Source organism: Rhinoraja longicauda, unplaced genomic scaffold, assembly GCF_053455715.1.
Source record: "Rhinoraja longicauda isolate Sanriku21f unplaced genomic scaffold, sRhiLon1.1 Scf000120, whole genome shotgun sequence".
Lineage (NCBI taxonomy): Eukaryota > Metazoa > Chordata > Chondrichthyes > Rajiformes > Arhynchobatidae > Rhinoraja > Rhinoraja longicauda.
In genome coordinates, this window is record NW_027601338.1 from 173045 (window position 1) to 317223 (window position 144179).

Consider the following 144179-nt stretch of genomic DNA (forward strand, 5'->3'; position numbering starts at 1 on the left):
CAGACTCCAGTGTGCCTCTCCCCAGGGTGACAGTTGCAGAGGTTAGAGCGGCCTTGCTGTGGGTAAATCCACGAAAAGCAACAGGCCTAGACGGAGTTCCTGGCCGTGTCCTTAGTAGCTGAGCGGAAACGCTGGCAGCTGTATTCGTGGACATCTTTGTTCTTTCCCTACTCCGTTCTCAGGTACCCAACTGCCTCTTGAAGACCACCATCATTCCAGTGTCGAGGAAAGGCAAAACCTCAAGTTTAAACGACCACCGAACAGTGGCCTTGACATCCACCATCATGAAATGTTTTGGGAGGCTTGCAATGGAACGCATTATATCCAGTCTAGCCAGCGTCCTTGACCCACTGCAGTTCGCCTACCTCCACAACAGGTCCACGGACGATGCCATCGCCCTAGCCCTACACTTATTCCCAGATCACCTGGAGCGTAGTAATTGCGGGGATTCTGAAATACAAGTGTGAAGCAAGATTAACGTAGAAGACTCAGATGACACCCGTGGAGTGAGGAAAACGTATCGAATGTCCGAAATGAGTGACCCAATAAAATAACTGATAGTCCGAAACAAATGCATACTTCGCCCAACTCAAGCGCACCTGAGTTAGAGTGAAAATTACATCGCCATCGCACCTGAACATTGCTACAAAATCAGTTCAAGCCGAACAATAGAAATAGAAATAGCCGATCATGCTTACTTATTGCTAAAGTCGATTTGGTAGCTATATTCCAAATGTTGTGGATGTATAAATGCACTATCTTCAACATGTCTCAACTACCGTTACTGTTAGCTCGTTCTTTATACCCATCACCATCTGAGTGTTAAGGTCTTTCCTTCCAGTTCCTTGTAAATCTAGCCTCTCTTAACCCTCTGATCTCTGTTATTTGCTTCTCCATTCTGGGTAAATGACAGTGCATCCATTCTATTTATTCCCCTCACGATTTATACACCTTCGTAACATTACCACCCCCCCCCCTCTCCCAGCCTCCTGCCATCCAAGGACTATAGAACTTAACTCCACCTAGAGCTCAGGCCATAAAGATAATTATGAGCGAAGCCCTGCTTTAACTAACAACGGTGATACCACAAATGGGAAAAAGGTACATAGACTGGACCGAGAGCCACGAGTCACACGGCAGAGAAACAGCCCAGCAACTATCCTTGTCTACGATTTCCAATTAATAAGTCCCAGCACATGCTCCGTAGATTATTATGCTTCGACGTTATCTCATTTAAAGAGCGCGATACGGATCTTCAACTCGGTGCAGAGATTGAAGTCATGATTTGTCCGTCGAAAAAAAAGTGCCCTTCAAAGGACCAACAGTTAATCAGATGGTCTACCCTGTCACCTTCACGATAGTTCATACGGTCTGCCATCCCTACTCCATGGCGGATATTTGTCTATGGAACAGATGCGCTACACCACTGCGAACTATGTTCTGCATTCTGTATCTTCCTTTTGCTTCATTTATTGTTCTTGATTTTGAACTGATAATATTGGTATATCGTATTTAATCTGTTTGGATCGCATATAGCACAACGTTATTCGTGCGGCTCGATAAACGTGGCAATAATGAACCTGAACCTGAAGCCTAAATCTCAATCCACCTTTCAACTTATTTGGTTACACCTTTACAAACCAATGAGCCTCATAGTTAATAGAAGCATTGTATCATTAATACTTTTACCTATGCACATCGGCACAAATCGGGTTCTACATCGGGTCCAATGAAGGATTTATGTTTCTATAGAACTCTAATGCTCCAAATGCAAAGATGCGGCTCCCAGAGGAACGGTGGACCGGAATTATGCAAGGTGGCTTGAGAACAGATTGTTAATTATTACAAATACGCGGACAAATCGGGGTTTGGTGGAAATATGAAAACTACATTCATAAAGATATTCTGTATCAAGAACTATTTTCTTCATTCTGTAGCTTCCCCTTAACCCGATCTATTGCACTTTTCGTTACACTGATTGTTTTTGTGTTTGGAATATTTGAACTGAGTGAATAGCATGCAAAAACAAGGCTTTCCACTGCACATCGGTACGTGTGATAATAATAGACCTAACCTGACCAAATGACCTGAGATAAATAACGACTCTGATCAGCGCGGGAATGTTCGTACTGCGATGCTGACTAAGGTTGTACACGAGACACAGGCGGTGTTGATATAAAAGAGAAGGTGATGAATGGCCGTTAACCAGAAATGGATTGTTGGGCAGTGGCGAAGAGAAGGTGAAGTGTGGGGATGGGAGTAAGAAAACAAAATACACGCTGATATTGGGTTGCGGGCCGTAGTAATTCTCCGGCATCTGAAATACAAGAGGAGGTCGGGATATACTCAGATGACAGAACACATCCGCGGAGAGAAGGAATATATGTTATGTCAGAAGTTAATGATTTCATCAAAACGATATTGACGAGCAACATGCAGTGTGGTATCAATTTTCAAACCAAAAGCAACATCGGTGCTGCTCGTCGGCCCACCTGGACATTGTTGCAGAATCAGTTCCTGCTCAACATTTATTGCACAACAGCTACCTAATTATTTCTTGCTACTGTCTCATTGGCATCTGTATTTCCAAATGCTCTGGCTGTAGAACACTTCACCACTAACTCCTTCGACTGCTTGTCCCATGTACCCACCACCGTTGGAGTGTAAATTCCTTCCTTCAGTTTCTTTTAAATCTTGCCACTCTGACGTGGAGCAATCACATTGAAGCGACACCCTAGAAGGCACACAAACGAAAACAAAAAGACAATTGTTATGTCCCCTGTTACCCTTGTCAAATACGGCAACAGAATAAAGGGGAGGCCATTTAAAACTGAGGTTATTCACCCAGATAGTTGTGAATTTGTGGATTTCTCTGCCACAGAAGGCAGTGGCGGTCAATTCACTTTGTTGAATTTGAAAGAGAGTTAGATAGAGCTCTAGGGGCTAGTGGTATCAAGGGATATGGGGAGAAGGCAGGCATAGGTTACTGCTTGTGGATGATGAGCCATGATCGCAATGAACGGCGGTGCTGGATCGAAGATCCAAATGTCCGCCTCCTGCACCTATTTTCAATATTTCGACAAGCATATTGTCACATTTCATAGCAGATTGGTTTGGGAATAACTCTGCAAGGACCGCGAGAAACTGCAGAGGGTTGTAAATATAGCCCAGTCTATTAGAGACCCCAGACCAATCATATTATCTATCTACATTCCACGCTGCATAACATTACCCAAACACGCAACATAATTAAAGACTTGGCCAACCCCGCTCAGTTCTTCTTTCCCCAAATCCAATCCGGCAAATGGGAGAGATGCTTGAAAGCGCGCATCACCAGACTTAGGAATAGGTTAATTTCCTCCGTTATTGGGCTTATGAACGGTCCCTCCATAGGGTAGGATACTATTCAATTCCCTCTACCCCATCATCGACATTGAACTTCGTCTGGGGTACAGATGTACAACCATGCGCTGCAGTGCTGATACATGGGTTCTGCACGCTGTAACTTCCACTTTGCTTTATCTATTGTCATGTGTCATACACCGCAGGGACAGGTCCTTCGGCCCAGCCTACCAACGCCGATCAATGTACCCCATCTACAACGTCCCAACTGCCGCCGTTGCCGTGAATCACTCTCAACGCTTCCTAGATGTGCTTGTCCAAATGTATTTCAAATGATGTTATAGTTTCTATTTAAAATACCTCCTTTTGCACCTCATTCTATATGTCAGCTACCCGCTGTGTGAATCCATACACTTACCACGCTCTGAGTGGATCCACATACACAAGTGCCCTTTGTCCACGAGCTTGAACCAATAGTGTCGTTTCATAAGAAATGTAATCTATTTGGATAGCATGCAGAACAAAGTTGTTTGCTGTACCTCGGTACATGCAACAATATCTATCTATCTATCTATCTATCTATCTATCTATCTATCTATCTATCTATCTATCTATCTATCTATCTATCTATCTATCTATCTATCTATCTATCTATCTATCTATCTATCTATCTATCTATCTATCTATCTATCTATCTATCTATCTATCTATCTATCTATCTATCTATCTATCTATCTATCTATCTATCTATCTATCTATCTATCTATCTATCTATCTATCTATCTATCTATCTATCTATCTATCTATCTATCTATCTATCTATCTATCTATCTATCTATCTATCTATCTATCTATCTATCTATCTATCTATCTATCTATCTATCTATCTATCTATCTATCTATCTATCTATCTATCTATCTATCTATCTATCTATCTATCTATCTATCTATCTATCTATCTATCTATCTATCTATCTATCTATCTATCTATCTATCTATCTATCTATCTATCTATCTATCTATCTATCTATCTATCTATCTATCTATCTATCTATCTATCTATCTATCTATCTATCTATCTATCTATCTATCTATCTATCTATCTATCTATCTATCTATCTATCTATCTATCTATCTATCTATCTATCTATCTATCTATCTATCTATCTATCTATCTATCTATCTATCTATCTATCTATCTATCTATCTATCTATCTATCTATCTATCTATCTATCTATCTATCTATCTATCTATCTATCTATCTATCTATCTATCTATCTATCTATCTATCTATCTATCTATCTATCTATCTATCTATCTATCTATCTATCTATCTATCTATCTATCTATCTATCTATCTATCTATCTATCTATCTATCTATCTATCTATCTATCTATCTATCTATCTATCTATCTATCTATCTATCTATCTATCTATCTATCTATCTATCTATCTATCTATCTATCTATCTATCTATCTATCTATCTATCTATCTATCTATCTATCTATCTATCTATCTATCTATCTATCTATCTATCTATCTATCTATCTATCTATCTATCTATCTATCTATCTATCTATCTATCTATCTATCTATCTATCTATCTATCTATCTATCTATCTATCTATCTATCTATCTATCTATCTATCTATCTATCTATCTATCTATCTATCTATCTATCTATCTATCTATCTATCTATCTATCTATCTATCTATCTATCTATCTATCTATCTATCTATCTATCTATCTATCTATCTATCTATCTATCTATCTATCTATCTATCTATCTATCTATCTATCTATCTATCTATCTATCTATCTATCTATCTATCTATCTATCTATCTATCTATCTATCTATCTATCTATCTATCTATCTATCTATCTATCTATCTATCTATCTATCTATCTATCTATCTATCTATCTATCTATCTATCTATCTATCTATCTATCTGTCTGTCTATCTATCTATCTATCTATCTATCTACTATCTATCTTCTATCTATCTATATAATACTAAAACTCAGATCTTGTGAATATATATATATATATTTTTTGGGTTTGACCTGAATATATCGTATATTTATACGTAACAGCGATTGCAGCAAAACGGCGGACCGTAGCACGACGGTTTTCGCACCGCCTCAATCGCCAATCTCGCGCTCGCTCGGCCGTGATATCTTCATTTAATTTGGTCGCGTGTTTTTTAAGTTACAGAGGTTTTAAAGCGCTGCCCCCCCCCCCCCCCTTTTTCAGGGGGGCGCTGCGGTGCAGATTTAGTTTTCAGCTTGTGGCTTGTGACGGCTACATTTGTTTCGAAAAGTTTCCAGAAAAGGATTTAGTTTTCAGCTTGTGACGGCTACATTGTTTCGAAAAGCTTCCAGAAAAGCACTGATTGTTTTGTTATTGCAAGTCAAGTCAAGTCAAGTCAAGTCAAGTCAATTATATTTGTATAGCACATTTAAAAACAACCCATGTTGACCAAAGTGCTGCACATCTGATTAGGAAAAGAAAAAAAAAAAGAAGGTTATAGTGGTCACTTGACATACACAGATCAGGAGGACGGGCCCAACGGGCACACTTGGAGAGTAAGAGTGGGGCTGGGGGAGGAGAGAATGGGGGGTGTGGGGACGGGCCCAACGGGCCCGCTTTGAACGGGCACACTTGTTCTAGTCTATCTATCTATATACTACTAAAACTCAGATCTTGAAACATTTTTTGTATATATATTCCACTGATGTCGGCTGAAGCAATTCCGGCAAAACGGTGAACCGTAGCGCCACGATTTTTGTACCGCCTTAATCAGCATGCGGTTCGCTGCTGGAAAATGATATTTTTATTTAATTCGGACGCATATTTTTTAAGTTACAGAGGCCTAAAGGTGCTGCCCCCCCTCATTTATCGAAGTTTTGACAGAAGGGGGGCGCTGCGGTCCGGCAGTGCTCAGTACGCATGCGCGGAATCTCCTCACTCAGTACTCAACACGCATGCGCGGCATCTCCTCACTCGCACCAAAACAATGGACGCCGTTAGCGGCGCCAGCCCGCGATCACCGGCTCACCTCTCCTCTCTCCCATTGCTTCTCTCCTCTCTCCCACACCCGGGAGAACATCTCCCCGCTATCCCCCCCCCCCCGGGCCCCCTCCCCCCTCACTCTCTCCCCCCTCCACAAATACCGCCCCATCTCTCATCACCCTCCCCCCCCTCCATCCTCAACACCTCCCTCCCTCCACCACTCCCTGGGTGTGGGCACGGGCCCAACGGGCCCGCTTTGAACGGGCACACTTGTTCTAGTATACTATTAAAACTCAGATCTTGTGAATATGTACATGTTTATATATATATTTCACTGATTTCGGCTGATTTCGAAAAACGGTAAACCGTAGCGTCGCAATCACAACGTTTTCACCACCTTAATCACAACGCTGATCGCTACTAGAAAATGATATTTTTATTTAATTCGGACGTGTATTTTTTAAGTTACAGAGGTTTTAAAGATATAACGGTTTTTTTCTAAGCCTTTTATTGAAGGCCTTCAGTGTGTGACGTAACAATGCCCCTGTGAGATGAGCTAGAGCTGACTGGGAAAGGGGGAGGTCCCCCTCCCTCCCCTCTCCCCCCTCCCTCCCACCTCCCCTCACCCACCCACTCTCTCAACCCGCTCCCTCCCCCCTCCACACCTCCCCCCATCTCTCCTCACCCTCCCCCCCTCCCTCCCCACCTCCATCCTCCACACCTCCATCCCTGGTGTGTGGAGAGTAAGAGTGGGGCTGGGGGAGGAGAAAATGGGGGGTGTGGGGACGGGCCCAACGGGCCCTCTTTGCTAGTATACTATTAAAACTCAGATCTTGTGTGGTTTTATATATATGTATATATATTTGATTTCGCTGATTTCTCTAAAACGGTAAACCGTAGCGCCAAGATTTTTACATAGCAATAATCAGCACGCGGAAAGCGGATGGAAAATGATGTTTTTATTTAATGCGGTCGCATATTTTTTAAGTTACAGAGGTTTTAAAGCGCTGCCCTCCCCCCCCCCTTATTGAAGTTTCTATAGGGGGCGCTGCGGTGCGGCTGTGCTCAGTACGCATGCGCGGAATCTCCTCACTCTGTGCTCAGCACGCATGCGCGGCATCTCCTCACTCGCACAAAAAAAATGGACGCCGTTAGCGGAGCAAGCCCGAGATCACAGGCTCACCTCTCCTCTCTCCCCTTGCTTCTCTCCTCTCTCCCACACCAGGGAGAAAATCTCCCCGCTATCCCCCCCCCCCGCCCCACACACAGGAGAACATCTCCCCGCTATCCCCCCCCCCCGGGCATTTAAATGATGCGATCCCCCGCACCTCCCCCCCCCGGGCCTTTCACTGCTCCGATCATCCCCCCCGGGCCTTTAACTGATGCTAAGATTGTGTCTGGGGGAGTGAAAATGTGGGGGGGTTCTGAGAATGGGGACTGGGAAGTGGGACAACATGGGTCGTGCGGAAGGGACTTGGTGGTTGGGGAAAGAGGGGTACTGGGAAAAGGGGAGGTCCATATCCCTCCCCTCTCCCCCATCCCTCCCTCCTCCCCTCCCCCCCTCCCCCGTCCACACCTACCCCCCATCTCTCATCACGCCCCCCCCTCCCTCACCCCCTCAATCCTCCAAACATCCCTCCATCCACCACTCCCTCCCATTCGATCCCTCCCCCCTCCACACCTAACTCCCCCAAAACCTCCCTTTCCCTCCCTCCACCCTTCACTCCCTCCCCCTCCCGGTTACAATGGTAAACCTAAGAGGACGGGCCAAAGGGGAGAGTGTGGGGAGAGTAAGAGTGGGGATGGGGAGGAGAGAATGGAGGGTGTGGGGGCGGGCCCAACGGGCCCTGTTTGCTAGTCTATCTATCTATCTATCTATCTATATACTATTAAAACTCAGATCTTGTGTAAATTTTTGAGAATGACCTGAACCGTACGTAACATCGATTGCGGAAAAAAGGCGGACCGTAGCGCGACGGTTTTCGCACCGCCTCAATCGCCAATCTCGCGCTCGCTCGGCCGTGATGTTTTCATTTACTTTGGTCGCGTGATTTTTAAGTTACAGAGGTTTTAAAGCGCTGCCCCCCCCCCCTTTTCAGGGGGGCGCTGCAGTGCAGATTTGGTCTTCAGCTTGTGACGGCTACATTGTTTCCAACATTGTTTCGAAACGTTTCCAGGATTGTTTTAAAGTGCTGTTTTTTGTTATTGCAAGTCAAGTCAAGTCAAGTCAAGTCAATTATATTTGTATAGCACATTTAAAAACAACCCACGTTGACCAAAGTGCTGCACATCTGATTAGGAAATATAGTGGTCACTTGACATACACAGATCAGGAGGACGGCCACAACGGGTAAGAGTGGGGCTGGTGGAGGAGAGAATGGGGGGTGTGGGGACGGGCCCAACGGGCCCGCTTTGAACGGGCACACTTGTTCTAGTATACTATTAAAACTCAGATCTTGTGTATATTTTTGAGAATGACCTGAACCGTACGTAACATCGATTGCGGAAAAAAGGCGGACCGTAGCGCCACGGTTTTCGCACCGTCTCAATCGCCAATCTCCCGCTCGCTCGGCCGTGATATTTTCAGTTACTTTGGTCGCGTGATTTTTAAGTTACAGAGGTTTTAAAGCGCTGCCCCCCCCCCCTTTTCAGGGGGGCGCTGCAGTGCAGATTTGGTCTTCAGCTTGTGACGGCTACATTGTTTCCAACATTGTTTCGAAAAGTTTCCAGGATTGTTTTAAAGTGCTGTTTTTTGTTATTGCAAGTCAAGTCAAGTCAAGTCAAGTCAAGTCAATTATATTTGTATAGCACATTTAAAAACAACTCACGTTGACCAAAGTGCTACACATCTGATTAGGAAATATAGTGGTCACTTGACATACACAGATCAGGAGGACGGGCCCAACGGGTAAGAGTGGGGCTGGTGGAGGAGAGAATGGGGGGTGTGGGGACGGGCCCAACGGGCCCGCTTTGAACGGGCACACTTGTTCTAGTATACTATTAAAACTCAGATCTTGTGAGTATATATTTTTGAGAATGACCTGAACCGTACGTAACATCGATTGCGGAAAAAAGGGAAACCGTAGCGCGACGGCTTTTGCACCGCCTTGATCACCAACCTCCCGGCTGACCGGCCGCGATATTTTCACTTAATTTGGTCGCATGTTTTTTAAGTTACAGAGGTTTTAAAGCGCTGCCCCCCCCTGATTTATCGAAGCTTTTACAGAAGGGGGGCGCTGCGGTGCGGATTAATCTTCATTGTGATGTCACAATGCCCCTGTGAGATGAATTCGAGCTGACCCCCTTCCCCCACCCCGCGGTATTCAGCGTGTGACGTCACAATGGACAAGCAGCTGCTATTGGGTGTCTACTCTTTACAAATTTACATTTTTTTATTTTTAACCTTTTTTTTCAAGGTCTTCAGCTTGTGACGTCACAATGCTTGTGTAAGCAACTGATTGTTTTTTTAAAGTTGTGTTTTTTATTGCAAGTCACTTAACATAGATCAGCATGGGGCCCCTATGCTCGTGGGCCACCGGGGCAAGTGTTTCGAAAAAAGAAAGGGGAGGTCCCCCTTCCCCCCTCAAACCCTTCCGCCCCACTCCTTCCCACCTCCATCCCCACTCCCTCCTCCCCTCCTCCCCAACGCCCTCCCCATCCCTCCCCACCTCCCTCACCCCTCGGGGACGGGCCCAACGGGGAAAGAGGGGTACTGGGAAAAGTGGAGGACCCCCTCCCTCCCCCCTTCCCCCATCCCTCCCCCTCCCTCCACATCCCCCCCTTCCCACCCTCCCCCATCCCCTCCCACCCCTTCCCCCTCCATCCCCCTCCCCTCCTCCCTCCCTCCCCCCTCCCTCCCCGCCTCCCGGTTACAATGGAAACCCTACGAGGAAGGGCCCAACGGGGAAAGAGGGGTACTGGGAAAAGGGGAGGTACGCCTCCCTCCCCCCTCCCCCCTCCCTCCCTCCACCTCCCCCCTTCCCCCCTCCCCCCTTCCCCCCTCCCCTCCTTCCCCCCTCCCCTCCCCCCTTCCATCCCCTCCTCCCTCCACACCTCCCTCCCTCCCCCTCCCTCCCCGCCTCCCGGTTACAATGGAAACCCTACGAGGACGGGCCCAACGGGAAAGAGGGGTACTGGGAAAAGGGGAGGTCGCCCTCCCTCCCTCCTCCTCCCCTCCCTCCCTCCACCTCCCCCCTTCCCCCTCCCCCTTCCCCCCTCCCATCCCCCCCTTCCATTCCCTCCTCCCTCCACATCTCCCTCCCTCCCCCTCCCTCCCCGCCTCCCGGTTACAATGGAAACGCTACGAGGTCGGGCCCAACGGGGAAAGAGGGGTACTGGGAAAACGGGTGGTCCCCCTCCCTCCCCACTTCCCCCCTCCCTCCCCCTCCCCCCTACCACCTCCCTCCCCTCTCCCTCCTCCCTCCCCCCTTCCCCCCTCCCCCTCCCCTCCACCTCCCTCCCCCTCCCCTCCCCCCTCCACACCTCCCTCCTCCCTTCCCTCCCCTCCACTCCCCTCCCGGTTACAATGGAAACACTACGAGGACGGGCCCAACGAGGAAAGAGGGGTACTGGGAAAAGGGGAGATCCCCCTCCCTCCCCCATTCCCCCTCCCCTCCCCCCTGCCTCCCCTCTGCCTCCCCCCTCCCTCCCCCCTACCCCCCTCCTTCCCCTCTCCCTCCCCACCTTCCCCCCTCCCCCCTCCCCTCCCCCTCCCCACCTCCCTCCACTCCTCCCTCCCTCCCCCTTCCCTCCCTCCCCTCCTCCCGGTTACAATGCAAACCCTACGAGGACGGGTCCAACGGGGAAAGAGGGGTACTGGGAAAATGGGAGGTCCCCCTCCCTCCCCCCTTCCCCCACCCCTCCCCCTCCCTCCCCCCTCCCCCCTCCCCCCTCCCTCCCCCCTCGCCCCTCCCTCCCCTTCCCCCTCTCCTCCCCTCTCCCTCCCCCCTCCCACTTCCCCCTCCCCTCCCCCTCCCCTCCCCCACTCCCTCACCCTCCCCTCCCCCTCCACACCTCCCTCCTCCCTCCCTCCCCCTTCCCTCCCCCCCACTCCCCTCCCAGCTTGTGTGAGATGGGTGCAACATTGTTGCGAAGAGCAATTATATATCGCAGTGAGAAGCACTTAGTAACCGCCCAACGGGGAACGACGGGTACTGGGAAAAGGGGAGGTCCCCCTCCCTCCCCCCTTCCCCCTCCCGTTCTCCCCTCCCCTTCCCCCCTCCCTCCCCCTCCCCCCATACCCCCCTCCCTCCCCTCTCCCTCCCCCTTCCCCTCCCCCTCCCCTCCCCCCCCCTTACTCCCCCTCCCCTCCTCCCTCCACACCTCCCTCCTCCCTCCCTCCCCACCTCCCGGTTACAATGGAAACCCTACGAGGACGGGCCCAACGGGGAAAGAGGGGTACTGGGAAAAGGGGAGGTCCCCCTCCCTCCCCCCTCCCCCCTCCCTCCCCTCCCCCCTCCTTCCCCCCCTCCCCCCCTCACACCCCCCTCCATCCCCCCCTCCTCCCCCTCCTCCCCCTTCCCTCCCCCTCCCTCCCCCCTCCCTCCCCCCTCCCTCCCCCTCCCTCCCCCTCCCTCCCTCCCCCCCCACTACGCCCCTCCTCACCTCCCCTCCTCTCCCCCTCTCATCTCCCCCCTCTCATCTCCCCCCCTCTCCTCTCCCCCTCTCCTCTCCCCCCCTCTCCTCTCCCCCCTCTCCTCTCTCCCCCTCTCCTCTCCCCCCCTCTCCTCTCCCCCTCTCCTCTCCCGCCTCCCTCCCCCTCCCTTCCCCCTCCCTTCCCCCCTCCCTTACACCCTCCCTCCCCCCTCCTCCCCTCTCCCCCCTCCCTCCCTCCCCACTCTCCTCTCCTCCCTCCCTCCCTCCCCACTCTCCTCTCCTCCCTCCCTCATCCCTCCCTCCCTCCCGTCCCCGCAGCGCTGACCGCCGGGAGGTGTAGTCGCCGTCGCCTCTCCCGCTGTTATGATTTCATTTATAACAAAGACATTTATTTAAAATGAGTAATGTGATTTTCATTAAGTTTGATTTTATTTATTTAAAAAAAGCTGCTGCTCTATAGATAAGTTTATTTCCTTTTCAACAAAGAACGCTGTTTATTTTAAAGTAAAAAAGCGGTTTTTTTCATTGGGTTTCACCCTCCCTGTTAGCGCCCGATTGGTTGGGTCTTTACGTGGGGTACAGTGATTGGCTCCACCATCCCTGTTAGCGCCCGATTGGCTGGGTCTCTACGTGGGGTGCAGTGATTGGCTCCAACCTCACACTCGATGTGGGTGGAGCAGTTGATTTGAACTGACACCAACTGCCGTAACCGACAGTCCACCGTGCTGCTGCTGCTTGAGGACAGGCTACAGCATCGCTCAGGATGGCAGTTTAATCGAAATACAGAAAGAATCTTTATAGATAAGTTTCTTATCATTTCCAACAGAAAAATTACATTTATTTTAAACGGTACGAGATTTCCGTTGCATTTAATTTTATTTTTAAAAAAAGATAAAAGACAGAGATTTCATAGATAAGTTTACTTTCTTTTTTAACAAAAGAACATTTATTTCACATAAGTTTAATTTAATTTATAACAAAGACATAAGCTGCCAGTCTATAGATAAGTTTAATTTCCTTTTCAACAAAGAACGCTGTTTATTTTAAAGTAAAATAGACCCTCCCCCACCCCCCCCTCCCCTCTCCCTCCCCTTCCCCCTCCCTCCCCTTCCCCCTCCCCCCCTTTCCCCCTCCCCTCCCCCCTCATCCCTCCCTCCCCCTCCCCTCCTCCCTCCCTCCCCCTTCCCTCCCCCCCACTCCCCTCCCGGTTACAATGGAAACCCTACGAGGACGGGCCCAACGGGCACACTTGTGCTAGTATACTATTAAAACTCAGATCTCGTGAATATGTGTTATGTATGTATCTGCGATTTCGCTGATTTCGGGAAAACGGTGAAACGGAGCGCTTTAATCTCCACGCTGACAGCTACTGGAAAATGATATTTTCATTTAATTCGGTCGCATATTTTTTAAGTTACAGATGTTTTAAAGCACTGCCCCCCCCTCATGAATTATTGATGGTCCTACAGGGGGCGCTGCGGTGCGGATTTAGTCTTCAGCGTGTGACGTCACAATGGACAAGCAGCTGCCATTGGGTGTCTACTCTTTTCAAATTTACATTTTTTTATTTTTAACCTTTTTTTTCAAGGTCTTCAGCTTGTGACGTCACAATGCTTGTGTGAGATGGGTGCTACATTGTTTCGAAAAGCTGCCCGCGAATGTTTCAAAACAAGCACTTAAAAAGCACTTATCTTTTTTTTAAGTATTTTTTTTATTGCAAATCACTTAACATACACAGATCAGCATTGGGCCCCTATGCTCGTGGGCCACCGGGGCAAGTGTTGTGAAAAAAAGCACTGAGAGTGTGTCTGGGGGAGAGAGAGAATGGTGGGGGTCTGAGAATGGGGACTGGGGAGGGGGACAACAGGGGTCGTTGCGGAGGGGGCTTGGTGGTGGGGGAAAGAGGGGTACTGGGAAAAGAGGAGGTCCCCCTTCCCCCGTCAACCCCTTCATCCCCTCTCCTTCCCACCTCCATCCCCACTCCCTCCCCTCCTCCTCCCCCTCCCTCCCCAACTCCCTCCCCCTCCCTCCCCACCTCCCTCACCCCTCCCCCCTAACTCCCCCTCCCTCATTCCCTCCATCCCTCCCTCCCCCAATCCCTCCCTCCCTCCACCCTTCCATCCCTCTCCCCCTCCCCTCTCCTTCCACCCTCCCTCCCCCCTCCCGGTTACAATGGAAATCCTACGGGGACGGGCGCAATGGCGAAAGAGGGGTACTGGGAAAAGGAGAGGTCCCCCTCCCTCCCCCTTCCACCCTCCCTCCCCCTCCCCCTCCCCCTACCCCCTCCCTCCCCTCTCCCTCCCCCCTCCCCCCCTTCCCCCTCCACTCCACTCCCCCCTCCCCTCCCCCTCCCTCCCCCTCCCCTCCTCCCTCCACACCTCCCTCCTCCCTCCCTCCCCCTTCCCTCCCTCCCCTCCTCCCGGTTACAATGGAAATCCTACGAGGACGGGCCCAACGGGGAAAGAGGGGTACTGGGAAAAGGGGAGGTCCTCCTCCCACCCCCCTTCCCCCCTCCCCTCCCCCCTCCCTCCCCCTCCCCCCCTACCCCCCTCTCTCCCCTCTCCGTCCCCCCTTCCACCCCTTCCCCCCTCCCCTCACCCTCTCCCTCCCCCTCCCCTCCTCCCTCCACACCTCCCTCCTCCCTCCCTCCCCCTTCCCTCCCTCCCCTCCTCCCGGTTACAATGGAAACCCTACGAGGACGGGCCCAACGGGGAAAGAGGGGTACTGGGAAAAGGGGAGGTCCCCCTCCCTCCCCCCTTCCCCCTCGCCTCCCCCCTCCCTCCCCCTCCCCCCTACCCCCCTCCCTCCCCTCTCCCCCCTACCCCCCTCCCTCCCCTCTCCCTCCCCCCTCCCCTCCCCTCCCCTCCCCCCTCCCCTCCCCCCTCCCTCCCCTACCCCCCTCCCCTCTCCCTCCCCCTCCCCCCTTCCCCCTCCCCTCCCACCCTCCCTCCCCTCCCCTCCTCCCTCCCTCCCCTTCCCTCCCCCCACTCCCCTCCCGGTTACAATGGAAACCTTACGAGGACGGGCCCAACGGGCACACTTGTGCTAGTCTATCTATATACTACTAAAACTCAGATCTTGTAGCGTTGTATATATATTCCACTGATGTCGGCTGAATACGGCAAAACGGTGAACCGTAGCGCCACGATTTTTGTACCGCCTTAATCACCACGCGGGCAAATGCTGGAAAATGATTTTTGTATTTAATTCTGTCGCATATTTTTTAAGTTACACAGGTTTTAAAGCAATGCCCCCCCCCTTATTGAGGTTTCGATAGAGGGCGCTGCGGTGAGGCAGTGCTCAATACGCATGCGCGGAATCTCCTCACTCTGTGCTCAGCACGCATGCGCGGCATCTCCTCACTCGCAACAAAAAAATGGACGCCGTTAGCGGAGCCAGCCCGCGATCACCGGCTCAAATCTCCTCTCACCCACAGGTTCTCTCCTCTCTCCAAAAACCGGGAGAACATCTCCCCGCTATCCCCCCCCCCGGGCCTTTCCTCACCAGCACCCCCACCTCCCCCGGACTTTTCAATGATCCGATCCCCCGCACCCCCCCCCCAGGGACTTTAACTGATGCTAAGAGTGTGTCTGGGGGAGAAAAAACTCTCCCCCCTCCACAAATACCACCGCATCTCTCATCACCCTCCCCCCCCTCCATCCTCAACACCTCCCTCCCTCCACCACTACCTCACCGCCCAAGGGAGGGTGTGGGGAGAGTAAGAGTGGGGCTGGGGGAGGAGAAAATGGGAGGTGTGGGGACGGGCCCAAAGGGCCCGCTTTGAACGGGCACACTTGTTCTAGTATACTATTAAAACTCAGATCTTGTATGTATATATATATATTCCACTGATGTCGGCTGAATACGGCAATTCCGGCAAAACGGTGAACCGCAGCGCCACGATTTTTATACCGCCTTAATCATCACGCGGTTCGCTGCTGGAAAATGATATTCGGACGCATAGTGTTTAAGTTACAGAGGTTTAAAAGTGCTGCCCCCCCTCATTTATCGAAGTTTTGACAGAAGTTTTGACAGAAGGGGGGCGCTGCGGTGCGGCAGTGCTCAGTACGCATGCGCGGAACCTCCTCACTCTGTACTCAGCACGCATGCGCGGCATCTCCTCACTCGCACCAAAACAATGGACGCCGTTAGCGGCGCCAGCCCGCGATCACCGGCTCACCTCTCCTCTCTCCCCTTGCTTCTCTCCTCTCTCCCACACCCGGGAGAACATCTCCCGCTATCCCCCCCCCCCGGGCCTTTGAATGATGCGATCTCCCGAAGCCCCCCCCCCACCGGACTTTTCACTGATCCGATCACCCGCACCCCCCCCCCCGGGCCTTTAACTGATGCTAAGAGTGTGTCTGGGGGAGAGAAAAATGGGGGGGGGCTGAGAATGGGGAATGGGACAACAGGGGTAGTGCGGAGGGGAATTGGTGGTGGGGGAAAGAGGGGTACTGGGAAAAGGGGAGGTCCATATCCCTCCTCTCTCCCCCATCCCTCCCTCCCCACTCTCTCCCCCCCCTCCCTCCCTCCACAAATACCACCCCATCTCTCATCACCCTCCCCCCCTCCCTCCACCCTCCATCCTCAACACATCCCTCCCTCCACCACTCCGTCCCCCTCGATCACTCCACACCTCCCTCCCCCAAACCTCCCTCTCCCTCCCTCCCCCCTTCACTCCCTCACCCCCTCCCGGATACAATGGACGGGCCAAAGGGGAGAGTGTGGGGAGAGTAAGAGTGGGGATGCGGGACGAGAGAATGGGGGAGTGGGAATGGGCCCAACGGCCCACTTTGTCTAGTATACAATTAAAACTCAGATCTTGTGAATATGTACATATGTTTATACATATATATTTCACTGATTACGGCTGATTTCGGAAACACGGTAAACGGTAGCGCCACAATGTTTGCACCGCCTTAATCGCCACGCTGATAGCTACTGGAAAATGATATCTTTATTTAATTCGGTCGTATATTTTTTAAGTTACAGAGGTTTTAAAGATAAAACGATTTTTTTCTAAGCCTTTTATTGAAGGCCTTCAGCGTGTGACGTCACAATGCACCTGTGAGATGAGCTAGAGCTGACTGGGAAAAGGGGAGGGAGGTTCACCTCGCTCAACTCTCAATCATCACTCCATCCTCACCTCCCCCCCTCCCCCTCTCTCTCCCCCACTCTCCCTCCACATTCCTAAACATCCCCCCCCCCAACTCATCTCACACTCCACCGAATTCATCCCCCCTTCCCTCCTCCCAAACCTCCCTCCCTGGTGTGGGGAGAGTAAGAGTGGGGAAGGGGGAGGAGAAAATGGGGGGTGTGGGGACGGGCCCAACGGGCTCATTGCTAGTCTATTATATACTATTAAAACTCAGATCTTGTGAATATGTATATATGTTTATATATATATTTCACTGATTACGGCTGATTTCGGAAAAACCGTAGCTCCCTCCATACTACCTACATACTCCCCTCGCCTCATCCAAAAACCACTATCTCCACCAACCCTCCCTCACCCATCCACACCCATCCACACCTCAACCTCCATCTCTCATCACCCTCCACCACATCCATCCCCCACTCACTCATCCGCAACTCACTCCCTGGTTTGGGGAGAGTAAGAGTGGGGCTGGGGAAGGAGAAAACGTGGGGTGTGGCGACGGGCCCAACGGGCCCTCTTTGCTGATATCGGAAAAACGGTAAACCGTAGCGCCAAAAATTTTGCACCGCCTTAATCTCAACGATGGTCGCTACTAGAAAATGATATTTTTATTTAATTCGGTCGTGTATTTTTTAAGTTAAAGAGGATTTAAAGATGAAACGTTTTTTTTCAAAGCCTTTTATTGAAGGCCTTCAGCGTGTGACGTCACAATGCCCCTGTGAGATGAGCTAGAGCTGACTGGGAAAAGGGGAGGTCACCCTCACTCCCCTCTCCCCCCCTCCCTCCCACCTCCACTCACCCCCTCACCCATCCACTCTCCCCCCCTCCCTCCCCCTCTACACTTCCCCCCCATCTCTCCTCACCCTTACCCCCCTCCCTCCCCACCTCCATCCTCCACACCTCCATCCCTGGTGTGGGGAGAGTAAGAGTGGGGCTGGGGGAGGAGAAAATGGGGGGTGTGGCGACGGGCCCAACGGGCCCTCTTTGCTAGTCTATATACTACTAAAACTCAGATCTTGAAGCGGTGTTTGTATATATATTCCACTGATGAGGCTGAAGGCAATTCCGGCAAAACGGTGAACCGTAGCGCCACGATTTTTGAACCGCCTTAATCAGCATGCGGTTCGCTATTTAATTCGGACGCATATTTTTTAAGTTACAGAGGTTTAAAAGTGCTGCCCCCCCTGATTTATCGAAGTTTTGACAGAAGGGGGGCGCTGCGGTGCGGATTTATTCTTCATTGTGATGTCACAATGCCCCTGTGAGATGAACTCGAGCAGACCCCCCTTCCCCCCCCCGTGGTATTCAGCGTGTGACGTCACAATGCCCCTGTGCCCCTCCCTCCCCCTACCCCCCTCCCCCTCCCCTACCTCCCCCCTCCCTCCCCCCTCCCTCCCCCTCCCCCCCTTCCCTCCCCTCTCCCCTCTCCCCCTCCCTCCCCCCTCCCTCCCCCCTCCCTCCCCCTCACCCCTACCCCCTCACTCCCCCCTCCCCCCCTTCCCCCTCCCCCCGTGGTATTCAGCGTGTGACGTCACAATGCCCCTGTGCCCCTCCCTCCCCTACCCCCCTCCCCCTCCCCTACCTCCCCCCTCCCTCCCCCTCCCCCCTTCCCCTCTCCCTCCCCCCTCCCCCCTTCCCCCCTCCTCCCCCTCCCTCCCCCTCCCCCCTACCCCCCCTCCCCTCTCCCCCTCCCTCCCCCCTCCCCTCCCCCCCTCCCTCCCCCTCCCCTCCTCCCTCCACACCTCCCTCCTCCCTCCCTCCCCCTTCCCTCCCTCCCCTCCTCCCGGTTACAATGGAAACCCTACGAGGACGGGCCCAACGGGGAAAGAGTGGTACTGTGAAAAGGGGAGAGCCCCCTCCCTCCCCCCTTCCCCCTCCCATCCCCCCTCCCTCCCCCTCCCTCCCCTCCCTCCCCCTCCCCCCCTACCCCCCCTCCCCTCTCCCCCTCCCTCCCCCTCCCTCCCCCTCCCTCCCCCTCCCCCCCTACCCCCCCTCCCCTCTCCCCCTCCCTCCCCCTACCCCCCTCACTCCCCCCTCCCCCCCTTCCCCCTCCCCTCCCCCCTCCCTCCCCCTCCCCTCCTCCCTCCACACCTCCCTCCTCCCTCCCTCCCCCTTCCCTCCCTCCCCTCCTCCCGGTTACAATGGAAACCCTACGAGGACGGGCCCAACGGGGAAAGAGGGGTACTGGGAAAAGGGGAGGTCCCCCTCCCCCTTCCCCCCTCCCTCCCACCCCCTCCCCCTCCCCTCCCCCCTCCCCTCCCCTCTCCCTCCCCTTCCCCCCACCTCTGCCCCCTTCCTCCCCCCCTCCTCTCCCCCCCTCCTCTCCCCCTCCTCTCCCCCCCTCTCCTCTCCCCCCTCTCCTCTCCCCCCTCTCCTCTCCCCCCTCTCCTCTCCCCCTCTCCTCTCCCCCCCTCTCCTCTCCCCCCCTCTCCTCTCCCCCTTCCCTCCCCCCTCCCCCTCCCTTCCCCCCTCCCTTTCCCCTCCCTTCCCCTCCCTTCCCCCCCTTCCCCCCTCCCTTACACCCTCCCTCCCCCTCTCCTCCCCTCTCCCCCCTCCCTCCCTCCCCACTCTCCTCTCCTCCCTACCTCATCCCTCCCTCCCTCCCTTCCCCACAGCGCTGACCGCCGGGAAGTGTAGTCGCCGTCGCCTCTCCCGCTTCTGCTCTATAGATAAGATTAATTTCTTTTTCAACAAAGAATGCTGTTTATTTTAAAGTAAAATAGACACCTCTCCTCTCTCCCCCCCTCTCCTCTCCTCTCTCCCCCCCTCTCCTCTCCTCTCCCCCCTCTCCTCTCCCCCCTCTCCTCTCTCCCCTCTCCTCTCCCCCCTCTCCTCTCCCCCTCCACTCTTTCCTCTCCCCTCTCCTCTCCCCTCCCCCCCTCTCCTCTCCCCCCTCTCCTCTCCCCCCTCCTCTCCCCCCTCCTCCTCTCCCCCCTCCTCCTCTCCCCTCCCTCCTCCCTCCTCCCTCCTCCCCCCTCCCTCCTCCCCCCTTCCCCCCTCCCCCCCTCCCACCCCTCCCCCCTCCTCTCCCGCCCCCTCCTCTCCCCCCCTCCTCTCCCCCTCCTCCTCTCCCCGAAGCGGAAGTGTAGTCGCCGTCGCCTCTCCCGCTTCTGCTCTATAGATAAGATTAATTTCTTTTTCAACAAAGAATGCTGTTTATTTTAAAGTAAAATAGACACCTCTCCTCTCTCCCCCCCCTCTCCTCTCCTCTCTCCCCCCTCTCCTCTCCTCTCCCCCCTCTCCTCTCCCCCCTCTCCTCTCCCCCCTCTCCCCTCTCCTCTCCCCCCTCTCCTCTCCCCCTCCACTCTTTCCTCTCCCCTCTCCTCTCCCCTCTCCTCTCCCCTCCCCCCTCTCCTCTCCCCCCTCTCCTCTCCCCCCTCCTCTCCTCCCTCCTCCCCCCTCCCTCCTCCCCCCCCTCCCTCCTCCCCCCTTCCCCCCTCCCCCCCTCCCCCACTCCCACCCCTCCCCCCTCCTCTCCCCCCCTCCTCTCCCCCCCCCCTCCTCTCCCCCCCCTCCTCTCTCCCCCCCTCCTCTCCCCCCCCCTCCTCTCCCCCTCCTCCTCTCCCCGAAGCGGAAGTGTAGTCGCCGTCGCCTCTCCCGCTGTTTGATTTCATTTATAACAAAGACATTTATTTAAAATGAGGAATGTGATTTTCATTAAGTTTGATTTTATTTATTTTAAAAAAGCTGCTGCTCTATAGATAAGTTTATTTCCTTTTCAACAAAGAACGCTGTTTATTTTAAAGTAAAAAAGCGGTTTTTTTCATTGGGTTTCACCCTCCCTGTTAGCGCCCGATTGGTTGGGTCTTTACGTGGGGTACAGTGATTGGCTCCACCATCCCTGTTAGCGCCCGATTGGCTGGGTCTCTACGTGGGGTGCAGTGATTGGCTCCAACCTCACACTTGATGTGGGTGGAGCAGTTGATTTGAACTGACACCAACTGCCGTAACCAACAGTCCACCGCGCTGCTGCTGGTTGAGGACAGGCTCCAGCATCGCTCAGGAGGGCAGTTTAATCCAAATACAGAAAGAATATTTATAGATAAGTTTCTTATCATTTCCAACAGAAAAATTACTTTTATTTTAAACGGTACGAGATTTCCATTGCATTTAATTTTATTTTAAAAAAAAGATAAAAGACAGAGATTTCATAGATAAGTTTACTTTCTTTTTTAACAAAAGAACATTTATTTCACATAAGTTTAATTTCATTTATAACAAAGACATAAGCTGCTGCTCTATAGATAAGTTTAATTTCTTTTTCAACAAAGGATGCTGTTTATTTTAAAGTAAAATAGGCCCCTCTCCTCTCTCCCCCCTCTCCTCTCCTCTCCCCCTCTCCTCTCCCCCCTCTCCTCTCCTCTCCCCCTCTCCTCTCCCCCCTCTCCCCTCTCCTCTCCCCTCTCCTCTACCCCCTCTCCTCTCCCCCTCTCCTCCTCCCCTCTCTCCTCTCCCCTCTCCTCTCCCCCCTCTCCCCTCTCCCCTCCCCCCTCTCCTCTCCCCCCACTCCTCTCCCCTCCCTCCCCCTCCCTCCCCCTCCCTCCCCCTCCCTCCCCCTCCCTCCCCCTCCCTCCCCCTCCCCCCTACCCCCCCCTCCCCTCTCCCCCCTCCCCTCCCCCCCTCCCTCCCCCTCCCCTCCTCCCTCCACACCTCCCTCCTCCCTCCCTCCCCCTTCCCTCCCTCCCCTCCTCCCGGTTACAATGGAAACCCTACGAGGACGGGCCCAACGGGGAAAGAGGGGTACTGGGAAAAGGGGAGGTCCCCCTCCCTCCCTCCCCCTACCCACCTCCCTCCCCTCTCCCTCCCCCCCTTCCCTCCTCCCTTCCCCCTCCCCTCCCCCCTCCCATCCCCCCCTCTCCCGCTCCCTCCCCCTACCCCCCCTCTCCCTCCCCCACTCCCCTCCCCCCTCCCTCCCCTCTTCCCTCCCCCAACCCTCCCCCTTTCCTCCCCTCCCTGTTACAATGGAAACCCCACGAGGACGGGCCCAACGGGCCCACTTGGTCTAGTATACTATTAAAACTCAGATCTTGTGAATATGTACATATGTTTATATATATATTTCACTGATTTCGGCTGATTTCGGCTGACCCCCCTTCCCCCCCCCCCCCCCCCGCGGTATTCAGCGTGTGACGTCATAATGGACAAGCAGCTGCTATTGGGTGTCCACTCTTTACAGAGGTTTTTATGTTAATTTCTTTTATTTCTAACCTTTTTTTCAAGGTCTTCAGCGTGTGACGTCACAATACTCGTGTGAGATGGGTGCTCCATTGTTGCGAAAAGCACTTACAGATCGCTGTGAGAAGCACTTGTTGCGAAAAAAGCACTTATTGTTTTAAAGTAGTGTTTTTTTATTGCAAGTCACTTAACATACACAGATCAGCATGGGGGCCCTATGCTCTTGGGCCACCGGGGCAAGTGTTGCGAAAAAAACACTTAGAGTGTGTCTGGGGAGAGAGAATGGGGGATCTGAGAATGGGGACTGGGGAGGGGGACAACAGGGGTCGTTGCGGAGGGGGCTTGGTGGAGGGGGAAGAGGGGTACTGGGAAAAGGGGAGGTCGCCCTTCCCCCCTCAACCCCTTCCTCCCCCCTCCTTCCCACCTCCATCCCCACTCCCTCCCCCCTCTTCCCCTCCCTCCCCAACTCCCTCCCCCCTCCCTCCCCACCTCCCTCACCCCTCCCCCCTAACTCCCCCCCCTCCCTCCTTCCCTCCATCCCTCCCTCCCCCACTCCCTCCCCCCTCCCTCCACCCTTCCATCCCTCTCCCCCCTCCCCCCTCCTTCCTCTCCCTCCCCCCTCCCGGTTACAATGGAAATCCTACGAGGACAGGCCCAACGGGGAAAGAGGGGTACTGGGAAAAGGGTAGGTCCCCCTCCCTCCCCCCTTCCCCCTCCCCTCCCCCCTCCCTCCCCCTCCCCTCCCCCCTTCCTCCCCCCTCCCTCCCCCTCCCCCTACCCCCTCCCTCCCCTCTCCCTCCCCCCTCACCCCCTTCCCCCCTCCCCTCCCCCCTCCCCTCCCCCTCCCTCCCCCTCCCCTCCTCCCTCCACACCTCCCTCCTCCCTCCCTCCCCCTTCCCTCCCTCCCCTCCTCCCGGTTACAATGGAAACCCCACGAGGACAGGCCCAACGGGGAAAGAGGGGTACTGGGAAAAGGGGAGGTCCCCCTCCCTCCCCTTCCCCCCTCCCCTCCCCCCTCCCCCCTACCCCCCTCCTTCCCCTCTCCCTCCCCCCTCCCCCCCTTCCCCCTCCCCTCCTCCCTCCCCTCCCCCTCCCTCCCCCTCCCCTCCACCTCCACACCTCCCTCCTCCCTCCCTCCCCCTTCCCTCCCCCCACTCCCCCTCCCGGTTACAATGGAAACCCTACGAGGACGGGCCCAACGGGCACACTTGTGCTAGTCTATCTATCTATCTTCTATCTATCTATTACTAAAAGTCAGATCTTGTGAATATATGTTATGTAGGTATCTGTGATTTCGCTGATTACGGCAAAACGGTAAACCGTAGCGCCACGGTTTTTGCACCGCCTTAATCACCACGCGGACAGCTGCTGGAAAATGGTTTTTTGATTTGGTTCGGTCCCATATTTTTATTAAGTTACAGAGGTTTTAAAGCGCTGCCCCCCCTGATTTATTGAAGGTATTTAGGGGGGCGCTGTGGTGCGGCTGTGCTCAGTACGCATGCGCGGCATCTCCTCACTTGTATATATTTTTCACTGATTCGGCTGATTACGGCAAACGGTAAACAGTAGCGCCACAATTTTTGCACCGCCTAATCACACCGCTGGACGCTTGCCGAAAATGATTTTTTATTTAATTCGGTCGTTTATGTTTTAAGTTACAGAAGTTTCTATGTCAAGACTTTTTTTCTCTCACATATTTCGGCTGATTTCGGCTGATTTCGGCATAAACGGTGAACCGTAGCGTCACGGTTTTGCACCGCCTTAATCGCCACGCTGAACGCTGCTGGAAAATGATTTTTTTATTTGATTCGGTCGTGTATGTTTTAAGTTACAGAGGCTTTAGTAAAAAAAAAATCCAGCCGCTTTTTCCATTGCCTTCAGCGTGTGACGTCAAAATGCCCATGTGACAAGTGCTCGTGCAACCCTCCTCCTACTGATTTATTGAAGGCTTTCAGCGTGGCGCTGCTGTGCGTATGGGCTCACCTCTCCTTGCTTCTCTCCTCTCTCCCACACCCGGGAGACCATCTCCCCGCTAACCCCCCCCCCCCCCGGACATTTCACTGATGCGCTCCCCGCCCCCCCCCCCCCGGGACATGTTGGTGGTGGGGGCAAGAGAGAGTAGGGGAAAGGGGTGTGCTGGGGAAAGGGGGGAGAGTAAGAGTGTGTCTGGGGGAGAGAGAATGGTGGCGGGATCTGAGAATGGGGACTGGGGAGGGGGACAACATGGGTCGTCCGGAGGGGGGTTGGTGGTGGGGGAAATAGGGGTGCTGGGAAAAGGGGAGGTCGTGGGGAAAGGGGGGTGTGGGGAGAGTCACATTGGGGTTGGAGAGGAGAGAATGGGGGGGGGTGGGAATGAGCCCAACAGGCCCTCTTCGCTAGTATACTATTAAAACTCAGATCTTGTGAATATATGTGATCTATATATGTTTCATGTTTCATATATATCAGTGATTTCGGCAAAACGGTAAACCATAGCGCCACGATATTTGCACCGCCTTGATCGACAATCTCCCGGACGACCGCCGTAATATTTTCATTTAATTCGGTCGTATATTTTTTAAGTTACAGAGGTTTTAAAGTGCTGCCCCCCCCCCCCTGATTTATTGAAGGTATTATAGGGGGCGCTGTGGTGCGGATTTATAGAAGGTCTTCAGCTTATGATGTCACAATGCCCTGTGAGATGCACTTACAGATCTTTGTGAGAAGCATTTGGTCAAGTCAAGTCAAGTCAAGTCAATTTTATTTGTATAGCACATTTAAAATAACCCACGTTGACCAAAGTGCTGTACATCTGATTAGGTTCCAATGGGGGGGGAAAATGAAACATACAGTAGCACGCAAACAGTTCACATCGCCTCCTCAATGAGCCTCAAACGCTAGGGAGTAGAAATAGGTTTTGAGCCTGGACTTAAAGGAGTCGATGGAGGGGGCAGTTCTGATGGGGAGAGGGATGCTGTTCCACAGTCTAGGAGCTGCAACCGCAAAAGCGCCGGTCACCCCTGAGCTTAAGACCGAAGCTTAGTGACCGGGAATTTTGTGAAAAGACACTGAGAGTGTGTCTGGGGGAGAGAGAATGGGGGGTCTGAGAATGGGGACAGGGGAGGGGGACAGGGGAGGGGGACAACAGGGGTCGTTGCGGAGGGGGCTTGGTGGTGGGGGGAAAGAGGGGTACTGGGAAAAGGGGAGGTCCCCCTTCCCCCTCAACCCCTTCCTCCCCCCTCCTTCCCACCTCCATCCCCACTCCCTCCTAAAACTCTTCCCCCTCCCTCACCAACTCCCTCCCCCTCCCACCCCACCTCCCTCCACCCTCCCTCACCCCTCCCCACTAACTCCCCCCCTCCCCTCCATCCCTCCCTCCCCCCTCCCCCCCCTCCCCCTCCCCTCCCTCCTCCCTCCCCCTCCCCCCTCCCTCCCCCCTCCCCCTCCCTCCCCCCTCCCCCCTCCTCCCCTCCCCCCTCCCCCTCCCTCCTCCCTCCCCCCTCCCCTCCCTCTCTCCCCCTCCCCCATCCCTCCCCCTTCGCTCCCTGCCCCCTCACGGTTACAATGGAAACCCTACGAGGACGGGCCCAAGAGAGAGTAGGGGAAAGGGGTGTGCTGTGGAAAGGGGGGGGGTGGGGGAGAGTAAGAGTGTATCTGGGGGAGAGAGAATGGGGGGTCTGAGAATGGGGACTGGGGAGGGGACAACAGGGGTCGTGCGGAGGGGGCTTGGTGGTGGGGGAAAGAGGAGTACTGGGAAAAGGGGAGGTCCCCCTCCCTCCCCTCCCCCCTCCCACCACCTCCCTCCCCCTCTACTCTGCCATGGGGCTGTGAGGCCGTGGGGAAAGGGGGGTTGTGGGGCTGGGGAGGAGAGAATGGGGGGTGTGGGAATGGGCCCAATCCCCCTCCCTCCCCCCTCCCCCCATCCCTCCCTCCCCCCTCCCTCCTTCCCCCATCCCCCCCTCCCTCCCCCCTCCCTCCCCCCTCCATCCCCCCTCCCTCACCCCTCCCTCCTCCCTCCCCCTCCCCCCTCCCTTTCTCCCCATTCCCTCCCTCCTCCCTCCTCCCTCCCTCCTCCCTCCCCCCTCTCTCCCCCTCTCCTCCCTCCCGGTTACAATGGAAACCCTACGAGGACGGGCCCAACGAGCACTTGGCCTAGTATACTACTAAAACTCAGATCTTGTGAATAAATTAATGTATATGTATATTTTTATCAGTGATTTCGGCAAAACGGTAAACCGTCGCGCCACGGTTTTAGCACCGCCTTATTCGCCAATCTCCCGGACGACCGGCCGTGATATTGTAGTGAGTCCAAAACGAGCGTTATTGTTCAAAGGTCTTTATTCGTAGGTAACCGTAACAAACTGCAACTGCTTACTTTGGACACACACTACTTAATAGCCAATACAATCTAATCTCATCTCTCCAGCCGGGCGCCAGTCACAACTATACCTCGCGCTCCCGCAACTCGTGACTCGTTAGCCCAACCGAGGGTTCGAGACCCCCCCCCGCTAATTCGTATGTCCCTACATGACCCCCCCCCCAGCACCCTCGAAACCGTACCTCACGGGTGCCCGGACCTCCCTCCCGGAACGCGTACGGAGGGGGGAAACCGATACCGCCAATGTGACGGGAGGCGGGGAGGTCGCCGCCGCCGGAGGCGATGGAGGGGCCCCGGAAGCGGATGGCGTAGGCGACGGAGACCGCTTGATCGGGAACGGGGGCCCGGGCCCAACCATAGGCGGCGGGGGGCTGAGGGGTGGCAAACAAGGATCCGCTGGCGGCACCAGGGGGGCCACCGACACAGGGAGGTCCTGGTACAAATGGGCCGGCTTGAGCCGGGATACGGAAACGAGTTCCTGGCGATTACCCACCTGTAAGGTAAAAGTGACAGCCCCTCTCATCAGTACCTGAAACGGGCCCTGATAAACCGGCTGAAGAGGGGGGCGTTGGGAATCTTTCCGCAGGAACACGAAATCACAGTCCCGCAAGTCCGACGGGACGTGGACCGCCGCGCTTCCGTGCCAGGAGGTCGGGACTGGAGCCAGAGAACCTACCCGTGCCTGGAGGGAACCCAACACCGACGTAACGGGTGGTGCCAAAGCGGGGCGGAAGGGAGGATGTCACCTGGTACCCGCAGGGGCGAACCGTAGACGTGCTCGGCCTAGGATGTGCCTAGCTCGGCCTTTGGGGCCGTACGAATGCCAAGGAGGACCCAAGGCAGCTGGTCAGCCCAATCGTGGCCGGTCAGTCGGGCACAGAGGGACGCCTTAAGCTGCCGATGGAAGCGCTCAACCATCCCGTTGGATTGTGGATGGTAGGCGATGGTCTGCTGTAAGCGAGATCCATACAACTCTGCCAGCGCGGCCCAGAGGGAGTAGGTAAACTGGGCTCCCCGAACTGTGGTGATGATAGCCGGTACGCCGAAACGGGCCACACAATGCCACGCCAGGGCCCGTGCACAGGAGGCCGCCGAGGTGTCCGATAACAGGAGCGCCTCCGGCCAACGTGTAAACCGATCCACCACCGTCAGGAGATGAGTATAACCCCTGGAATAAGGCAATGGACCCACCAAATCCACGTGGATGAGGAAAAAACGGACTGGCGGAACCTCGAAACTCTGGTATGGGTGCTGGACATGGCGATGAAGTTTGGAGGTTTGGCACGGAATACAGGCCCGTGCCCAGGCCGCCACCTGCTTCCGCAGGCCGTGCCAGACAAACCGGGCGGCCACCATGGCCGAAGTCGCCCTGATGGACGGATGTGCCAGGCCGTGAATGGCCTCAAAAACCTTACGCCGCAGGGCGGCAGGCACCACCGGGCGAGGGCGTGAAAGGGAAACGTCACACCACAACTTGGTACCTGTGGGGCCATACGCCACCTGCTCCAAACGCAATCCAGAGGCTGTGGAGGCTTACACCTCGGCCGTTTTTTCCAGGCGCTGAGCCTCCGCTAGCTCCTGGACATCCACCTGTCCGCCTACCACGGCAACGGAGGGAATGGCCGGACGGGACAGGGCATCAGCAACAGTATTAAGCCTACCCGCAATATGACGCACATCGGTGGTAAACTCCGAAATTAGGGTGAGGTGCCGCTGCTGGCGAGCTGACCACGGATCAGAAACCTTAGCAAAAAGCGAATGTCAGAGGTTTGTGATCCGTGTAGGCCACGAAAGAACGGCCTTCCAAAAAATAGCGGAAGTGGCGGACTGCTAAATAGAGGGCCAGGAGCTCCCTATCAAACGCACTATATTTGAGCTCGGCTCGCGAGAGCTGCCGGCTGAAAAACGCCAGGGGCTGCCATTGACCTTCGACCTGCTGCTCCAAAATCCCACCCACCGCCACGTCTGAGGTGTCCACCGTCAGCGCCGTGGGGGCGGAGGAGCGCGGGTGCACCTGCATGGTGGCGTTGGCGAGGGCCTGTTTGACCGCGACAAAAGCCGTCTCTGCAGATGCGGACCATACCAACTCTGCGGGGTTACCCGCGAGGCATAGAAAAAGGGGGCGCATGACCCGAGCTGCTGCAGGCACGAACCGGTGATAAAAGTTCACCATGCCTACGAATTCCTGCAATCCCTTGATGGTAGTAGGACGTGAAAAAGAGCCGACCGCCTCCACCTTAGCTGGCAAAGGGGTGGCTCCGGCCGATGTAACCCGGTGACCCAAAAAAATTACCACCGACAGGCCGAATTGGCATTTGTCCGGGTGCAGAATCAGGCCGTGGTCCTGCAGCCTCTGGAATATAGTGCGGAGGTGGACTAAGTGCTCCTGGACCTAATGGCTGGCAATCAAAATGTCATCGAGATAAATAAACACGAACGGCAAACCTCCACCCACACGGTCCATGAGACGCTGAAATGCCTGAGCTGCGTTTTTAAGGCCGAAAGGCATGCGCAACCACTCAAACAATCCGAACGGAGTAATGGTAGCCGTCTTTGGGATGTCCGGCGGATGGACCGGGATCTGATGATACCCCCGCAGCAGATCGATCTTCGAAAAAATTGTAGCCCCCTCCAGGCTAGCTGAGAAGTCCTGTATGTGCGGAATCGGGTAGCGGTCCGGCCGTGTTGCCGCGTTAAGTCGTCGGAAATCCCCACATGGTCTCCACCCCCCATATGCTTTGGAAACCATGTGCAAGGGTGAGGCCCACGGACTACTTGAAGGCCGCACAATTCCCAGCCTCTCCAAGTTCAAGAACTCCTCTCGAGCCATTGCCAGCTTTTCGGGTGGGAGGCGCCGTGCCAGGGCAAAAACCGGCGGGCCCTCGGTCGGAATGAAATGCACCACCCCATGCTTCTCGAAAGGTGCATCGAACCGCTGAACGAGGAGCTGCGGGAACTCCGCTAGGACCGCATCGAACTGACCGGGGGCCGTGATGGCCTGGATCGCTGAACTGGGTGTGGCGGCGCTTGGAGGGGCCGCAGGCCCCGTACTTCGGGTCCGTACGTCGGCCGAGGGCTGCAGGCCGCTACCGTGGACGTCTACGACCAACGAAAACGCCCATAGGAAGTCTGCACCCAAAATGGCCTGGCCCACATCCGCCACGATGAAATTCCAACGGTAGGTCCAAGACCCAAAGGACAGGGACGTAGTCCTCTTACCGTAAGTGCGGATGGCGCTACTGTTCACTGCAATAAGGGGCGGCCATCCCCCCCCCCCCTCCCGCTTGAACTTCACAGCAGTAGGGAGGCACAATACTCACAACCGCTCCCGTATCCACCAGAAACACGATCCCGGTCTCTTGGTCCGTCACGTAGAGGCGGCAATTACGGCCAATCGAAACTGCCTCTACGTTCGATCGGCCCAGGCTTTTCCCGGAAACGTACACGGGGCTCTGCAACTTCGGACGTCACTGCCCCACCGCCGATGGAAGAAACACCAGCCGCTTTTATTCTGCCGTGCTGGTTCTGCCCGCGACCATTAAACATGTTCTGCAGCCCCCCTCTTGCCTGGCAGACTGCGAAATAGCGGCCGAGCCGTCGCTCTCCCGGCCGCTCCCCCGACTGCCGCTGGGCCTCGCGACACGATTGACCGATTCGTCCCGGGTGTGCCGCTCCCTGACGAGCACGTCGGCTTTCTCGGCGAACGTTTCCGGGTCGTCAAACGAGACGTCGGCCAACACCAGCCTGACGTCCTGGGGTAGCTTCTCTCGAAATACCGCCTCGAACATCATGCAAGGCTGATGGTCGCCCACCAAGGTCAGCATTTCGGACGGCAGCCGCTGCCCCAGCGCTGGTAGATGGAGCAGCCTCACAGCCCGTTGGTTCTGGCTCCAGCCGTATTTCTTCAGTAGGAGCCTCTTGAGCCCTACGTACTGCTCCGTTTGGGGTGGCCTGGTCAGATATTGACTGACCCTCGACGCCACCTCCGCCTGCAGACAGCTCGCGAGGTGGTGGAACTTCTCCAGTTCGCTATCCACCTTTTTAAGATGGAACTTCGACTCCGTCTGTACAAACCACAGGTGCGGCTGATGGGCCCAGCTCGCTCCCACTTGCGACATTCTGCGTGTTCTTCGCGTTCGGGTCACCAATGTATTGAGTCCAAAACGAGCGTTATTGTTCAAAGGTCTTTATTCGTAGGTAACCGTAACAAACTGCAACTGCTTACTTTGGACACACACTACTTAACTAGCCAATACAATCTAATCTCATCTCTCCAGCTGGGCGCCAGACACAACTATACCTCGCGCTCCCGCATCTCGTGACTCGTTAGCCCAACCGAGGGTTCGAGACCCACCCGCTAATCCGTATGTCCCCACAATATTTTCATTTAATTTGGTCGTATATATTTTAAATTACAGAGGTTTTAAAGTTTAGACATTTCATTTTTAACTGATTTATTGGTCTTCAGCGTGTGTTGTCACAATGCCCCTGTGAGATGAGCTAGCGCTGCCCCCCCTCTCCCCCCCCCCCCCCCCCGGTATTCAGCTTGTGACGTCACAATGGACAAGCAGCTGCTATTGTGTGTCTACTCTGCCATGGGGCTGTGAGGTCGTGGGGAAAGGGGGGTTGTGGGGAGAGTAAGAGTGGGGCTGGGGGAGGAGAGAATGGGGGGTGTGGGAATGGGCCAAACCCCCCTCCCTCCCCCCCCGCCCCCCCCCCCTCCCCCCCTCCCTCCCCCCTCCTCCCTCCCCCCTCCATCCCCCCTCCCTCCCCCCTCCCCCCTCCCTCCCCCCTCCCGGTTACAATGGAAACCCTACGAGGACGGGCCCAACGGGTCCACTTGGCCTAGTATATACTACAAAAACTCAGATCTTGTGAATAAATGAATGTATGTATATGTATATTGGATCAGTGATTTCGGCAACACGGTGAACCGTAGCGCAACGGTTTTTGCAGCGCCTTAATCGCCAATCTCCCGGACGACCGGCCGTGATATTTTCATTTAATTTGGTCGCATATTTTTTAAGTTACAGAGGTTTTAAAGCGCTTCCCCCCCTGATTTATTGAAGCTTTTCAGGGTGGCGCTGCGGTGCGGATTTATTGAAGGTCTTCAGCGTGTGACGTCACAATGCCCCTGTGAGATGAGCTCGAGCTGACCCCCCTTCCCATCCCCCGCGGTATTCAGCGTGTGACGTCACAATGAGCAATGTTTCCACCTGTTCATCGCCTGTCCCTGAGAGAAAGAAAAGCGTTTGCCAGTTAAGCATCATCCAGCGCGGATGATGAGGCTGCCATGGACAAGCAGCTGCTATTGTGTGTCTACTCTTCCATGGGGCTGTGAGGCCGACAGCTGTACAATGTGTGCCATGCTGCGTTCAGGTTTGAGGCCGACAGCTGTACAATGTGTGCCAGGCTGCGTTCAGGTAGAGAAACATTAGATTCGAGTTCTGCTTGATGAAGATAGTTGGTCACAAATGCGCTCTCCCCCCGCCCGTAACTTTAACTGATGCGCTCTCCCCCCGCCCGGACCTTTCACTAATGCGCTTCCCCCCCCCCCCCCCCCCCCCCAACCCCCGCACTTTTAACGTCTGTGCGTATGACGTCAGCACGCACGCGCGGCCTCTCCTCACTCGCACCAAAACAATGGACGTATTTAGCGGAGCCGCACGCCCGCGATCACCGGCTCCCCTCTCCTTTCTCCCCTTGCTTCTCTCCTCTCTCCCACACCCGGCAGACCCACTGCCCGCGATCGCCAGGAATCAGCTCGCCGCCGCCCTATCCGTATCCAGTAGTCCGGGCTCGACCACGCCACAGTAACGGCCGCGCTCCGCAGCTCACTCCTCCTCCCTGCACGATCCGTGAGTGCTTTTTGCCGGGACCACAGAGGGGGTGGCTGGTAGGGAAAGGGGGTGGGGGAGAGTAACTGTGGGGGCGACGGTGAGGGTGGGAGGAGGAGAGAGTGGGGGTGGGAGGATGCAGATTGCGACTGGGGAGGGGGTACAGCGGTGGTGGGGGGTTGATGATGGGAGCAAGAGAGAGTAGGGGAAAGGGGTGTGCTGAGGAAAGGGGGGGTGGGGTAGAGTAAGTCCTCACCCACCCCTCCTCTCCCACCCCTCCCCTCTCTCCCCCTCCCCTCTCCTCCCCCCTCCCTCCATTCCCCCCCCCTTTCGCCCAATTGAGATTCTTTTTTTTTTTGAACAGACACTTTAATTTAAAGGGAAAAAGCAATTTCCCCAGGTTACAATGGAACGGTCCCAACGGGCCCACTTGGCCTAGTCTATATACTATTAAAACTCAGATCTTGTAAATGAATAAACATATCCGTATATATATATCTGTGATTTCGCTGATTTCGGCAAAACGGTGAACCGGAGCGCCGCCTTAATAAACACGCGGTTCGCTGCTGGAAAATGATATTTTTATTTAATTCGGTCGCATATTTTTTAAGTTACAGAGGTTTTAAAGCGCTGCCCCCCCCCCCCCCCCCCATGATTTATTGAAGGCTTTATAGGGGGCGCTGTGGTGCGGATTTAGTCTTCAGCGTGTGACGTCACAATGCCCCTCTGAGATGAGCTCGAGCTGACCCCCCTCCCTCCCCCCCCCCCCGCGGTATTCAGCGTGTGACGTCACAATGGACAAGCAGCTGCTATTGGGTGTCTACTCTTTACAGAGGTTTTAAATTTAAATATTTTTATTTCTAACTTTTTTTTCAAGGTCTTCAGCTTGTGACGTCACAATGCTTGTGTGAGATGGGTGCAGCACTTAAAAAGCACTTATTGTACCCTACGAGGAAGGGCCCAACGGGGAAAGAGGGGTACTGGGAAAAGGGGAGGTCCCCCTTCCTCCCCCCTTGCCCCCTCCCCTCCCCCTCCCTCCCCCTCCCTCCCCCTCCCCCCCACCCCTCTCCCTCCCCCCTCCCCCCTTCCCCTCTCCCCTCCCCCTCCCCTCCCTCCCCCTTCCCTCCCCCCTGCACACCTCCCTCCTCACTCCCTCCCCTTCCCTCCTCCCCACTCCCCTCCCGGTTACAATGGAAACCCTACGAGGAAGGGTCCAACGGGGAAAGAGGGGTACTGGGAAAAGGGGAGGTCCCCCTTCCTCCCCTTCCCCACTCCCCTCCCCTTCCCTCCCCCTCCCTCCCCCTCCCTCCCCCTCCCTCCCCCTCCCTCCCCCTCCCCCCTACCCCCCTCCGTCCCCTCTCCCTCCCCCACCCCCCTCTTCCACCTCCCTCCCCTCCCCCCTTCCCTTCCCCTCCCCTCTTCCCTCCACACCTCCCTCCTCCCTCCCTCCCCTTCCCTCCCTCCCCTCCTCCCGGTTACAATGGAAACCCTACGAGGACGGGCCCACCGGGGAAAGAGGGGTACTGGGAAAAGGGGAGGTCCCCTCCCTCCCCCCTTCCCCCTCCCCTCCCCCCTCCCTCCCCCTCCCTCCACTCCCTCCCCCTCCCCCTCCCTTCCCCTCCCCTCCCCCCTCCACACCTCCCTCAATGGAAACCCTACGAGGACGGGCCCAATGGGCACACTTGTGATAGTATACTATTAAAACTCAGATCTTGTGTATATGTTGTTTTTTTTTGGGGGGTATGACATGAATATATCGTGTGTATATAGGTAACAGCGATTGCGGTAAAACGGCGAACCGTAGCCCGACGGCTTTCGCACCGCCTTAATCGCCAATCTCGCGCTCGGTCGGCCGTGATATTTTCATTTAATTTGGTCGCGTATTTTTTAAGTTACAGAGGTTTTAAAGCGCTGCCCCCCCCCCCCTTTTCAGGGGGGCGCTGCGGTGCGGATTTAGTCTTCAGCGTGTGACGTCACAATGGACAAGCAGCTGCTATTGGGTGTCTACTCTACAGAGGTTTTAAATTTAACTATTTTTATTTCTAACATTTTTTTTCAAGGTCTTCAGCTTGTGACGTCACAATGCTTGTGTGAGATGGGTGCTACATTGTTGCGAGAAGCACTAAGTAACCGCAAATGTTACAAAAAAAGAACTTATTATTTGAAAAGCACTTACAGATCGCCGTGAGAAGCACTAAGTAACTGCGAATGTTACAAAAAAAGCACTTTTTATTTGAAAAGCACTGATAGATCGCCGTGAGAAGCACTAAGTAACCGCGAATGTTGCAAAAAAAAGCACTTAAAAAGCACTTATTGTTTTAAAGTAGTCTTTTTTATTGCAAGTCACTTAACATACACAGATCAGCATGGGGCCCCTATGCTCGTGGGCCACCGGGGCAAGTGTTGCGAAAACAGCACTTAGAGTGTGTCTGCGGAGAGAGAGAATGGGGGGGTCTGAGAATGGGGACTGGGGAGGGGGACAACAGGGTTCGTTGCGGAGGGGGATTGGTGGTGGGGGAAAGAGGGGTACTGGGAAAAGGGGAGGACCCCCTTCCCCCCTCAACCCCTTCCTCCCCCCTCCTTCCCACCTCCATCCCCACTCCCTCCCCCCTCCTTCCCCTCCCTCCCCAACTCCCTCCCCTCTCCCTCCCCACCTCCCTCACCACTCCCCCCCTAACTCCCCCCTCCCTCCTTCCCTCCATCCCTCCCTCCCCCACTCCCTCCCCCCTCCCTCCACCCTTCCATCCCTCTCCCCCTCCCCCCTCCTTCCACCCTCCCTCCCCTCCTCCCGGTTACAATGGAAACCCTACGAGGACGGGCCCACCGGGGAAAGAGGGGTACTGGGAAAAGGGGAGGTCCCCTCCCTCCCCCCTTCCCCCTCCCCTCCCCCCTCCCTCCCCCTCCCTCCACTCCCTCCCCCTCCCTCCCCCTCCCCTCCCCCCTCCACACCTCCCTCAATGGAAACCCTACGAGGACGGGCCCAATGGGCACACTTGTGATAGTATACTATTAAAACTCAGATCTTGTGTATATGTATTTTTTTTTGGGGGGGTATGACATGAATATATCGTGTGTATATAGGTAACAGCGATTGCGGTAAAACGGCGAACCGTAGCGCGACGGCTTTCGCACCGCCTTAATCGCCAATCTCGCGCTCGGTCGGCCGTGATATTTTCATTTAATTTGGTCGCGTATTTTTTAAGTTACAGAGGTTTTAAAGCGCTGCCCCCCCCCTTTTCAGGGGGGCGCTGCGGTGCGGATTTAGTCTTCAGCGTGTGACGTCACAATGGACAAGCAGCTGCTATTGGGTGTCTACTCTACAGAGGTTTTAAATTTAACTATTTTTATTTCTAACATTTTTTTTCAAGGTCTTCAGCTTGTGACGTCACAATGCTTGTGTGAGATGGGTGCTACATTGTTGCGAGAAGCACTAAGTAACCGCGAATGTTACAAAAAAAGAACTTATTATTTGAAAAGCACTTACAGATCGCCGTGAGAAGCACTAAGTAACTGCGAATGTTACAAAAAAAGCACTTTTTATTTGAAAAGCACTGATAGATCGCCGTGAGAAGCACTAAGTAACCGCGAATGTTGCAAAAAAAAGCACTTAAAAAGCACTTATTGTTTTAAAGTAGTCTTTTTTATTGCAAGTCACTTAACATACACAGATCAGCATGGGGCCCCTATGCTCGTGGGCCACCGGGGCAAGTGTTGCGAAAACAGCACTTAGAGTGTGTCTGGGGAGAGAGAGAATGGGGGGGACTGAGAATGGGGACTGGGGAGGGGGACAACAGGGTTCGTTGCGGAGGGGGATTGGTGGTGGGGGAAAGAGGGGTACTGGGAAAAGGGGAGGTCCCCCTTCCCCCCTCAACCCCTTCCTCCCCCCTCCTTCCCACCTCCATCCCCACTCCCTCCCCCCCTCCTTCCCCTCCCTCCCCAACTCCCTCCCCTCTCCCTCCCCACCTCCCTCACCACTCCCCCCCTAACTCCCCCCTCCCTCCTTCCCTCCATCCCTCCCTCCCCCACTCCCTCCCCCCTCCCTCCACCCTTCCATCCCTCTCCCCCTCCCCCCTCCTTCCACCCTCCCTCCCCTCCTCCTGGTTACAATGGAAACCCTACGAGGACGGGCCCAACGGGAAAGAGGGGTACTGGGAAAAGGGAAGGTCCCCTCCCTCCCCCCTTCCCACCTCCCCTCCCCCCCTCCCTCCCCACTCCATCCCCCTCCCCATCTCCCCTCCCTCCCCTCTCCCTCCCCCCTCCCCCCTTCCACCCTCCCCCCTTCCCCCCTCCCCCCCGCCCCTCCCCCCTCCCTCCCCCTCCACTCCTCCATCCACACCTCCCTCCTCCCTCCCTCCCCCTTCCCTCCCTCCCCTCCTCCCGTTTACAATGGAAAACCTACGAGGACGGGCCCAACGGGGAAAGAGGGGTACTTGAGAAAGGGGAGGTCCCCCTCCCTCCCCCATTCCCCCCTCCCCTCCCCCCTCCCTCCCCCTCCCCCTTACCCCCTCCCTCCCATATCCCTCCCCCTTCCCCCCTCCCCTCCCCTCCCCTCCCCCTCCCTCCCCCACCCCCTCCCCCCTACCCCCCTCCCTCCCCTCTCCCTCCCCCCTCCCCCCTTCCCCTCTCCCCTCCACCCTCCCCTCCCCCTCCCTCCCCCTCCCCTCCCCCCTCCACACCTCCCTCCTCCCTCTCTCCCCCTTCCCTCCCCCCCACTCCCCTCCCGGTTACAATGGAAACCCTACGAGGACAGGCCCAACGGTCACACTTGTGCTAGTATACTATTAAAACTCTGATCTTGCGAATGTATGTATGAATAAATGTATGAATATATATATGTATATTTATATATCTGTGATTTCGCTGATTTCGGCAAAAGGGTGAACCGTGGCGCCACGATTTTTGCACCGCCTTAATCACCATGCGGTTCGCTGCTGGAAAATTATATATTTTTTTAATTCGGTCGCATATTGTTTAAGTTACAGAGGTTTTAAAGCGCTGCCCCCCTCTGATTTGTTGAAGGTTTTCAGGGGGACGCTGTGGAGAGAATGGTGGCGGGGTCTGAGAATGGGGACTGGGGACGGGGACAACAGGGGTCGTCCGGAGGGGGCTTGGTGGTGGGGGAAATAGGGGTACTGGGAAAAGGGGAGGTCGTGGGGAAAGGGGGGGTGTGGGGAGAGTAAGATTGGGGTTGGGGAGGAGAGAATGGGGGGTGTGGGAATGGGCCCAACGGCGCTCCCGCCCCCCCCCCCCGAACCTGTTGGTGCTTGGGGCAAGAGAGAGTAGGGGAAAGGGGTGTGCTGGGGGAAAGGGGGTGGGGGATAGTTAGAGTGTGTCTGGGGGAGAGAGAATGTTGGCTGGGTCTGAGAATGGGGACTGGGGAGGGGGACAACAGGGGTCGTCCGGAGGGGGCTTGGTGGTGGGGGAAATAGGGGTACTGGGAAAAGGGGAGGTCGTGGGGAAAGGGGGAGGGTGTGGGGAGAGTAAGATTGGGGTTGGGGGAGGAGAGAATGGGGGGGTGGGAATGGGCCACAATCGCTAGTACACTACTAAAACTCAGATCTTGTGTATGAATTTATATATTTCTATGTTAGTTTGTTTATATATATATATCAGTGATTTCGGCTGATTTCGGCAAAACGGTGAACCGTAGCGTCACAATTTAATCACCATGCTGAACGCTGGTCGAAAATGATATTTTCATTTAATTCGGTCGTATATTTTTTAAGCTACAGAGGTTTTAAAGTTAAAACATTTTATTTCTAACCGGTTTTTTCAAGGTCTTCAGCGTGTGACGTCACAATGCCCCTGTGAGATGAGCTCGCGCTGCCCCCCCCCCCCCCTACTGATTTATTGAAGTTTGTCAGCGTTGCGCTGCTGTGCGTCTGTGCGTATGACGTCAACACGCACGCGCGGTCTCTCCTCACTCGCACCAACGATATGGACGCCTTTAGCGGAGCCGCCCGCCCGCGATCACCGGCTCCCCTCTCCTCTCTCCCCTTGCTTCTCTCTTCTCTCCAACACCCGGGAGACCCTCTCCCCGCTATCGCACGGACACAGCGCGCCGCCGCCCTATCCGTCTCCAGTAGTCCGGGCTCGGCCACGCCACAGTAACGGCCGCGCTCCGCAGCTCCCTCCTCCTCCCTGCACGATCCGTAAGTGCTTTTCGCCGGGACCACAGGGGGAGGGGGCTGGTAGGGAAAGGGGGGTGGGGGAGAGTAACGGTGGGGGCGACGGGGAGGGTGGGAGGAGGAGAGAATGGGGATGGGAGGAGGCAGAGTGGGTCTGGGGAGGGGGACAGCGGGGGTGGGGGGTTGGTGCTGGGGGCAAGAAAGAGATGGGGAAAGGGGTGTGCTGGGGAAAGGGGGGGGTGGGGGAGAGTAAGAGTGTGTCTGGGGGGAGAGAATGGGGGGTTCTGAGAATGGGGACTGGGGAGGGGGACAACAGGGGTCGTGCGGAGGCGGCTTGTTGGTGGGGGAAAGAGGAGTACTGGGAAAAGGGGAGGTCGTGGGGAAAGGGGGGTTGTGGGGAGAATAACAGTGGGGCTGGGGGAGGAGAGAATGGGGGGTTTGGAATGGGCCCAACGGGCCCGCTTTGCTAGTTATAAATAAAAGTAAAAGTAAAGACAAGGATAAATTGTCATCAGTTTACTCTATTCCTTAACTTTTACTGTTGACTCGTCTGCTGGGAGTAGTGCTGGTTGTGCAACCTCACAGCAGCGGGAAGGAAGGACCTCCTATATCTCTTCTTCACGCACTTGGGGTGAAGGAGTCTGTCACTGAAGGAGCTACTCGGTGCAGTAACAGTGTCCTGCATGGGGTGGGATTAAAATTACACAATCTCAAAAACACACAAAAAAAGAAACATCCATCAAAGAAACATCCATCACAGTGAGTCTCCTCACCGGGATTTTTCTCTGCTGGGCGGGGGCTTCAATGTCGGGAGCCACGACCGGCCCGTCGTGCAGGAACAGCAGCAGCGTGTTCGCCCGCCCGGATCGGACTTATCATCGGCGGAGCCGGCCGTCTTCGGTGGCTGCGGGAGCGGCTGGGACTCGCCTTCGGCTCGGGCCGCTGCGGACCGTCCGGCGCGGCCTGCAACCACAACAACCTGACTGCGGGAGAAGACGGCAGGAGAAGCGAAAGACATTGTGGCCTTCCATCACAGTGAGGAGAGGACTGGAGGAGACTCACTGTGATGGATGTTTCTTTGATGAATGTTTCTTTTTTTGTGTGTTTTTGGGGTTGTGTAATTTTAATGCCTATTTAATGCTTTTATTGTTGGACTGTGGGTGACTGAATTTCGTCCAATATTGGATGACAAATAAAGCTATCTTGAATCTTGAATCTTGAATCTTGCCCAGCAGCGATGTTAACTTTGCCATCATCCTCCTCTCTCCCGCCGCCTGTACTGAATCGAGGGGGCAACCCAGGACAAAGCTGGCCTTTCTGACCAGCTTGTCAAGTCTCTTCTCCTCCGCTGCTGAGATGCTGGGGAGTAAAGGTAACGGGGATAGCTTGCTACTCCCCTTGCCTAGCTAAGCTGGCTACCTCCAGTCCCTTACTCCCCTAAGCTGTCTCTCTCCCATCACTTACTCCCCCAAGCTTGCTACCTGCCATTACCATTACTCCCCCAATCTGGCTACCAAGCATCCTTTTCTCACTCTAGCTGACCTACTTCACATCCCAGATGGCTAATACATCCCAGCTGGGTAACTCCCATCCGCTACTCCCTAAATCTGGATACCTCCCATTCCCCTTACGGGAGCATTCCAAACTTTCTCTCCCAAGTTGGCTACCTCCCATCCCTTACTCCCCCAAGCTGGCTATCACCTGTTCACCTTACTCCCCCAATCTTTCTTCCTCATATTCCCCTTACTCTCCCAAGCTGGCTACCTTCCCAAGACCGCGCCATCCCACAAGCCGGCTACCTCCCATACCTTAATCCCCCAAGCTGGCTTCCTCCCATTCTCCATTACACATCCAATCTGGCAATCTCCCTTATTTACCCAAGCAGTCTTCCTCCCATTCCCTTACTCACCCAAGCTGGCTACTTCCCAGTCCCCTTACTCCACAAGCTGGGTACCTACCATCCTCAACTGCCGCAAGCTGGCTGGCTACCTACCTCCCATCCCTTTACTCTCCAAGCTGCCGCAAGCTGGCTTCCACACATACTCCTTTGTCCCCAAAGCTGGCTTCCTCACATTCGCCTTGCTCCCTCATTCTGGCTATCTCAATTCCCCTTACGCCCTAAGCCGTTTTCCTCCCATTGCCCTTACTCCCCCAAGCCTGCTTCATCCCAGCCCCTTAATATTTCAAGCTGGCTACCACCCATCTCTTACCCCATAAGCTAGCTACGTCCCATCTTTTACTCCCCCAAGCCGGCTTCCTCCAATTTCCCTTACGCCACCAAGCAGGCTCCCTCCCACTCACCTTATTCCCACAAGCTGGCTATCTCGCATCCCTTACTCCCCCAGCTGGCATCGCGCCATCAGTTACTCACCCAAGCTGCCTCCCTCCCATCCCTACAACCCCCTTACTCCTTACACCTTATCCATTACTCCTCCATGCTGGCTACCTCCAATCACCCTTAATCCCCGAAGCTGGCTTCCTCCTATCGCCATTACTCACCTAAGTTGTCTCCCATTCCTCTTACTCCCCCAAGCTGGCTCCCTTCCATTATCCTTACTCCCGCAAGCAGTCTGCCTCTCATTGCCCTTACTCGCCAAACGCTGGCTACTTCCCAGTCTCCATACTCATACAATCTGTGTGCCTCCCATCCCTTGCACCCCAAGCTGGCTACCTCTAGTCCTTTACTCCCCGAAGCTGGCTCGCTCCAATCCCTTACACCCTCCCCCACGCTAGTTAACCCCCATTCCCCTTACTCCCCCAAACTGGCTACCTAATATCCCTTGGTCCTTCTAGCTGGCTACTTCCCATCACTTACACCCCAGCTGTCTAGCTCCCAATCGTTTTAATCCCCAAAGCTGGCTACCTCCCATCCCTTACTCCCACAAGCTGGCTACATCTCATCCATTACTCCCGCAAGACGTCTACTTCCCTTCCCTTACTCCCCAAGCTGTCTTCCACCCATTCCCATTACTCCCACAAGCTGTCTAAAACCCATTCTCCTTTCTCACCAAAGCTGGCCACGGCCCATCCGTTACTCCCCCAAACTGCCTACCACCTACCCCTCAATCGCCCCGTCTGGCTACGTCCCATCCCTTACTACCGAAAGCTGGCTTTCTCCCATTCCTTAGTCCCCAGCTGGCTTATCCCATCCCTTACAGCCCCAAGCTGGCTATCTCCCATTCCACTTACTCCCCCAAACTGGCTATCCCCCACCCCTTACTCCCTCAAGTTAGCTACCTCCCATTCCTTACTCCCCAAGCTGGTTACCTCCCATTCCCCTTACTCCCCCAAGCTGGCTACCTCCCATCTCTTACTCCCCAAGCTGGCTACCTCCCATTCCCCTTACTCCCCCAAACTGGTTACCTCCCATTCCCCTTACTCCCCCAAACTAGCTACCTCCCATCCCTTACTCCCCAAGCTGGCTACCTCCCATTCCCCTTACTCCCCCAAGCTGGCTTGCACCCATTCCCATTACTCTCCCAAGCTGTCCAACTCCCATTATACTTTCTCCCCGAAGCCGGCCACGTCCCATCCGTTACTTCTCCCAAGCTGCCTACCACCCATCCCTTACTCGGCCAATCTGGCTACCTCCCATCTCTTACTTCCGCAAGCTGGCTACCTCCCATTCCCCTTACTCCCCCAAGCTGGCTTGCACCCATTCCCATTACTCTCCCAAGCTGTCCAACTCCCATTATACTTTCTCCCCGAAGCCGGCCACGTCCCATCCGTTACTTCCCCCAAGCTGCCTACCACCCATCCCTTACTCGGCCAATCTGGCTACCTCCCATCTCTTACTTCCGCAAGCTGGCTACCTCCCATTCCACTTAGTTCCTTCCCCAAGCTGGCTATCTATCATTCCCCTGACTCCCCCAATATATCGTCATTCCATCCCGCTTACTCTCCCAATCTTACAATCACCCAGTCCCCTTACTCCCCCAAGCTGGCTAACTGCCATCCCTTACTCCCCCAAGCTGCCTACCTTCCATCCCTTACCTCCTCATGTTAGCTCCCTCCCATCCCTTATTACCAGAAGCTGGCTTTCTCCCATCCCTTTCTCCCCAGCTGGCTTATCCCATCCCCGACACCCCCAAGCAGGCTAACCTGTACACTGTGCACTGCGGGCTTCATGCACAGCTCTGGAAACTGCTATCTACAGAAGTTCTCTGACGACTCTGCCATCTCGGCCTCATCGCAGGCGACGTTGACAGGGCGTACAGAGAACTGATCAAGGAGTTTGTGGACTGGTGACAGCGGAACCGCCTCCGGATCACGGGGAAAACCAGGGAGACGGTGGTGGATTTCGTCAGGTGCAGCCAAGTCCCCCCGACACCGGTGAACATCCAGGGAATGGAAATCGGGAGGGTGGACTCTCATAAGTACCTGCGTGTTTACCTCAACAATAAATTGGACTGGACAGAAAACAACAAAGCGCTATACAAAAAGGGCCATAGCAGACTTTATCTGCTGAGGAGACTCAGGTCCTTTAGAGTGCAGGGGGCACTCCCAAGGACCTTCTACAACACGGTGGTTACATCGGCCATTTTCTATGGAGTGGTCTGCTGGAGCAGCAGCATTTAAGCAGCGGAGGAGAAGAGACTTGACAAGCTGGTCAGGAAGGCCAGCTCCTCCTTCATGCCACTGTAGTCCCTTTTGCCCAGATGCGTTGCCGACATATCCGATTTCACCTTCTCCCTCTCAAATTGCAGATTAAATCTTATCATGTTGTGGTCGTCACCTCCCAATTGTCCGTTTACCTTGAGTTTCCTCATCAAATCCGAACAAATCAAATTTCCTCTCGCACTCGGCGGGGGTTCTTTCACAGAGACCAACAGGAGCACACATAGAGCTGGAAACACCTGCAGACATAGATAGGAAAACACAGACGTCGGAACATTCTCGAAAAGAGGCAGGACCGTCCTCTACGTAGTTTTGCCCTCTCCTGATTTCCCATTTGCAGCCGAACTCCCCAATTTCCACATTTATTGTTTCTCTCCGCTAATTCCATGTTTGTTGAAGATCCACCCGCTACACTTCTTTACAATGCTCCCGCAAATCCCGATTTGTTGGTTTCTGCCCCAATTGAACATTTACTGCTGCTCTCCCATAATTACCAGACATAAGAACCTTCCCCTAAAGGACTATTTAATGGAAGCCCCCAAATTGTCCAAGCCCTTAATTCTAGTACTTGAGTAGATAATCCCAGTGCCGTTGTTTAAACGCACAGAAAATTAAAAACAAAATAAGCGAGATGATATCGAAGGAAGACGTGTGTTCCACTCTGGAAGGAAGGTGCAATGAGGTGGAACTGCCGCCCAGGTTAAGAAAACAAGCAAACCAAACAGAGGGACAACTGAGTGAAACTTGCCTCATTGTCCGGAGCAGGTTCCAAATCAGTAGATACTGGGATCCGAAGGTAACGCCTTAGACCGCTTGCCGTTCTGACCACAACCTACAATGATTGGGTTAGTTTCGCTCCAGAAACGAAAGAGAACGTGTAAAGTGTGATCAAGTGTCCGTGGCTGAGGATGCAAGAAATTATATCGATCTCAAGTTCGTGTTACATGTTAAATCTTACAAATACACAGCAGTGAATGGATCTTTAAAGGTCATAAGGTCATAAGGTCATGAGGAATAGGAGTAGATTTAGGCCATTCGGCCCATCAGGTCTACTCCGCCATTCGATCATGGCTGATATATCTCTCCCTCCCAAACCAATTCGCCTGCCTTCTTCACGTAAACTCGGAAACCTGTACAAATCAATAATCTATCTGTCTGCCTTAAAAATATCCGCTGACGTGGCCTTTGCAGCCTTCTGTGACAATTAATTCCACAGATTCAACACCGTGTGACTACATAAATGTCTCCACAACTCGTTCCTAATAGAACGTCCTTTAATTCAGAGTCACGCACTAATGGAAACATCCTCTCCACATCCACTCAATCCAAGCCTTTCAAAAGTCTATATGTTTCAATGAGGTTTCCCCAGCTCATTCTTCTTAACTCCAGGCCCAGAGCCGCCCAACGCTCATCATATTTAACCTACTCATTCCTGGGATAATTCTTACAGAAACTCCTCTGGACCCTCTTCAGAGTTAGCACATCATTCCTCAGATATAATGCACACAATTCCTCACGATATTCCAAATGCGGCCTTATCAGTGCCTAATAGAACCTCAAAACTACATCCCTATTTTGGTATACAAGCCCTCTTGAAATGAATGCTAGAATTGAGTCTGCTTTCTTTACTACCGATACGCCTTGCAGTTTAACTTTTTGGGAATCCTGCACCAGCACATCCAAGTACCTTTGCACCACTGATGCCTGGATTCTCACCGCATTTACAAAAGAGTCTACGCTTTTATATCTACTACACAAAATGCATGGCTCCACACTTTGCAACACTATATTGGACCTATCTGCCACTTCTCTGCCCACTCTCCCAAACTTTCTAAGTCCTTCCGCAAAATCCATGCATTCCCTACACTACTTGCCTCTCCACCTATTTTCTTATCATCCGCAAACTTTGCCACGAAGCCTTCAATCCCCTCGTCCAAATCATACCTGGCCAACAGATCTGTGGATGACGCAGTCAACCTAGGCCTGCACTTCATCCTCCAGCACATAGACCACAAGGGAACCTATGCAAGGATTCTGTTTGTGTACTTTAGCTCTGCATTTAACTCCATTGTGCCAGAGCTACTACACTCCCAACTCTCCCATTTGACTGTGCTTGAACCCTTCTGTCGGTGGTTCATCAACTTCCTGACAGACAGGAAGTGAGGCTGGGAAAGCACATCTCGGATCCTCAGCTTAGGAGCCCCACATAGCTGCGTACTCCCCCTTCTCCTTTACTCTCTCTACACCAACAACTTCACCTCCACAGACTCCTCTGTCAGGCTTCTCAAGTTTGCGGACAACACAACCCTGATTGGACTGATCCAGTAGGAATCTGCCTACAGACAGGAAGCGACACAGCTGGCACCCTGGTGCCTTCGCAACAACCAGAATCTCAATGCTCTTAAGACAGTGTAACTGATTGTGGACTTTAGGAGATGTCCCCCCCCCCCCCCCCCTCCACACCCCCCCCCCCCCCCCCCCCCACTACTCAACAAAAAGAACACCACAGTTACGTCTGTGGAGTCATTTAAGTTCATTGGAACCATCATCTCCAAGTACCTTAAATGGGGGACCACCATCGACTCCACAGTCAAAAAGGCCTAACAGAGTATGTACCTCCTGCGGTAGCTGAGGAGACGCAATTTGCCACAGACAATGATGGTCCAATTCTATATTGCCATCGTAGAGTCTGTCCTCACTTTCTCCATCATGGTCTGGTTTGGCTCAGCCACGAAGCACGACATACGACGGCTGCAAGGAAATCATTCGATCCGATGAGAAGATTGATGGCTGCAACCTCCCCCCACCCCTGAAGTGACGAGCGATACACTACAAGAGCCAGGAAGCGAGCGGGCAAGATCATCTCTGACCCCTATCACCCTGGCCACAAACCCTTTGACGAAATTCCCTCTGGAAGGCGACTCCGGACTGTCAAAGCAGCCACAGCCAGACATAAAAACAGCTTTTTTTCCTCTACTCAATAACCAAAAGTCTGTGGTCTCTTTTTGCCTCTGGCTCATTTCACTCAGATGTTTAAACTGTTATGTTGTATTCTCGAGGTTTTAATGTTTTATGCTTTATTCTTAACTGTTTACTATATGTTCGTGTTGTCACTTGCGAGCGGAGCACCAAGGCACATTCCTTCTATGTGCACATACTTGACCAATACATTCATTCATTCATTCATTCATTCATTCATTCATTCATTCATTCATTCATTCATTCATTCATTCATTCATTCATTCATTCATTCATTCATTCATGCATTCATTCATTCATTCATTCATTCATTCATTCATTCATTATCGAAGTAAACAACAACAGGGAGAGAGGGATGGAGTGAGGGTAGAACGAGGTGGTGAGGGAAAGGATTGGGGAGAGGGCGTGCGGGCAACGGAGGGTGGGGCTAGGAGATAGGGGAGGGGAGTAAGGGGAGGGATTGATGGAGGGAAGTAGGGAGGGAGGTGGAAGGAAGAGCGGAGGGAGGGAAATATGGAGGGAGAGAGGCAGGGAGTGAGGAGGAAGGTAAAAGGTGAGGGAAGGGAGTGAGGGGAAGCAGTGTGCTTAGGAGAGTGTTGTGAGGGGGTGCGAGTGATGGGGAAGGAGTGAGGAAGAGGGAGTGAGGGGGAGGGAGGGAGTGAGGGGGAGGGAATGAGAGGGAGGACAGAGAGGAAATGAGGGGGAGTGAGGGAGGAGGGGAGTGAGGGAAGTGATGGGGAGGGGGATTGATGTTTGGAGGGAGTGAGCTGGAGGAGAGGTATTGATGGTGGAGGGCAGGGAGTGAGGGAAGGGGATGCAGTGCGGGTGTTGAGGGGCTCGAGGGGAGGGAGTAAACGGGAGGGGCGTGAGTGAGTGGGAATGAGGAGGAGGTATGGTAGTGAGGGTGGAGAGGTGGTATTAAGGGTGGAGGGGAGGGAGTGAGGGGTGGGGAGGGAATGACTGGAATGGGAGGGAGGGAGCGAGCGGGGAGTGAGTGAGTGGGATGACAGGGGAGAGGGAAGGGAGTGAGGGGGGAAGTGTGGGGATGGGAGGGAGTGGGCTGGTAGGGAGTGAGGGTGAGGGGAGGGGATGTGGACAGGGAGTGAGTGGGATGGGAGGGGAGAGGGGAGGGAGTGAGGATGGAATGAGGTGGAAGGAGGGGGTGTGACGGGGAGGGAGCGTGGGGGAGGGGAGAGAATGGTGGGACTGAGGGGTAGGGGAGGGAGAGTGGGGGAGGGAGTGACGGGGCAGTGAGATTGGGGAAAGGAAGTTAGTGAGGGGTAGGGGAGGTAGTGAGGGGGAAGGGGGTAGTGACGGAGAGAGAGTGAGAGTGGGGGAGGGGAGATCGTGAAGGGAAGGAAGTGAGGGGGAGAGAGTAAGGGGAGGGGAGGGAGTGAGGGGAGGGAGTAAGGGGAGGGAGTGTGGAGGTGTGGAGGGGGAAATAGGGGGGTAGTGTTATATGAGAATTTTACCTGAACAATCTGTGAACCATAGCGCTGTGTTTAAAGCCCATAGCGCTGTGTTTAAAGCCCATAGCGCTGTGTTTAAAGCCCAGAGCGCTGTGTTTAAAGCCCATAGCGCTGTGTTTAAAGCCCATAGCGCTGTGTTTAAAGCCCAGAGCGCTGTGTTTAAAGCCCATAGCGCTGTGTTTAATAATAATAATAATAATAATAATGCATTTTATTTATATAGCGCTTTTCATATACTCAAAGACGCTTTACAGAGATTTAGAGAACATAGGGAAAGCCCATAACGCTGTTGTAGTGGGTGCGGTCACCGCAGTAATCAGGCCAGACGCCAGGTGAGTAATTAATAACTTTATTACCTGTGGTATCAAACACCGCACTCAAGAAGAAAATGAGTCGACACACCCAAACCCTTTATAGTCCCAGACCACCTGACCCAAGGGGACTGACCCAGGAAGTGACCTAATCCCTCCCGTCCACTGAGTGCCGAGTGGAATGACCAAGGGAGTGGCCTAGCCCCCGGGTGCCGCCACAGGATCCCCCCCCCCCCAAGAGCCGAAGGCACGAAACGGACAGGGGGACGGACGAAACGGCCAGCCCGTGTGCGCGCCACGGCGGGCGCAGGAAGCAGAACCACCCCGCCAGGGGAAGGCACCCGCGGGAACTTCGGGGGTAAGGGCCGGGACGCGGGACGACCCCGAGGGCGAGGCTGCGCCAGTAGCACCGGCTGGCTAATGTCCACATGCGCCGGCTTCAGCCGTGAAAGAGAGACCGTCTCAGGACGACCCCCCATGTCCAACACGAAGGTGGCAGAGCCCCGCTCAAGCACTTTGAACGGTCCCTCATAAGGCCGCTGAAGGGTTGGCCGGTGGGCATCCCGACGCAGGAACACAAAAGGACAGTCCTGCAGGGCGGAAGGGACATGTGACCGCACCGAACCGTGGCGAGACGTCGGCACTGACGCCAGCGAGCCCACCGTCTCCCGAAGGCGTTGCAGGGCGGCTGAGGGCAGTTCTGCCTGACCCTGGGCGGAGGGAACGAACTCCCCGGGCACCGTCAATGGAGCCCCGTTATCCAATTCCGCCGAGGAGGTGGCCAAGTCCTCCTTGGGGGCGGTGCGGACACCCAGTAAAACCCACGGCAACGCGTCAACCCAGTCCGGGCCAACGAGCCGGGCCTTCAGAGCGGCCTTGAGCTGGCGGTGGAAACGCTCCACCAGGCCGTTCGCCTGCGGATGGTACGCTGTGGTGCGGTGCAGGTTAACCCCCAGCAGTTGGGCCATGGATGACCACAGCTCGGAGGTGAATTGTGGCCCCCTGTCGGACGTGATATCGAGCGGAACCCCAAATCTGGCAATCCAATTTGCCGCCAAGGCACGGGCACAAGTAGAGGCACACGTGTCCGGCAGTGGAACTGCCTCCGGCCACCGCGTGAAACGGTCCACCATTGTCAGGAGGTAGGTGAAACCCCGAGAAGGCGGCAGCGGCCCCACGATGTCCACATGGATGTGGTCAAAACGGTGGCGAGGGACGGGGAACTCCTGGAGCGGCGCACGCACATGCCGCTGTACCTTTGAGGTTTGGCACGGGATGCAGGTGCGCACCCAATGCCCAACCTGCTTGCGTAACCCGTGCCAAACGAAACGGGAAGCCACGAGGGTCGTCGTCGCCCGAATGGAAGGGTGGGACAGCCCGTGGAGCACCTCGAACACCCGGCGTCGCCAGGCAACAGGCACGATTGGGCGTGGCTGCCCGGTGGACACATCGCAAAGCAGCGTCGCGCCCCCAGTGCCACAGGGAACGTCCTCCAACCTGAGGCCCGAAACGGCGGTAGGGTAGGCGGACATCTCGTTATCGGACAGCTGGGCCGCCGCCAGGGCTGAGTAGTCGATTCCATCAGCCACTTGCAGGACGGCGTGGACCGCGGGTCGAGACAAGGCGTCGGCCACCCGGTTGTCTTTACCCCCGATGAAACGGATATGAGGTAGTAAATTCCGAGATGTAAGCCAGCTGCCGCTGCTGGCGAGCTGACCACGGGTCGGACACCTTGGCGAAAGCGAAAGTAAGGGGCTTGTGGTCCGTGTACGCGGTGAAAGTCCGCCCCTCGAGAAAATAGCGGAAGTGGCGGACCGCAAGGTAAAGGGCAAGGAGCTCGCGGTCAAAAGCACTGTAGTTCCGCTGTGCGCCGCTGAGGTGCCTACTGAAGGCCAGAGGCTTCCAACACCCATCCGTGTGCTGTTCGAGCACCGCCCCAACCGCTACTTCTGAAGCGTCGACCGTCAGGCTGGTTGGTGCATCAACCCGTGGATGCACGAGCATCGTGGCCGCAGCCAGGGCTTCCTTGGCGTGTTGGAACGCCGCCACCGCATCGTCGGTCCATTCGACCTCCCTGCGCTTGCCCGCCATGAGGTGGAACAGCGGGCGCATGATCCGGGCTGCAGATGGCACAAATCGGTGGTAAAAGGCCACCATTCCCACGAACTCCTGGAGGCCCTTCACGGTGGTCGGGCGTGGAAACTGGCGCACCGCGTCCACCTTGTTGGGGAGCGGCAGCGCACCGTGCGGGGTCACGTGGTGGCCCAGGAATTCGATGGATGCCACCCCGAAATGGCATTTGGTGATGTTGATGGCCAGCCCATGACCGCTAAGGCGTTGGCATAGCTGGCGGAGATGGGCAATATGCTCCTGTCTCGAGCGGCTCGCCACCAATATGTCGTCCAGGTATACGAATACGAATTCCAAGCCACGGCACACGCAGTCCATAAGTCGCTGAAAGGCTTGCGCAGCGTTCTTGAGTCCGAACGGCATGCGGAGGAATTCGAATAGGCCAAATGGCGTCACGATTGCCGTCTTGGGGACGTCGTCGGGGTGGACTGGAATTTGGTTATAGCCACGCACCAGTTCGACCTTGGAAAATACCGTGGCCCCAGCCAGGTGGGCATTAAAATCCTGGATGTGAGGGACCGGATACCTGTCGGTGATTGTGGCATCGTTAAGCCGGCGGTAATCTCCGCAAGGACGCCAACCACCATCTGCCTTGGGGACCATATGTAGCGGGGATGCCCACGGGCTGTCTGAATGGCGCACGATCCCCAGTGACTCCATAAGGCGGAACTCCTCCCGAGCGAAACGGAGCTTGTCCGGTGGAAGACGCCGTGCCCGGGCGTACAAGGGCGGGCCAGTAGTCGTTATATGGTGCACCACCCCATGCTTCGGGGCGGCGGAGTAGAACTGGGGGTCCAGAATATCGGGGAATTCGGCCAGAATTCGTGAGAACGCAGCGTCCACGGACGACAGGGGCCCATCAGGACGCACGACCGGGTCGCCCAAGCGGAGGAAAATGGGCTGCAGAGTGACAGAGTGCACTAAACGCTGCCGCTTAACGTCCACGAGCAGGGAATGTGCCCGTAGGAAATCCGCACCCAACAGTGGCTGGGACACATCCGCGATCACAAATGGCCACGAGAAGCTGCTCGCCCCGAAGTTGAGGGAGATCGTGCGCACACCATATGACCGGATTGTGGTCCCGTTGGCTGCGGCGAGGAGGGGACCGTGGTTACCACTACGGAGGTCAGCCTGCGAAGGGGGAACAACACTCACCTCCGTCCCGGTGTCTACGAGGAAACGGGCCCCGGAGCGGCGGTCCCACGCAAGCACACGATGAATCTGGCCGGCCGCCGAAGCAATCAGTGACGGCCGGCCTCTGCGTTTCCCGGGAACGAACAGGGCTGCCGGCATTGACGGGCCGAAGGGCCCCACCGCCGATGGAAGTAGCACCAGCCCCCTCTGCTGGGTTCCGTGAAAACGGGCGGCTGTGCGGGCCGATCTGACCACCAGCGACCTCCGGTGGCGTATGGAGGAACTGCCGGCAGGCTGCGCGCGACCCCTGGGTCCGACCACCAGCGACCTCCGGTGGCGGGTGGGGGAACTGCAGGCGGGCCGTGCGAAAAAGACGCGCCGCCGGCTGGGTGAGCTGCTGAAGCCGGATACCGTCGGGAAGGCTGTCGGGGAGCGGTAGTAATGCGGGCGATCGAGGCTCCTACCTGCGGGTAGTCGTCGGCCGTCGGATGGACTTCCAACGCGTCGAGGGCCAGGTGACGGGCCATCATGAGCTCATCGGCGCGCCTGCCCAACGCCTGCATGTTGGGGAACGGGGCGTCGAGGAGCTGCTGGCGGAGGTCGGACGGCAGCAGCATCAGGTAAACATGTTTAAAAAGGAACCCGGGCTCGTAGTCGCCTAGCAGTGCCTGCATGTCGGCCAGTAGTACCGACGGGCGGCGGTCACCCAGGGGCGGCATTCGGATGATCCGGGTTGCCCGCTCAGCCTCGCAGAGGCCGAACTGCTGACGGAGGAAGGCTTTAAGGGCCACGTATTTATCGGTTGCCGGGGGGTCGCGGAGGAAGGGTCGGACCAGGCGCGCGGTGGCCGTGTCGAGGGCGCTGACCACGTGAAAGTATTTAGTGGCGTCGGCAGTTATGCCCCGCAGGGCGAACTGTGCCTCGGCCTGGTCAAACCAGAAGTCGGGGTCCTCGGTCCACAATGGAGGCAGCCACACCGACACGGCGTGGATAGCGGCGCGGGCGGCAGGGTCCGCGGGAAGGTCCAAAAGCGGTTGTGGTTGTGGTTGACTGGAAGAGTCGGGTAGTAGCAGGTTCTGGTCCATCGCGACTTGCGAGGGAAAGTCGGGGTCACCAGTGTAGTGGGTGCGGTCACCGCAGTAATCAGGCCAGACGCCAGGTGAGTAATTAATAACTTTATTACCTGTGGTATCAAACACCGCACTCAAGAAGAAAATGAGTCGACACACCCAAACCCTTTATAGTCCCAGACCACCTGACCCAAGGGGACTGACCCAGGAAGTGACCTAATCCCTCCCGTCCACTGAGTGCCGAGTGGAATGACCAAGGGAGTGGCCTAGCCCCCGGGTGCCGCCACACTGTGTTTAAAGCCCATAGCGCTGTGCTTAAAGCCCATAGTGCTGTGTTTAAAGCACATAGTGCTGTGTTTAAAGCCTATAGCGCTGTGTTTAAAGCCCATAGTGCTGTTTAAAGCCCATAGCGCTGTGTTTAAAGCCCATAACACGGTTTAAAGCCCACAGTGCTGTGTGTAAAGCCTATAGCGCTGGGTTTAAAGCCCATAGCGCTGCGTTTAAAGCCCATAGCGCTGTGTTTAAAGCCCATAGCGCTGTGTGTAAAGCCCATAACGCTGTGTTTAAAGCCCATAGCGGTGTTTAAAGCCCATAGCGCTGTGTTTAAAGCCCATAGCGCTGTGTTTAAAGCCCATAGCGTTGTGTAAAGCCCATAGCGGTGTTTAAAGCTCACAGCGCTGTGTTTAAAGCCCATAGCGCTGTGTTTAAAGCCCATAGGGCTGTGTTTAAAGCCCATAGCGCTGTTTAAAGCCCGTAGTGCTGTGTTTAAAGTCCATAGCGCTGTGTTTAAAGCCCATAGCGGTGTGTAAAGCCCATAGCGCTGTGCTTAAAGCCCATAGCGCTGTGTTTAAAGCCCATAGCCCCGTATTTAAAGCCCATTGCGCTGTTTAAAACACACAGCGCTGTGATTGACCCCATAGTGCTGTGTTTAAAGCAAAGTTTTGTGTTTAAAGCGCATAATGCTGTGTTTAAAGACCATGGCGCTGTGTTTAACCCCATAGTGCTGTGTTTAAAGCTACTCGCGGCTGATGGCTCCTCTGTCACACACCCAGAGGGGGTGAGTGCGTTAGTTCGGTCCTTTTATGGAACTCTGTTCTCCGCGGATGGTTTCAGGAGAAGGCTTTTGACAGGGTGGACCATGATAACCTCTTCGGGACACTGCAAGCGTTCGGATTTAGACCGCATTTTGTGGCCCGGGTCCGGCTTTTGTACACCGCAGCAGAGTGTCTCGTGAAGATTAACGGTACATTGTTGGCTGCCATTCGCTTTGGGAGGGGGGTACGCCAGGGGTTCCCCATGTCTGGGAAGTTGTACTCGGTCTGTGTGGAGCCATTCCTGTGTCTTCTTCAGAGGCGGTTGGCAGGACTGGTTCTACCAGGACCGGGGGTGGAGGTGCTCCTCTCGGCCTATGCCGATGACGTTCTTCTTACGTTTACTGATCCTGTTGACCTGCGGAGGATGCACGAATGCCAGCAGGTGTTCTCAGCTGCTTCGGCCGCTTGGATCAACTGGAGTAAGTGCTCCGGACTTCTAGTGGGCCAGTGGCAGGTGGACTCCTTGCCGGAGGAGATGAAAGATTATGCGTGGAGCACCACGCACCTCCTCCATCTGGGGATCTACCTGAGTCCAACTGAAGATGATTGGCCGACGAACTGGCAGGAGCTAGAGACGAAAGTCGCTGCCCAGCTGGGACGCTGGTCAGGCTTGCTTAGGGTTATTTCTTTCCAGGGTAGGGTGCTGGTCATAAACCAGCTTGTGGCCTCAATGTTATGGTACCGGCTGGCCATTATTGTCCCACCCTCTACCTTTGTAACTGCTGTACAGAAGAGGTTAGTGGATTTCTTTTGGGGAGGGAGGAAACACTGGGTCTCAGCAGCAGTCCTGAGTCTCCCGTTAGAGGAAGTTGGCCAGACCTTGGTATGCGTGCGTACCCAGGTGGCGGCTCTCGGTCTCAGGACTCTGCGGAGGTACGTGTACGCAGAGTACCCTCCCAGGTGGCACGCTCTGGCCACGTATTTTTCCACCAGGGCCAGTGCCTAAGGGGGGTTTGGCGGCTCCCGGTGGCGGGCATCAGTCGACCCGCCACACGGGACATGCCAAGCTTTTACCGCGATGTGTTGAGAGTGAGGAATTTGGTCATCTTCAGTCAGCGCGTTGCTCCTCAGGGGGAGGGGGGTGTTGTGGCTGTGGTGGGGGCCGGTCCTCACGCTGTCGCGGTGGGTGTTGGGGAGCGGCGTGAGCTTGGAGTGATTCCAGCCGAGCTTACCCCCGCTCCGCCGGAACTGCTCATCGGGCCCAGGCTCCGGAATATTTCCCGGGAGCCGGCCCCACACAACTTGAGCCGCCTCTCCCAGATGCCCAGCGTGCCGTTCCGTGATGCAGGCAGACGTTTACTGTATAGGTTGTCCTGCACACTCTGCACCTCCTCGCCTTCGTCTTCCGTCCGGATACGCCTTGGCGATCCGTGTTGCCACCTGATGGCGGGTGTGGTCTCCAGTGGAGGTCTCTCTACAAGGGAGTTCTCCCCCTTTACATCGAGGACCTGGGGTGGAGAATGTTGCACAGAGCCGTTGTGTGTAACAAATTTTTGAGCCGGTTCACGGACTCGCCGGCAGCCTGTATTTTCTGCGGTGAGGAAGAGTCCGTGTTCCACATGTAAATGGAGTGTGTGAGGTTGCTGCCCCTGTATGAGTATCTGAAGGGGTTGCTCCTCAAGGTTTGGCTGCATTTCTGTCCTACGATCCTGGTGTTTGGGCTCGGGGCCGGGAGTGCCGGTCAGGAGGGTGGGATTTCCCTGTCGGTTTGCTCTTGGGCCTGGCCAAGATGGCCATTCGTGGGTCCAGGCAGCGGGCGGTCGATGGTCTTGCCAGAGTCGGCTGCCTCCCCCTCTTCCGGGCCTACATCCGTGCGCGCGTGTCCCTGGAGAGGGAACACGCGGTGTCCACGGGGACTCTGGAGGCCTTCCGTGAACGCTGGTCACCGCGGGGGGTTGAGAGCATTGTAAATAATGAAGGCAACGTTGTATTATAATGATTACTTGATGTTTTGTAACCTCTGATTGTGGTTTTGATGTGATGTATCATGTGTTGTGCTGAATAAAGTCATTACAAAAGGGGGAAAAAAAGAGAGCGGGAAAGAGGAGGGGGAGAGAGAGGGGGGAGAGAGAGGGGAGAGAGACATAGGGGGAGAGTGGGGGGAGGGAGAGACATAGGGGGAGAGTGGGGGGAGGGAGAGAGAGTGGGGAGAGAGAGAGAGAGAAAGGGGGAGAGAGTGTGGGAGAGAGAGAGAGGGGAAGAGAAAGAGAGAGAGAGAGAGGGAGGGAGAGAGAGAGGGGGAGGGAGAGAGAGAGAGAGGGGGAGAGAGAGAGGGGAGGTAGAGGGAGAGCGGGAGAGATAGAAGGGGAGAGAGAGGGGGGAGAGAGAGAGGGGGTAGGGAGAGAGGGGAGAGAGAGGTTTGGAGATCTGATGGGATCGAGAGATGCATTGAGGTTTGTGGTCTCGTAGATACAGGGGGATCAGTTGGAGATTCAGGGATCTGTTTGGAGATGCCGGGATCTGTTGGGGGTCCAGTCAGTGGAGGGAGGGAGGGGGGAGAGAGGGCGGGAGAGAGGGAAGGAGGGAGAGAGGGGAGGGGGGATAGAGGGGAGGGAGGAGGGAGGGGTGGGGGAGGGAGGGATGTGTTCGGAGAAGCCGGGACCGTTGGGGGTCCAGTCAGTGCGGGGCTCAGGGGTTGACGTTCGGCCCGTTACCTGTCCGTCTCGTCGTCCAACGAGAGCCGCTCGAAGTGGAGGTGGAGCCTGTGGAGGGGCGGGGCCTGGATCAGCCAATGGCAGGTGAGGTTGGGGGGGCGGAGCCGGGGGCGGGGGATAGGATCTGGCCGACAGTGGCGGCGAATGGTCGCCCTGCAGGAAGCTGTGGGAGGGAGGGGGAGGAGGTGGGAAGGGAGGGAGAGTAGAGGGACAGAGGGAGGAACGGGAGAGTGAGGGGGAGGAGGTGAAGAGATTCAATCAATTACTGTCCCCTCTTTCTCCCCTCCTTCTCTCTCCCCCCTCCCTGCCCCCTCCTGCCTATCACCCATTCGGCCCATCAAGTCCAATCTACCATTCAATCATGGTTGATCTATCTTTCCCTCCTAACCCCATTCCCCTCCCTCCCCTCCTACCCCCATTCGGCCCATCAAGTCCACTCTGCCATCCAATCATGGTTGATCTATCTCTCCCTCGTAACCCCATTCCTCTCCCTTCTTCCCCCCTCCTCCCCCATCTCCCCCCTACCCCCATTCGGCCCATCAAGTCCACTACACCATCCATTCATGGCTGGTCTATCTCTCCCTCCTAACCCCATTCCCCTCCCTTCTCCACCCTCCCCCCTCCGTCCCCATCTCCCCCTCCCCCATCTCCCCCTACCCCCCATTCGGCCCATCAAGTCCACTCCACCATCCAATCATGGTTGATCTATCTCTCCCTCCTAACCCCATTCCCCTCCCTTCTCCCCCAAACCCTTTCTTTCTTTTCAAATATTTTTATTACATTTCAAATAATGATAAACATAACAGTGATATTGACACATCGGGCTCAGGATTACATTCACAACAAATGTAGCATAGAAACATAGAAAGTAGGTGCAGGAGTAGGCCATTCGGCCCTTCGAGCCTGTACGCACCGCCATTCAATATGATCATGGCTGATCATCCAACTCAGTATCCCGTACCTGCCTTCTCTCCATACCCCCTGATCCCTTTAGCCACAAGGGCCACATCTAACTCCCTCTTAAATATAACCAATGAACTGGCCTCAAGCTACCTTCTGTGGCAGAGAATTCCACAGATTCACCACTCTCTGTGTGAAAATCTTTCTCATCTCGGTCCTAAAAGACTTCCCCCTTATCCTTAAACTGTGACCCCTTGTTCTGGACTTCCCCAACATCGGGAACTTCCTGCATCTAGCCTGTCCAGCCCCTTAAGAATTTTGTAAGTTTCTAATAAGATCCCCCTCAATCTTCTAAATCCCAGCGAGTACAAGCCGAGTCTATCCAGTCTTTCTTCATATGAAAGTCCTGCCATCCCAGGGATCAATCTGGTGAACCTTCTCTGTACTCCCTCTATGGCAAGAATGTCTTTCCTCAGATTAGGAGACCAAAACTGTACGCAATACTCCAGGTGCGGTCTCACCAGGGCCCTGTACAACTGCAGAAGGACCTCTTTGCTCCTAAACTCAAACTAGGAGACCAAAACTGTACGCAATACTCCAAGTGTGGTCTCACTAGGGCCCTGTACAACTGCAAAGGGTCTCTTTGCTCCTAAACTCAAACTAGGAGACCAAAACTGTATGCAATACTTCAGGTGCGGTCTCACTAGGGCCCTGTACAACTGCAGAAGGACCTCTTTGCTTCTAAACTCAAATTAGGAGACCAAAACTGTACGCAGTACTCCAGGTGTGGTTTCACTAGGGCCCTGTACAACTTCAGAAGGATCTCTTTGCTCCGATACTCAACTCCTCTTGTTGTGAAGGCCAACATGCCAAGACCAAGATCCACTCTCAATCTTCTAAATCCCAGCGAGTACAAGCCGAATCTATCCAGTCTTTCTTCATATGAAAGTCTTGCCATCCCAGGGATCAATCTGGTCAACCATCTCTGTACTCCCTCTATGGCAAGAATGTCTTAATATAGCCTTAATGTAGCCTTAATATAAATCTAGTTTCAAAATATTTAGAGGGTATAGACCTCCCAGTCTCTATTTAATTATAGATAAAAGGTTAAAAGAGAACATATATATATATTTAAATAAAGATAAAAAGAAAAATTTATCCCCTAAACTAAAATTAGCAAACAAAAAAAACCCCAAAACAAAACAGAATCTGGGCTCCAACAGTTTAGACCCCTGTTTGTTGTTAAATCTGTTCCACCAAATAAAGGTAAAAAGATTATTCTAACGGCTGGAGAGGGAACAACTTATATTGTGTGAGAATATTGAACAAAGTTTCCCCAAGTCCTATCACATTTAATCCAGGGTTCAACAATGTCAAATGTAAACATGATATCGTTTCAGATACCAATGGAGTGGATTAGTCTTTCCATTTAAATAAAATAGATCTTCTGGCAATTCTTCTCTCTCTCTATCTCTCCCCTCTCTCTCCCCCCCTCCCTCTCTCTCCCCATCCCCCTCTCTCCCCCTCCCTCTCTCTCCCTCTCTCTCCCTCTCTCAACCCCTTAATAATCTTATATGTTTCGATAATTTCCCCTCTCATACTTCTAAATTCCAGTGTATACAAGCCTAGACGCTCCAGTCTTTCAACATATAACAGTCCCGCCATTCCGGGAATTTACCTATTAAACCTACGCTGCACGCCCTCAATAGCAAGAAAATCCTTCCTCAAATTTGGAGACCAAAACTGCACAGTGCTCCAGGTGCGGTCTCACTAGGGCCCTGTACAACTGCAGAAGGACCTGCAGTGTATTTATAATATAGTTTATTGTGTATTATATGTCATAGCTGCTCCCTGGCATCTCTCTCTCTCTCTGTTTACATTACAAAATGTTCCATAATGGCATATAATCTCCATTTTTTTCTGTCACCTCCTCTTTCTATCTGCATGCCGTTTCTTCAGCACGCCTTCTGCCACTAAGAAGCCATGTCCTCACATATTCTTCGGGGTTGAATTTTGATAGAGGAGGTCCCACCAACTTAATAAATAGAAGAGTTGAGAGATGATCAGTTTGAAGTCTTGCACGTTGTGGTGACATGCAGAGATTCATGCCACTGAAACTCCTTTCACATTCTGCTGTCGGTACCGGAATTGTATTTACAGCCGTTACCAGCTGCTGAAAATCTGCAGAAACTATCTTCCCTATAGAGTCCTTGAATTCTCTCTCCCCCTCTCTCTGTGACCTCTCCCCCCTCTCTCTCCTCCTCTCTAACTCCCCTCTCTCCCCATCTATGTAACCCACTCTCTCTCTCCCCTCTTTCTCCCTCTCCCTCTCTCTCTCCATCTCTGTAACCTTCTCTGTAACCCCTCTTCCCGTCTATGTAACCTTCTCTCTCCCCCTCTCTCCATTCCCCTCTCTCTCCCCCCACTCTCTCTCTCACACACACACACACATATATATATGCTCTCTCTCTCCCCCTCTCCCCTTCTCTCTGCCCCCTCGCCCCATTTCTCTCTCTCCCTTCCTCACCCCTCCCTCTCTCCCTCTCTCTCCCTCTTCTCTCTCTCTCTCCCCCTCTGTCTGTAACCTCTCTCCCCCTTTCTCTCCCCCTCTCTCTCTCTCTCCACCCCCTCACCCCTATCTCTCCTCCTTCTCTCTAACTCCCCTCTCCCCCCGTCTCTGTAACCCACCCTCTCTCTCCCCCTCATCCTCTCTCTCTCTCTCTCTCTCTCTCTCTGAAGGGTCTGACACAAAACCGACTATTTAAGCCAAATTGTTCTGTCATTTCTTCTACATCATTATCCCCAAAGGTAAAAAGTGAATCTTCTGGAATATTGTTCATATCTAAATATTTCGACTTGTTAATTAACTTTTTATATTTATCATTGGAAGCTGTTGTAGATTCAAGCAGCCTGGATTTCATATTATTGACCAAACTCCTCAAAAACTGTTGTCTATGTATAGTAGGTACTTGACCAGCTCTCAAATTTATTCCATTAAATATCATCTGGCTTGTTGCTTTCTCCACTTGAGTATAACATTTTCCTGGCTTCTCTATTTGACATTCAACAACCTTGATAGTTCGTTTAATTTCCTCATGTGCTTTACTAAGTGTACAATTTCAGTTCTGCAGTTGAAGTGACAGTTCAGACAACTCTAGAAAACTGTCCATCAACAAGCCCAAATTATTTACGAAAGCTGATGACTAATACTTTTATCAGCCCCTCGTACTTTGTTCTCTCTGCACTAGATCTTGAAGCATCGCAGCGTGCTTTTCCAAAATGCTCCCAAATAGCTTTATAAGACTGCCACATTGCCTTTACAGTTCGGTAAGACGAAGCAACACATCTAACACTGAAAACACGACCAAATCTTCAACAGTTGACAGTGAAGAGCCTCAGCACATGCAGTTAACTCATCCTGATTCTTATGAGACGCATGATATGAGGAATACAATTTATCACAAAATATCTGAAAATGATTCAAACCTGCAACTTCATTTATAGCATCACCTACACCAAGTTCAAGCCTGTGACTGGCACAGTGTCAAACAGTTGCATTAGGGAAATCATCAAGAAATAGTTTTGCAACCCCTGCATTTCGTCCTAACATTACTGATGCACCATCAGTTACAAGTGATATCACATTTTCTTTTAGGTATTGTATTGAAAAACCACCTCTTTGTAAGCAACTTTAGAAGCCCATCATATATAGATTTTGCATTTACACCAAGTTTCATATGTTCCAAGTCAAAATAGAATGATATAGGTTGGGAAGATTCACCAACTGCTGCTCTCAAGCAGACTACTAGAACAGTTTTCCCATTAATGGTAGTAGATTCATCAATCATAATAGACATTTTACATTGTTTTTAAATTATATTTTCCTCCACTGTCTTTCGCATCTGCTCCCTATGTGGTGAGAAACATCTACACATGACTTACAAGAGTGTAGGACGTACCTTAAGTCGATGCCGTTTCTTTCTTGCAGTTCAATATCAGAAGACATATCTGTGTAGGGCCTACCATTGTGTACAATATTATATACAGTTCTAAAAACTCCACCTGTTTTTGCTTCGTCCTTTTTCAGTGACATATACACTACATTTTCAATTGCTTTTTTTCAGCTGTTTTTGGCCTCTGATATGAGCTTCACTATTTTTGTGCTTAAAAATCTTTTTTCTTAAACTCATGAACTGTTTTGCTTTGTCACCACTCACTCCTACTACATTAACCCCTCACCACTCACGAGACAAATTAATTCCTTGTTCGTTCAAGTCCAAGATGACACTTGCTGCATACACAACATCCCAATTAGTTAGGGATATTCTTTCTTTTTGTTTAAGTACATTTCTTGTGTCCGGAAGATCACATTTTTCAATATCTTTTGAAATGTCTTCACATGCAGCATCAGGTGAAACGGCTGCATCAGTTACATTGTCATTTTCAAGTAATTTTGTCTTCTTTTCAGGCTGAGTGTTTTCATTAGGAGATTAGTAGGCAAAATTAGAGCACATGGTATTGGAGGTAGGGTACTGACATGGATAGAACATTCGTTGACAGACAGAAAGCAAAGTGTGGGGATAAATGGGTCCCTTTCAGAATGGCAGGCAGTATCTAGTGGGGTACCGCAAGGCTCGGTGCTGGGACCGCAGCTATTTACAATATACATTAATGACTTGGATGAAGGGATTAAAAGTCCCATTAGCAAATTTTGCAGATGATACAAAGCTGGGTGGTAGTGTGAATTGTGAGGAAGATGCTATGAGGTTGCAGGGTGAATTGGACAGGTTGTGTGAGTGGGCGGATGCATGGCAGATGCAGTTTAATGTGGATAAGTGTGAGGTTATCCACTTTGGTGGTAAGAATAGGAAGGCAGATTATTATCTGAATGATGTCAATTTAGGAACAGGGGACGTACAACGAGATCTGGGTGTCCTAGTGCATTAGTCACTGAAAGGAAGCATGCAGGTACAGCAGGCAGTGAAGAAAGCCAATGGCATGTTGGCCTTCATAACAAGAGGAGTTGAGTATAGGAGCAAATAGGTCCTTCTGCAGTTGTACAGGGCCCTAGTGAGACCGCACCTGGAGTACTGTGTGCAATTTTGGTCTCCAAATTTGAGGAAGGATATTCTTGTTATTCTGGGCGTGCAGCGTAGGTTCACTAGGTTAATTCCCGGAATGGCGGGACTATCATATGTTGAAAGACTGGAGCGACTAGGCTTGTATACACTGGAATTTAGAAGGATGAGAGGAGATCTTATCGAAAGGTAAAAGATTATTAAAGGGTTGGACACTTTAGATGCAGGAAACATGTTCCCAATGTTGGGGGAGTCCAGAACAAGGGGCCACAGTTTAAGAATAAGGGGTCGGCCATTTAGAACTGAGATGAGGAAAAACTTTTTCACTCAGAGAGATGTGAATCTGTGCGATTAATTCTCTGCCTCAGAAGGCAGTGGGGGCCAATTCTCTGAATGCATTCAAGAGAGAGCTGGATAGAGCTCTTAAGGATAGCGGAGTCAGGGGGTATGGGGAGAAGGCAGGAACGGGGTACTGATTGAGAATGATCAGCCATGATCACATTGAATGGCGGTGCGTACAGGCTCGAAGGGCCGAATGGCCTCCTCCTGCACCTATTGTCTATTGTCTATGATAAAGAAAGACACATCCGAGACCCTGCAGGTCCAAATGCAATTCCCCGGTCCCCCACTGGGGGGAAGCACCGGATTTAAATGATGTTTAAAGGGAAGGGCGGCCTTTTAAAGGGGAGGGCGACAGTTTAAAGGGGAGGGCGACAGTTTAAAGGGGAGGGCGACAGTTTAAGGGGGAGGGCGGCCGTTTAAAGGGGAGGGCGGGGATTCGGCCAACAATATTCCCGTCCCCAGGGCGGTGACGTTTACACCCCGAGATGTTCACACGTCCACTTTCAGTCCGGATCTGATTCCCTGCAGACTCTTCAGCTGGTTCCGTCCATCTGCACTGAACGTATTCCCAAACAGCCTGAAACAAGCCCAGGAATAAAGACAAAATAAACAGATTAAACATCAGTGTCAGGAACAGGGACTGCGGTTGATATTTCAACAACACTCACAGAACTAAATCACAGGAGAAGCCGGCACATCCCCTGATATTTTATCACAATAAACATTAACACAAACACTCACCAGATAAGCTCCAGTCTCGGGCGGTTCAGTATGAAGCGGCGGAGACCGGGAACAGATCGGTCTGTGAGGGAGTTGTTTCCCAGCTCCAGCTCCGTCAGTGAGGGGTTTGTACTGAGAGCGGAGACGAGATCCTCGGCTCCAGAATCTGTGAGACCGACACTGCCCAGCCTGGAGATGAGAGAGAGTGAGGGTGAGGGACACAGAGACACGAGACGGTGAAAATCCCCAGTGACACAATAACTGATGATATTAATGTTCAGTGTCAGACACCCAGTGACTGTAAACACAATCTCTGACAGTCTGGGACTTACCACAGTCTCTGTATTTTACAGTCCGGGTTCCCCAGCGCCGCAGACACCAGTTTCATTCCGGAGTCGCCCAGTGTATTATCACTCAGGTTCAGCTCCGTCAGTGAGGGGTTTGTACTGAGAGCGGAGACGAGATCCTCGGCTCCAGAGTCTGTGAGACCGACATTGTTCAGCCTGGAGATGAGAGAGAGAGAGTGAGGGTGAGGGACACAGAGAGACACGAGACGGTGCAAATCCCCAGTGTCTATCAGTGACACATTTACTGATGATATTAATGATCAGTGTCAGACACCCAGTGACTGTAAACACAATCTCTGACAGTCTGGGACTTACCACAGTCTCTGTATTTTACAGTCCGGGTTCCTCAAAGCCGCAGACACCAGTTTCATTCCGGAATGTCCCAGATTATTCCCACTCAGGTGCAGCTCCGTCAGTGAGGTGTTTGTACTGAGAGCGGAGACGAGATCCTCGGCTCCAGAATGTGTGAGGCCGACACTGTCCAGCCTGGAGATGAGAGAGAGTGAGGGTGAGGGACACAGAGAGACAGGAGATGGTGCAAATCCCCAGTGTTTATCGGTGACACAATTACTGATGATATTAATGTTCAGTGTCAGACACCCAGTGACTGTAAACACAACCTCTGACAGTCTGGGACTTACCACAATCTCTGTATTTTACAGTCCGGGTTCCCCAGCACCGCAGACACCAGTTTCACTCCGAAATTGCCCAGTTTATTGAAACTCAGCTCCAGCTCCGTCAGTGAGGGGTTTGTACTGAGAGCGGAGACGAGATCCTCGGCTCCAGAATCTGTGAGACCGACATTGTTCAGCCTGGAGATGAGAGATAGTGAGGGTGAGGGATACAGAGAGACAGGAGATGGTGAAAATCCCCAGTGTTTATCAGTGACACAATTACTGATCATATTAATGTTCAGTGTCAGACACTCAGTGAGTGTACAAACACAATATCGGACAGTCTGGGACTTACCCCAGTGTCTGTATTTTACAGTCCGGGCTCCCCAGAGCCGCAGACACCAGTTTCACTCCGGAATCGCCCAGTTTATTCCCACTCAGGTGCAGCTCCGTCAGTGAGGGGTTTGTACTGAGAGCGGAGACGAGATCCTCGGCTCCAGAATCTGTGAGACCGACATTGTTCAGCCTGGAGATAAGAGAGAGTGAGGGTGAGGGATACAGAGAGACAGGAGATGGTGAAAATCCCCAGTGTTTATCAGCGAGACAATTACTGATGATATTAATGTTCAGTGTCAGACACCCAGTGACTGTAAACACAATCTCTCACAGTCTGGGACTTACCACATTCTCTGTATTTTACAGTCCGTGTTCCTCAGAGCCGCAGACACCAGTTTCACTCCTGAATCACCCAGGTCGTTGAACGCCATTCTAAACACAAACAGACAGAGTAAGGAACAAACTGATACAAACCCCGGGGCTGAGATAACTTCTCCGAAACTGATATTTCTGGAAGCGCCTCAGCAAATTGTTGAATAAATCTCTGTCGTTGTGGTGTTTGGTGACTTTTACCATTTATTTTCATTCCCCGACGACTGGGAAAAGTTCCCTGTGCAGAGAACGCCTGCAACACACGTGACGTGGGGGTGGGAGAACGGCAGCTACCATCGGTGACCCGGGGGAGGGGGGGGTGGAGTCGACCACCAGCAACCCGGGAGAGGGAGACGGAGCCGACTATCGGTGACCCGCGGGAGGGAGGAGGGGGTGACGGAGTCGACCACTAGCGACCCGTGGGAGGGAGGAGGGGGGAACGGAATCAACCACCAGCGACCCGGGGGAGGGAGGAGGGGGGAACGTAGTCGACCACTAACGACTCGGAGGAGGGAGGAGGGGGAACGGAATCGACCACCAGCGACCCGGGGGAGGGAGGAGGGTGGAGGGGGGAACGGAATCGACCACGGGTGACCCAGGGGAGGGGTTGGGCGGAGTGGACCACCGGTGACTCGGGGAAGGGAGGACGGAGTCGACCACCGGTAACTGGTGGAGGGGGGAACGGTGTCGACCACCGGTGACCCGGGTGAGAGGGGGACGGAGTAGAACACCGGCAACCCGATGGAGGGGGGGACGGAGTAGAACACCGGCGACCCGATGGAAGGGGGACGGACGGAGTAGACCACCGGCGATCCTGGTAGTGTAAAAGAGGAGGGGTGCCGTGCACAGTGACGGCCGGCCCCATAGAAAGGTTGCTGGACGGAAGAACAAAATAGTGAAACAATTTTACAGGTCAGTGTTAGCGTCAAACGGACAGTTACCCCAAGTGCTGACACTTGTGCAGAACCGGTCCCAGCCGCTGGAGACCTTCACACTGAATGCCGCAGTCCCACAGATTGAGGTGTTTGATTGTATCACAGTGCCTGATGACATGAGACAGGACCGCACAGTCAATCGGGGTCAGTCTCTGTCCACTGAATGAAAGTGTTTCCACAGATCCCAGTGTCTGCTGAGCAAGTGCAGGATTCTGAGACTCAAACAGGTAGTGCAGCGTGTTCAGGAGGCTCCGTTTACCAGCTACACTCCATGTGTTTCCAGCCTGGCGTTTAACCTCCTCCTTCACCCAGTCAATCACTCGGCAGGTTGTTTGATGAGGAAATGGACCCAGAAACTCCTCCAGGACCCGAGCTGACCGTGGGGAGGAGAGACCAGCGACAAAACGGAGAAATACCTCAAATCGCCCGTCTGTCGTGCTGTGGGCTTCAGACAGGAGTTTCAGGATATCCCCGCGATCCGGAGTCAGGAATTGTGCGAGTGCGGCTACAAACTCTTGGATGGTGAGGTGCGGGAAGGTGTACACCACGCTCCGGGCTGAATCCTCTCTCTCAAAAAGTTCCATCAGGAACCCGGACAGGAACTGGGAAGGCTGCAGATTGTACTTGATCAAATCTCCATCTGTGAACACAATATTCTTCTTGGACACTCCAGTGAAGGCCATCTGACCAACCCTCAGTAACACCTCACGGGGGCTCTCAATCTCACGGCCGTGGTTTTTCAGGATGTTGTAAATAAAGTAGCAATATAGTTGGGTGATGGTCTTGGGAACTCGCTGCGGGTCCCGGTGTGTTTGTGTGAAGAAGGGGCCCAGTGTCAGGGCCAGGATCCAGCAGTAGGAGGGGTTGTAGCTCATGGTGTACAGGATCTCGTTCCCCTCCACGTGTTTGAAAACAGCTGCTGCCACCGTCTGATCTTCAAAACACCTGGTGAAATATTCTTTCCGTTCCTCACCAACAAATCCCAGGATTTCAGCCCTGACACTGATCTCTGCCTTTTCCAGTAAATGTAACGCAGTGGGGCGGGTGGTCACTAACACTGAACACCCTGGCAGCAGCTTGTGCTGGATTAAACTGTACACAATGTCAGACACTTCACACCACCACTCGGGATCTGGACACATGTGCTGAGGTTCTGTGTCTCTCCGACTGTCAGCAAAATCGATCCTGCCCTTGAATTCATCCAGACCGTCGAATATAAACAGCAATCCCTCTGGGTTCTTCCAGACCTCTCCCAGGATATTCTTAAAGTAAGGATACTGATCCAGAATCAGTTCCTTCAGGGTCACTGTGCAGTTAATAGTGTTTAAATCTCGGAATTTAAAACTGAAAACAAACTGGAAGTCTTGATATATTTTCCCTGTGGCCCAGTCATTAACAATCTTCTGCACCATTGTTGTTTTTCCGATCCCCGGGACTCCGGCCACAGATGCTGAACTCCCAGAACGGGATTTACTTCTGGAAAAGCTGCTGTGGAATAATTCATCTGTCCTGATTTTTTCCAGTTCTATCCGGAGACATTTCTCTCTCCATTCTTCATGGTCCCGGCCTCTTGCCAGCAGCTCATGTTCTACCAGTGTCCGATCTCGAACAGTGGAGGTGATTGTGAGCTCAGCGTATCGATCAAGCAGCTGGAAAACCTTCACCTTCTCCTTCATCAGGATCGTGTTCACGCTCAGTGTTTCAGTCTGTGCTCGCAGAGTCTCCTTGTGTTTACGTTGAACATCTTGCACGGGAATAGGGAGATAATGGACACAATGTTAGATGACTCAACTCAAAACACAACATTTACCATTACAAGAATGAGTTCAACGCTCCTGAAGGATTTCAGTGGAGTGAGGTAAACCTGGTTACAGACACGGGAGATGACATTTCTTTTGGAGAGACAGAGAGAGAGACAGAGAGAGAGACAGAGAGAGAGACGGAGAGAGGGGGGGAGAGAGGAAGAGAGGGGGGGAGAGAGGAAGAGAGGGGGGAGAGAGAGGGGGGAGAGGGGGAGAAAGAGAGGGGGAGAGAGAGGGGGGAGAGGGGGAGAAAGAGAGTGGGGAGAGAGAGGGAGAAAGAGAGGGGGGAGAGAGGCAGAAAGAGAGAGAGGGGAGGGGGGAGAGAGAAGGGGGAGAGAGAGAGGGGGGGAGAGAGAGGGGGGGAGAGAGAGGGGGGGAGAGAGAGGGGGGGAGAGAGAGGGGGGGAGAGAGAGGGGGGGAGAGAGAGGGGGGGAGAGAGAGGGGGAGAGAGAGGGGGGGAGAGAGAGAGGGGGGGAGAGAGAGAGGGGGGGAGAGAGAGGGGGGGAGAGAGAGGGGGGGAGAGAGAGGGGGGGAGAGAGAGAGGGGGAGGGGGGAGGGAGAGAGAGAGAGAACAGAGTGGGACTGGGACGACCGAAATGACAGTCATTGGCGAGTCATCGTTGACAACTGCAAGTAGTGGAGCTTCATCTAGTAGTGGCCCCGTGCAAAGGAGAGGTGTCCATGGGGAAGTGACATTAGAAATGGAAGCTGGACATGGAAGAGCAAGCCAGAGAGTCATGAAGGAAGCAATTCATTCAACATACATGTGGAGGTAGGGGTGTTGTGTCTAGAGGTGAGAACTTATTGTGACTTGTCAACAATTGTGAAAAATCAATAACTGATTGAGAAGGATTGTCGGGTACACAGTGAAGACTATGAAACGGGGTACTTGGTCTGTCCAGGAGCAGGGGAGTGAGAGACAGATCCGATTCATTCAGGTTTCTATCCACTGTGGTGGAGGGAACCTCATCCTCGACATTGTAGACATTCGGGAATGTTCACAGAAATGTACATATTTTCAGTGTGTCAGGACGCTGTGAGGAGTGTGTGGGGTTACACAGTGTGTCAGGACCCATCTAGGAGTGTGTGGGGTTACACAGTGCGTCAGGACCCATCTAGGAGTGTGTGGGGTTACATAGTGTGTCAGGACCCATCTAGGAGTGTGTGGAGTTACACAGTGTGTCAGGACCCTGTGAGGAATGTGTGGAGTTACACAGTGTGTCAGGACCCTGTGAGGAATGTGTGGAGTTACACAGTGTGTCAGGACCCATCTAGGAGTGTGTGGAGTTACACAGTGTGTCAGGACCCATCTAGGAGTGTGTGGAGTTAGTGTGTCAGGACCCATCTAGGAGTGTGTGGGGTTAGTGTGTCAGGACCCATTTAGGAGTGTGTGGAGTTACACAGTGTGTCAGGACCCATTTAGGAGTGTGTGGAGTTAGTGTGTCAGGACCTATCTGGGAGTGTGTGGGGTTTTCCCGTGTGTGAAGAACCCTGCCAGCAGTGTGTGGGGCATCACAGCGCACAATTTCTCTCCCAGGTGTGCACTGGATATCACTGATTTCACACACAACCTGGTGCATTGCAAAGCCTTGTACAATTAACGCCTGGAGGAGTTGAAATAATGCAGTGTAATAGTTCCGGTGTATGTCAGAGATCGGGTGATCTGGAAACTACCATCTACCTCCTTGGTTACACGCGGGCAATCCTAGATCGGACTTTCCTCCTTTTACCCTGCACTAAACGTTATTTCCTCATAATTTATCTATACTGTATATGGCTCGATTATAATCACGTCTTGTCTTTCTGCTGACTGGGTAACACGCAACAAAAACGTTTCACTGTACCTCACCATATGACAGTACTGTCACTATGTGTCAGTACACTAAACTAAGCTGCACTTGAATCCACAGACAAAGAAGAAATCCATAGAGAATCCCCGTGTCAATAGAGAATAGACAATAGGCCATTCGGCCCTTCGAGCCAGCACCGCCATTCAATGTGATTATGGCTGATCATCCACAATTAGTACCAAGTTCCTGCCCTCTTCCCCTACCCCCTGACTCCGCTTTCATTAAGAGATCTATCTAAATCTCTTGAAAGCTTCCAGAGAATTGACCTCCACTGCCTTCTGAGGCAGAGAATTCCACAGATTTGCAACTGTCTGAGTGAAACAAAATGTCCGCATCTCCATTCTAAATGGCCTACACCTTATTTTTAAACAGTGGCCCCTGCTTCTTGACTACCCCAACATTGGGAACATGTTTCCTGCCTCTAACTTCTCCAATCCCATAATAATCTTATATGTTTCAATAAGATCTAATTTCATCCTTCCAAATTGCAGTGTTTCCAAGCCCAGTCGCTCCAGTCTTTCAAAATACGACAATCCCGCGATTTCTGGAATTAACCTAGTAAACCTACGCTGCACTTGCTGCAAGAATGTCCTTCCTCCAATTTGGAGACATAAATTTGGTGTGGTCTCACTAGTACAACAGCAGCAGGACCTGCCCTGTACAACTGCAGAAGGACCTCTTTGCTCCTATACTCAACTCCTCTTGTCATGAAGGCCAACATGCCATTAGCTTTCTTCACTGCCTGCTGTACCTGCATGCTTACTTTCAGTCGAACAATTGCTTAAGGTTTGATCTTCTGATTTCCGATTCTGCAAAGCTCTGAACAAACTGTTTCAGTATTACATCAATTTTAACAAGTCATTGGTGTGAACTGTACATTTCATCACTCACCTTCCATATGAGAGGATAATTCAGATAAACCACTGGTGATGTTCATGTATTCTTGTGGATCAGGACCTGTTCAAATCAAAGAGCATTCATTAAACCAGACTTGAATAACATTGTTAACACCAGTGTTCCAAAGTGATATTCAGTTCAGTGTGTTGATTTGCCGTACCGAGCTTCTGGATTTCTTTCAGTATTTTGTCCAGCTTTGGTAATTCATTCTGCATTTTCACAAAGGATTCCCACATCACCCGCCGGGCCCGGTTGCCTTTCTCCATCACCAGACTTAGGAAGAGGGTCGAACAGTCACTGCGGTTTCCCTTGGCCGCGAGCTCAGTGATATTCTGTGAGGAACAACAATGAATATATTGACAAGTGAATGAGACAGTGCTAATGGGGGGGGGGGGGATATTAGAGATTCAGCAATGGGATATTCTGGTATTATTGAGCATAGAGGCAGTCATTGGTTTGCCTGTTCATACACCCATGACACTGGGCTAACCAACTGTGCACTCCCAGAGTCCTGACAGTGTGAAACGCGCTTCACACCTGGCAGTGTCCGAGAACACAGCAGAGTACAGCACGGGAACAGGCCATTTAGGTCAACGATGGCTGTGTTGATATGGATGGGAAATTTATCCAATTCATTTTGGCCTCACATAGATAATATCCCACTAGAAATGGATGTGTCCAGTCCAGCCTGCATTGCTTCCTGCTCGGCATTTTGATGCTACTATGTTATTTCATCTACATTCTTACCCACTCTGAGCCCGCACCGAACTTCTTTCCACCTACCTCGACTCCATCCTATCCCCGCTGGTCAAATCCCTCCCCACCTACGTCCAAGACACCTCACATGCTCTCCATCTCCTCGATAACTTCCGGTTTGCTGGCCCCCACTCCCTCATCTTTACCATGGATGTCCAGTCACTCTACACTTCCATCCCCCACAATGATGGTCTTGAAGCCCTCCGTTTCTTCCTCGACCGTAGAACCAGCCAATCCCATCTAGTAACACTCCCCTCGGCCTGGCAGAGCTGATTCATACCCTTAACAACTTCTCCTTTGGCGCCTCCCACTTCCTCCAAACCAGAGGCGTAGCTATGGGCACTCGCATGGGCCCAGCTACGCCTGCCTCTTTGTCGGGTACGTCGAACAATCCCTGTTCCAGCCGTACACCGGACCCATCCCCGAACTCTACCTCCGCTACATCGACGACTGCATTGGTGCCACATCTTGTGCCCATGCAGAACTCACTAACTTCATACATTTCACCACCAATTTCCATCCTGCCCTTAACTATACTTGGACTATCTCCGACATCTCCCTCCCGTTTCTGGACCTCACCATCTCCATCACAGGAGACAGACTAGTCACTGACATCTACTACAAACCCACTAACTCCCACAGCTATCTGGACTACACCTCTTCCCACCCTGACTCCTGCAAAAAGTCTATCCCCTACTCCCAATTCCTCCGTCTACGCCGCATCTGCGCCCGGGATGAGGTGTTCCACACTAGGGCATCAGTGACGTCCTCATTCTTCAGGCAACGGGGCTTCCCCTCTACCATTATAGATGAGGCTCTCACTAGGATATCCTCTATATCCCACAGCTCCGCTCTTGCTCCCCCTCCCCCCATTCGTAACAAGGTCAGAATCCCACTCGTTCTCTCCTTCCACCTCATCAGCCAGCAAATCCAACAAATCATCCTGCAAAGTTTCCTTCCCCTACAACTGGACCCCACTACCGGCCACATCTTCCCAACTCCTCTCCTTTCTGAGTTCCGCAGAGACCATTCCCTCCGTAACTCCCTGGTCTGCTCGTCCCTTCGTACCCAAACCACCCCCTCCCCGGGCACTTTCCCCTGCAACCGCAGGAGATGCAACACCTGTCCATTTACCTCCCCCCTCAACTCCGTCCAAGGACCTAAACAGTCTTTCCAGGTAAGACAGAGGTTCACCTGCACCTCCACCAACTTCATTGATTGTATCCACTGCTCTAGATGTCAATTTCCCTCCATCGGCGAGACCAAACGCAGGTTCGGCGATCGTTTCGCTCAACACCTTCGCTCAGTCCGCCTTAACCAACCTGATCTCCCGGTGGCTGAGCACTTCAACTCCCTCTCCCACTCCCAGTCTGACCTTTCTGTCATGGGCCTCCTCCAGTGCCATAGTGAGGCCCAGCGGAAATTGGAGGAACAGCACCTCATATTTCGCTTGGGCAACTTGCAGCCCAATGGTATGAACATTGACTTCTCCAACTTTAGATAGTTTCTCTGTCTCTCTGTTTTCCCCCTCCCCCTCCCCCATCCCAGTTCTCCCACTGTCTTCCTGTCTCCACCTATATACTTTATTTGTCCCGCCCCCTGACATCCGTCTGAAAAAGGGTCTAGACCTGACGTCACCCATCCCCTCTCTCCTAGATGCTGCCTGACCTGCTGAGTTACTCCAGCATTTTGTGATACATTTGATTTGTGCAGCATCTGCAGTTATTTTGCTACACTCTAAGCCCGCATTCACTCATTGACCAGATAACTTTTTTATTTCTATACCTACCCCAGTTACACCCGAACAAAGACATCCCTCTCTTGCACATTTCCTGCAGCTCATTCCCTCCTTTTACTGCATATTAACTCGGCTCCTCTTCCCACAGATGCGCGCATAACTGACCTGCTGAATATTGTTTGTTCAGATTATAGATTTTAGCAAATGCACTTTTTTTTAATGTCTTAGAGTAATTCAGCAGGTCAGGCAGCAGGTCAGGCAGCATCTCCAAAAACAGAGTTATTTAGTGCAGCACAGTATGTCCTTTTTTTGTAAACCAGGATCTGCAGTTCTTGTGCTTTTGCCTAATGCCCTCTGTGGTTTAATGAACTGAACTAAATGTGACCAATCAAACTGATGCCACATAAAACGTGTTATCGTTTTTGATTCACGTTTACAAGTTTACTGCTCCCTGACCGTTGTGCTAAGATGCATGTGTGGGAAGAACAGCTGGATCAGAATGGACAAGTCTCAGAAGTTCCCATGTCACAGGTTTTATTCCTGATACCAGATCTACAGGACACAAACCGATCAGAGATTATTGCATTGTCCATTACATTGTTCAGCCCAGGGAGTGCGAGGTGAGTGAGACTGGCATTGGTCACTCTTCCCCAATGCCGTCAGTTCTGTGACGGGAAACAGAAGTCACCGTGATCCTTCCACTTACCACGTGTTCTTGTTCACTGAAATGTCCCTCCGGTCTCATCATGAGGCTGAGACTATCAACCCCTTCTTCAATCGCCTGTTTTAGTCTCTCCCGATAGAATTTTGTTAGTTGGAACAATTGGTACTCGTTCCACTGTGTCAGGAGCTCAGACAATGTAGGCGTCAGATCTGTGTATTCAAAGAGAGAAACAAAACATCATCTGAATCAGTACCCTTGGCTCCCGCTACAACAGCAACCCCCACCCTGAGTGTTCCAGGCTCCTAATGAGAATGATCCAAGAAGAATATCGGAATAAGACAATTTGCTGGAGGAACTCAGTGGGTCAACCATCATCTCTGGAGAATATTGTAGGTGACGTTTCAAGTCTGGATCTTTTTTCAGGCTGATTGTGGTGGCGGTGAGTGGGGAGAAATGTGGACAAGAGGAAGAACAGGTGAAAGACTGTAAGTAAGGTGGATACAGGTGAGGGGAGTTTTTGATAGGCTGATAATTGGGGAAAGGCCAGAGATGAAAAGACAGGTGTGAAACAAATGGAGTGAAGAGTTGCAAATTGTGCAGTGAGATGAATTCATGTAAGTGGAAAGGGAGGGGGTGGGAGAAAATTGCGCGAGGAGCAAAAACGGTTAGCAACCGGAAAATCCACTAGGTTTTGGCAAAACAGTCGCCGAGTCTATGCTTTGTCTCGCCAATTGCCAAACATTGAAACTCTCGTCCCATTGCCATACCAACCTCTCTGTCCTTGGACACATGCTCACTGAAGAAACAGCACTTCACATTCCGCTTGGGTCGCCTTAAATCCAATGGTATGAACACTGAATTCCCCAAGATTAAGTAACAATCCAAACCGCACACCGGCCTTATTTCCACCCACTCTCTCCACAGTCTCGCACCGATTTCTCCCCTCCCCATTTCCTTCCTCCGATATTCCTTTCTTTATTTTCACAATCTCCAACACTCAATCCTTCTGCCTAACATCTTGATGTTCCATCTCTAGCCTTTGTTCAACCAACTACCTATCAAAAAAAACCTCCTCAATAACATCCATCTCACTTGCCAGGCTTTGTGTTGCCGCACCTCTCTGCAAGATTACGGCTAACCCTGCCATCAGTCTGAAGAATCGGAGAGGCTGAAGCAACGTGTTATCAGGGGAGAGTTGGACAGCGTGTGACCCGGGGAGTATGTGACGGTGTGACCAGGGAACATGGGCCCCAGGGGGATGGGGCAGCGTTGGACACGGGAAGAGTGGGCACTGGGGGAGTGTGATCATCTCCATAGCCGGTGTTCAGACAGAGAACAGATCACAGCAAAAAAACGCACATTAAACGAATGCACTGATGAAGAGGTGCAGATGCACTTATCGCCTGAGGCAACCCTGTAGTTGATGCCAGCTAATCTTCCTAGGATTATCTTCCACATGCATGAACTACCCAGCTTCACTCCACTCTCTGTGGCCTCATGCTCCCTGGCTTCAATGGATACTTTGTCATGTGTACCGAAGTTCAGTGACCATCCTCCTGTACACGAGGATCAGGAGAAGAATCGATACACTATCTGTTATATAGAATAGGTAACTGCACACACTCTTTTACCCAGAGGAGGGAAATCAAGAAACAAATGACATGGGTTTCAGGTGGAGTAGGGGATTTTATGACAAAATCGGTACATGGATGGGATAGGTTTAGAGGGACATGGGTCTTACGCAGGCTGGTAGGACTATAGTAGATCGGCCATGTTGTTTGACATGTCCAAGGTGAGCCTTTTTCCATACCGTATGCCTCTATGACTCTGAGGTACAACTTGACCATAATAACTCTAACAGTGCAGACTGCACAGAGTCCAGATACAAAAGTTGCCATGTTTTATGCGTCATCTTATACTCTTCACTTTCTCAGAAAGCCTCTCCCCAGTCACTGCTTTAATGCACATCTGAATCTTCAATGAAGATGATTCATCGCCTCTACGATCACTCCCTCTGTCTTTTCAATTACCGCCAGCAGGGTAACATCCTCTCTTTCTCAATCCCTTCCTTAATCCCTTATCCTTCGGACCTGTCAACCATGCATTAGATGCAACCAGATATCAAGACAACATTTACATCTTGAAGAATTCTGCAACACACCTGTGTCCGTCCTTGTTGTTGGGGTCACTGGAGCCGCAGTCCTGTTTCCATCTTCTGCCATTGTGTGGATAGGTATTACCATATTCTGCTGCTCTGCAGTAAACCGAATAATAATAGTGGGATTAGACAATGATTAAGACAAGAAGGAAAAGATTGCCAAGTGAACTGTGAACCACAATCCACCACTACCAATCTTATGGTGTTGGGGATGGGAGCGGGTAGGTTTTGTGGGAGGGGGCGTGGAATGTCCACATTGATCCAGAAACTAAACTGAATCTGCCATTTCCATCCTGTGGCCTGGTGGTATAACAGTATTGAAATCTTGCACTGAGACTCGCTTCTTCACATTCAAACCTTCCCCCATGGACCACAAGGGACACGTCATATCATATCATATCATATCATATATATACAGCCGGAAACAGGCCTTTTCGGCCCTCCAAGTCCGTGCCGCCCAGCGATCCCCGTACATTAACACTATCCTACACCCACTAGGGACAATTTTTTTATTTTATTTTTACATTTACCCAGCCAATTAACCTACATACCTGTACGTCTTTGGAGTGTGGGAGGAAACCGAAGATCTCGGAGAAAACCCACGCAGGTCACGGGGAGAACGTACAAACTCCTTACAGTGCAGCACCCGTAGTCAGGATCGAACCTGAGTCTCCGGCGCTACATTCGCTGTAAAGCAGCAACTCTACCGCTGCGCTACCGTCAAGAGATGTTGTAGCTCCTACGCCATCCAGGATAACACTGACCACTTGCCTGACTTGACTTTGACTTCTCCAACTTCAGATAGTTCCTCTGTCCCTCTCTTTCCTTCCCCCTTCCCAGATCTCCCAGTCTTCCTGTCTCCACCTATATCCTTCCTTTGTCCCGCCCCCCTGACATCAGACTGAAGAAGGGTCTCGACCCGAAACGTCACCCATACCTTCTCTCTTGAGATGCTGCCTGACCTGCTGAGTTACTCCAGCATTTTGTGAATAAATACCTTCGATTTGTACCAGCATCTGCAGATATATTCTTACACTTGCCTGACTTGCGTGGCAGCCCATTCACTTGGATAAATGGGTCAATAACTAGACCGATGCTGCAAAGGCCAGTGCTGGGTCTCCCTATTTTACAACCTACATTAATGACGCGGATAAAAGGACTTCGAAGTTTCGCAGGGCACTTGAAAATATGGCGCGCGAATTGTTTGGAGCATCGAAATTGTCTGATTGAGCAACTAATAAGAAGGCAAGATCCAGCGAAGCAGCCCGTTGGGAGTGGCTGTGTTGGTAGAGAGGCTGTGTAGAGGTAAAGTGCTGTGCAGAGGGCAAGTGCGAGTCTTCGGCTCACGAGTCTACGGCAAGGAGACTGAGGAGAGGGGGCTGCAGATAAAGGTACAGTCTGTTGAACCTGCTGTTTAGCCAGTTGTGTGATATTGGTGAGCTTGTTAGTTCTTATTTCAGTAGCGTCAAGAGGCAGGTGGAATGATGCAACGTTCCTCCTGCAGCACGTGGGATGTCAGAGCAACTGCTGGTGTCCCTGGTTACCAAACCCATGGGAAATGTGTCCAGGTGCAGCTCCTTGCAGGCTGTATTTGGGAATAGGAGGTGCAGACGGAAGACCTCGGGATCATCCGAGAGACCTTTTGGACAAAACTAACAGCGAGGTGGGTCATGCCCAAAGACCAGGATAAATGGAGGTGGGTGACCCCCAGGACTTCTAGTTAGCAAAGGGTAAAGGTGGCCAATCCCTTTCAAAACACGTAAAACGTTTGGAGACGGTTAGGGGATGACCCGTCAGGGAGAGCAGCAGTATCAGCAGGATGAGACTCCGTGCCTGGCAAAGCCATAGTGGTAGGATATACATCTGTTGGGGAGAGAGGAGAGAGGTGGACAGGAGATTCCATGGAAGCAATCGAGACTCCTGTATTGTGTATTGCTTTCTGGTGCCAGGGTCCAGGATGATTCGGAGCGGCTACTTGATATTCTCAAGGGGGAGAGTGAGGAGCCAGAAGTCACTCTGCATGTTGATACAAATGACATTGGACGTTCAGAAAAATGTAAAAATACAGCGCAGTGATCTCCGTAGTACTCCTTGTGCTCCGTGCTGGGGCCGACGTGACCTGCACAAGAGGGATGAGTTGCAGCTGAACCTAAAGGGAACGCCAATATCCTGAGCGGCAGCTCCCAGTCTCCATCACAAGAAATAGACCACTGCCTGACGTCTATTACAAACCCACTGACCGCCACAACTATCTCGACTATACGTCTTCCCACCTTGCTTCCTGCTTTGACTCTATCCCCTCCTCCCAAATCCTCCATCTACGCCGCATCTGCGCCCAAGATGAGGTGTTCCATACTAGAACATCTGAGATGTCCTCATCTTTAGGGTACGGGGGTTCTCCTCTCCCATCATAGATGAGGCCCTGACTCGTATCTCCTCAGTACCCCGCAGCTCCGCCCTTGCCCCCCCCTTCCTATTCGCAACAGAGACAGAGTCTCCCTCGTCCTTACCTTCCAACCCATCAGCCGTCGCAGACAGCACATAATCCTCCAACATTTCCACCACTTCCAATGGGGTTCCAGTGGCCACATTTTCCCATCTCCACGCCTTGCTGCCTTCCGCAGAGGCTGTTCCCTCCACAACTCCCTGGTTAACTTATCCCTTCCCATCCAAACCACCCCCTCCCCAGGTACCTTCCGCTGCAACCGTACAAGATGCAACACCTGTCGCGATACCTCCTCCCTCGACTCTGTCCAGGGACTTCGACAGTCCTTTCAGGTTAGGCAAAAGCTAATTTGCACCTCATCCAAACTTATCTACTGTATCCGTTGTTTCGGGAAACAAAAACTGCAGATGCTGGTTTAAATCGAAGGTAAACACAAAATACTGGAGTAAGTCAGCTGGTCAGGCAGCAACTCAGGAGAGAAGGAATGGGTGACGTTTCGGGTCGAGACCCTCTTCAGATTGATGTCAGGGGAGGGAGTGGGACAAAGATAGGATGTAGTCGGAGACAGGAAGCCTAGTAGGTGAACTGAGAAGGGGAGGGGATAGAGAGGGGAAGCAGGGACTACCTGAAGTGGAAGAAGACAATGTTCATACCGCTGGGGTATAAACAGCCCAAGCAAAAGATGAGGTGCTGTTCCTCCAATTGCCCATATTTTTGTCTTTCTTCGGTTTAAACCAGCAGCTGCAGTTCCTTCTTACACATCCTGACCGGCAGTTTACTGAAGCTATGTGGGTGGATCGACGCTAGATTGGTTGAAGGATGAGATCCAATGCATGACTGAGGCAGATGGGAAACAGGAGGCTAACTTTCAGAGAAAGTCCAGTTGACAAAATAGGCATGACAGCGAGCCAGGATGGGCTACATGATTGTATTGCAATTATTAATGTCAGGCTGATGAGCTGAGGGTGTGAATAGGTGTGTGCGACTGGGATGCTATGTTGACTGTTAGGCGATGACCCGTCAGGGAAGAGCAGTAATATTAGGCAGGAGGAAGCATCGTGCCTGGAAGACCCATCGTGGTGGGATTCATATAAGTTTGGGGGGTGGGGTGGACAATATAGACGTGACAACAAGCGAGGTAGGGCTGTTTGATTGAATTGCAATTATTTTAATGTGAGAGGTCTGAGGGGTAAGGCGGATGAGCTGAGGGTGTGGATAGGTATGTGCCACTGGGATGTTGTACCCATTACAGAAATCTGGCTAAGTGGGACAGGACTGGCAGCTTAATGTTCCAGGATGTAGCGAGTGAGGCGATGGCGAAAGAGGACTTTATTGAGTAGGAAGAATGTTGCGGCAGTAGACCGAGATGATATGGCTCATGTCGGCGAAACCAAGCGCAGGTTCGGCGATCGCTTCGCTGAACTCCTGCGCTCGGTCCGCATTAACCAAACTGATCTCCCGGTGGCCGAGCACTTCAACTCCCCCTCCCATTCCCAGTCTGACCTTTCTGTCATGGGCCTCCTCCAGTGCCATAATGGGGCCCACCGGAAATTGGAGGAACAGCACCTCATATTTCGCCTGGGCAGTTTGCAGCCCAGTGGTATGAACATCGACTTCTCCAACTTTCCCTCCTCCTTCCCAGATCTCCTATATCCTTTGTTTGTCCCGTCACCCATTCCTTCTCTCCCGAGATGCTGCCTGACCTGCTGAGCTGCTCCAGCATTTTGTGAATAATTTGATATGGCTCATGGCTCGTTCAAGTAAGTCTGTATTGGTGGAGCAATTAACTAAAAAGGAGCTGATCACCTTGATGGGTATGTGAATTGCTGGGGGAGGGGGGTGGGCGGGGGGAAATAGTCAGCGGTAATTGGAGGAGCGCAAATGCCAAGAGATTACAGGTAGCTATACGGCTAATAAGGTAGTCATTTTGGGGGATTTTGACTTACTGTCAAAGGAATATCCGGAAATTGGGATGCTTTGAAAAATGTTGTGACAAGAGTTCAAGGCATGCATGCTCATATTAAAGAGAATGGCAAGGCAAGTGGGAGCATCGAAGCTTGCATGATGAGAGAATTTGAGGCTCTGGTCAGGGAAATGCAGGCAGCTTGGGATCGATCTAGGAACGTGGGATCAAGTCTATTCCCAGAAGAGTTTCAGGAATTGAGGAGCATACCAAAGGAGGATATCAGGCGGGTATACATGGATCAAGAGGTAGCTCTGGCAGATAATATTAAGGGAGATTCAAAGTTCTAATTGATATTAAGGGAAATAGGGCCCTTTAGAAACCAAAGTGGTCATCTCAGTGTGGAGCCACAGGAGATATACAACGTTCTTATTGAGTATTTTACCTCTGTGTTTAATCTGGAGGAAGATGGGTAATGCAGGGAACGTGGGACAATTAATGGAAATGTCGAGAACAGTCTATATTACTGTCGAGAAGGTGCTGAATACCTCAAGGTGTATGAAGGTGAATACATCTCCAGGGTCTGATCAGTTATGTCCGAGGTCAGTGTGGGAAGGTAGACTAGAAATTGTAGGTGCCTTGGCTCAGCTATACGAATGATTATTAGATACAGGTATGTGCCGGGGGGGGTAGCTATGCCATGTCTGTATTTAAGAGGGGCTGCAAGGTAAACCATGGGAAGTATAGACCAGTGAACCTAACGTCTGTGGTAGGCAAATTACTGGAGAATATTGAGGGGAACGATATATCCATATTGGGATTGATAAGGACTGATTGTGGAGAGTTAGCATAGCTTTGTACATTGGAGATCATGTCTCACAAATCTGATTGAATTTTCTGAAGTAACTTAAAAGATTGATAAGGGAAAAGCCGTAGACTTTACATATGGACTTCAGAGCATTTGGTAACGTTCTACGTGATAGACTGCTTTGGAAGGTTTCATCGCAAATGATCCAGGGAGAGCTAGGTGACTGGATAAAGAATTGACCGTAATAGGAAGCGGAGGGTGACGATGAAAGTTTGTTTTTCAGACTGCAGGCCTGTGACTGGTAGTGTTCCCCAGGGATCGTTGCTGGCCCCATTGCTGTTTGTGGATTATCTCAAAGATTTGGATGAGTACACAAGACATGATTAGTACGATAGTTATCAAGTGTTGCAATGGGGCCTTCATCCGTTGGGCTGAGGAATGTTGAATGGAGTTTAATACAGATAAGTACATGGTGTTGCATTTTGGGAAGTCAAAGCAGGACAGGACCTCGGTGAAGGACAGGGTTCATCAATCAGAATATTGAGTATAGAAGATGGGACGTTATGTAACAGGTTTACAAGACTTGGGCGAGGTCACATTTACAGTAACATAGGCAGTGCAGCGTAGGTTCACTAGATTGATCCCTGGGATGGCGGGACTGACATATGAGGAAAGATTGAAAAGACCAGGCTTGTATTCACTGGAGCTTAGAAGGATGAGAGGGGATCTTATAGAAACATAAAATTATAAAAGCACTGGACAAGCGAGATGCAGGAAAAATATTCCCAATGTTTGGCGAGTCCAGAACCAAGGGCCACATTCTTAGAATAAAGGGGATTCCATTTAAAACTGAGGTGAGAAGGAACTTTTTCACCCAGAGTGTTGTGAATTTGTAGAATTGTCTGCCACTGAAGGCAGTGGAAGTCAAATCACTGGATGGATTTAAGAGAGAGTTAGATAGAACTCTAGGGGCTAGTGAAATCGAGGGATATCGGGAGAAGGCAGGCACGGGTTATTGATTGGGGGCGATCAGCCATGATCATAGTGAATGGCAGTAATGTCTCGTAGGGCCGAATAGCCTCCTCCTGCACCGGTTTTCTATGTTTTATATGTTTTCTATGTTTATGCGTTCAGTTCTGGACACCCTGTTATAGGAAAGATGTTACCAAACCGGAAATGGTGCGAAGAAGATTTAAGAGCATGTTGCCAGTACTTGAGGGCCTGAATGACATGGAGAGGTTGAGCATGCGAGAACTTTATTTTTTGGAGGGCAGGGGGACGAGGGATGATCTTATTCAGGTGGATAAGTTCGTGAGGGGAGTGGATAGTGTCTTAGATGCAGAGCAGGGGAATGATGAACCAGAGAAAATAGATTTAAGGTTAGTGGATAAAGATTTCATAGGAATCTGGGGAAAATGTTTTCACAGATCATGGGGACATATGGGACAAGCTACCGGAGGGGGTAGTTGGGGCAGGTGCTACCACAACATTTAAAATATATTTGCACAGGTGCAAGGATCAGAAAGGTTTAGAAGGGTATGGACCAAATACAGGCAGGTGGGACCAGTACAGATGGGGCAACATGGGCCGAAGAACCTGTTTCGTTGCTGCACGAGTCCATGACTTTATGATTTGGATTAATGAAGCCAAACCTGGAGATGATACATAGAACATAGAATAGTGCAGCACGGGAACTGGCCCTTAGATCCCCCATATCTGCACTATCAATATCATGACAATTTGAACTAATCCCATCTACTTGCTCATGGACTGGATCCTTCTGTTCCCTGACTGTGTCAGTCATGCGTCAGTCTAAACAGCATTTCCACCACCTGCTCAGGAACGGACCAAAGTCTGCATAAAAAACTTGTCCAGCATGCCCCCTTTAAACATTCCACTCCCCAGTAAGTCATCCCCACCCTGGGAACAAGACTGACAATATCTATGCCCCTTTTATCCTATACTCCTATTAGGCCTCCACTCTGCCTTCATTACTCAGAGAAAACAATCCAATCTTTGTCTGCCTTCATTCAGATCATATTTGCAACCGATGTGTATTCTAGTGGAGCTTTTGACGGCTTTCCTCATGATCCACAATTCTGCAAATAGTTTGAATGTTTTTGAACATACTAACTCGACCACCTACATTTTTGTCCAAATCATAGACATGATCAGAAGTTGCAGAGGTTCCAGAACTGATCCTCGCAGAAAACGGTAGCGTCATTAACCAAGTCGGTATAACACTGCTCCACCACCATTCCTCTCTCCTATTTCCCCTCGCCCTAACTCCTTAGTTTTCTTTTTCTCTTTTCTCTCCCTGCAGTCTTCACCATTTTGCAGCATTCCCTCCCCACCCATGTCACTCACCTGCTCCTTGCATGAGACTCGATGATTCCTTGTTTAATAATTCTCGGTTATGATGGATTTCGCCACTTGGGTCAATTCCAGGGCTGTGAACCATGTCTCCTATTCCTCTCCCTCTGGGCTGACATTGCTCCCTTTCCTCTTCGGTGGGTTCACATTCCATTGAGGTTCTGCTCCCCATCTGACTTTGCTTTTCAGTCGTTGATCCTGTGTTCTGACCATCTATCTTTGAAGAGGTGCCTGGCCAAATACTTTTGAGCACCTTGCCAACTTGAGTTAATATCCCACCTGAAAAAAACCACATTAATTGCAGGTTGCACGACAATTTCAAAGTAAGAGACCCGCAGGTTCGGAATAACTGGTAGCGATATGAGCTGGCATTCTGGGGCAAGTGGAAGTGCATGATCGTCTTAGAAACAGAGCACGAAAACAGGCACTTTGGCCAAACCTAACCAAAATGCACCATCTATGTTAGTCCCATCAGTCCAAGGTTTGAGCATACTCTCTCTAAACCACTCTGTCCAAATCTATTTTGGGGAAAAGATTTAATAGGAATCTGAGGAGTAACTTTTTCACACAAAGTGTGATGGGTGTCTGGAACAAGCTTCCAGAGGAAGTAGTTGAAGAAGGGACTATCCCAACATTTAAGAAACACTTGGACAGGTACAGGTTTGGAGGGATATGGGCCAAACGCGGGCAGGTGGGGCTGGTGCAGCTGCGACATGTTGGCCGGTGTGGGCAAGTTGGGCAGAAGGGCCTGTTTCCACTCTGTATCACTCTATAACTCTCTGACATGTTATTATTATGCCCGCTTCAATTTACCACCTCGGATAATAGTCTATTGTCTATTGACAGCTTGTTCCATATGCCCACCAATCTGTGAGAAGATGTTAACCCTCATGTTCCTATTAAATGGTACCCCTCCCATCTGAAGCGCCCGCCCTTTGGATTATTTAGCTCTGAGGAAAAATGCCTGTGCGTACACCCTTTCTATTTCCCCCCATTATTTTATACGTCTCTATAAAATCAGCCTTCAATCTCAATATTTCATCATACTTAATTTCACATGTCCCTAGGTACAGTGAAATGCATTGTTTTGCACATAACCCGGTAATATCATACAGTAATAACTCGCCTCGGCAATACACAAGAGTCGCCGCGTTAATCAAACAGATCTACTTGCTGCTCGCAGCGGCGAACCAGGTCGGCCGCTGCACGTGGCCACAGACGCCACCCCACCCCCACCCCATCGCTCCCCTTTGTTCTCGCCGTCCCACGATGGTTCCCCTTTTGTTACCGGCGATCTCCCTTTTGTCCCTCTGTATCCGGTGGTCCTCTGCCTGGTCCCACATTTGTTCTGGGCTACCTCATCACCTTCCCCCCACCCCGCTGAGTCTCTCCTCTCCTGTCGTCCTGCAATCTGGAATGGGCCAACATTCCCTACTGAACATTTCAACTGAGCTGGGAGGACAACGTGTTTTGGACAGACCCGAGCACCACACTCGAGATGAACAAATAATGATGGCTCCTGCACACTAAAGAATAAAGTTCTAGCCTGCCCAACTTCTTTCTGTAGCTCATGTCCTCGGGTACTAGGTGAATCTGTGGAATTCTCTGCCTCAGAGGGCAGTGGAGGCCAATTCTCTGAATACATTCAAGAGAGAGCTAGATAGAGCTCTTAAGGATAGCGGAGTCAGGGGGTATGGAGAGAAAGCAGGAACGGGGTACTGATTGAGAATGATCAGCCATGATCACATTGAATGGCGGTGCTGGCTCGAAGGGCCGAATGGCCTCCTCCTGCACCTATTGTCTATAAACTGCTGAGTGTTTCCAGCATGTTGGCATTTTCTCTTTTTCCTTCAGATCTTCTGGAATAGCGATTTTTTTAGCTTCCATTCCCATAAAACTGGTTGCAAAAGTCACACGTTACCTTACAGTGGTCAACAGATTTGTGTCATTTTCATACTTCCACTCACAAACCCAATAGTCCCAACTCATTTGAATAATGAAATGAGAACTGACATGTACAAAATGCATTCCATGTTGCAAATCTGAAATCCTCACAGTATCCTTTGCTCTTACTCTCATTCTGCTGCACCTTGTCCTCGGATCACTCAGTCTCAGCTGATAACAATGTGCAACTCTCCTCACACAAAGGCTCAGAAAGGCCTTTACTCCGGCAACTGAGGAAGTGTTATCAGTAAAAATAACGGGACCCGGGAATAATAAGCTGATGGTTTCATTGTGAAACAGTGCCCTGAACATGCAGCCATTTTGTGAACCAAACTGGGCCATCTGCTTCCACAGCACCAGACCGCTCAGCGCCCTCAACACATCAACTGTTAGCTCCAACTTCACTCAACTCTGTGTGATTGTTGTGCAGCACCTGCACCAACACGTCCCATAACAACGTGCAGCTGGTGCTGGACATGACTTTCCTGCTTCAAACTCTCACCGGGACACATTTAGTCACAACAATCAATGCAAAGTCCTCACAACAACAAATCAAACTCAATGGGGAGATTTACCCGCAGTCTCTCCCCAAGATTAGACCCGTCCACTGGGGGCCGGCGGCAAATACTCACCGATGGGAAGCGGCTGTCCCCGCCCGCCCGGACAGCGGGGCCCCTCTCCCCGCCCGCCCTGGATCCACGGAGCCGCACTGCGCCTGCGCGTGGGACTCCGGGGGGCGGGGACACTCCCCCTCGGCCTCCACCATTGGCTAAGGCAGTTGGCGGACACCGCCGACAACCAATGGGAGCAGAGGGGCGGGCGCGGCCTGCGCTGACGGTTGGAGGGTCAGGTGACCGGTGGCGGCGCGCGGGCGAGCGGCCGTTAAACCGTCTCCGCGCGAGCCAGGCCGCGCATGCGTGACGCGCAACGGGCGGTGACGAAACTGCCCGGTGATTGACAGCGGCACCGCCCTGAAGTTCCAGCGCCCTGAAACCCGGCTCAGCTCAGCCGCGCCCCCGCGCCGCATTCCGGCCCCGCCCACTCGTCGCATCCCGCCCCGCGCCGCATCCCGGCCCCGCCCCCAAAACCATCTCACACCTCCCCCCCACCTCTCTCTCCCTCTCTGTCAGGTGTGTGGGGAGATCTGGGGATCAGGTGTGTCGGGGATCACGCATGTGGGGGCTGGGGGTCAGGTGTGTGGGGGTCAGGTGTGGGTGTCAGGGGCCCCTCGCACGTGACCCCCCACACACTTGACCCCCACCCCCCCACACACTTGACCCCCAGCCCCCCCACACACACATGACCCCCAGCCCCCCCACACACACACTTGACCCCCAGCCCACCCACACACACTTGACCCCCAGCCCCCCCCACACACACACACTTGACCCCCAGCCCCACCCACACACACTTGACCCCCAGCCCCCCCCACACACACACACAGTTGACCCCCAGCCCCCCCCCCACACACACCTGACCCCCAGGCCCCACACACACTTGACCCCCAGCCCCCCCACACACACTTGACCCCCAGCCCCCCCCACACACACACTTGACCCCCAGCCCCCCCCACACACACACAGTTGACCCCCACCCCCCCCCCCCACACACACACTTGACCCCCAGCCCCCCCCACACACACACAAGACCCCCTGACCCCCACACCTGTGACCCCCTATACACATGGCCCCGACTCCCAGCCCCCCACACCTGGCCCCCAGCCCCCCCAAACACATGACACCCAGCCTCACACATGACCCCGAGACCCCCACACACCTGACTCCCATCCTCCAGACACACGTGCCCCCTACATACATGACCTCCTGACTCCCCCACACCCCGTCACAAACCTGACCCCACCTCCCAGACACACATGACCCCCTACACACATGACCACTGACCCTCGACACATCGGACCACCATCTGCCCCCACACACGTGACCCCCCAGCCCCCACACACCTGACCCTCTGACCTCCACACTCCTGACCACTACCCCAGACACACGTGACCCCCTACACACATGACCCACTGTCATTCCACACACCTAACCCCCAGACCCCCCACACACGCCTGACCCCCAGACAGCCCACACACCTGACCCTCAGCCCCCACAAGCCTAACCCATGCCCCCACACACCTGACCCCAGCCCCCGCACACCTGACCCCTAGGCCCTACAAACCTGACCCCCAACCGCCCCCACACACGTGACCCCCTACACATGACCCCCCACACGCCTGACTCCATCTGCCCCCATACACGTGACCCCCTGCACACATGAACACTTGAGCCCTGACCCCCAGCCCCCAAACACCTGACCCCCCAGCCCCCCACACACATGACCCCCTGCACACATGATCCCCTGACCATTCACACACATGACCCCCACCCCCACCCCACAAACGTGACCCCGTAGACACCTGACCCCACCTTCCAGACACACGTGGCCCCCTACACACATGACCCACTGACACCCAGCCCCCCCCAAACACCTGACACCCAGCCCCCCACACACACCTGACCTCCAGCCCCCAAACACCTGACACCCTGACCCCCAGTCCCCCACACACGTCCAGATTAGTATCTAAAATGTGATTGAAATCACCCGCACCCAAACAATGGGAATCTTAAATTATGTTACCATCAATGTAAGGTCATTAATGAATTTGGGCTGATCATAATTAGGGCAATGACAATTTAATAAAATGATTTTGACTTGGTCAGGAAGGCCCCTGACAAAGATAAATCGACCATTTAAAAAAAAATCAGATTTGACTTCTTCTGATGAGAATTGCAACACCTCTCGAGTTGGAAGTGAAGGAGAAATTCAATACATTGCCGACCCATCCGGATTTCAGTTGTTCATGAGTTGAGAATAGAAGGTGTGTTTCTTGTCCAAAAGCTACATCTTGGGGGCGTGGCTACGTTCTGCAGCTGCGGCTCACCGGCAGTCTCTCTGTTTTTTATTGTTTTTGTCTATTGTTATCGTTTAAATGTACGTTTTGATCTATTTTTAACTCTGTTTATGTGGGGGGGGGGGGGGGGGGGGGGGTGGGGGAAACCTTTTTTTCCAATCTCCTCCTCAACGGAGATGCGACCTTTACCGTGTTGTATCTCCGTTCGCGCTACGGCCTAACACCGTGGAGTCGGCGGCCTCCAGCTGGGATCGACCTTGAAGACTCCGGTCGCAGGGCCTGGACTTACCATCTCGGAGGCTTCGGCCGTGGGCCCTGCAGACCGCAACATCGGGAGTTCGCAGGTCCCTGGGTGGCGACCGGCTTTCGGGAGCTCCAGCCGTAGCAGCTTCGACCGCCCCGAAGAACGAGGTTTGATCGACCCGCTCGCAGGCCCCTCATCGCCCTGCGTGGCCTGGCCGCGGCACTTTCCATCGCCCGGTGGGGGCTCAGGACCTTTATCGGCCTGCTCGGCTTGGCCTGGGACTTTCCATCGCCCGGTGGGGGCTTCAAATGTCGGGAGCCTCGATCGCCTCGTGAGAAGAATGAGGAGGAGATAAGACTTTTCTTTGCCTTCCATCACAGTGAGGGTGTGCCTGGAGCAATCACTGTGATGGCTGTTTGTGTTAAAAAATTGTAATTGTGTGTCTTGTGTTCTTTATTGTCTACTGCCGGACCCTGACGTGAGAGGACGCTGGCGCTATTTGTTCGCCGCTTCTCCGTCAGGACAGTTCGTCTGTTTGTTTTTACGTCTTGACTGTTTTGTAAAGCGTCTTTGAGCACTTGGAAAAGCGCTATATAAAATAAATGATAATAATAATAATAATAATTATTATTATTATTATTATTACTATTATTATTATTATTATTATTATTACTATTATTATTATTATTATTGTTATTATTATTATTATTATATTATTGTTATTGTTATTGTTATTATTATTATTATTATTATTACTATTATGATTATGATTATGATTATGATTATTATGATTATGATTATGATTATGATTATTATTATTATTACTATTATTATTATTATTACTATTATTATTATTATTACTATTATTATTATTATTATTATTATTATTATTACTATTATTACTATTATTATTATTATTATTATTATTATTATTATTATTATTATTATTACTATTACTATTATTACTATTACTATTATTATTATTATTATTATTATTATTACTAATATTATTATTATTAATATTATTAATATTATTATTATTATTATTATTATTATTATTATTATTATTATTATTATTATTATTATTATTCCTGATCCCCAGCCCCGCACACACCTGACCCACAACCATCCCAAACACCTGATCCCCAGCCCCGCAGAAAGCTGACACCCTGACTCCCCACACACCTTACCCTGAGCCCCCCCCCACACACCTGAAATGCAGCCCCCCACAAACCGCACCCTCAGCCTCCCACACACATGACACCCAGCTCGCAACACACACCTGACCCCCAGACACCTCCACACACCTGACCCGCAGCTTCACACAAAACTGACCTCCAACCTCCCACACACCTGACCCCCAGACACCTCCACACAACTGACCCGCAGCTTCTCACATAGAAACATAGAAAATAGGTGCAGGAGTAGGCCATTCGGCCCTTCGAGCCTGTACGCACCGCCATCCAGCTCAGTAGCCTGTACCTGCCTTCTCTCCATACCCCCTGATCCCTTTAGCAAAAAGGGCCACATCTAACTCCCTCTTAAATATAGCCAATGAACTGGCCACAACTACCTTCTGTAGCGGAGAATTCCACAGACTCACCACTCTCTGTGTGAAGAAATGTTTTCTCATCTCGGTCCTAAAAGACTTCCCCCTTATCCTTAAGCTGTGACCCCTGGTTCTGGACATCGGGAACAATCTTCCCGCATCTAGCCTTTCCAACCCCTTAAGAATTTTATATGTTTCTATAAGATCCCCCCTCAGTCTTCTAAATTCCAGCGAGTACAAGCCCAGTCTATCTAGTCTTTCCTCATGTGTAAGTCCCGCCATCCCAGGGATCAATCTGGTGAACCTTCTCTGTACTCCCTCTAAGGCAAGAACGTCTTTCCTCAGGTTAGGAGACCAAAACTGCACACAATACTCCAGGTGCGGTCTCACAAATCTGACCTCCAGGCTCCCACACACCTGACACATCACCTGTGATGGATGTTTCTTTGATGGATGTTTCTTTTTTTGTGTGTTTTTGGGGTTGGGTGGTTTGAGTGCCTGTTTGATGCTTTTATTGTTGGACTGTGTTTTTGGGGGTTTTTTGGGGTTGTGTAATTTGAATGCCTGTTTAGCGCTTTTATTGTTGGACTGTGTTTTTGGGGTTTTTTTGGGGTTGTGTAATTTGAATGCCTGTTTAGCGCTTTTATTGTTGGACTGTGTTTTTGGGGGTTTTTGGGGTTGTGTGATTTGAATGCCTATTTAATGCTTTTATTGTTGGACTGTGTTTTTGGGGTTGGGTAATTTGGGTGCCTGTTTAGTGCTTTTATTGTTGGACTGTGTTTTTGGGGGTTTTTTGGGGGTGTAATTTTGATGCTTATTTAATGCTTTTGTTGTTGGACTGTGGGTGATTGAATTAACATTTTGTTCAAGATGGCCGCGCCGTTGTGTTTGGCTGCCTGCCACTGTATGTTTCTTTTTTTTTCCTAGTCAGATGTGCAGCACTTTGGTCAACGTGGGTTGTTTTTAAATGTGCTATACAAATAAATTGACTTGACTTGACTTGACTGACCCCCAGACACCTCCACACATGACCCCCAACCCCACACAACTGACTCCCCCCCCCACGTACCCGAAAGCTAGCCCCCAAACACACACCTGACCCCAACCCCCACACACACCTCACATCCACTCCCCCACACACCTGAACCCCAGCCCCGCGCACAGCTGACGCCCAGCCCCCACACGTCTGACCCCCTGAATCCACACACACATGACCCCAGCCCCCACACACATGACCCCCAGTCCCCCCACACACCTGACCCCCTGATTCTCAGACACACACACACCTCACCTCCAGAGCCCCACATACCTGACCACCAGCCCCCCACACACAACTAAACACATCCCCGCACAATCCTGACCAGAGCCACACACAGCTGACCCCATCAGCCCCCACCCGCATTGCTGACCCCAGCCCCCCACACTTGAACCCCAGCCCCGCAAACAACTGATCTCCAGTCCGCACGCACCTGACACCTTCACCCACCCAACGCACCTGACTCCCAGCCCCCCCACAGACCTGTCCCCCTCAGCCACCCACACACCTGACCCGTACCCCCAACACACCTGACGTCAGCCCTCCACACACCTGAAACCCTCAGCCCCCCACACACCTGACCCCCACCCCTCCGACTCACCTGACCGACAGCCCCGCACACACCTGATACCTAGCCCCGCACACACCTGTCCCCCAGCCCTCCCACATACTTGAACTCCAGCCTTGCACATTCCTGAACCCCAGCCCCCCCCACACATCTGAACTCCAGCCCTCCATACCCGTGACCCCCTCAGCCCCCCACCCATATAGCGGACCCCCAGCCCCACACACACCCGATCCCCTGCCTCCCCACACATCTGACCACTTCAGCCACACACACACCTGAATCCCGGCCCCCCTATATACCTGACCCCCTCAGCCCCCACACCTGACCCATTGCCACCAACACACCTGACCTTAGCTCTCAACACACCTGACCCCAGCTCTCAACACACCTGACCCCCTCAGCTTTCCACACCACTGAGCCACAGCCCTCCCAAACACCTGAACCACAGGTCCGCTAAATGCCGACCCCCTGACTCCCCACACACCTGACCATGAGCTCCTCCCACACACCTGAACCCCAGCCCCCCACAAACCGGACCCCCAGCCTCCGACGCACATGACACACAGCTCCCAACACACATCTGACCCCCAGGCTTCCACACACCTGACTCCCAGACCCTCACAAAACTGACAGCCCCCCTCACACCTGACCCCTAGAACCCAACACATACACACCTGACCCCAAATCCCCACACACCTGACCCTTAGCCCCTCACATGCCTGACCCCCAGCCGCCCAAAATATCTGACCCACTGACCCCCCCAACATATGACCCAAAGCCCCATTACACACCTGCCCCCATCACTCCCCACACACCTGACCTACTGACCCACACCCCCCGCACATAACTGACGACCAACCCCCCCTCCGCCCGCACACCTGACTACTGCCCCCCCACGCACCTGATAGCCAGGCCAAGCAGACACACCTGACACCAACTCCCACACACACCTCACCCCCATTTCCCACACACACCTCACCCCCATTGCCCCCACACACTTGACCCCCAGACCCCACTCACCTGACCCACTGACCCCCACACACACCCTAACCCAAGCCCCGCACACACCAGAGCAATTGACGCCCAACCCACTCACACAGCTGACCTCCAGAGCCCCACACACCTGAGCCCCAGCCCCCCCACACACACCTGACCCACTCAGGCCCCCACACACCTGAACACCAGCCCTCCACACATGTGACCCCCTCAGCCCCCCCCACGCTCATAGCGGACCTCCAGCCACCCACACACACGATCCCCAGCCTCCCTACACACCTGACCACTTCAGCCCACACACACCTGAATCCCACCACCCCTAAACACCTGACCCCCTCAGCCTCCCACACACCTGACCTCAGCCCTTCACACACCTGACCCCCAGACGTCCACACTCCTGACCCCCAGACGTCCACACTCCTGACTCTCAGCCTCTCATAAAACTGACCCCCAGCCCCCCACATCTGACCTCAGCCCTTCACACACCTGACCCCCAGGCGTCCACACACCTGACTCTCAGCCTCTCACAAAACTGACCCCCAGCCCCCCACATATCAAACCACCAGACACCTACACACATGACTCCCAGCCCCTCACAAACCTGACCCCCAGCCCCACACACAACTGACCCCCAAACCCCCACACTTCTCACCCCCAGGTCCTCACATACCTGACCCACAGCCGCCCAAGACATCTGACCCACTGACCCCCCCCAAATTTGACCCAAATCCCCATTACACACCTGCCCCCCCACACTCACCACACACCTGGCACAGCCACCGCACATAACTGACCCCCATTCCCCCCACACAATTGAATGCCCAGCCCCCACCCACCTGACCCACTGACCCCCACACATCTGACCCCCTGACACCCACACCACAACAAACCTGCCCCCCTGCCCACCACACACACCAGATCACCAGCCCCGCACACACCAGAGCAACTGACGCCCAAAGCCCTCACTCAGCTGCCCCCCTCTGCCCCACACACCTGAAACCCAGCACCCCACCCAGCTGAAATCCAGCCCCGCACACACCTGAACACCAGTCCCCACACATCTGAACCCCAGCCATCCACACATGTGACCCCCCACCCACCCACGGTCAATTAATCCGCCATCATGGTCTCAACTTCCACTGCTTCGCCGATGATATCCAGCTCCTCATCTCCACCAAGTCAATCTCCCCCACCACACACTCTACACTGACAAACTGCATCACTGAAATAAAATCTTGGCTTCAATCAAACTTCCTCAAACTCAATTGCAACAAATCTGAAATCATCATCATTGGTCCAAAATCGCTCACCAAATCCACCCAAAACTTCATCCTCAACATTGATGGTCTCCCAGTATCCACCTCACCTCACATCCGGAATCTTGGAATCATCCTTGATCAAACCCTCTCCTTCGACAAACACATCAAACACATCACAAAGACAGCCTTCTTCCACCTCAAAAACATTGCCTGTCTCCGTCCATCCCCCTCCTCCACAGCTGCAGAAACCCTCATCCACGCCTTCATCACCTCCCGTCTGGACTACTGCAACAGCCTCCTCTATGGCTCACCCTCAAAAATCATCAATAAACTTCAATACATTCAAAACTCCGCTGCCCGTCTACTCACCCACTCCCCGATCCGTGACCATATCACCCCCGTCCTTTATAAACTCCACTGGCTCCCCATCCCCCAGAATCCAGTACAAAATCCTCCTCATAACCTACAAAGCCCTCCATAACCTGGCCCCATCCCACCTGACCGACCTCCTCCACAGGCACACTCCCACCTGCACCCTCCGCTCTGCTGCTGCCAATCTCCTATCCCCCCCACATCCGGACCAAACTCAGATCCTGGGGGGACAGGGCTTTCTCCATCGCTGCTCCCACCCTATGGAACTCACTACCCCAAACCGTTAGAGACTCCTCCTCACTCACCACATTCAAAACATCGCTGAAGTCTCACCTGTTCAGTACTGCCTTCAACCACTGAAGGTCACCTCACCTTCTGTCTCCTTTCTCTGTTCATTTATTTATTTACTTATTTATCTATTTATTCATTTCCCTATGTTCTCTAAATCTCTGTAAAGCGTCTTTGAGTGTATGAAAAGCGCTATATAAATAAAATACATTATTATTATTATTATAGTGTCAGGACCCATCTAGGAGTGTGTGGGGTTACACAGCATGTCAGGACCCATCTAGGAGTGTTTCTGGTTACACATGGTGTCAGGATGTTGCCAGGAGTGTGTGGGGTTACACATGGTGTCAGGATGTTGCCAGCAGTGTGTGGGATTACACATGGTGTCAGGATGTTGCCAGGAGTATGTGAGGCTTCACTATGCACACATTCTCACCTGGGTGTGCACAGGATTTCACAGATCTCTTCCACAACCTGATGCATTGCCAAAGCCTTGTACAATTAACACCTGGAGGAATTGAAATAATACAGTGTAAACAGTTCCAGTGCATGTCAGAGATCGCGTGATCTGGGAACTACTATCTTCCTCTTTGGTTACGCTCGGACTGTCCTAGATCGGACTTTGCTGGCTTTACCTTGCTCTAAACGTCACTAAACGTCACTAAACGTAAAAGGATGTCATTGCAATAGCCGGTCCCAGCATCCTCTCTATTATCAACAGTTCTCTGGCCACTGGCACTGTTCCAACCTGTTTCAAGCACGCGGTGGTCCAGCCCCTACTGATAAAACCTAACCTAGACCCCACCTTGCCTAGCAACTACAGACCCATTTCCAAACTGCCATTCCTGTCAAAAGTCCTTGAAAAGGCAATTCTAAACCAATTAGTGCCCTACCCACACCAAAACACCATCCTGGAAAGTTTCCAGTCAGGTTTCAGAGCCCACCACAGCACAGAGTCTGCCTTGTTGAAGGAACACAACGACCTGCTTCTCGCCATCGACACCGGCGACTGTGCAATCCTGCTCCTTCTCGACCTCAGCGCAGCGTTTGATACAGTGGACCACACCATCCTTATTGACCGTCTCCGGTACGCGGTTGGCATTGATGGCACTGCCCTGAGCTGGTTCGCTTCGTACCTCAAAGATAGGAGTTTCGCCATCAACATGGGCAGTTATTCCTCTGCTCCAGCTAGCCTCTCCTGCGGAGTTCCACAAGGCTCCATCCTAGGCCCCATTCTCTTCTCTCTATACATGCTCCCCCTTGGCCAAATCATTCAAAGGCACGGCATTTCTTTCCACTGCTATGCCGATGACACTCAGCTTTACCTCCCCCTGAAACCCAACAACCGGTCAAATTTAAACAGCCTCTCACACTGCCTTGAGGACATAAAATGTTGGATGGCACAGAACTTCCTTCAAGTAAACGAGAGCAAGTCTGAGGTCATCCTATTCGGCCCCCCTCGACTCCATCAAATTGATAACAGGCAGTCTTGGAAGCCTATCCTGCCTCGTCAAACCGCACGTCAAAAACCTCGGCGTGATATTTGACTCTGCATTAAAGTTTGACAAGCTGTGGTAAAAGCCAACTTCGTAGCAGAGCGAAAATCAAACCTTTCCTCCAATTCGACGACACTGAAAAAATCATTCACGCTTTCATTTCCTCCCGCCTAGACTACTGCAACTCCCTATACACTGGGATCAGCCAATCAATAGACAATAGACAATAGGTGCAGGAGTAGGCCATTCAGCCCTTCGAGCCTGTACGCATCGCCATTCAATGCGATCATGGCTGATCACTCTCAATCAGTACCCCGTTCCTGCCTTCTCCCCATACCCCCTCACTCCGCTATCCTTAAGAGCTCTATCCAGCTCTCTCTTGAAAGCATCCAACGAACTGGCCTCCACTGCCTTCTGAGGCGGAGAATTCCACACCTTCACCACTCTCTGACTGAAAAAGTTCTTCCTCATCTCCATTCTAAATGGCCTACCCCTTATTCTTAAACTGTGTGGGCCCCCTTGTTCTTAACTCCACCAACATTGGGAACATGTTTCCTGCCTCTAATGTGTCCAATCCCCTAATTATCTTATATATTTCAATAAGATCCCCCCTCATCCTTCTAAATTCCAGTGTATACAAGCCCAATCGCTCCAGCCTTTCAACATACGACAGTCCCGCCATTCCGGGAATTAACCTAGTGAACCAATGCTGCACGCCCTCCATAGCAAGAATATCCTTCCTCAAATTTGGAGACCAAAACTGCACACAGTACTCCAGGTGCGGTCTCACCAGGGCCCGGTACAACTGTAGAAGGACCTCTTTGCTCCTATACTCAACTCCTCTTGTTATGAAGGCCAACATGCCATTGGCTTTCTTCACTGCCTGCTGTACCTGCATGCTTCCTTTCAGTGACTGATGCACTAGGACACCCAGATCTCGTTGATCCCTGTCCCGCCTGCAACTGGTCCAAAACGCCGCAGCGAGACTCCTGACGGGTACCCGTAAAAGGGACCACATCACCCCGATTCTGGCCTCTCTCCACTGGCTCCCTGTACGGTACAGAATCAACTTCAAGCTCCTCCTATTCACGTATAAAGCCCTAAATGGACATCCCCCCCACATCAAAAATCTTCTAACCCACCTCTCTAACTCCAGGTCCCTCAGGTCGGCCGACTTGGGGCTACTCACTATCCCGAGGTCTAGGCTTAAGCTCAGGGGTGACCGCGCTTTTGCGGTTGCAGCTCCTAGACTGTGGAACAGCATCCCTCTCCCCATCAGAACTGCCCCCTCCATCGACTCCTTTAAGTCTAGGCTCAAAACCTATTTCTACTCCCTAGCGTTTGAGGCTCATTGAGGAGGCGCTGTGAACTGTTTGCGTGCTACTGTATGTTTCTTTTTTTTTTCCTTAGTACCTAATCAGATGTACAGCACTTTGGTCAACGTGGGTTGTTTTTAAATGTGCTATACAAATAAAATTGACTTGACTTGACTTGTTTTGGACAGACCCAAGAGCACCACACTCAAGATGAACAAATAATGATGGTTCTTGCACACTAAAGAATAAAGTTCTAGCCTGCCCAACTTCTTTCTGTAGCTCATATCCTCGGGTACTAGGTACATCCTCGTAAATCCCATTTCCACAACGTTCCATCTTAATGCTATCTTTTCTGAAATAGGGTGACAAAACTGAACAGAATACAAGTGCGGCCCATGTCTTGTACAACTGTAACATATGTTCCAGCTTCTATATTAAGGCCAGCGTGCTAAAGACCTCCTTCACCACTATCTACCCGTGATGCCATCTTTTGGGGAATTAAGTACTTGTACTCCTGGATTCTCTCCAGGGCGTTCCCTTTCAACATGAATGTCATATTCTGGATCGACTTCACAAACTTACATGTCCAAACTTGCTAATCATACCTTGACATCCCCATTGAATTAAATTCTTCAGATGAGACAGCACTGGGCCCAACAGGGACCCCAAGTAGCACACTATTCACAGACCTCCAGTCTGAAAAGCAATCTTCCACCCTCATTCTGTTTCCAGCCATCAAGCCAATTCTGTATCCAGTTAGGCATCTCCCCGAGGGCACCATACGATCTAACCTACCACAGGGAATCGTATATGCTGAAATCTGTATAGACTATGTCTCTGGCTCTGCCCTCATCAACCTTCTCAGGTACATCTTCAAAAGAGCCATTCAAATTCGTGAAACCTCCAAAGCCAAAACAATGGTGACTATCCCCAATATCTGTCTTTTCAAATGCACATACATCTTATATCCTCTCCCATAACTGTCTTACCACAAACATTCGGCTTATTCATCTATAGTTTATGTTTCAAGTGGTTCCCAGTCTTGAGCTATCAGGTTTTTCTTTGCGACACTTCTCAAACAGAAGCACAGCATTATCTACCCTCAAATGTTCCGCACTTCACCGACGGTTAACGATGATTCACATATCTCAGCCAGGGCTCCTGCAATTTATTCTCGAACTTACAATAACGGCCTTAGATACATCTAATCACAGATCCCAGAGATTTACTTATCTTCATACGGTTAAGGGCATCCAGCACCACCTCGACTGTAATGCAACTGCACTCAAGACTTCAAGTTTTTCTCTATGCCAAATACGGAGGAGAAATTATAATTGAAGACCTTGTCCATCTCCTGCAGCTCTACACATAGATGGCCACTGAGGGTATCCTTTCACTCTCCAGTTAACCCTTTACATTTAATATTCTTGGAAAATCTATTTGACTTATCCTTAATTATAAGTGCCATCATGTGCACCCTTTTTGCCCTCCTGATTTTATTCTTAAGTATGCTCCTCAACCTCTCCCAGGTCTCCTAGGAAAGCATTGACCTAGACCTAACCCATGTCCCCTTTTCCCTAAGAAGAGCCTCGAATTCTCACATCAAGCTGGGTTCCTCACTAAGAACATGCATATCTTTAAATCTCGCTATTACAATTTAAAAACTTCCCCTTTCACACGACCCTTTGCCTACAGACGACCTACTCCAATGACTGTTCCTATTTCCAACTGTCAAAGGTGGACTTCCTCCATCCAATTTAGAATTTTACATTTAAGGCCAGAACTGTTCTTTTACAGAGGTTTCAAAGCTAATTGCATTGTAGTCATTGGTCACAAAGTGGTCATCAACCGACATCTCAGTTCGAACTATCTGAATACTACTTTGGGTTATGTCCGCCAGTTTAAACCCTCCTTTGCAGCACTTTCAAAACTGCCCACACAATGTTAGTCTCCTTTCAGTTCAGGTCACCTCTATCCCTGAAAAATCCAAATTATGCAAATACCTGAATCTCCGATCTTTGCACCAACTCCTCAGTCGTGCATTCATTTTAACAGTACGTGCATGAACGTCACACGTACCGAAGTGCTGTGAAAGGCTTGGTTTTGCATTCAATCCAAACAGATCAGATAGACCACACATAGATACAATTAGTTAAAACTGAAGAGCAGATGAAGCAAAGGTGGAGATACAGAGTGCGGAATGTAGTTCGCAGCATTGTAGCGCATCAGTTCATTAGAGAAAGTGCAATGTCATTGATGGGGTAGACGTAAACAAGTAAAATGTAAATTGGGAGAACAGGAATACATCACTAGCTTATGAGAGGTTGGTTCTCGAATTCGATAAGATCATGGAAGAAGCTGGCCTTGAATCAGGTGCTATGTTATCTCCAGATATCCAATATAAAATATGGATGCTTGTTACTTTGAGATAATCTGATAATTTTGTTCCAAGTTTTACCAATTTTGGCCTTTCAGTTATCTACCAAAATTGTGATCACTTGACTCTACCGCCGGAACTGGATTTGAACCAGTATTTGTGGATGATTACTCAACATGTTTTGCGGAGAAATGAGATTTCAAATTTAATCCTGATAAGGGCAAATTTACGCATGTTGGAGGGACATATAAAACCAGGATATTTACCATGAATGAATGACAAGGGCCAAGAGACTACTGAGAAACACGCGTACAAATCCTTAGATCCCTAAAGTCAGCAGCACTTTGGTAATTTGTACTACATTCCTACTTTGGTAACCTTTGACATAGGTATTGCCTGTACACCATTATCTCTTTGCCTTGTCACATTTGGATGAAAGATAATGGTGGCAAGAGAAGAGATAAGGAAAGACATAGGCCTTGGGGTGATGGATGGATGTGAGGGATGGACTAGCAGGGAAATAAGGGAGGCGAAGTGTGAAGCGATAAGAGTATTAAGATAAGGGTAAGTCAGCAAATGGGATTTAATGGTGGCAGACCAGACAGGAGGACTGCAAAGAAATGAATTATTATAGAGCAGGAGTGTGGGTATGAGGTAATGTAAAGAAGATAAGGTTTCGAATAATCCTATAAACATAGACTGCCCGATGCACTAAGTGGACAGTCAGGGCAGTCAGGCGGTTGACTTCCTGATTGTTCCAGCCGTTGTTTGCAAATAAAGGATTTTAACTTCTCGAAGAATTCTCCGTGTCGCCTGCCTTAATTTCGAAGCTGAAGAAAACCACGACAATAACAGCAGAATAAGAATGCACATGATTCACAGCAATGTGGTCCTCTAAATTCAAAGCTCATTTACGGAGAAGACAGACATTTGTTATTCTGGCTAGGGGTCTGTGGGAACACTGGGGTGCACAGTTTTAAGCTGAAAGGGGTAGAATTGAAAGGTGATGTGCGGGTGAAGTTTTATTTTACACAGAGGATGGTGGGTGCCTGGAACGCGCTGCCAGGTGTGGTGGTTGGGACAAATACGATAGTGGTATTTAAGAAGCTCAAGGATATGCAGGTGGATATGCAGGGAATAGAGAAATATAGATTGTGTGAAGGCAGCGGAGATGAGTTTCACTTGGCATCGGTCCGCATGGACATTGTGGACCAAAAAGACCTTTTCTGTCCTGTGCGTTACTATGCTCTATCTACCTTTGTTGATCTATGTATAAAATCGCCACGTACTATTTTCCATTTGGCCTTGTTACTTCAAACACGTCCCTTGCATCCTGTAATCTTAATGATATAATGCAATTTTATTTAAATGGCTTGTTTTGATCTTTCTTTCTCATGTAGACCTTTTCAGATTATTTCTCTCTCGCTGCGTGGCATAAACACGGAAGTCACACAGCAGACAGAGGTGCTTCGGCCAAAAGTAGACGTGTCGACCAACCTGCCCTACCTGAGCCAGCCCTATTTGTCCAAGTTTGCCTTTATCACTCCAAACCTTCCTCATCCATGTACCTGCCCAAATGTCAGTAAAATTGTGTTATTGTACGTGCCTCAACTAGCAATTCATTCCACATATCCACCACCCTCTGTGCCCGAAGTCATTTTTAAAGGGGAATGGAAACACAGGAACCCATCCCCCATACCCGCTGGGCCCCCTTAGTTGCTGCCGTCCCCCACTGGGTCTCCATTTGTTATCAGCGACCTCCCCGAGATCCCCCTGTTCATGGTGGCCCTTTGACGGGTCCCATCGTTATTCGCGGCGACCTCCCTTGAGTCCCTCTTTGTTCTCGGTGGCCCTCTGCCCGGTCCCACCATTGTTCTCGGTGCCCCCCGCCGAGTCCCTCCTCTCATGTTGTCCTGCAGTATGGAATGGGCCAACATTCCCTCTTGAACATTTCAACTGAGCTGGGAGCCCAAGAGGTTTTGTACAGACCAAAGAGCACCACAATCCAGATGAACAAAGAATAATGTCTCCTGCACACCAGAGAATAAAGTTCTAGCCTGCCCAACTTATTTCTATAGCTCATGTCCATGGGTACTAGGAACATCCACGTAAATTTTCTCTGCACAAACTTCCATCTTAATGCTATCTTTTCTGAAATAGGATGACTAAACTGAACAGAATACATATGCGACCAATGTCATGTACAACTGTAACATATGTTACAACTTCTACATTGAATTATCTGAATGATTAAAGTCAACGTGCCAAAAGCCACCTTCACTAATCTATAGTTTATGCTTCTCGTGGGTCCTCGTCTCGAGTTATCAGAATTTTCTTTGCAACACTTCTAAAGCATAACTACCTGCACCAAAACACCATCCTGGAAAGTTTCCAGTCAGGTTTCAGAGCCCACCACAGCACAGAGTCTGCCTTGTTGAAGGTACACAACGACCTGCTTCTCGCCATCGACTCGAGCGACTGTGCAATCCTGCTCCTTCTCGACCTCAGCGCAGCGTTCGATACAGTGGACCACACCATCCTTATTGACTGTCTCCGGTACGCGGTTGGCATTGATGGCACTGCCCTGAGCTGGTTCGCTTCGTACCTCAAAGATAGGAGTTTCGCCATCAACATAGGCAGTTATTCCTCTGCTCCAGCTAGCCTCTCCTGCGGAGTTCCACAAGGCTCCATCCTAGGCCCCATTCTCTTCTCTCTATACATGTTCCCCCTTGGCCAAATCATTCAAAGGCACGGCATTTCTTTCCACTGCTATGCCGATGACACTCAGCTTTACCTCCCCCTGAAACCCAACAACCAGTCAAATTTAAACAGCCTCTTACACTGCCTTGAGGACATAAAATGTTGGATGGCACAGAACTTCCTCCAATTAAATGAGAGCAAGTCTGAGGTCATCCTATTCGGCCCCCCCGACTCCATCAAACCGATAACAGGCAGTCTTGGAAACCTATCCTGCCTAGTCAAACCGCATGTCAAAAACCTCGGCATGATATTTGACTCTGCATTAAAATTTGATAAGCAAGTCAACGCTGTGGTAAAAGCCAGCTCCTTCCAACTTCGTACCATAGCTAAAATCAAACCTTTCCTCCAATTCGGCGACACAGAAAAAATCATTCACGCTTTCATTTCCTCCCGCCTCCAGTCTACTACTGCAACTCCCTATACACTGGGATCAGCCAATCTTCCCTGTCCCGCCTGCAACTGGTCCAAAATGCCGCAGCGAGACTCCTGACGGGTACCCGTAAAAGGGACCACATCACCCCGATTCTGGCCTCTCTCCACTGGCTCCCTGTACGGTACAGAATCAACTTCAAGCTCCTCCTATTCACGTATAAAGCCCTAAATGGACATTCCCCCCCCCACATCAAAAATGTTCTAACCCACCTCTCTAACTCCAGGTCCCTCAGGTCAGCCGACTTGGGGCTACTCACTATCCCGCGGTCTAGGCTTAAGCTCAGGGGTGACCGCGCTTTTGCGGTTGCAGCTCCTAGACTGTGGAACAGCATCCCTCTCCCCATCAGAACTGCCCCCTCCATCGACTCCTTTAAGTCCAGGCTCAAAACCTATTTCTATTCCCTAGCGTTTGAGGCTCATTGAGGAGGCGCTATGAACTGTTTGCGTGCTACTGTATGTTTCTTTTTTTTTCCTTAGTACCTAATCAGATGTACAGCACTTTGGTCAACATGGGTTGTTTTTAAATGTGCGATACAAATAAAATTGACTTGACTTGACTTGACTAAAGCAGAAGCACAGCATTATCTACCCTCAAATAGTCAGCATTTTACCCATGGTTAACAATGATTCACATATCTCAGCCAAGGCTCTTGCAATGTATTCTCTAACTTTCAACAGCAGCCTTAGAGACATCTAATCACAGCCCCCAAAGATTTACGTATCTTCATACGGTTAACGACATCAAGCACCACCTCGACTGTAATACAACTGCACTCAAGACTTCAAGCCTTTCTCCTTGGTAAAGACAGAGGAGGAATTATAATTGAAGACCTTTCCCATCTCCTGCAGCTCTACACACAGGTGATCACTGAGGATATCCTTTCACTCTCCAGTTACTCCTTTTCCTTTAATATACTTGGAAAATATATTTGCCTTCTCCTTAATTATAAGAGCCACCTTGTGCACACATTTTTGCCCTACTGATTTCGTTCTTAAGTATGCTAAAGTATCCAAGTATTCCTGATTTTCGCCTTTCAGTTATCTCTCACACTTCTACCGGGAAAGCATTGATCCGAGCAGCCTATACCTAACCCATGTCTCCTTTTCCCTAACCAGAGCCTCAATTTCTCTCATCATCAAGGGTTCCTTACTTGTCCTTCACTGGCAACATGCATATCTAGAAATCTCACTATCACAATTTAAAGACTTCCCCTTTCAGATGCCCCTTTGCCCACATACAACTTACTCCAATCACTGTTCCTATCTCATACTGTCACCACCCAATGTAGAATTTTATATTGAAGGCCAGAACTGTTCTTTTACACAGGGTTTCAAAGCTAATTGAATTGTCGTGATTGGTCACAAAGTGCTCGTCCACTGACAGCTCAGTTTGAACTGTCTGAATACTACTTTGGATTTCGTCTCCCAGACAATCAGTTTAAACCCTCCTTTGCAGAACTTTCAAAACTGGCCACACGGATGGATGTTAGTCTCCTTCCAGTTCAGGTTCCTCGTCTACAGGTCACCTCTCTCCCCAAAAAGATCCAAATTGTTCAAATATCTGACTATCCGACCCTTGCACCAACACGTGCATTCATTTTAACTGGACGTGCATGAACGTCACGTACTGAAGTACTGTGAAAAGCTTGGTTTTGCATGTAATCCAAAAGGATCAGATATACCACACACAGATATAATAGGTTGAAACTCAAGAACAGACGGAGCAAAGGTTAAGATACAGAGTGCAGAATGTAGTTTGCAGCATTGTAGCACATCAGTCCCTTACACAAAGTCCAATGTCCTTGATGCGGTATGCGTAAATAGTTAAAAAAGTAAATTCGGAGAACAGGAATACATCCCTGGCATCTGAAGAAGGGTCTCGACCCGAAAGGTCACCCATTCCTTCTATCCAGAGATGCTGCCTGACCCGCTGCTTTACTCCAGCATTTTGTGTTTACCCTAGCTTCTGCGAGGTCCATTCACAAATTTGATAAGAGCGTAGAAGCCCTCGAATCAGGTGCTATGTTATGTCCAAACATTAAATATAAAATTTGGATGATTGTTACTTTCGAGATAATCTGATAATTTTGTTCCAAGTATTAGCGATTTTAGCCTTTCTGCCAAAATTTACATTTCTACCCCCGCAACTGGATTTGAACCAGTATTTGTGTAGGCGGAGACATTACATTTCATATTTAATCATGATATGGGCAAGTTGACGCACGTTGGAGCAATAAATAAAACCAGGATATTCATCATGAATGACAGGGCCTATAGACCGCTGAGAAACACCCGTACAAATCCATAGATCCCTAAAGTCAGCAGTGCACACGAAGACAACATTTAGCATTCTTGTCATCTGCTGCAGCATCGAATACAACTGCAGAGAGGCCTTGTTACAAATTTACATGGAGTTGATTAAGCCTTAATTTGGAGGAGTGTGTGCAATTCTGATCTCCATACTGTGGGAAGGATGCCTTTGCACTGGAGAAGCTACAGAGGAGATCCATCAGGATATTGCTTGGAAAAGAATATTTCAAATATCAACTGAGACTGGAGTGATTTAAGTGGTCTTCCTTAAGCTGGGGCAGACAAGCAGTGATCTGATAGATTTTCAGAATACTACGAGAAGCAACGTTGATGGAAAAATAGTTTTCTCCATAGTAGAGGTGGTTAACACTAGGGGGCATCGATTTAATGCGTGGACCATGAGGTTTACAGGATGATCTTTCAGGAAGAATCTTTCAGTAGTGATGACTGCAGCTAGGACACACAGCCTGAGGTGGCTGGTACTCTGTCACAACATTGTAGGAGCATCTGGGTGTCCATTCCAAATGCAAATGAATCGCAGGTGATAGACTACTAGTGCTCAGTAATGGGATTAATGCAGAGAAATTGTCAGGTGGCAGATGGGTCAAAGGCTCATTTCTGCTCAGAATCTGATTCTGGACTCTGATATTATAACGTTTGCGGCTAATCAAATAATTTGTTTCTAAAAAGAGTGCTGATATATCAGACAATTCCTGCATCCGCCCACCTGTAACAGTGATATCCCTGGAGATGTCAACTCTCTGTGTTCACCCCCATCCCTAGTCCCACTTCCATGTCTTACAACAGGTGTCCACGCACTGTCAGGGCAACATATACATTTCACAGAAGGCTCACAAACCTTTTTGTTTTGTTGATGTAGAGGTCACTGAATCACCTCCACAGTCACCACTTTCAGCCATGATGTCGTCAGGCGTTCGCAAACTCTGTAGCTCTGAAATAAACAATATTAACAGAACCATCAGGTGACAATTAAATGTGAAGACATTGCCTTGTGAACCAACAAACAGCATTATAGTGCAGCGGAGGTGTGGAAAACACCCCATCCAAACAAGTTATACCCCTGCAAATTAACAAAACATAAAAGTAGGATTAGTCCACCTAGCTATTCATGTCTGCCCTGACATCCAAAGATCCCTGATCTATCCAAGGCAGCAATTCATCATTTGTGCCAGATCCCTGAAGCTTTCAAACCCCTGATCACCGTATCACTATTCCAGACCAAACACGGTCAATCCCCAACATACACACCTCACCTGTTTGGAGGCTTCAACTCACAGAGAAAGAGGAAAAATACCCACTAATGGGGAATTACTGTCCACTCTGCTGGCCCTATTCTTACCACAAGGTGAGAAGGAACTTTTTCATCCAGAGATTTGTGAATTTGTGGAATTCTCTGCCAGAGGAGGCCAAATCACTGGATGAATTTAAGAGAGAGTAAGATAGAGCTGAATCAGGTTACTGATTGTGGATGATCAGCCATGATCACAATGAATGGCGGTGTTGGCTTGAAGGGGCAAATGGCCTCCTGCACCTATTTTCTATGTTTCTAACCTTGCCATCCAGGATAAAGGCTTCTACACCACCATGTTACCTATTGCCAAATCCCCACTGGCTGGAACGGGAAATAAAACATTTCATGGGCCAACTACAAACGTCCCAACTCTACTGGAAACTGTAGTCCCCACTGCTCCCATGGCACATTCCAGCGCCATCCCTGGAGTGTCCATTCCAGAATAGAAGGATTATATCACATGCCTAGACTCTGCTCTGTCTCCATGATGTCAGGTATCTGTCTGCAATAACCACCACCAGTCCCACTTCACAAGAGAATCATCCGTCTTATCTCTACAATAGACAATAGACAATAGGTGCAGGAGTAGGCCATTCAGCCCTTCGAGCCAGCACCGCCATTCAATGCGATCATGGCTGATCACTCTCAATCAGTACCCCGTTCCTGCCTTCTCCCCATACCCCCTCACTCCGCTATCCTTAAGAGCTCTATCCAGCTCTCTCTTGAAAGCATCCAACGAACTGGCCTCCACTGCCTACTGAGGCAGAGAATTCCACACCTTCACCACCCTCTGACTGAAAAGGTTCTTCCTCATACACGACGAAACCCGCCCAAAGGTTCACAGGACAGCGTTACTGGGAGGGAGCTGGAGACGTCAGGCACGATGAGGGTGAACTGGGTTCATGCCTACAGTGCCTTCAGGGTAGGTGGAGGCGCCCTGCGGAACACAAAGATGGTTAAGGACAGGGAGGTCTGTTCACAGGAACTGCACCAGCACATCAAGCTCGTGGGCAGACCGGATTTAGATTTTGAAAATGGCAATGCCTGCATGTGCTAAAACAATTTCACTCTGCAGTTGCACATTGAATTACCGAACTGTTGACCAAACATCTGTTCGTCTCAGCACTCAGCTCTCCAATTGATTCATCCTCAACAAACAGAGATTATCCTTTGCTATCTTGCAGACATTCTCTATTATCATAGCGGAAAGATACAACTCTGCATTAAATGGCACTGCGTCTGGTCCTGAACTATCCCAGCTGTGGACAGGTGATCTCTCCCTCCCTTTAAACAATCTCCAGCAATCTAAGTCAAACATATTTGGTAATCTTAACGTTGTGCATGATCTGGCCAAGTACAAATGACTGCCATTTTTCCTACAGTGTAATAAAGACAATGTGTATTTACATTATTGATTAAAATAGTGAATGCAGAAAACAGTGGAAGTGCAATGGTGGATGATCCATTATCAGAACTGGGACTGTAATCAAATGCTGCTCAAACTGCTGAGTGTTTCCAGCATGTTGGCATTTTCTCTTTTTCCTTCAGATCTTCTGGAATAGCGATTTTTTTAAACTTCCATGCCCAAAAAACTGGTTGCAAAAGTCACACTTTACCTTACAGTGGTCAACAGATTTGTGTAATTTTCATACTTCCACTCACAAACCCAATAGTCCCAACTCATTTGAATAATGAAATGAGAACTGACATGTACAAAATGCATTCCATGTTGCAAATCTGAAATCCTCACAGTATCCTTTGCTCTTACTCTCATTCTGCTGCACCTTGTCGAGGCAGTGAAGAAAGCCAATGGAATGTTGGCCTTCATAACAAGAGGAGTTGAGTATAGGAGCAAAGAGGTCCTTCTACAGTTGTACAGGGCCCTAGTGAGACCGCACCTGGAGTACTGTGTGCAGTTTTGGTCTCCAAATTTGAGGAAGGATATTCTTGCTATTGAGGGCGTGCAGCGTAGGTTCACTAGATTAATCCCCGGAATGGCGGGACTGTCGTATGTTGAAAGGCTGGAGCAATTAGGCTTGTATACACTGGAATTTAGAAGGATGAGGGGGGATCTTATTTTTTTATTTAAAAAAAAAAAATTATTTAAGTTTTAACAGAACTCATACATTTTACATTTCATAGTAAGCAATAATAACCACATTATAAATTCGATTATACACGTATTGTTCTGTATTATCTCCCCTCCCACACCCCCCTTCCCCCCACCCCCCAGTTAAAAAGAAGGAAAAAGAAAAAGAAAAAGAAAGAGAGAAAGAAAGAAACCTGGAGTCCAGAAGGAGACACTTCTGGGTAATTTCTTATTAAATTCTTATTAAAGGTATCAAAACAATCCTGAATCTAAATATTTCCAATTCTTAATCCTAGCTTTAAAATGAATGGGTTCCACACCTTCAAGAAGAAGTCATATCCATTTCTCAGATTATACGTAGCTTTTTCTAATGGGATACAACTACGCATTTCTGCATACCATCTTTCAAATCTTATTTCATTTTGATCTTTCCAAGTGACCGCTACACATTTTTTTGCTACTGCTATTGCTATTTTGAGAAATCTTTCCTGATGTTTATCTAAAATTAGCTTTGGTAATATTCCTTTAGTATCTCCCAATAAAAACAACCTTGAATCCATTGGTATGATCTTATCATCAATTGTTCCAAAATTCTTTTTAGGTCTTTCCAAAAAGGAGTTGCCTTCTGACATGCCCATGTAGAGTGTAAAAAAGTGGGGATCTTATTGAAACATATAAGATAATTAGGGGATTGGACACATTAGAGGCAGGAAACATGTTCCCAATGTTGGGGGTCCAGAACAAGGGGCCACACACAGTTTAAGAATAAGGATTAGGCCATTTAGAACGGAGATGAGGAAGAACTTTTTCAGTCAGAGAGTGGTGAAGGTGTGGAATTGTCTGCCTCAGAGGGCAGTGGAGGCCAGTTCGTTGGATGCTTTCAAGAGAGAGCTGGATAGAGCTCTTAAGGATAGCGGAGTGAGGGGGTATGGGGAGAAGGCAGGAACGGGGTACTGATTGAGAGTGATCAGCCATGATCACATTGAATGGCGGTGCGTATAGGCTCGAAGGGCCGAATGGCCTCCTCCTGCACCTATTGTCTATAAACTGCTGAGTGTTTCCAGCATGTTGGCATTTTCTCTTTTTCCTTCAGATCTTCTGGAATAGCGATTTTTTTAGCTTCCATTCCCATAAAACTGGTTGTAAAAGTCACACGTTACCTTACAGTGGTCAACAGATTTGTGTCATTTTCATACTTCCACTCACAAACCCAATAGTCCCAACTCACTTGAATAATGAAATGAGAACTGACATGTACAAAATGCATTCCATGTTGCAAATCTGAAATCCTCACAGTATCCTTTGCTCTTACTCTCATTCTGCTGCACCTTGTCCTCGGATCACTCAGTCTCAGCTGATAACAATGTGCAACTCTCCTCACACAAAGGCTCAGAAAGGCCTTTACTGCGGCAACTGAGGAAGTGTTATCAGTAAAAATAACGGAACCCGGAAATAACAAGCTGATGGTTTCATTGTGAAACAGTGCCCTGAACATGCAGCCATTTTGTAAACCAAACTGGGCCATCTGCTTCCACAGCACCAGACCGCTCAGCGCCCTCAACACATCAACTGTTAGCTCCAACTTCACTCAACTCTGTGTGATTGTTGTGCAGCACCTGCACCAACACGTCCCATAACAACGTGCAGCTGGTGCTGGACATGACTTTCCTGCTTCAAACTCTCACCGGGACACATTTAGTCACAACAATTCAATGCAAAGTCCTCACAACAACAAATCAAACTCAATGGGGAGATTTACCCGCAGTCTCTCCCCAAGATTAGACCCGTCCACTGGGGGCCGGCGGCAAATACTCACCGATGGGAAGCGGCTGTCCCCGCCCGCCCGGACAGCGGGGCCCCTCTCCCCGCCCGCCCTGGATCCAAGGAGCCGCACTGCGCCTGCGCGTGGTACTGTCCGGGGGCGGGGCCCACGGGGACACCCCCCTCGGCCTCCGCCATTGGCTGAGGCAGATGGTGGACATCGCCGGCAGCCAATGGGAAGAGGGGCAGGCGTGGCCTGCGCTGACGGTTGGAGGGTCAGGTGACCGGTTGCGGCGCGCGGGCGAGCGGCCGTTAAACCGTCTCCGCGCGAGCGAGCGAGCCGGGCCGCGCATGCGTGACGCGCACCGGGCGTTGACGAAACTGCCCGGTGATATACAGCGGCACCGCCCTGAAGCTCCAGCGCCCTGAAACCCGGCTCAGCTCAGCAGGGTCTGAAGAAGGGTCTCGACCCGAAACGTCACCCATTCCTTCTCTCCCGAGATGCTGCCTGACCTGCTGAGTTACTCCAGCATTTTGTGAATAAATCAACAGCATCGCGGCCCCGCCCACGCGCCGCATCCGGGCCCCGCGCCGCATCCCAGCCCCGCCCCCAAAACCATCTCTCTCTACTCCCCCCCACCTCTCTTTCTCTCTCTCTGTCAGGTGTGTGGGGAGATCAGGGGTTCATGTGTGTAGGGGTTCACGCATGTGGGGGCTGGAGATCAGGTGTGTAGGTGTTCACGCATGTGGGGGCTGGAGATCAGGTGTGTAGGTGGTCACGTGTGGGGGCGGATGGGGGTCAGGGGCCCCTCGCACGTGACCCCTACACACATGACCCCCCCACACACCTGACCCCCAGCCCCCCCCACACACGCACACACAAGACCCCCTGACCCCCACACCTGTGACCTCCTATACACATGGCCTCCTGACTCCCAGCCCCCCACACACCTGGCCCCCAGCCCCCCCCAAACACCTGACCCCCTGACACCCAGCCCCACACGTGACCCCGAGACCCCCACACACCTGACTCCTAACCCCCAGACACACGTGCCCCCTACATACATGACCCCCTGACTCCCCCACACCGTCACAAACCTGACCCCACCTCCCAGACACACATGACCCCCTACACACATGACCACTGACCCTCAACACATCTGACCACCATCTGCCCCCACATACGTGACCCCCAAGCCCTCACACACCTGACCCTCTGACCTCCACACTCCTGACCCCTACCCCCAGACACACGTGACCCCCTACACACATGACACACTGACACCCCACACACCTAACCCCCAGACCCCCCACACACACCTGACCCCCAGACAGCCCACACACCTGACCCTCAGCCCCCATACACCTAACCCCAGCCCCCACACACCTGCCACACACCTGACCCCAGCCCCCGCACACCTGACCCCTAGCCCCCACACACCTGACACCCATCCCCCACACACGTGACCCACTGACCCCCAGCCCCCCACACACGTGCCCCCACACACCTGACCCCCAGCCCCCCACGCACGTGACCACCTAGACACATGATCCTCTGACCCCCCACACACCTGACCCCCACCCCGCACCAACGTGACCCCCTACACACCTGACCCCCAACCGCCCCCACACACGTGACCCCCTACACACATGATCCCCCACACACATGACCCCCCACACACCTGACCCCATCCGCCCCCATACACGTGACCCCCTGCACACATGAACACCTGAGCCCTCACCCCCAGCCCCCAAACACCCGACCCCCCAGCCCCCCCCACACATGACCCCCTACACACATGATCCCCTGACCATTCACACACATGACCCCCACCCCCACCCCACAAACGTGACCTCGTAGACACCTGACCCCACCTTCCACACACGTGGCCCCCTACACACACGACCCCCTGACACCCAGCCCCCCACGCATACCTGACCTCCAGCCCCTCAGACACCTGACACCCAGCCCCCCACACACACCTGACCTCCAGCCCCCAAACACCTGACACCCTGACCCCCAGTCCCCCACACACGTCCACATTAGCATCCAAAATGCGATTGAAATCACCCGCACCCAAAAAATGGGAATCTTAAATTATGTCACCATCAATGTAAGATCATTAATGAATTTGGGCTGATAATAATTAGGGCAATGACAATTTAATTAAATGATTTTGACTTGGTCAGGAAGGCCCCTGACAAAGATAAATCGACCATTTAAAAAAAATCAGATTTGACTTCTTCTGATGAGAATTGCAACACCTCTCGAGTTGGAAGTGAAGGAGAAATTCAATACATTGCCGACCCATCCGGATTTCAGTTGTTCATGAGTTGAGAATAGAAGGTGAGTTTCTTGTCCAAAAGCTACATCTTGGGGGCGTGGCTACGTTCTGCAGCTGCGGCTCACCGGGAGTCTCTGTTTTTTATTGTTTTTGTCTATTGTTATCGTTTAAATGTACGTTTTGATCTATTTTTAACTCTGTTTATGTGGGGGGGTGGGGGAAACCTTTTTTCTCCAATCTCCTCCTCAACGGAGATGCGACCTTTACCGTGTCGTATCTCCGTTCGCGCTACGGCCTAACACCGTGGAGTCGGCGGCCTCCAGCTGGGATCGACCTTGAAGACTCCGGTCGCAGGGCCTGGACTTACCATCTCGGAGGCTTCCGCCGTGGGCCCTGCAGACCGCAACATCGGGAGTTCGCAGGTCTCTGGGTGGCGACCGGCTTTCGGGAGCTCCAGCCGTAGCAGCTTCGACCGCCCCGAAGCACGAGGTTTGATTGACCCGCTCGCAGGCCCCTCATCGCCCTGCGTGGCTCGGCCGCGGCACTTCCCATCACCCGGTGGGGGCACAGGACCTTCATCGGCCTGCTCGGCTCGGCCCTGGTACTTTCCATCGCCCGGTGGGGGCTCAGGACTTTCATCGGCCTGCTCGGCTCGGCCCTGGTACTTTCCATCGCCCGGTGGGGGCTTCAAAAAGTTGGGAGCCTCGATCACCTCGTGGCACCACGGGAGAAGGATGAGGAGGAGATAAGACTTTGCCTTCCATCACAGTGAGGGTGTGCCTAGAGCAATCACTGTGATGGCTGTTTTATGTAAAAAAAAATTTTTTATCTGTGTGTCTTGTGCTCTTTAATGTCCACTGCCGGACCCTGACGTGAGAGGACGCTGGCGTTGAGTATTCGCCACTTTTCCGTCAGAATAGTTTGTCTGTTTGTTTCTATGTTAATTGTTTTTGTAAAGCGCTTTGAGCATGTGATAAGGCGCTATATAAAATAAATGGATTATTATTATTATTATTATTAAGTGTCTGGGGTGCTGGGGGTCAGGTATGTGGGGGCTGGTAGTCAGGTGTGAGGGGTGTTGGGGGTCATGTGTGAAGGGGGCGGGGGGTCAGGTATGTGGGGGTGGGCTGGTGGCTCGGCCGCGGCACTTCCCATCACCCGGTGGGGGCACAGGACCTTCATCGGCCTGCTCCGCTCGTCCCTGGGACTTTCCATCGCCTGGTGGGGGCTTCAAAAGTCTGGAGCCTCGATCGCCTCGTGGCACCACGGGAGAAGAATGAGGAGGAGATAAGACTTTTCTTTGCCTTCCATCACAGTGAGGGTGTGCCTGGAGCAATCACTGTGATGGCTGTTTGTGTTAAAATTGTAATTGTGTGTCTTGTGTTCTTTATTGTCTACTGCCAGACCCTGACGTGAGAGGACGCTGGCGTTATTTGTTCGCCGCTTCTCCATCAGGACAGTTCGTCTGTTTGTTTTTATGTCTTGACTGTTTTGTAAAGCGTCTTTGAGCACTTGGAAAAGCGCTATATAAAATAAATTTTTATTATTATTATTATATTATTATCTACTTTGTGTTTATTCATGATTATTTTCCGTTTCACCAAACCTCCCCATTCCTTTGACATTGTAAGTTATAAAGTTATATTTAGCTGAGTGCAAGACTGGCAAAGATAAGGATAGAAAAGTAAACAAAACCAGAAAATAAAACATAAAACACACAAGAGCATCCCACACCCTCCCACCCACCCATTTGATACCTCCTGAGTGCTTCCTACCCGGTGCACTAAAGGGATGCAGCATATCAGAAGGAATGACATGCTCTCCTATGATTTATGAATTAATTTAAGGAGATTAAGTATTATTAATGCCATTTTACTTTAAACTGTAATAAAAAGCAAAACCTCCCATCCCTTACTCCCCCAAGCTGGTTTACTCCCATCCCCTACTCCACCAAGCTGACAACCTCCCATCCCTTACCATCGACAGCTGGCTTTCTCCCATCTCTTACTCCCTAAGCTGGCTTTCTCCCATCTCTTACTCCCTAAGCTGGCTTCCTCCCATCCCTTACTCCAAAAAAGTTGGCCACCTCTCTTCCCTTACTCCCCAAACTGGCTACCTCCAGTCCCTTATTCCGCCAAGCTGGCTATCTCCCATCACTTACTCCTCTTACTGCCATCTAGCTGGCTACCTCCCATCCCCTACAGCCCCCAAATGGCTACCTCCCATCCCCTACTCCCCCAAGCTGTTTTCCTCCCATTCCCCTAACTCCCCAAGCTGACAGCATCCCGTCACTTACTCCCCCAAGTTGGCTACTTCCAATCCCTTACTCCTCCATTCCCCTTACTCCCTCAAGCTGGCTACCTCCCATCCCTTACTCCTCAAAGCTGGCTTCCCCCATTCCCCTTAATCTCCCAAGCTGGCTACCTCCCGTTCCCCTTACTCCCCCAAGACATATTCATCCCATTCCGCTTACTCTTCCAAGCTTGCTACCTCCCAGCCCCTTACTCCCCCAAGCTGGCTAACTACAGTCCCTTACTCCCCCAAGGGGTACTTCACATCCCTTACTCCCCCTAGATGCCCACTTCCCAACCCTTACTCCCCAAGCTCTCTTACTCCCATCCCCATTACTCCCCCAAGCTGGCTAGCTGCTATCCTTTACTCCCCCAAGGTGGCCACCTCTCATCCCCTTAATCTCCGAAGCCAGCTACCTCCCAATCCACTTAGTCCCCCAAGATGGCTGCCTCTCATCCCTTAACCCCACAAGCTGGCTACGTCCCATTCCTTAGTCCTCCAAGATGCCTACCTCCCATCCCTTACTCTCCGACGCTGGCTATCTCCCATCACATTACTCCCCCAAGCTGGCTTTCTTCCATCCCTTACCCCCCAAAGCTGGCAACTCCCATGCCCCTAACTCCCCAAGATATCTTCATCCCATTCCGCTTACTCTCCAAAGCTTGCATCCTCTCAGCCGCTTACTCCCTCAAGTTGGGTAACTCCCTTCCCTTACTCCCACAAAGGGGTTATTTCCCATCCCTTACTCCCGGAAACTGGCTACGTCCCATCCGTTACTCCCCCAAGCTGTCAACCTCCAATCATTTACTCATCCTGCCTGGCAATCTCCTTACGCCATTCCTTACGCCCCTAAGCTGGCTTCCTCCCCTTTGCCTTACTCCCCAAGCTGGCGATCTCCCGTTCCCCTACTCCTCCAAGATATCTTCATCCGCTTACTCTCCCAAGCTTGCAACCTCCCATTCCCCTTATTCCCCCAAGCTGGCTATCTCCCGTTCCCCTAGCCCCTGAAGCTGTCTTCCTCGCATTCCCCTTACTCCCACAAGCTGGATACCTTCCAGTCCACTTATCCCCCAAGCTGCATACGTCCCATCCCTTACAAGCTGGGGAGCTTCCATTCCTTACTCCCCCAACTGGCTTCCTCCCATCCTTTTCTCCCCCAATATGGCTACCTCCCATCCCTTACTCCCCCGAGCTGGCTACATATCAACCCTCACTGCCCCAAACTGGCTACCTGCCATCCCCATTATTCCCCAAATCTGGCTTGCTCCCATTCCCCTTACTCCCCAAGCTGGCTACATCCCAACCCTCACTGCCCCTAACTGGCTACCTCCCATCCCTAACTACCCAAGGCTGGCAAACTCCCATCCCTTACTCCCCCAAGCTGGCTCCTGGCCATCCCTTTTACTCACCCATGCTGGCTACCGGCCGTCCCTTTTACTCCACAAAGCTGCCTTCCTCCCATGCCCCTTTGTCCCCCAAGCTGGCTGTCACTCGTTCCCCTTACTGCCCCAAGCTGTCTTCCTCCCATTCCTTTTACTCCCCCAAGCTGGCAACTTCCCACTCTCCTTATTCACCCAAGCTGGCTACCTCCCATGCCTTTCTCCCCAAAGCTGGCTTACTCCCATTCTTTACTCCCCCAAGCAGACAACCTCCCATCTCTTCCTCTCCCAAGCTTGCTTCCTCCCATGTCTTATTCTCCCAAGCTGGCTTACTCCCATTATTACCCTTACTCCCGCAAGTTGGCTGGCTCCCATTCCCCTTATTCCCACAAGCTGGATGCATTCCACCCCTTACACCCCCACGCTGGCTTACTCCCATACCTTACTCCCCAAAGCTGGCTACCTCCCATCCCTTCCACCCCCAAGTTTGCACCCTCCAATCCCTTAATTCCCCAAGACGTCTTACACCAACCCCTTACACCCCAAGCTTGCTATCTCCCATCCCACTTACTCCATCAAGCTGGCTTTCTCCCAGTCCCCTTACTCACCCAAGCTGGCTACCTCACATTCCCCTTACTCCCCCAAGCTGGCTTCCTCTCAACTCCCTTACTCCCCCAAGTTGGCTACCTCCCATCCCTTACCCCCCCCCCACGCTGGCTTCCTCCGATTCCCCTTACTTCCTCAAGCTGGCAGGTTGTCCTTCCCACGAATGCGATGAGCTAGCGCCCCCATTCCCCTTACTACCCCAAGCTGGTTGGCACCGATTCCCCATTACCCCAAAGCTGGCTTCCTCGCAGTCCCCTTACGTCCCAACCTGGCTGCGTCGCTGTCCCCTTATTCGCCCATGCTGCCTGTCCTCCATTCCCCGTATTCCCCCAAGCTGACTTCCTCCCGTTCCCATTACTTCCCCATCTCCCCGAGGCTGGCCTCCTGCCAATCCCCTTAATCCCCCAAACTGGCTACTTCCCATCCCAGCCAGCTAATACACCCCAGCTGGCTAACTTCCATCTACTACTCCCCAAATCTGGATACATCCCATTCCCCTTTCTCCCCCGAGCTGGCAGCATCCCATCCCTTACTCCCCCACGCTGGCTATCTCCCATCCCTTGCTCCCCAAGCTGGCTACCTCCCATTCCCCTTACTCACCTAAGATATCTTCATCCTATTCCGCTTATTCTCCCAGCTCGCGTCCTCCCAGCCCCTTACTCCCGCAAGCTGGCTAACTCCCACCCCTTACTCCCCCACGGGGGCTACCTCCCATCCCTTACTCCTCCAAGCTGGCCACGTCCCATTCGTTAATCCCCCAAGCTGCCCATCTCCAATCCCTTAATCTCCCAAACTGGCTTACTTCCATCCCTTCCGCCTCCAAGCTGGCAACGTCCCAACCCATACTCCCCCAAACTGGCTTCCTCCCATTCTCCTACTCCCCCAAACAGGCTACCTCCCTTTCACCTTACTCCCTCGAGCTGGCTTCCTCCCATTCCTCTTACTCCCCCAAATCCGGCTACCTCCCAATCCATTTAATCCCCCAGCTGGCTATCTCCCATCCAATACTCCCCCAACCTGGATACCTCCCATTCCCGTCACTCCCCCAAGCTGGCAGTATCCCTTCACTTACTCCCCATGTTAGCTACTTCCCATCCCTTACTTCCCCCGTGCTGGATTTTACCCCTTTCTCCTTACGCCCTCAATCTGTCTACATCCCATCACTTACACCCCCAAGCTGGCAACATCTCATCCCCTTACTCCCCAAAGCAGGCTTCCCCCCATTTCCCTTACTCCCCAAAGCTGGCTTCTCCCTATTCTCCTTACTCCCCAAAGCTGTCTTCTCCCATTCCTCTTATTCCCCCAAGTTGGCTATCTCCCATTCCCTTAACTCCTCCAAGATAGCTTCGTCCCATTCCGGTTACTCTCCGAAGCTTGCTATTTCCCATCCCAATTATCCCCCATGCTGGCTAACTCCGTCCTTCACTCCCCAATGGGGCTACATCCCATCTTTACTCGCCCAAGCTGGCCACGACCCATCCGTTACTCCCCCAAGCTGCCCACCTCCAATCCCTTGTCCCCCCAAGCTGGCTTCCTTCCATCTCTTCCGCCTCCAAACTGGCAACATCCCAACCCTTACTCCCCCAAGCTGGCTTCCTCCCATTCTCCTACTCCCCATAACTGGCAATCTCCCTTTTCCCTTATTCCCCCAAGCTGGCTTCCTCCCATTCCTCTTTCTCCCCCAAATCCCGCTACCTCCCAATCCCCCTAATTCCCCAAGCTGGCTACCTCCCATCCCTTACTCCCACAAGCTGGCTATGTCCCATCCCTTACTCCCACAAGATGCTTATTTCCCACCCCTTACTCCCCAAGTTGGTTTCCTCCCACGACTTACTGCCCCAAGCAGGCTTACTCCCATCCCTTACTCCCCGAAGTTGGGTACTTCCCATTCCGCTTACTCCCCCCCACGTTGTATTCCTCCCGTCCCTTACTCCCCCAAGCTGGCTTCCTGCGATTCCCCTTACTCCCCCACGCTTTCCAGGCTGAGCAAGCGCCATTCCCCTTACTCCCCCAAGCTGGTTGGCACCGATTCCCCTTACCCCTTCAAGCTTGCTTCTTCCCATTCCCTTTACACCACAAGCTGGCTACCTCGCTGTCCCCATATTTGCCCATGCTGCCTGTCCCCCATTGCCCCTATTCCTCCCGTTCCCATTACTCCCCCATCTTCCTTACTCCCCTAGGCTGGCGGCCTCCCATTCCCCTTTAATCCCCACCACCACGCTGGCTTCCTCCCATCTCTTACAACCGAAAGCTGGCCTTATCCCATCCTTTACTCGCCAATCTTGCTTCCTCCCATACCTTACTCCCACAAGCTAGCTTCCTCACATTCCCCTTACTCCCACCACGCTGGCTACCTCCCATCCCTTACTCCCCCCAAGCTGGCTGCTGCCCATCTCCCTTTCTACCGCAAGCTGGCTTGCTTCCATGCCCCTTATACCCCCCAAACTGGCTATCCCCGTTCCCCGTACTCCCCCAGGCCGTATCCCTCACATTCCGCTTAATATCCCAAGCTGGCTATTTCCCACTCCCCTTATTCCCTAAGCTGGCTGCCTCCGACACCTTACACCCCGAAGCTGGATACCTCCCATCCCCATTACACCAGCAATCTGGCTACCTCCCATCTCCCTGACACCCCAAAGTTGGGTTCCTCCCATCCCTCACTCCCCCAAGCTGGCTTCTTCCAATTCCCCTTACTCCCACAAGCTGGCTTTCTCCAATTCCCCTTACTCCCCCAAGCTGACTACCTCCCATCCTCGACCCCTTAACCTCCCACAATTTCCCTCCCTCCCATTCCTTACACCCCCACGATGGCTTCCTCCCATTTCAGCTTACTGCCCCAAGCTGGCTACCTCCCATCCCTTACCTCCCTAACCTGGCTACCCCCCTTCCCTTACCAAGCTAAGCTATCTACCTCCAGTTCTTTATTTCCCATTCCTTGCTCCCTCCCATTCCGCGTAATGCCCGATACTGGGTACCTAGCACCCTTTACTACCTCGAGCTACCTACTTCCCATCCATACCTGACTAACACACCACGGCTGGCTAGATCCCACCCGCTACTCCCCATGTCTGGATACCTCCCATTCCGCTTACTCCACCAAGCTGGCAGCATCCCATCACTTACTCCCCCAAGTTGGCTACTTTCCATCCCTTACTCCCCCACGCTGGATTCTCCCATTCTCCTACAAGCTGACTATCTCCCACCCTTACTCCCCCAAGCTGGCTACCTCTCACTCCCCTTACTCCCCCAAGCTGGCTACCTCTCACTCCCCTTACTCCCCAAAGCTGGCTTCCCTAAGACATCTTCATCCCATTCCGCTTACTCTCCCAAGCTTGCTACCTCCCAGAGGTGGCTTCCTTCAATCCCTTCCGCCTCCAAGCTGGCAACATCCCAACCCGTACTCCCGCGAGCTGGCTTCCTCCCATTCCTCTTACTCTCCCAAATCCAGCTACCTCCCTTTCCCCTTACTCCCCCGAGCTGGCTTCCTCCCATTCCACTTACTCCCCGAAATCCGGCTACCTCCCAATCCCTTTAATCCCCCGAGCTGGCTACCTCGTATATTTTACTCCCGCTAGCTGGCTACATCCCATCCCTTACTCCCCCAGGTTGACTACCTCACTTCCCTTACTCACCCCAAGCTGGCTTCCTGCCATTCCCCTTTCTCTCCCAAACTGACTACTTCCTAGTGCTCTTACATCCACAAGCTTACTTCCTCCCACCTCTCACTACCCCAAGCTGGCAACCTCCCATCCCTTACTCCCCCAAGATGCTTACTTACCATCCCTTACTCCCCAAGTTGGTTTCCTCCCATCCCTTACTCCCCCAAGCTGGGAACCTCCTATTCCGCTTATTCCCCCAAGTTGGATTCCTCCTGTCCTTTACTCCCCCTAAGCTGGCTTCCTCCGATTCCCCTTACTCCTCTCAAGCTTGCAGGCTGCCATTCCCCTTACTCCGATGAGCAAGCGCCTCCCATTCCTTTAACTCCCCAAGCTGGTTGGCTCTGATTCCCCTTACTCTCTCAGGCTTGCTTCGTCCCATTCCCTTTACACCACCAGCTGGCTACCTCGCTGTCCCCTTATTCACCAACGCTGCCTGTCTCCCATTCCCCCTTATTCCCCCAAGCTGGCTTCCTCCCGTTCCCATTACTCCCCCATCTCCCATACTCCCCTAGGCTGGCGGCCTCCCATTCCCCTTAACCCCACCACCAAGCTGGCGCCCTCCCATCCCTTACAACCGAAACCTGGCTCTCTCCCATCCCTTACTCGCCAAGCTTTCTTCGTCCCATACCTCACTCCCACAAGCTAGCTTCCTCACATTCCTCTTCCTCCCCCAACTGGCTACCTCTCATCCCTTGCTCCCCCCATGCTGGCTACTGCCCATCTCCCTTTCTCCCCCAAGCTGGCTTCCTCCCATGCCCCTTGAACCCCCCAAACTGGCTAGCCCCCGTTACACTTACACCCCAAGCCGACTTCATCCCATTCCGCTTAATCTCACAAGCTGGCAATTTCCCATTCCCCTAACTCCCCCAAACTGGCTACTTCCCAGTCCCCTTACACCCACGTGCTTGCTTCGTCACACCTCTCACTACCCCAAGCTAGCTACCTCCCATCCCTTACTCCCCCAAGGTGGTTTCCTCCCATTCCCCTTACTCCCCCAAGCTGGCTGCCTTCCATCTCAGATCCCTTAACCTCCCCCAAGTTCACTACCTCCCATTCCTTCCACCCCCATGACGGCTTTCTCCCATTCCAGCTTACACCCCCAAGCTGGTTACCTCCCATCCCTTACCCCCTAACCTGGCTACCTCCCTTCCCTTACGAAGCTGGCTACCTCTAGTCCCTTACACCCTCCCCCGTAAGCTGTCTCTGTCCCATCCCTTACTTGCCCAAGCTAGCATCCTCCAATTCCGCGTACTCCCCCAAACTGGCTACCTTGCATGCTTTACTCCCTCTAGCTGGCTACTTCCCATCCCAGCTGGCTAATACACCCCAGCTGGCTAACTCCCATCCGCTACTCCACAAATCTGGTTACCTCCCATCCTATCACTTACTCCCCGCAAGTTGGCTACTTCCCATCCCTTACTCCCCCACGCTTTATTCCCCCAATCTCCTTACTCCCTCTAGCTGGCTCTCTCCCATCCCTTGCTCCCCCAAGCTGGCTACGTCCCATCCGTTACTTCCCCTACTCCCCCAAGGTGGTTTCCTCCCATTCCCCCAAGCTGGCTTCCTTCCATCTCTTCCGCCTCCAAGCAACATCCCAACCCTTACTCCCCCAAGCTGGCTTCCTCCCATTCTCCTACTCCCCATAACTGGCAAACTCCCTTTTCCCTTATTCCCCCATCTCCCTTTTCCCTTATTCCCCGATGCCCCTATTCCTCCCATTCCTCTTACTCCCCCAAATCCCGCTACCTCCCAATCCCCTTAATTCCCCAAGCTGGCTACCTCCCATCCCTTACTCCCCCAAACTGGCTACGTCCCATCCCTTGCTCCCCAAGTTGGTTTCCTCCCACGACGTACTGCCCCAAGCAGGCTTACTCCCATCCCTTACTCGCCAAAGTTGGGTATTTCCCATTTCGCTTACTCCCCCCCCCCCCCCACATTGTATTCCTCCCGTCGCTTACTCCCCCAAGCTGGCTTCCTGCGATTCCCCTTACTCCCCCAAGCTTTCCAGGCTGAGCAAGCGCCTCCCATTCCCCTTACTCCCCCAAGCTGGTTGGCACCGATTCCCCTTACCCTCTCAAGTTTGCTTAATACGTCTGGTCCTGAACTATCCCAGCTGTGGACAGGTGATCTCTCCCTCCCTTTAAACAATCTCCAGCAATCTAAGTTAAAACATATTTGGTTATCTTAACGTTGTGCGTGATCTGGCCAAGTACAAATGACTGCCATTTTTCCTACAATGTAATAAAGACAATGTGTATTTACATTATTGCTTAAAATAGTGAATGCAGAAAACAGTGGAAGTGCAATGGTGGATGATCCATTATCAGAACTGGGACTGTAATCAAATGCTGCTCAAACTGCTGAGTGTTTCAAGCATGTTGGCATTTTCTTTTTTTCCTTCAGATCTTCTGGAATAGCGATATTTTTAAACTTCCATTCCCATAAAACTGGTTGCAAAAGTCACACGTTACCTTACAGTGGTCAACAGATGTGTGTAATTTTCATACTTCCACTCACAAACCCAATAGTCCCAACTCATTTGAATAATGAAATGAGAACTGACAGGTACAAAATGCATTCCATGTTGCAAATCTGAAATCCTCACAGTATCCTTTGCTCTTACTCTCATTCTGCTGCACCTTGTCGAGGCAGTGAAGAAAGCCAATGGAATGTTGGCCTTCATAACAAGAGGAGTTGAGTATAGGAGCAAAGAGGTCCTTCTGCAGTTGTACCGGGCCCTAGTGAGACCGCACCTGGAGTACTGTGTGCAGTTTTGGTCTCCAAATTTGAGGAAGGATATTCTTGCTATTGAGCGAGTGCAGCGTAGGTTCACTAGATTAATTCCCGGAATGGCGGGACTGTCGTATGTTGAAAGGCTGGAGCAATTAGGCTTGTATACACTGGAATTTAGAAGGATGAGGGGGGATCTTATTTTTTTTATTTAAAAAATAATAATTATTTAAGTTTTAACAGAACTCATACATTTTACATTTCATAGTAAGCAATAATAACCACATTATAAATTCGATTATACACGTATTGTTCTGTATTATCTCCCCTCCCACACCCCCCCTTCCCCCCAGTTAAAAAGAAGGAAAAAGAAAAAGAAAAAGAGAGAAAGAAAGAAACCTGGAGTCCAGAAGGAGACACTTCTGGGTAATTTCTTATTAAATTCTTATTAAAGGTATCAAAACAATCCTGAATCTAAATATTTCCAATTCTTAATCCTATCTTTAAAATGAATGGGTTCCACACCTTCAAGAAGAAGTCATATCCATTTCTCAGATTATACGTAGCTTTTTCTAATGGGATACAACTACGCATTTCTGCATACCATCTTTCAAATCTTATTTCATTTTGATCTTTCCAAGTGACCGCTACACATTTTTTTGCTACTGCTATTGTTATTTTGAGAAATCTTTCCTGATGTTTATCTAAAATTAGCTTTGGTAATATTCCTTTTGTATCTCCCAATAAAAACAACCTTGAATCCATTGGTATGATCTTATCATCAATTGTTCCAAAAATCTTTTTAGGTCTTTCCAAAAAGGAGTTGCCTTCTGACATGCCCATGTAGAGTGTAAAAAAGTGGGGATCTTATTGAAACATATAAGATAATTAGGGGATTGGACACATTAGAGGCAGGAAACATGTTCCCAATGTTGGGGGAGTCCAGAACAAGGGGCCACAGTTTAAGAATAAGGATTAGGCCATTTAGAACGGAGATGAGGAAGAACTTTTTCAGTCAGAGTGGTGAAGGTGTGGAATTCTCTGCCTCAGAGGGCAGTGGAGGCCAATTCTCTGAATACATTCAAGAGAGAGCTAGATAGAGCTCTTAAGGATAGCGGAGTGAGGGGGTATGGGGAGAAGGCAGGAACAGGGTACTGATTGAGAATGATCAGCCATGATCACATTGAATGGCGGTGCGTATAGGCTCGAAGGGCCGAATGGCCTCCTCCTGCACCTATTGTCTATAAACTGCTGAGTGTTTCCAGCATGTTGGCATTTTCTCTTTTTCCTTCAGATCTTCTGGAATAGCGATTTTTTTAGCTTCCATTCCCATAAAACTGGTTGCAAAAGTCACACGTTACCTTACAGTGGTCAACAGATTTGTGTAATTTTCATACTTCCACTCACAAACCCAATAGTCCCAACTCATTTGAATAATGAAATGAGAACTGACATGTACAAAATGCATTCCATGTTGCAAATCTGAAATCCTCACAGTATCCTTTGCTCTTACTCTCATTCTGCTGCACCTTGTCCTCGGATCACTCAGTCTCAGCTGATAACAATGTGCAACTCTCCTCACACAAAGGCTCAGAAAGGCCTTTACTCCGGCAACTGAGGAAGTGTTATCAGTAAAAATAACGGGACACGGGAATAATAAACTGATGGTTTCATTGTGAAACAGTGCCCTGAACATGCAGCCATTTTGTGAACCAAACTGGGCCATCTGCTTCCACAGCACCAGACCGCTCAGCGCCCTCAACACATCAACTGTTAGCTCCAACTTCACTCAACTCTGTGTGATTGTTGTGCAGCACCTGCACCAACACGTCCCATAACAACGCGCAGCTGGTGCTGGACATGACTTTCCTGCTTCAAACTCTCACCGGGACACATTTAGTCACAACAATCAATGCAAAGTCCTCACAACAACAAATCAAACTCAATGGGGAGATTTACCCGCAGTCTCTCCCCAAGATTAGACCCGTCCACTGGGGGCCGGCGGCAAATACTCACCGATGGGAAGCGGCTGTCCCCGCCCGCCCGGACAGCGGGGCCCCTCTCCCCGCCCGCCCTGGATCCACGGAGCCGCACTGCGCCTGCGCGTGGGACTCCGGGGGGCGGGGACACTCCCTCTCGGCCTCCACCATTGGCTAAGGCAGTTGGCGGACACCGCCGACAACCAATGGGAGCAGAGGGGCGGGCGCGGCCTGCGCTGACGGTTGGAGGGTCAGGTGACCGGTGGCGGCGCGCGGGCGAGCGGCCGTTAAAACCGTCTCCGCGCGAGCCAGGCCGCGCATGCGTGACGCGCACTGGGCGGTGACGAAACTGCCCGGTGATTGACAGCGGCACCGCCCTGAAGTTCCAGCGCCCTGAAACCCGGCTCAGCTCAGCCGCGCCCCCGCGGCCGCATTCCGGCCCCGCCCCCGCGCCGCATTCCGGCCCCGCCCCCTCGTCGCATCCCGCCCCGCGCCGCATCCCGGCCCCGCCCGAAGAAGGGTCTCGACCCGAAACGTCACCCATTCCTTCTCTCCCGAGATGCTGCCTGACCTGCTGAGTTACTCCAGCATTTTGTGAATAAATCACACCTCCCCCCCACCTCTCTCTCCCTCTCTGTCAGGTGTGTGGGGAGATCTGGGGATCAGGTGTGTCGGGGATCACGCATGTGGGGGCTGGGGGTCAGGTGTGTAGGGGTTCAGGTGTGGGTGTCAGGGGCCCCTCGCACGTGACCCCCCACACACTTGACCCCCACCCCCCCCACACACTTGACCCCCAGCCCCCCCACACACACACTTGACCCCCAGCCCCCCCACACACACTTGACCCCCAGCCCCCCCCACACACACGGCCCCCAGCCCCCCCCACACACACACTTGACCCCCAGCCCCCCCACACACACACATGACCCCCAGCCCCCCCCACACACACACTTGACCCCCAGCCCCCCACACACACTTGACCCCCAGCCCCCCCACACACACACACTTGACCCCCAGCCCCCCCCACACACACGGCCCCCAGCCCCCCCCACACACACACTTGACCCCCAGCCCCCCCCACACACACAGTTGACCCCCACCCCCCCCACACACACACTTGACCCCCAGCCCCCCCCACACACACGGCCCCCAGCCCCCCCCACACATACACTTGACCCCCAGCCCCCCCCACACACACACAGTTGACCCCCACCCCCCCACACACACACTTGACCCCCAGCCCCCCCACACACACACAAGACCCCCACACCTGTGACCCCCTATACACATGGCCCCGACTCCCAGCCCCCCACACCTGGCCCCCAGCCCCCCCAAACACATGACACCCAGCCTCACACATGACCCCGAGACCCCCACACACCTGACTCCCATCCTCCAGACACACGTGCCCCCTACATACATGACCTCCTGACTCCCCCACACCCCGTCACAAACCTGACCCCACCTCCCAGACACACATGACCCCCTACACACATGACCACTGACCCTCGACACATCGGACCACCATCTGCCCCCACACACGTGACCCCCCAGCCCCCACACACCTGACCCTCTGACCTCCACACTCCTGACCACTACCCCAGACACACGTGACCCCCTACACACATGACCCACTGTCATTCCACACACCTAACCCCCAGACCCCCCACACACGCCTGACCCCCAGACAGCCCACACACCTGACCCTCAGCCCCCACAAGCCTAACCCATGCCCCCACACACCTGACCCCAGCCCCCGCACACCTGATCCCTAGGCCCTACAAACCTGACCCCCAACCGCCCCCACACACGTGACCCCCTACACATGACCCCCCACACACCTGACTCCATCTGCCCCCATACACGTGACCCCCTGCACACATGAACACTTGAGCCCTGACCCCCCAGCCCCCAAACACCTGACCCCCCAGCCCCCCACACATGACCCCCTGCACACATGATCCCCTGACCATTCACACACATGACCCCCACCCCCACCCCACAAACGTGACCCCGTAGACACCTGACCCCACCTTCCAGACACACGTGGCCCCCTACACACATGACCCACTGACCCTGAAACACCTGACCCCCACCCGTGCCCACACACGTGCCCCCATACACACATGACCCCCTGACACCCAGCCCCCCACACACACCTGACCTCCAGCCCCCAAACACCTGACACCCAGCCCCCCACACACACCTGACCTCCAGCCCCCAAACACCTGACACCCTGACCCCCAGTCCCCCACACACGTCCAGATTAGTATCTAAAATGTGATTGAAATCACCCGCACCCAAAAAATGGGAATCTTAAATTATGTTACCATCAATGTAAGGTCATTAATGAATTTGGGCTGATAATAATTAGGGCAATGACAATTTAATTAAATGATTTTGACTTGGTCAGGAAGGCCCCTGACAAAGATAAATCGACCATTTAAAAAAAAATCAGATTTGACTTCTTCTGATGAGAATTGCAACACCTCTCGAGTTGGAAGTGAAGGAGAAATTCAATACATTGCCGACCCATCCGGATTTGAGTTGTTCATGAGTTGAGAATAGAAGGTGAGTTTCTTGTCCAAAAGCTACATCTTGGGGGCGTGGCTACGTTCTGCAGCTGCGGCTCACCGGCAGTCTCTCTGTTTTTTATTGTTTTTGTCTATTGTTATCGTTTAAATGTACGTTTTGATCTATTTTTAACTCTGTTTATGTGGGGGGGGGGGGGGGGGTGGGGTAAACCTTTTTTTCCAATCTCCTCCTCAACGGAGATGCGACCTTTACCGTGTTGTATCTCCGTTCGCGCTACGGCCTAACACCGTGGAGTCGGCGGCCTCCAGCTGGGATCGACCTTGAAGACTCCGGTCGCAGGGCCTGGACTTACCATCTCGGAGGCTTCGGCCGTGGGCCCTGCAGACCGCAACATCGGGAGTTCGCAGGTCTCTGGGTGGCGACCGGCTTTCGGGAGCTCCAGCCGTAGCAGCTTCGACCGCCCCGAAGCACGAGGTTTGATTGACCCGCTCGCAGGCCCCTCATCGCCCTGCGTGGCTCGGCCGCGGCACTTCCCATCACCCGGTGGGGGCACAGGACCTTCATCGGCCTGCTCGGCTCGGCCCTGGTACTTTCCATCACCCGGTGGGGGCTCAGGACTTTCATCGGCCTGCTCGGCTCGGCCCTGGTACTTTCCATCGCCCGGTGGGGGCTTCAAAAAGTTGGGAGCCTCGATCACCTCGTGGCACCACGGGAGAAGGATGAGGAGGAGATAAGACTTTGCCTTCCATCACAGTGAGGGTGTGCCTAGAGCAATCACTGTGATGGCTGTTTTATGTAAAAAAAAATTTTTTATCTGTGTGTCTTGTGCTCTTTAATGTCCACTGCCGGACCCTGACGTGAGAGGACGCTGGCGTTGAGTATTCGCCACTTTTCCGTCAGAATAGTTTGTCTGTTTGTTTCTATGTTAATTGTTTTTGTAAAGCGCTTTGAGCATGTGATAAGGCGCTATATAAAATAAATGGATTATTATTATTATTATTATTAAGTGTCTGGGGTGCTGGGGGTCAGGTATGTGGGGGCTGGTAGTCAGGTGTGAGGGGTGTTGGGGGTCATGTGTGAAGGGGGCGGGGGGTCAGGTATGTGGGGGTGGGCTGGTGGTCAGGTGTGAGGAAGGCTGGGTGTCAGGTGTGTGGGGGTGAGGTGCTCAGGTGAGTAGGGGTTGAGAGTCTGATTTGTAACGTCCAGGTTCAGGAACAGCTTCTTTCCTACAGCCATTCGGCTGTTAAACACTACAACCTCAAATAAGCTGGGAACTACAAAGACTATCTGTTATTATTGCACTATTAATGTTTCTTTTTGTGTGTGTACGTGTGTGTGTGTGTGAGTGCGTGTGTGTGTGTGCATGCGTGTGCGTGTGCGTGCGTGTGCGTGTGTGTGCGTGCGTGTGCGAGCGTGTGTGTACGTGTGCGTGTACGTGTGTGTATGTGTGCGTGTGTGCGTGTATATGTATAAATGTGGGAGAGTCTAGGACTAGAGGTCATCGGCTCAGAAATCTTCTTTTAGGAAGCTGAGGAAGAATTTCTTTAGTCCGAGGGTGGTAAATCTGTGGGATTCATTGCCACAGAAGGCGTTGGCGGCCAAGTCAGTGGATATATTTGAGGAGGAGAAAAATAGATTCTTGATTAGAGTCATGGAGTCGTATAGTGACACAGTGTGGAAACAGGCCATTCGGCCCAGCTTATCCACACCGACCAGCATGCCCCATCTACACCTGTCCCACCTGTCTGCGCCTGGTCCATATCCCTCCAAACCTGTCCTATCCATGTACCTATCTGTTTGTTAAACGATGGGATAGTCCCTGCCTCACCTTCCTCCTCCGGCAGCTCGTTCCATACACCCACCACCCTTTGTGTGAAAATGTTACCCCTCAGATTCCTACTAAATCTTCACTTTGCATCTATGTCCCCAGGTCTTCGATTCCTCTACACTGGGCCAGAGACTTTGTGCGTCTACTCGATCTATTCCCTTCGTGATTTTATACACAGTGGGGAAGACTTCCTCGATCTCTTCTCTCCCCGCTGCGCCCAAAGCCAGACTCATCGTAGACATAAGTGTCTTGGGTGGAGAGGGAGAAGGAGACGGAGAGGGAGAGAAGAGAGCGAGAGAGAGAGGGAGACAGAGAGAGGGAGAGGGAGACATAGAAACATGGAAAAATAGGTGCAGGAGAAGGCCATTTGGCCCTTCGTGCCAGCACCGCCATTCTCCCCACACACCTGATCCGCAGAACCCCCAGACAACTACCCCCAGCTCCCCCACACACCTGATGCACAGCCCCCCGCATACGCCCAGCCCCCCCCCACATACTTGACCGCAAGCTCCCCCAGACACACGTGACCTGAGCCCCCAGACACACCTGACCTCCAGCGTCCCCCATGCACCTGACCCCTGACTCCATGACCCCCACACACCTGACCCCGTGATCCCCAGCCCCCCCCACACACATGCCCCGTGACCCTCAGCCCCCACACATATTTGAAACCCAGCCCCCCCCACACACCTGAACCGCAGACCCCACACACGTAACACCCAGCCCCCTACACACCTGACCCCCAGCCCACCACAGACCTGACACCCAGCCCCCCCCCCACACACACCTAACCCCCAGCCCCACACACAGTTGTACCCAGCCTCCTACACACCTGACCCCCAGCCCCCCACAATATTGACATGCAGCATTCCACACAACTGATCCACCCACACACCTGACCCCCAGCCCCCCTCCACACCTGACATCCAGCCCCACCTCCACACACTTGATCCCCACCCGCCCCACACACCTGACCTCCAGCCCCCTAACATCTGACCCCAGCACCTCACACACACACCTGACCCCTGACCTCCAGCCCACCTACACACCGACCACCAGTCCTTCAAATCACATGACCCCAGCTCCCCATACACATGAACACCCATCCCGCCATCATCGAAACATGGAAAATAGGTGCAGGAATAGACCATTCGGCCCTTCGAGCCAGCACCGCCATTCAATATGTTGATGGCTGATCATCCAAAATCAGTACCTCGTTCCTGCTTTCTCCCCATATCCCTGAATTAATTTAGCCATAACAGCTAAATCTAACTCTCTCTTGAAAATAACCAGTTAATTGCCGTCCACTGCCTTCTGTGGTGGACAATTCCACAGATTCACAACTCTCTGGGTGAAAAGGTAATTTTTCATATCAGTCCTAAATAGCCTACCCTTATTCTTTAACTGTGACCCCTAGTTCTGGACACCCCAAAATATGGTCACGTGTGTGGGGAGACTGGGGGCCAGGTATGTGTGGGGGCTGGGGGTCAGGGGGTCAGGTGTGTGTAATCTGGGGGTCAGATGGTCAGGTGTGTGTGGGGTCTGGAGGTCAGGGGGTCAGGTGTGTGTGGGGCATGGAATCAGTGGTCAGGTGTGTGGGGGCTGGGGGTCAGGGGGTCAGGTGTGTGGGGGCTGGGGGTCATCGAGTCAGGTGTGTGTAGGTTCTGGAGGTCAGGGAGTCAGATGTGCGGGGGGGGGGGGGATGTAGTCAGGGGGTCAGGTGTGTGCGGGCCGGGGGCTGGTGTTTAGGTGTGTGGGGTAATTGGGGTTCTGGTGTGTGGGGGCTGGTGGTCAGCTGTGCAGCGGGGTTGGGGGTCAGGTGTGTGGGTGGAACTGGGGGTCAGGTTTGTAGTGGGGACAGAGATCAATTGATCAGTTGCTTGGGGGAATTGGTGTTCAGGTGTGTGGGGGGCTTGGGGTCATGTGTGTGGGGGTGCTGGAGATCAGGGGGCAAGTGTGTGGGCGACTGGGTGTCAGATGTTGTGGGGCGTCCGGTGGTAAGAAGTTTAGGGGGCTTGGGCTCATGTGTTTGGGGGGAGTGGGCTGGCGATGGGGGTCAGGTGTGTGGGGGGGCTGGGGGTCAGGGGTGTTGGGTGACGGGGGGTCAGGGGGTCAGGTATGTGGGGGAGCTGTGGTTCAGGAGTGTGGGGGGGCTGGAAGTCAGGTGTTTGGGTGGGCTGGCGGTTAGAGGGCCATGTGTGTATGGAGATGAGGGTCAGGCGTGTGGGGCGCTGGGTGTCAGGTGTGTGGAGGGCTGGGTGTCAGGTGTGTGGGGGTGGAGGGTCAGTGGTGTCGGGTGACTGGGGGTTGGGTGTATGGAGGGTCCTGGGGCCAGGGGTCACGTGTCAGATGTGTGGGGGGCTGGTGTTCGCTTGTGTGGGGCTGAGGGTCAGTTTGTGGGGACTGTGGACTAGGTGTGATGGGGCGAGGGGTCCGGTGTGTGGGGGGTAGGGGGTAGGGGGTCAGGTGTGTGTGAAGGGGGGCTGCAGGTCAGATGTGTAGGTCACTTAATGTGGGGCGGGGGTGCTGGGTGAATGTTGTGTGGGAGGGCTGGAGTTCAGGAGTGTTGGACGGTTGTTGGCCAGGGAAGCAGGTGCGTGTGGTGGGGGCGACTGGACAGGTGTGTGGAGGGGGGGGGTCTGATGTGTGATGGGTCTGTGGGTCAGGTGTGTGGGGGTCAGGGGTTTTGGTGCGTTGGGTGGCTGAAGGTCAGCTGTGTGGGCGAGCTGCTTTTCATGTGTGTGAGGGGGCTGGGGCTCAGGTGTGTGGGGGGCTGGGAGTGAAGTGTATGGGGGGTTTGGGGCTCAGGTGTGTGAGGGTCAGGTGGTCAGGTGAGTGGGCAGGTGTGTGGGGGGCTGGGGATCAGGGGGTCAGGTGTTTGTCGGGCTCGGAGGCACGGTTGTGGCGGTCAGGGGGTCAGGTGAGTGGGGGGCTGGGGGTCAACTCTGTAGGGGAACTGGGGTCAGGCATATTTGTGGCTGGTTGTGAGGTGTGTGGGGGGTAGTGGTCAGGTGTGTGGGGGGCTTGGGGCAGGTGTGTGTGGGGTCAGGCTGTCAGTTGTGTTGGGCTGGGCGTCAGGCATGTTGGAGTGCGGGGGTAACTTGGTCTGGTGTGTGGGGTGGCTTGGCTCATGTGTGTGAGGGGGCTGGTGGTCAGGTATGAGAGGGGATAGGGATCAGGTACGTGGCGGGGCTGGGAGTCAAGTGTGTGGGGGGTTTTTAGGACCGGTGTGAGGGGGTAAGGTGGTCAGGTGAGTGGGGGGCTGGGATTCAGTGTGTCTGGTGAATGGGGTCAGGGGGTCAGGTGTTTGTGGGGCTGGGGGTCAAGTGTGTAGGGGGACTGGAGGTCAGGCGTGTGTGGGGCTGGAGGTGAGGTGTGTGTGCGTACTGTGCGTCAGGTGCGTTGGGGGCTGGGGGTCAGGTGTGTGGGGGTCTTTTGGTCAGGATTGTGGGGGGCTGGGGGTCAGCTGTGTGGGTGGCTGGGGTCAGGTTTGTCTGGAGGCTGGTGGTCAGCTGTGTGGGGGGCTGGGTGTCATGTTTGTCTGGAGGCTGGTGGTCAGGTGTGTGGGGGGTTGGGGCAGGTTTATGTGGGGGCTGGGTGTCAGGTGTGTGGGGGCTGGGGGGCTGGGGGTCAGGTGGGTTGGGGGCTGGGGGTCAGGTTTGTGTGGGGGCTAGGGGTCAGGTGTGTGGAGGGCTGGGGTAAGGCTTGCCTGGGGCCTGGTGGTCAGTTGTGTGGGGGGATGGGTGTCATGTGGGTGGGGTGTTGGTTTCAAGTATATGGGGGATGAAGTCAGATGTGAGGGAGGATGCGGGGTCAGGTGTGTGGGGAGCTGGGTGTAAGTTGTGTGGGGGGCTGGGGGTCAGGTGGGTGGGGGGCTGGCGGTCAGATAGGTGGGGGGCTGTGGGTCAGGTGTTTGGGAGGCTGGGGGTCAGGTTTGTCTGGGGCCTGGTGGTCAGTTGTGTGGGGGGCTGGGTGTCAGGTGGGTGGGGAGCTGGGTGTAAGTTGTGTGGGGGGCTGAGGGTCAGGTGTGTGGGTGGAATTGGGTCAGGTGTGTGCGGGGGCTGGGTGTCTGGTGTGTAGCGGGCTGGGCTCAGGTGTGTTGGAGGGGCTGTGCGTCAAGTGTGTGTGGGGACTTTGGGTCAGGGATCACGTGCATGGGGGGCTGTGTTGCACGTGTGTGGGGTGCTGTGGGTCAGGTATGCAGGGGCTGGAGGTCAGGTGTGTTGGGGGGCTGGTGCTCAGTTGTGTGTGTGGGGCTGTGGGTCACATGCGTGGGGGGCTAGGTGTCAGGTGTGTGCGTGGTATGGGGATCGGAAGGGTGAGGTGTGGGGGGGGGGCTGGGGGTCACGTCTGTGGAGGCTGAGGGTCAGGTGTGTGTGTGGTATGGGGATCAGGGGATCAGGTTTGTGTGGAGGCTGTGGGTCAGCTGTGGGTCAGGGGATAAAGTGTGTGGGGGGGCTGGGTGGCATTCGTGTGTGGGGGCTGGGGCTCATGTGTGTGTTGGGGGGGCTGGGGCTCAGGTGTGTGTGGGGGGGCTGGCGATCCGGGGTGTTCGGTGACTGGGAGGTCAGGGGATCAGATGTGTGGGGGGCTGCTGGTGAGTTGTATGGGGGGTTGGTTGTCAGGTGGGTCGGGGGGCTTGGGGTCAGGTATGTGGGGGTGGTTGAGAGTCAGATGTTTGGGGGGGCTGAGGGTCAGGTGTGTTATGGGGCTGGGGTTTAGGTGTGTGAGGTGCTGGTGGTGAGGGGGTTAGATGCGTGGGGGGGCTGATGGTCAGGTGTGTGAAGGGCTTGGGCTTCAGTTGCTCCGGTGTGTGGGGGGTTGGGTGGCTGTTGGTCAGGGGTATGGGGGGCTGGGTGTCAGGTGTGTGGGGGCAGGGGGTTAGATGTGTGGGTGGGCTTAGTGTCAGGTTGTGGGGAGCTGAGGGTCAAGTTGTGGGAGTCTGGGTGTCAGGTGTGTGGGGGAGCTTGGGGGTTAGGGGTTCAGGTGTGTGGGGGGCTTGGTTCAGGTGTGTCCGGGGCTGGGTGTCAGGTGTGCGTGTGGCTGAGGACCAGGTGCCTGGGGGTCTGGGTGTCAGGTGTTTGGTAGGGGCTGCCGATCAGGTATGTCGGATGGCTGGTGGTCATGTGTTGGGGGGGCTGGGTGTCAGGGGTCATGTGTGTGGTGGGAGGGAGCCATATGTGTGAGGGGGAATGGAGGTCAGGGGTGTGGGCTGCTGGGGTTTAGGGGTCAATTGTGTGGGTGGTCTGGTGGTCAGTTGTGTCGGGCGCTGAGGGTCAGGTTGTGGGTGGACTGGGGGATGTGTGGTGGAGCTGGGGATCAGGTGTGTGTGGGTGGCTGTGGAGCAGGAGTGTTGGACGGCTGGGGGTCATGTGTGTGGGCGGCTGGGGATCATGTGTGTGTGGGTACTGGGGTCAGGTGTGTGGGGGACTGGGATTCAGGTATATGGGTGGCCAAGGGGTCGGGTATGTGGGTGGACTGGCGGATCAGGTGTGTGGGAGGTCAGTTGGTCAGGTGAGTGGGGGGCTTGGGGTCAAGTGTGTAGGGGGATTGGGATTCAGGTATGTGGGGAGCTGGAGGTGAGGTGTGTGTGGGGGCTGTGAGTCAGGTGTATGTGGGGGGACTGGATGTCTGGTGTGTGGGGGCTGGGAGTCAGGTACGTGGGGGGCTGGAGGTCACGCGTGTGGGGGCTGGGGATCAGGTGTGTGGGGGGCTCGGGCTCAAGTGTGTGGAGGGCTGGGGCTCAAGGTTAAGGGGGCTGGAGGTCAGGTTTGTGCGGGGCTGGGGGTATGGTGTGTGTGGGGTGGCTGCTGGTCATTTGTGTGGGGAGGCTGGGGGTTAGTGTGTGCGGTGGCTGTGGGTCAGTGGGTCAGGTGAGTGGGGGGCTGGGCATCAGTTGTGTGGGGCTGGAGGACAGATGTGTGGTGTGGCTGGAGGTCAGGTGTGTGGTGTGGCTGGAGGTCAGGTGTGTGTGGGGCTGGGGGCAGGTGTGTGCGGGGCTGGGTTTCAGTTGTGTGGGGGGCTGCGGGTGAGTTGTATGGGGGGGCTGGGTGTCAGGTGGGTCGGGGGGTTTGGGGTCAGGTATGTGGGGGTGGTTGAGAGTCAGATGCGTGGGGGGGCTGAGGGTCAGGTGTGTGATTGGGCTGGGGTTCAGGAGTGTAATCACGCTGGGTGTCAGGGGGCAGGTGAGTGGTGGGGCTGGGTGTGAAGTCTGTTGTGCGGCTGGAGGTTAGGTGTGTGGGGGCGAGGGATCAAGTGTGTAGGGGCGAGGGGTCAGGTGTGTTGGTGTCTGGAATAAGGGGGTCAGTGTCCGGGGTTACTGGGGTTCATGTGTTTGGGGGCTGGTTTCGTGTGTGTGGTGAGTCAGTGGGTCAGGCGTGTGGGGGCAGGGCGTCAGGTGTGTGAGGGGCTGGGGGCTGGGAGGTCGTGTGTAGGGGCCTGGGGTCAGGTGTGTGGTGAGTCAGTGGGTCAGGCATGCGGGGGCAGGGCGTCAGGTGTGTGAGGGGCTGGGGTGCAGGAATGTGGGGGGGGGGCTGGGGGCTGGGAGTCGTGTGGAGGGGACTGGGGTCAGGTGTGTAGGGGGCAGGATGTCAGTGGGTCAGGCGTGCGGGGGCTGGGCGTCAGGTGTGTGAGGGGCAGGGGTGCAGGAAAGTGGGGGGGGCTGGGGGTTGGGAGTCGTGTGTAGGGGGCTGGGGTCAGGTGTGTGGGGTGCTAGGTTTCAGGTGTGTAGGGGGCAGGATGTCAGGTGTGTGAGGGGCTGGTGTTCAGTTGTGTTGAACGGCTGGGCGTCAGGTGAGTGAGGGGCTGGGGTTCAGGTGTGTGGGAGTGATTGGGGTCAGGTGTGTGGGGGGTGGCTGGGAGATGCGGGTCAGGTGTGTGAGGGGCTGGGGTTCAGGTGTCTGGCAGGCTGGGCTCAGGTGTGTGGGGGGCTTGGGGTCAGTTGTGTTGTGGGGGTGGGGTCAAGTGTGTTGTGGGGGTGGGGGTCAGGTTTGTGGGGGGCTGGGGGATCAGGGGGTCAGGTTTGTGGGGAGGCTGGGTTGCATTTGAGTGGGGGAGCTGGGGCTCATGTGTGTGGGGGGGGGGTGTGGGGCTCAGGTGTGTGGGGGAAGAGGGTTCGGGGTGTTTGGTGGCTGGGAGGTCAGGGGATCTGATGTGTGGGGGGCTGGGGGTCAGGGGGTAATATGTGTCGGAGGCTGGGGGTCAGGGGGTCATATGTGTGGGGGGCTGGGTGTCAGGGGCTTATATATGTGGGGCTGGGTGTGTGGGGGATGGGGGTCAGGTTTCCAGGGGGCTGAGGTCAGGAATGTGCGGAGGCTGGGTGTCAGTGGGTCTCGTGTGCGGGGGGCTGGGTGTCATGTGAGGGGTAGGCTGGGTCTGGTGTGCGGGGGCAGGGTGTCATGTGTGTGGGGTCTTGGGGGCAGGTGTGTGCGGGGCTGCGTTTCAGTTGTGTGGGAGGGGGCTGCGGTTGAGTTGTATGGGGGGTGGGAGTCAGGTGGGTTGGGGGGGCTTGGGGTTAGGTGTGTGGTAGGGGCTGTGGTTCAGGTGTGTGGGGGGCTGGGGGCAGGTGTGTGGTCGGGGCTGTGGTTCAGGTGTGTGGGGGGCTGGTGGTCAGGTGTCTGGGGGGCTGTAGGTCAGGTATGTGGGGGGCTGAAGGCCAGGTGCGTGGGTGTCTGGGTGTCAGGTGTGTGGTGGGTGCTGCGGTTCAAGTATGTCGGGGGGCTGGCGGTCATGTGCGTGGGGAGGGGGTTGGGTGTCAGGGGGTCAAGTGTACGGGGGCGGGTATCATGTGTGTGGGGGGCTGGGTTTCAGGGGGTCACGTGTGTGGGGGAGGGAGCCATATGTGTGGGGGGCTGGAGGTCAGGGGTGTGGGCTGCTGGGGTTAGGGGGTCAATTGTGTGGGTGGTCTGGGGTCAGTTGTGTCTGGCGCTGAGGGTCAGGTGTGTGTGGGGGACTGCGGTTCCGGAGTGTGGGGGGGGGGGCTGGGGGCACGTGTTGGGGCGGCTGGGGGTCATGTGTGTGTGGGTACTGGGGATCTGGGGTCAGATGTGGGAGGGACTGGGACTCGGGTATATGGGTGGCCAAGGGGTCAGGTATGTGGTGGACTTGCGGATCAAGTGTGTGGGAGGTCAGTTGGTCAGGTGAGTGGGGGGTTTGGGGCAAGTGTGTAGGGAGATTGGGGTTCAGGTATTCGGGGAGCTGAAGGTGAGGTGTGTGTGGGGGCTGTGGGTCAGGTGTATTTGGGCGGACTGGATGTCTGGTGCGTGGGGGCTGGGGGTCATGTATGTGGGGTCTGGAGGTCAGGTGTGTGGGGGGCTGGGGATCAGGTGTGTGGGGGTCTGGGGGTCGAGTGTGTGGGGAGCTGGGGCTCAGGTATGCAGGGGGCTGCAAGTCAGGTTTGTGCGGGGCTGGGGGTCAGGTTTGTGTTGGGGGTTGTTGGTTGGGGTCAGTTTTGTGGGGAGGTTGGGGGTTAGTTGTGTGCGGGGGCTGTGGGTCAGTGGGTCAGGTGAGTGGGGGGCTGAGGGTCAGGTGTGTGGGGGGACTGAGGGAAATGTGTGGCGGGCTGGCGGTCAGGTGTGTAGGGGGCTGGGGTTAGGCTTATGAGGGGCTGAGAGGATCAGGTGTATGGGGGACTGGGGGACGTATGAGGGGAGACTGCGGGTCAGGTGTGTGGGAGGGCTAGGGGTCAGGTATGTGGGAGGGCTGGGGTCGTGTGTGTGGTGAGTCAGTGGGTCAGGCGTGTGGGGGGCTGGGTGTCAGCTGTGTCGGTTCGGGTGGTCTGGTTTGTGGGGGGCCAGTTGTGCGCGGGGCAGTGATTCAGGTGTGTGGGAGGGTTGGGGGTCAGGTGCGTGAGAGGACTGGGGGTCGTGTGTGTGGGGGGGGCTGGCGCACTGGTGGCTGGGTGGCTGGGAGACAAAGTGGTCAGGTGTGTGGGGGGCTGGGGGCAGGGGGTCATGCGTGTTTCGGGCTGAGGGGTCAGATGGGTGGGGGCTGGGGGACAGGTGAGTAGGGGGCTGGGGGTCAGGTGTGTACGGAGCTGGGGGTCAGGTTTTTTGGGGATGCAGGTCAGGTGTGAGGGGTCAGGTGGTCAAGTGTGTGTAGGGGGGCTGGGTGTCACTTGTTTGGGGGCTGGTTGTTCGTTTTGTGGGAGGGTTGGTGTTCACATGTGGGGGGGGGGGTTGAGGGCCAGGTGTGTGGGGCGCTGGTGCTCAGGTGTGTGGAGGGCTGAGGGTCAGGTGTGTGGGTGGGCTGGGTTTCAGGAGTGTAATGAAGCTGGGTGTCATGGGGAAGGTGTGTGGTGGGGCAGGGTGTCAGGTCTGTTGTGGGGCTGGGGGTTAGGTGTGTGGGCGCGAGGGTTCAGGTGTGTGGGTGTCTGCGATCAGGGGGTCAGGTGTCTGGGTTACTGGGGGTCATGTATTTGGGGGCTGGTTTCGTGTGTGTGGTAAGTGGGTCAGGCGTGTGGGGGTTTGGGTGTCAGGTGTGTGAGGGGTTGTGGTTCAGCTGTGTGGGAGGGCTGGGGTTCAGGTGTGTGGCGAGCTGGGTTTCAAGTATGTGGGGGCGCTGGAGGGCTGGGAGTCAGGTGTGTTGGGGCTGGGGTTCAGGTGTGTGGGAGGGCTGGGGTTCAGGTGTGTGGCGAGCTGGGTTTCAAGTATGTGGGGGCGCTGGAGGGCTGGGAGTCAGGTGTGTTGGGGCTGGGTTTCATGTGTATCGGAGGGCTGGTGCTCAGGTGTGTGGGAGTGGTGGGGGTCAGGTGGTTGGGGGGCTGTGGGTCAGGTGTGTGAGGGGCTCGGGTTCATGTGTCTGGCAGGCTGGGGGTCAGATGTGTGGGGGCTGGGGTTCTGGTGTGTTTTGTGGAAGGGTTGGTGGTCACGTGTGTGGGGGGAGTGTTGAGGGCCAGGTGTGTGGGGGCGCTGGTGCTCAGGTGTGTGGAGGGCTGAGGGTCAGGTGTGTGGGTGGGCTGGGTTTCAGGAGTGTAATGAAGCTGGGTGTCATGGGGAAGGTATGTGGTGGGGCTGGGTGTCAGGTCTGTTTTGGGGCTGGGGGTTAGGTGTGTGGGCGCGAGGGTTCAGGTGTGTGGGTGTCTGCGATCAGGGGGTCAGGTGTCTGTGGTTACTGGGGGTCATGTATTTGGGGGCTGGTTTCGTGTGTGTGGTAAGTGGGTCAGACGTGTGGGGGTTTGGGTGTCAGGTGTGTGAGGGGTTGTGGTTCAGCTGTGTGGGAGGGCTGGGGGTCACTTGTGTGGGAGGGCTGGGGTCGTGTGTGTGGTGAGTCAGTGGGTCAGGCATGTGGGGGGCTGGGCGTCAGCTGTGTCGTGGTTGGGTTGTCAGGTTTGTGGGGGGCTGGGGGTCAGTTGTGTGGGGTCTGGTGGCCAAGTGTGTGTAGGGGGTCTGGGTGACACTTGTTTGTTGGGGCTGGTGGGTTGTTTTGTGGGAAGGCTGGGGGTCAGGTGGGAGGGCTGGCGTTCAGGTGGGTGGCAGGCTGGGGTCAGATGTGCGGGGGGCTGGGTTTCAGGTGTATGGCGGGGTTGTGTTTCAGGTGTGTGGGGGTCTGGGGGTAGGTGTGTGGGGGGTGGGGGTCAGGTGTGTTGTGGGGGTGGGGGTCTGGTCTATGGGGAGCTGGGGATCAGGGTTCAGCTTTGTGGGGAGGCTGTGGGTCAGGAGTGTGTGCGGGGGCTGTGGGTCAGGGGATCAAGTGTGTGGGGGGGTGGGTTGCATTTGTATTGGGGGCTGGGGCTCATGTGTGTGGGGGGTTGGGGCTCATGTGTGTGTTGGGGCAGGGGGTTCGGGTGTACGGTGGCTGGGAGGTCAGGGGATCAGATGTATGGGGGCTGGGGGGTCAGGGGATCAGATGTGGGGAAGCTGGGGGTCAAATTTATGGGGCCTGGGGGTCAGTGGGTCAGCTAAGTGGAGGCTGGGGGTCAAGTGTGGGGTCAGGGATTCGGGTGTTTGGGTGGCTGCGAGTCACGTGTGTGGTGGGCTTGGAATCACGTGTGTGGGGGCTGGGGTCACTTGTGTGGGGGGTATGGGGATCATGTTTGTGGGGGGGGCACGTGTGTCGGTTACTGGGTGTCAGGTGTTTTCGGGGGTTACGGGTCAGTGGGGCAGGTGTGTGGGGCGCTGAGGGTCAGGTGTGTGGGGCGCTGGGAATCATATGTGTGGGGGGTGGGGTCTCTTTTGTGGGGGGTGTTGAGATTCAGGTGTGTGAGGGGCTGGGGGTCAGGTGTGTGGGTGTCAGGGGGTCATGTGTGGTGGGGGGGTGAGGGCCGGTTGTGTGCGGGGCTGTGGTCAGGTGTGTGGCAGGCTGGGGATCAGGTGTGTGGGGGGTTGGCCTTCAGCTGTGTCGGGGTCGGGTGGTCAGGTGTGCGCGGGGCTGGGGCCCAGGTGTGTGGGAGGGCTGGGGGTCAGGTGTTTGGGGAGGCTGGTGGTCAAGTGTGTGTGGGGGCTGGTGGTTCGAAATGTGACGTGCTGTGGGTCAGGTGTGTTGTGGGTCTGGGGTCATTTGTTTGGGGGGCTGCCTGGAGGGCTGGTGGTCAGATATGTGCGGGGACTGTGGGTCAGGGGATCGGGTGTGTGGCGGGCTGGGCGTCAGGTGGTTGGTGGGGGGTTGGGTGTCAGGTGTGTGGCGGGGCTGGGGGCTCAGGTTTATGGGGGGCTGTGGGTCAGGCTTGTAGGGGGTCAGGTTTGTGGGGAGCTGGGTGGACAGTTGTGTGCGGGGCTGTGATTCAGGTGTGTGGGAGGGCTGGTGTCAGGTGCGTGGGAGAGGCAAGGGGTCAGGGGTATGTGGGGGGTTGCTGGGGGGGGGCTGGGAGACAAGGTGGTCAGGTGTGTGGGGGACTGGGGGCAGGGGTTCATGCGTGTTGTGGGCTGAGGGGTCAGATGTATGGGGGGCTGAGGGACAGGTGAGTTGGGGCTGGGGGTCAGGTGTGTAGGGGGCTGGGGTCATCTTTTATGGGGATGCAGGTCAGGTGTGTGGGGTCTGGTGTTCAAGTGTGTGTAGGGGGGCTGGGTGTCACTTGTTTGGTGGGGCTGGTGGTTCGTTTTGTGGGAGGGCTGGCGTTCAGGCAGGCTGGGGGTCAGATGTGTGGGGGGCTGGGGTTCAGGTGTATGGCGGGGTTGTGTTTCAGGTGTGTGGAGGTCTGGGTGTCAGTCGGTCAGGTTGTGGGGGTCTGGGGGCTGGGGTTCAGGTGTGTGGGGGCTGGATGTCAGGTGTGTGGGGTGGGCTCCATGTCAGGTGTCCGGGGCGCTGGGGGGTTAGGTGTGTAGGGGGGGGGGTAGGTTTCAGATACGTTGTGATGCTGGGTTTCAGGGGGGGGTGGTGGGGCTCGGTGTCAGGTCTGTTGTGGGGCTGGGGGTCAGGTGTGTAGGGGCGAGTGGTCAGGTATGTGGGTATCTGGGATCAGGGGGTCAGGTGTCTGGGGATACAAGGGATTATGTGTGTGGGGGGCTGGTTTCGTGTGTGTGGTGAGTCAGTGGGTCAGGCGTGTGGGGGGCTGGACGTCAGCTGCGTGGGGGTCGGGAGGTCAGCTGTTTGTTGGGGGGCTTGGTTTCAGGTGTGCGGGGGGCTGGTGGTCATGTGTGTGAGGGGCTGGGTGCTGGGGGTCATGTGTGTGGCAGGCTGGGGTTCAGGTGTGTGGGGGGTTTGGAGGTAAGGTGTGTGGGTGGGCTGGGAGCAGGTGTGTGGGGAGCTTGGGGTCAGGTGTGTGGGGGGTTTGGAGGTCAGGTGTGTGGGTGGGCTGCGGGCAGGTGTTTTGGGGATGCAGGTCAGGTGTGTGGGGTCTGGGGGTGAAGTGTGTGGAGGGGGGCTGGGTGTCAGGTGTTTGGTGGGGCTGGTGGTTCGTTTTGTGGGAAGGCTGGGCGTCACTTGTGTGGGGAAGGGTCTGAGGGCCAGGTGTGTGGGGGCGCTGATGGTCAGGTGTGTGGAGGGTTGGGGATCAGGTCTGTGGTGGGCTCGGTTTCAGGAGTGTGATGAGGCTGGGTGTCAGGGGGTAGGTGTGTGGTGGGGCAGGAGGTCAGGTCTCTTGTGGGGCTGGGGGGTCAGGTGTGTGGGGGCGAGGGGTCAGGTGTGTGGGGGCGAGGGGTCACGTGTGTGGGATTAGGGGGCAGGTATCTGGGGTTAATGGTGTGGTGTGTGGTGAGTCAGTGGGTCAGTGTGTGTGGTGAGTTAGTGGGTCAGGCGTGTGGGGGGCTGGGCGTCAGCAGCGTGGGTGTCGGGAGGTCACGTGTTTGGGGGGCGCAGGGGGTCAGGTGTGTGAGTGGATGGGTGGCAGATATGTGTTGGGTGGGTTTCAGGTGTGTGTGGGTCTGGGGTTCAGGTGTGTGAGGGGCTGTAGTTCAGGTGTGTGGCAGGCTGGGGGTCAGGTGTGTGGGAGCGCTTGGGGTCAGGTTTGTGGCGGGGCTGGGGGAAAGGAGTCAGTTGTGTGAGGGGCTGGGGAACAGGTGTCTGGCAGGCTGGGTGACAGGGTGGTCAGGTGTGTGTGGGAGGCTGGGGATCAGGGGTTCAGGTGTGTGGGAAGGCTGGGGGTCAGGTGGGTGGGGGTTTCGGTTTCAGGTGTGTGGCGGGCTGGGGGTCAGGTGTGTGGGAGGGGCTGGGTGTCAGGTGTGTGTTGGGGACTCGGGGTCAGGGTTGTGTGGAGGTGCCTGGAGGTCAGGATTGTAGGGGGGGCTGGGGGAGCGGTGTGTGGGGGATGGGTGTCAGGTGTCTGGGGGGGCTTGGGGCAAGGGGTCAGGTGTGTAAGGGGGCTGGGGCTCAGTGGGTCAGGTATGTGGGGGGACTAGGAGTCAAGTGTGCGGCGGGGCAGGAGGTCATATATCTGGGTGGCTGGATGTTAGGTGCGTGTGGAGGCTGGAGGACAAGGGGTCAGGTGTGTGGGGGTCGGGTGGTCAGGTACGTGGGGGTTGTGTGATCAGGTGTGCGCGGGGCTGGGGTTCAGGTGCGTTGGAGGGCTGGGGTCAGATGTGTGGGGGCAGGTGGACAAGTGTGTGCGGGGGCTGGGGTCGAGGGGCCAGGTGTGTGGGGTGCTGGGGCCCAGGTGTGTGGGGCATCAGGGGGTTACGTGTGGTGGGGGGGGGGGGTTGGGGATGGTGTGTGTGGGGCCGTAGTCAGGTGTGTGGAACGCTGGGGATCAGGTGTGTGGGGGTTTGGGCGTCAACTGTGTTGGGGTCGGGTGGTCGGATGTGCGCGGTGCTGAGGTTCTGGTGTGTGGAAGGGCTGGGGGTCAGGTGCGTTGGAGGACTGGGGGTCAAGTGTGTGGGGGGGCATGGGGTCAGGTGTGAGGGGGGCAGGGGGTCAGGTGTGTGGGGGTACTGGGGGTTCGAAATGTGACGTGCTGTGTGTCAGGTTGTCAGGTATGTGGGGGTCTGGGGTCATTTGTTTGGGGGTCTTCCTGGAGGGCTGGTGATCAGGTGGGTGGCGGGCTGGGTTCAGGTGTTGGGGGGGTTGGGTGTCAGGTGTGTGGCGGGGTTGGAGGCGCAGGTTTATGGGGGGGGTGGGGGTCAGGATTGTTGGGGGCTGGGGTCATGTCAGTGGGAGGCTGGTGTTCATTTGTGGGGGAGTCAGGGGGTCAGGCGTGTTGGGGGGCTGGGGTCATGTGTGTGGGGGGCTGTATATCAGGGGGTCACGTGTGTGAGGGGGCAGTAGGTCAGAGGTGTGGGGCGGCTGGGGGTCATGGGTTCCAATGTGTGGGTGGGCTGCGGGGCAGTTGTGTGGGGTGCTGGGGATCACGTGTGGGGGCTAGGGGTCAGTTGTGTGGGGTATAGGGG

The 144179-nt window shown here is 53.1% G+C and overlaps 1 protein-coding gene across 3 annotated transcripts; it reads right to left on the bottom strand.

Annotated features, from left to right (window-relative positions):
• Positions 1-59673: 59673 nt before the first annotated feature.
• On the bottom strand, positions 59674-110308 carry LOC144590078 (NACHT, LRR and PYD domains-containing protein 3-like). Of its 3 annotated transcripts, XM_078394944.1 has the most exons (15): positions 110186-110308; positions 105828-105920; positions 83102-83386; positions 75581-75673; positions 73462-73628; positions 70422-70593; positions 70256-70321; positions 65719-67456; positions 64751-64837; positions 64425-64595; positions 64097-64267; positions 63771-63941; positions 63441-63611; positions 63130-63297; positions 59674-62965 (listed from the first exon to the last, which is right to left on the bottom strand). In XM_078394944.1, the coding sequence occupies exons 2-15, from the start codon at positions 105886-105888 to the stop codon at positions 62878-62880; spliced, it is 3609 nt and encodes a 1202-aa protein (XP_078251070.1). In that variant the 5' UTR covers positions 105889-105920; positions 110186-110308; the 3' UTR covers positions 59674-62877. The 3 variants fall into 3 exon arrangements, with proteins under 3 accessions (XP_078251070.1, XP_078251071.1, XP_078251072.1); XM_078394945.1 differs by lacking the exons at positions 105828-105920; positions 110186-110308 and adding an exon at positions 85684-85770; XM_078394946.1 differs by lacking the exons at positions 105828-105920; positions 110186-110308 and having other exon boundaries at positions 75581-75668; positions 83102-83232.
• Between the last annotated feature and the right edge of the window lie 33871 nt (positions 110309-144179).

Bases quoted from the DNA above. Each gene is read 5' to 3' on its own strand.
- LOC144590078 (XM_078394944.1), bottom strand. From the start codon at position 105,888: ATGGCTGAAAGTGGTGACTGTGGAGGTGATTCAGTGACCTCTACATCA. The intron at 83,387-105,827 runs GTTTGTGAGCCT...GGTTTTTTTCAG, and splicing joins TACATCAACAAAACAAAAAG to GTGGGATATTAACTCAAGTT. The intron at 63,298-63,440 runs GTAAGTCCCAGA...TCTCATCTCCAG, and splicing joins TGTAAAATACAGAGACTGTG to GCTGGGCAGTGTCGGTCTCA.